Genomic DNA, 144,179 nt, shown 5'->3' on the forward strand with positions numbered 1-144,179 from the left:
ATAATACATAAGGGGGGATATGATCTCCATGTATAATACATAAGGGGGGATATGATCTCCATGTATAATACATAAGAGGGGATATGATCTCCATGTATAATACATAAGGGGGGATATGATCTCCATGTATAATACATAAGGGGGGATATGATCTCCATGTATAATACATAAGGGGGGATATGATCTCCATGTATAATACATAAGGGGGGATATGATCACCATGTATAAATACATCAGTTGTTCATATAGTGAACTCTGTGTAGAGCTATTCACCCTGAGGTCATCACAGAGGACAAGGGGGCATTCTTTACATCAGGAGGAAAAGACATTTAATTCCAAATACGGAAAGGTTTCTTCACAGTGAGAGCTGTGAAAATGTAGAATAGACTCCCTCAAGAGTTGGTTTTGGCCAGCTCAGTGGATTACTTTAAAAAAGACCTGGATTCTTTCTTAGATACACAGAATATAACTAGATACTAACATTTATAGGTAAAGTTTATCCAGATAATATCCGATTGCCTCTTGGGGGATCAGGAAGGAATTTTTTTCCCTGCAGGAGCAAATTGAATCATCCTTTGCTGGGTTTTTTTGCCTTTCTCTGGATCAACTGTGGGTATAAGATTATAACTTTTTTTTTTTTTTTTTAATGGTTGAACTGGGTGAACTTTTGTCTTTTTTCAGCCAGACTAACTATGTAACTATGTAAGAATAGTGCCCCATCGTTCGTGTCAGTGGGTGGAATAGTATCCCATCATTGGTCAGTGAGAGGAATAGTGCCCCATCGTTGGTGTCAATGGTAAGTGTTATGTCCCATTGTTAATGACAGTGAGAAGAATAGTGCCGAAAGTGGCAGGTAAAGGCAAGCAAAGGGCCACATTCGGCCCCTGTGCTGCAGTTTGGAGAACACTGCTCTAACAAGACAAAGCAGGTTACTTTGAAAAAAAAAAAAACCTATAACAATTTTCCTTTCTCTTGCTGTCCCCCGAGATCTTCACTGGAATCCTCAAGGGTGCTACAAGCTCAAACTTCCAGTCTGAAAAATATCCTTGACACCCTTGTGCATCTACCCCAAGCCGAACAAGGCTGCCGAACAAGCTTCTGACAAGGCTTGTGGTTGTAATTTACACTGGAAAAAATACAATTGGGGGTCCAGTCCACTTCTGCTTTGTTCACATGGTTGTCAATCAAGCCCTGATGAAGGGGGTGCTGCTGGATATTTGAAACATGTTGGCTACTTTTTGGATTGTACCCTTGACTTTTATAAAAAATAAAGTTGTATCTGGACCTCTTAACAGTGGTTTGGCACTTCATTTGAAATTTGTTTTAAAATATCCTTGGAACCCTTGTACATTTGTCAACTGGAAATTCTTGTAAGATTCTCATAAGGGTATACAATGATTTCTGACATCTAAGGTTGGGTACATGTTAGCCTAAGTTACCCTTAACAATTACTTTCTGATTTAGGTTGCCCCTATGTGTAAGATACCTGGGCTGCCAGTGCTGACTTCCTTCTGAGAATGCCAATTGCCTGGCTGGTATTCTGGCCCACCAGTTTACTGTCTACATTATTGACCTTGAGCACATTTTTTTTTTCATCAGTTGGCACCATCACTTGTGTTTTCTTCAAAAATATAGTTAACTCTATAGAGAAGATCCTTTGGTGCTTAGGAACCGCTCCATATTGGCAGTGCTCAAGGAATCAGCTACAAGTCTAGCAAGCACTGTCAGTTGGTTAGACCAGCCTTTTTCAACCAGGATGCCCAAGTACCCTGGGGTGCCTTCACGTTTCATCAGGGGTGCCTTGGCAAAATGCCTAAAAATTGCCCAAAAATTGTGGTTGAAGAATCCTGCTTTTTAGTTACACAAAGCCACAGGTTTGTATTGTGCAGTAAAACATTCTAGCCGCCAGTGTCCTAACAACCAGTGACATCATTGGTTGACAAGGAGGACATCGGTGAGTGAGGGTATCCTATCCTATGTGCGGGTAAGTTGCATTATGTTAGTTCAGTTTTTTACATTTTAGAATGGGGTGCCTCGAGATTGTGCAACATTTTAAAGGGTGTCTTGACTGAAAAAGGGTTGAGAAACACTGGGTTAGACTGACCTCTCGGTGCTGTGTCTTGGGAAACAAGGTAATGAATGTTTTAGGACTGCAATAAAATAGCAAATTAGGCACTACACCCAAGTCTCCTTCTGACAACACATGGCAAAACATTCAGAACAAACCTAATATTTCCAAATAGAATAAAAGAGAGTAAAATTGTACAATGGATAAAATAGTCAATATATACCCCACTATTAAATGCCTGCTACTACTGGTTTTGGCTTTGCTTGTTTCACTACAAAAACTCTGTACAAATGGCGACTTTTTAAAAAATGTATTTATTAAAGTTGTCATTTTTATACAGTTTTGCACATCTTGCCTCAATGTGATGTTTTTTTTACCTTGAAATATTTCGCTTTGCGTCTTAGGAGGTAAGGGGAGTGTAAAAGCGTGCTCTACACGAGGAAGTGATTCTTTTTGGATGGTGTTGAAGTGGAGGATTGGGTTGGCACGCCATGGGATAAAAAGGAAGGGAAATGCACCTCTTACTTTGGCTAGGGTATCCATGGTACAGGTTTACTTTATCCAGGTGACAGCTTGGGCTGATTCAATAAGGCAATGAAAATAATTGTTGTGCAAAAACAATGGAACTCAATTATCTCTCAGCAATCATACTGAAATCTCAGTTGGTTTTTAATGGGTTACAGCCATTTGCATTTCACCATTGGACTTTTGCACTGTCTGGTTTAACAGTCCTGTTAGTCTTGCTCAGGACTTGTGGAGAAACTGGCAGCACAAATAATAGTTCCTATAATCCATACTCCATGCTTGTTGGTCTGATCCCAGTTGAAGCCAGCAGATCCTGATAGATATTCCAGAATCCATTGTGTAGGTAAGTGAGTAACCAGATGTAATACTCCATTCTGTCGTCAATCCACACTTAATTGGAGAATATTTTTAACCTTGCATTTAAATACAGCACTTAGAGGAGGCACAGAGGAATGGAAAATGTGATTTCAGTTGTCCTTTGGAAGTATCTCTTCATTCCAGATATGTGTACGTTGATAATACTAACAGAATTCAGTAAGTGGAGAGATGGATTTTGTAGGCATTTGAAACACCTAAAGACTGCTTAAAAATGAATTGTGGCAAATAATATATAGTGTGTTTTATCACTCTTTACAAGACCCTCTTCCTCTGTCAATCAAAGTGCTCACATCTGGTGAACAGCAAAGATGTAGTAAGACATAGCCAAGTGAGGACAGCATCAGATGTTGATATACCATTTGTGCAGGCTGTGCAGGTACACAGGGGCCCTGATTCTTAGGGACCCATATATTCTACATGGGGTATGGCTGGGACCCCTTTTGCTGTCAGACCTGAACACTGGTCATTTATAGGGCAGGTGGGACGCTACCTATACACAGCAAATAAGCATTTGTACTTGGACAGCCACCAAATGTTCTTGCACATTGGCCACGTTGTTGACCTTGTCCACCACTGCAGTTGGCTACTAGGGATTGTCCCTCTGACATTCATTGGAATAAAGGTGTGTTTGGACTTCTTAGAAGTTGTGTGGCACTTCAACTTCCATTCTTGTCCACCCTTAGACAGCAGTGACCACTGGCTATACATGTGAAATTCCATCTCTTAGATATGGACTTTGAGGAGAAGGTTCTGCCAGTCTACTTAAGTTAGGCGGTTCTCGGGTTCCGATGCACCTGGCATCCTGGTGAGATAAACACCAATGCTACATATAAGAGGAAGTGGCGTGTCGCAAGAAGTGCCCATGTCCAGCTTGCCCGCAGCATTTCGCAATATAAATAATAAGTCCTTCTGTACAAACACATGGTAGCAGGAAATGCTAGTGTCTTATGAAAGCAGATATTAAGCATATAAAGACAGCTAGAATACTGAAGTCTGTGTTTCTATAGGCAGAGCTGCTAGGAGTGGTGACATTGCCGATATCGATGACAGTGCTTCGAGTGAAGTTGTTGCAGAAACTTCCCGCACAGCACATGATTTCCGATATATTTTGTTGTAAAGGGTCAGTGGGATGTATCGGAAAAGTGGGATGCGCCAGGTCAGTGGAAGAGCAGAAAGCTACTGTACAGCATCCTTTCATGATAGTTCGCTTCTTATCATCTGAAGGATACAGAAAAGACGTGTTATTTTAAAATCACAGGACGGTCAGTTTTTGTTCATTTATTTATGACTGGGAGTCAATTCATTTAAGTGTATTGGGCAGTGTGAGGAAGAGTAACAACCTCTGTCAGGTTTTTACTGCTGGGGAAATTTCAGGTTCCAGTTCGCTGGCCTTTAACCACTTCAAGTCTGGACACTTTCACCCCCTTCCTGTCCCGGCCAATTTTCAGCTTTCAGTGCTATCACACTTTGAATGACAATTGTGCGGTCATGCAACACTGTACCCATATGAATTTTTTAGCATTTTTTTTAGATAAAACTTTGTTTTGGTGGTATGTATTCACCACTGGGATTTGTATTTTTTTGCTACATATATGAAAAAGTCCAAACATTTTTTTTTTTAAAAAGTGTTTTTCTTATAAAATTTTGCAGATATATAATCTTTCTTCATAAATCTTGGCCAAATATTCAGCTATCTTTTTAGTGAAAAAAAAAAATAACCCAAATTAGTTCATCATTTTACAGAATTTTGTTTTACATTTTTATTTTTTTATATTATTATTTATGGTTTTTTTTTTAACATACTGTCACCCAACAGTACAGTGTCACCATAGTGACACAGTACTACTTGTGGGGGTCCTGAAGATTTTTGTTTCTTTTTTTACACTGATTGCTTTTAAACCCATAAAGGTTGTAAAAGCAATCATCTCTCCTTCTCTCTGGCTGCATTCTTGCAGCCATTGAGAAATATTGTGAGAGCTGTGATTGGTCACATGGTACAAGGCTGTTGTGAATAGCCTTGTACCATGTGACCTCTGTGATCATTCACAGATTTCACAAGTAGTAAGCAATGATGTCAGCAAGTGACATCTTGTTTACTACTATTCATGTGATCCCTGATTGGCCAATCAGGGATCACATGAATCGGGACCTCACACAGAGGTCCCGTACAGCACAGTCTATTTGCCTTTAGTAAATCAACCCCATTGGCTTTAATGCACTCAAACCCTAATGGCTAGAGATGTTAAGGACAGAAAAATTTTTTTGGTACTGTTAAGTTAATAATTTTGTTTCCTCATATTTGCTGTGTTAGAATGATTCGTTTTTAAAATTCATTTCTTATTTTAGTTATTTTCAAATCGATTCAAATTTTGATATTCGAATTTCAAAATTCGGATTTAGGAAGATGGCTATTTTCATTTTATTCTATTTCTTTCTATTCTACTCTATTCTATTCTTTTTTTATAATAAGTTATAATCCTACACCCACAGTTGATGCCTTCCTCTAGATCAACTGTGGGTGTAGCATTACAACTTTTGTTTTATGGTTGAACTGGATGGAGTTTTGTCTTTTTTCAGCCAGACTAACTATGTAACTATTTTACATTCTCATATTTTCTATTCTATTCTTTTATTTTCTATTCTTTTACATTTAACTCTATTCTGTTTTATTCTATTCTAATATAATCCAAAATCTGCGCTTAGAGAAATAATCATCAATATATAGCAGCTGGACACTATACCTTGATACCAGGAACCTCATATACAGTGTTCAAAAAAATGCAGCGCTCAAAACATTTCAAACAGAAATCATAATAATAATGAGAATAATATGTGAAAAATAGTGGATAATCACAAAGTGTTCATAAATAAAATGACCATGCATGTGAGTGGATGGTGTCACATTGGCTATCTTTGGAAGTCTTTTGATCTCATCACAATATTTGGGGACTGATCTGTTGTGATTTCACCATATGATCATTTTATTTATGAACACTTTGTGTTTTTCCACTATTTTTCAAATATTTGAACTTTATTTGAACACTGTTTATTATATTCTACTTTATCCTTTATTTATTTATCTCTGAAAACCTATATCTTCAGGGAAGCCTATCCTGCCCTCAGTTAATAATGAAATCTTCTATTCCTCCTACCGGTCCATCGCCCACAGTTATTACTTTTTGTACCACTAGCCCCCCCTCTTAGATTGTAAGCTCCAAGGCGCAGGGCTCTCCTAACCCTCTTGTACTGAACAGTATTGTTGCTGTATTGTATCCCATTATATTGTAAAGCGCTGAGCAAACTGTTGGCGCTATATAAATCCTGTATAATAATAATAATAATAATTATATCCTTTTATAGTCTATTCTACTCTGTTTTAATCTATTCTATTCTTTACTATAAAGCAGCCTAAGTAGGAATCATCATCTTAATTCACTTATACGCCTTCATTTTATTTCACTTATACAACTTACTGTATTTATTGCAATATGTTTTAACTTCAAATTAATGTTCAAATTCACATTTAAGTTTGAATTCAGATATTTTGTTTCATTCTAATTAATTTTTGATTCGTTGATTCGTTCTGATTCATTGAAATTCATTGCTATACATCGAATCTCCAAATAATGAAAAATTTGTCTGAATTTCGATTAAAAACTAAACAAATTGCACATGTCTACTAATGGCATAGGAATGGGAATTCTGACTTTAACACACTCGAATCCTAATGACACGAGAACAGGAACGCTCTTTTTCTTCTCTTTTTATTCACACACTAAAGCAAACTAAACCCAAATATTTAGTACTATCTATAACAATTACTTCTAATTAAAAAAAAGCAGCCTACACTAAGCAATTGTAAGTAAACTTACTAGTTCTCTACCAATAAAATGTAATTGCCTAAACAACTCAAGCATCTGTTCAGATTTGGTTACGCAGGGTTAGCAAGCACCCAGCACTTTTGAACGTTCTATGTATAAATTGAATATACGTATATTAGCACACATTGTTTTGCTTACACTTGAGTAGATTAGGTATTTAGTGACTTGAACTAATTGGTTTGATTGATTTGTATCCAGACCCATAGGAGTTGACTCAAGGTGAAATTTACAGACACATTTCTGAGCCAAAGGTGTGACTTCTCCCCTCTTCCAGCTCTCTTCAGAGGGTTCCAAAGCTAGTTTTAATCAGAGAGAAACAGTCTGAAAGTTAACAGCTTCTGCCATTCTCTCTCCTTTGAAAACACACCTTGGAAATCCTGGCAGTGTACCGTGTATTAAATGTATAAAAAGGTTTTATACATATAGTAAAGAAAAACAGAATTAAAGTTTTAAAAAAAAGTATAAAGATTAAAATAAAAAGACTCAAACTGCCCCCAAACTATTACAGTGTTTCTTTGTAGAGCTGAAATATGCTTTTGAAATGGATTTGTTGATTCTAATTACTGCAGTTTCCATATATCTATAATTACCGAAGACCTCCATGCATCGGAGAAGCGTGCCTTTGCAATCCACCTGCTTTTGATTTTCCACTGCGCATTCATTGTTTCCATTGTCCGTACAGCCATAGCATGAAATTCCATTGTCGTTCGTTAGAATGGGAACTGTGGAGAAACCGATGATATACTCACATCTCAGAGCACATGACTTACAGTGTATCTAAACACAAGAACAAAATGCAATATATTGCAGCTTACCAGGACTTAGATGTGGCAGTTGCATTCGTTTTTTAGGCTATGTACATTTTCTGTAAATGCAGAAAAATGCCGGTTGGTCCTACCAGAAATCTAGGGTGCTTGTAAGTTTCTGTGCACTGAATTGAAATCTCGAACAAAGTTATCAGCTTTACAAGCTATCTTCTGTGAACGACATATCTCTCTATGTAATGGGGGGGGGGGGTATTTGTAGACTAATCAGGAGAGCTTTCTAGGGTGACAACACTGCTCCTCCATAGATACAGTACAGTAAGCATTGACACCGGATGAGTGTTTCTGCAAATATCGACAGGTGAAAATAAAGTGAAAAAAGACAGAAAAAAGTCTAACCCTCCCACATTCCAAACCTAAAGAAAGAAAAAAGTTTTAATAACATGTAAAAATCAGGTAGGCCAGAAAAACGCAGGCAACCAAACCAAGAGATTAAAAGCAAAGAAAGGTTGTTTAAGGATCAGTATACATTTGTAAAGAAAAATATGGAATGCGGCTAGTCATACCTCATTAAATCAGCACCTATCAAATGAATAGGCCCTATTCAGCAATCCATACACAGCTAAGTGTGAACCCCAATACAATATGTAATACTTCAACTTGATAATTCTCAAATTAGGTGACTGCATTCATTTTTAAGCTTTTTTTCCTTTATTTTCACCTGGAGATCCTGCAAATAGCTCACCACCTGTCCCTGGGTGGCAACACTCACTTATTCTACTGTATCTTTGGAGGGAGCCTTGGTTGTCACCCAGACTGGAGTGTACCATGTCTGCCTTTGTTCTTCTACATTACATGGGAGATTAGTGTTTTACAGAAGAGAGATGACATTGTTTTTGCTTTTTTGCTTTTTGGGGTGTGGCTTGGTGACACATGGCATAAGCAACATGTGGCAAGAGCTCTAGCACCTAACTTATGCTGCAAATATCTTCCTGTGTCAGTTCAACTCTAAATTTATCGATGTTGGTTAATCAACCATTCCCTCTGTGCACACAGTGCTGCCTGATGCCTTCAAAGCAGCTTTTGAAAGTGGTAACCAGCTACAAAACTTCCTTTGTGTGGAGCTCTCCAGTGCCATGTTGACCTTGGAAGATAGTGATCTTCATATCTGACCTCTATGCCTAAGAATCAGGGAACAGCTGGATCAACTGTGGGTATAGGATTATAACTTTTTTTTTTTTTTTCTATGGTTGAACTGGATGGACTTTTGTCTTTTTTCAGCCAGACTAACTATGTAACTACAGTATGTAAGAGAAGATACTCAAGGTTCTTTCACTATGTCAGTCTACCCCGATGGCCTAAAATATGGAGGTCAAAGTGGACATCACTAAGTTAGACATTCAGAAACTGCAAGACAGGATGAAATGAAACACTGAATAGAACAGTTGGAGGATCAAGTCTCACCAATTCACCACATGCTGAAGAATACAGTAGAGAGCTCCAAGCATTTTCTCAGTGTCGCAATGACCTTACCGGAGTGGAAGGGTCATCTGCAGCTAAGTTCCTGGAGAACCTACCAATCAAAACCTATGGGTGAGACCAATTCATGCCCATGTTTGCACCTCTAGGGGCAGTTATTGCTAAGAGGCTGCATTGCAGGAACCATGACACTGTTCTTCATCTTTAAAGGGAATATTCAGTTTCAAAATGTCTCAGTTTTTCAGGATTTTTCTGCTGAAGTTCAGCACCAGCTTTTTAAGTTGAATAAAATAAAATGTCGCCTAAGTGTCCCCAACTTAAAGAACAATTCAGCCCAGAAGAAAGGCAAGGACATAGCATTTCTGGCAAATTAACAGATATTTTCTGGCATTGCCAAAAAGTGTTCTTAGTTAGAAAAGGCAAACTAATGCAGCCACCACACCTAAGGACTGGTAAGTACACATATTCTAGATATATACCAGAAAAAGATTGCATATTACAAGCAGAATTTGGGCTTTGACTGAATAACATGGCTATAAAAGTATTGGATGATATTGTACTTACTGCTTTTTTGAGCGCTGTTACAGAGTTGGCCTGTGCAGCATGATAAATAGGAGTATCGCTTATAAGTCCCCGTGTTGTAGGCAAACAGATTTGGACACGCGTCTCCTATATTTGCTGAACCGCAGCCTTTGTGGTATGTTTGTCTTTGAATGGACCCTGTAATCGATGGAAATAGGGGATTTATAGAAAAAACAACCACTTGTGAATTTACATTATATGTGGGAATCATTGTCATTAAAAAATATAATGATGTAAGGAGGGTGGGGTTGAAGTTGTACTTGGTTCTTCCAGCAACGAATGCTTTACTGAAATGTTTGGGCTTATGGGAAGCATTAATGAGGTGGTCAACATACTTGATATGGAAGCCTTTAGTACGGCCAATTACATTACTAAAGGATCACAAATCATATCCATTGAATTTAGTCCTATAGAAAGCTGTCAGAGAAGGCAGAGTTAGAGGCCTTGCTGCAAAAAATGGTCAGAAATTCTAGACATGCTAGAAGAGATGGTCACATACTAAGGGCTTGCTACAAGAGATGGTCAGAGACTAAAGGCATGCTGTAAGAGATGGTCAGAGACTATGGACATGCTTCAATAGATGGTCAGAGACTATGGGTGTGCTTCAAGAGATGATCAGAGACTATGGGTGTGCTTCAAGAGATGATCGGAGACTATGGGCATGCTTCAAGAGATAGTCAGAGACTATGAACATAATACAAGAAATGGTCAGAGATAATGGGCATGCTGCATGAAATGGTCAGAGACTATGGGCATGCTTCAAGAGATGGTCAGAGACTATTGTTATGCTACAAGAGATAATTAGAGACTGTTGAAATGCAAGAAGAGATGGTCAGAAACTATGGGCATGCTACATGAGATGGTCAGAGACTATAAGTATGCTTCAAGAGATTAACAAAGACGATGGGCATACTACGAGTGATGGTCAGAGATTATGGGCATGTTTCAAGAGATGGTCAGAAACTATGGACATTCTACAAGAGATGGTCAGAGGCTAAGGGAAATGCTAGAGGAGAAGGTGAGAGACTGAAGGCATGCTACAAGAGATAGTCAGAGACTATGGGCTTGCTTCATGAAATGATCAGAGACCATGGACATGCTACAAGAGAATGTCAGAGACTATGGGCATGCTACATGAGATGGTCAGAAGAGATGATCAGAGACTATGGACATGCTACGAGTGATGGTTGTAAGAGTATGGGCATGCTACAAGAGATGGTCAGAACCTATGGACATTCTAAAAGAGATGGCTAGAGGCTAAGAACATTCTAGATGAGATGGTCACAGACTATGGGCATGCTACAAGAGATAATCAGAGACTGTAGAAATGCAAGAAGAGATGGTCAGAGACCATAGGTGAGCTACAAGAGATGGTCAGAGACTATGGGCATGCTACATGAGATAGTCAGAGACTATGAGTATGCCTGAGGAGATGATTAAAGAATATGGGCATGCTACGAGTAATGGTCAGAGATTATGGGCATGCTACAAGAGATGGTCAGAAACTATGGACATTCTACAAGAAATGGTCAGAAATTATGGAAGTTCTTCAAGAGATGGCAAGAGGCTAAGGGCATTCTAGATGAGATGGTCAAAGAATACAGGCATTCTACAAGAGATGATCAGAGATTGTAGACATGCTGTAGGAGATGGTCAGAGATTGTGAACACGCTCTAAGATTTGCTGGAGAATGCACACATTGCTTCAGTAGACACTTACAGATTGCAGACACATTACATGAGATCTATGCTCTTTCAGTCCCTTTACAAATCAGTGATTACACATTTGTACCGCCTTAAAATGACTTGTATCACATTGATATTTCTCTCAACAGCAGTCATGAAATAACATGAAAAGAAAAATAACATAAGAGAAAAGGGATGGAAAGAACAGAACAAAGTAGGATAGCGCAAAAGAATTAAACTAAGCAATTTAACTACTAGAAGCCAGTTCATAAAATATTTTACTGCCTTGACTAAGCAGCAATACAAAGACTACTGTCAACAGGGGTTCTGAAGGCCACACAGGTGCTAAGGGGCTTTGCTTGAAGCAGAACTTCACCCAAAAGGGGAAGTTCAACTTGTTTGCATTCCCCTCCACCTCCATTGCCACATCTGGCATTTTTTGGGGGGAGTGGGTTTTGATAGGTACCCGCTCCCACTTCCTGTCATATTGCTGCGGCGATCTGTGCGGAAGTTCAGCCTACTCCTGCTTCCCTCAGCAGCCTTCTTGGACACTTTACAGGTCCCAGAAGACTGCAAGGCCATTCGCAAAGTGCAGAGTGGCTCACGCATGAGTAGAAAGCCGGAAGGTTTCACTTGCAGTTTCCCTTACCTAAGATGCACCTGAAGCTGACTGAAGAATTGGCTTGGGTGAGGACATGCTGGATCCCTGGACAGGTAAGTGTCCTTATATTAAAAGTCAGCAGCTACAGTATTTGTAGCTGCTGACTTAATTTTTGGGGGGAGAGATGGGAGCTCATCTTTAACCCCTTTACTTGGTGAGAATCTGCACTTTAAATAGGCTAGTCCAGTAGGAGGGGCTCCCAAATATGTGGTAATGTGATTGGCTGCACATTGATGATGTCATCAGAGGAGCAGGTATGATGGCACCTAATTGTTTACAGTTGATTGTGAGCTGCCAGTGACATCTTGGTCACAGCCCTGAGGAAGCCAATGGAATGCACCCCAGAATAAGTTAGTGACCCGTGTCGTTGAGTTGGCACTGAGGAAGCCTGTTGGAGGTCCAGAGTTCCCATTACGGACACACACATAGTGCGGATTGGACTGAGCGGTTCCTATTCGATGTACCTTTGACTGTATTGTCATTTTGTGAGTACAATACCTACTTTTATCATTTAATAAACACATGTTTTATGGTAATGCACTAGACCGGTGCGCCCTCTTTCTGTTTTTTTCTACTCAGTATACTTGGACTTCCCCGGTCATTTGAGGGCAGCAAGGCATGTATATACAAAGAAATTTGTGATGTGGTCCTATCCATATAGAGTCCATCCCTAATCCCTATTCAGATTGCACTCACATGTGTATCCAGTTCAAAAAACGCCTGTCACCTCTTCCTATGGGTGAACTGCATGGTAACTGGGTGTACTAAGATGGCCGCTGCAACTGGAAATGCGTCAATGCGTCAATTCATCAATGCGACGCATTTCCGGTTGCAGCGGCCATCTTAGTACACCCAGTTACCATGCAGTATCTCATATATATTATCCTGAGTGAAGGTGGAGTGGACAAAGTGCGACTTATAGAGGAGGAATTGTGTATTATATCCTATGGTCCCTGTGATGAGAAGTGGAATCCAGAGGACCTGATATTGTCAATTTAGCCCTTTGGCCCTGTGTGGGTCAGGGTGTTGAGGTGAGCAGGCATTGCTGCCATTTGAGGATTGGCGTTTGTTACTCCACTAGAGTGAAGATCACGTGGACACCATCACGTTTTTTGCATGGACTTTATAGCTTGATATTCCACTAATGAATTTTGTTTATTTATATTTATGGATTACAATTAATATTATTGAGCATAATCACCATTCACTAACGTTTTTTGTTTGTATGGATTATTATTTATAATATTGAGTATAACCACCATCACATTTGAGTGCTCACTTTATTTTAGAAATTGGTTCACTATTTATTATCAATTTATTTCACACTGAACACTAATATATTGTTTATATTTATTTAATATGTATTAGGAGTATATTATTGATATAGCGCTTCACTATTTTTTAATTTAAATTGCATTCTACTGCCAACTGCTGCGGAATTACTGGTAAAGTAAGTATGAGTGGGTGGGGAGGACTTTAAAAACACAATGTAATTTTGCCCATTTTAGTCCATTTAAAACAACATACCCATCTAATTGTACCCTGCTCACAGGGTAACAGTGTCGCTGCATGAATTTACAGTAGAGTGGACAGAGTTGTCACTTGTTAAAGGATGTGGAAAAATACCAGATTTGCTGGCAGTCTTAACTTCACACTCTTGTAGAGCTAGGGCCTCTAGAAGAAGTTTCAGCATCTGACACTTGGGTCAGGATGTGTGGGTCTCCCACTGCATGCTTTGGTTTCTTCCTCTGACCCCTATGCTGTTACTGGGCACAGGGGCCAGCGAATAGAACCACAGAGTGCAGTAAGGCAGAGCCTGATCTTCCACAAGGCAACCTGGGCCAGAGCCCCATAGGGGCCCAACTACAACCTTCATGCTCCTGCAGTAAACTATTGTATTTGTCAAAGCTGTATTTCACAGTAAAAACTGATACATAAACTTAACATTGCGCCTCACATAGCGCCAAAAGTAAAACATCATTTTATGGGCCCCACAGTTACAAAAAGAACAGTAAAATGCAGTTAAAACTGTATTTAGCCCGGGTTCACACTGATGCGGTGCAGAATTTGCAGCGGTTTTGGTGTAAATTCTGCTCCGCATCAGAATCGCACCCCATTCATGCAAACCGCTGCGGGTGTGTATGTTAAGTTAACAACACCCCAAAATTGGTCCGCAAAATGCGGTGCGATGTGCAAAATCGGATCGCATGGGTGTGAATACCCATGCAATCTGATTTTAGTGCAGACCAAAAAAAAGGGTCCTGCACTTTTTTGGTGCGGATGTGGTGCGATTAAAGCCATACAAAATGTATGGCTCAAATCGCACCGCACAGAATTCACATGTGATTTGCACAGGAATGTAGTGCGGTGTGCACCCAAGCTTAAGGGCACCCAAGCTTAACTGCACAAGTGTGCACCCAAGCTTAAGGGCAGTCAGTGTCAGAGAGGGTTTGGGAGGTAAAGCTACTACATTACCTACTGCTTTAAACCATTTCTGCTAAAAAAATGTGTTGGACCTACAGTTGCAAGAAAAAGTATGTGAACCCCTTGGGATTACGTGGATTTTTGCATGAATTGGGCATAAAATGTGCTCTGAACGTCATCTAAGTCACAACAATAGAAGAACACAGTCTGCTGAACATAATACTACACAAACATTAGATGTTGCCATCGATTAATTGCACATAACATGTAAACATTCACAGTGCAGGGAGGAAAAAGTATGTGAGGCCCTAGCTTAATGACTTCTCCCAGAGCTAATTGGAGCCAGGAGTGAGCCAACCTTGACTCCAATCAGTGTGATGATATTTGATGTGTTGCTGACAGCTGTCTTGCCCTTAAAAAACACACACCTGTTTTGGGTTTACTGGTTTCAAGAAGCACTGTCTGATGTGAACCATGCCTCGCAGAAAAGAGCTCTCAGAAGACCTACGATCAAGAATTGTTGACTTGCATGAAGCTGGAAAGGGTTACAAAAGTATCTCCAAAAGCCTTGATGTTCATGTGTCCATGGTAAGACAGACTGTCTACAAATGGAGAAAGTTTAGCATTGTTGCTACTCTCCCTAGGCGGGGTCGTCTTGTAAAAATGACTGCAAGAGCACAGCGCAGAATGCTGCATGAGGTAAAGAAGAATCCCAGAGTGTCAGCTAAAGACCTACAGAAATCTCTGGCACATGATAACATTTTTGTTGACACATCTACAATAAGGAAAACATTAAACAAGAATGGAGTACATGGGAGGACACCACGGAGGAAGCCATTGCTGTCCAAAAAGAATATTGCAGCACGTTTGAAGTTTGCAAAAGAGCACCTGGATGTTCCACAGCACTACTGGCAAAATATACTGTGGACAGATGAAACCAAGATTGAGTTGTTTGGGAAGAACACACAACACTATGTGTGGAGAAAGAAAAGCACAGCACACCAACATCAAAACCTCATCCCCACTGTAAAACATGGCAGAGGGGGCATCATGGTTTGGGGCTGCTTTGCTGCCTCAGGGCCTGGACGGATTGTTGCCATTGATGGGAAAATGAATTCCAGAGTTTATCAAGACATTTTGCAGGAAAATGTACGACCATCTGTCCGCCAACTGAAGCTCTGCAGAGGATGGCTGATGCAACAGGACAATGACCCAAAGCATACAAGTAATTCAACAAAACAATGGCTGCAACAGCACAGAATACGCCTTCTGGAGTGGCCAAGTCAGAGTCCTGACCTCAAAATGCTGTGGCATGACCTTAAGAGAGCGATTCACACCAGACATCCCAAGAATATTGCTGCACTGAAACAGTTTTGTGAAGAGGAGTGGTCCAAAATTACTCCAGATCGTTGTGCAGGTCTGATCTGCAACTACAGGAAACGTTTGGTTGAGGTTATTGCTGCCAAAGGAGGGTCAACCAGTTATTAAGTCCAAAGGTTCACATACTTTTTCCTCCCTGCACTGTGAATGTTTACATGTTATGTGCAATTAAACCATGGCAACATCTAATGTTTGTGTAGTATTATGTTCAGCAGACTGTGTTCTTCTATTGTTGTGACTTAGATGATGTTTAGAGCACATTTTATGCCCAATTCATGCAAAACTCCATGTAATCCCAAGGGGTTCACATACTTTTTCTTGCAACTGTAGATGTAAATGAGAATGGGTATCGATTCCATCCCTTGGGGGCTTCTCTCTATCATCTAAGGTGCTCCTGGAGATCACCAGAGCAGTCTGAAGTCTTTGTAAGAAGACAGTGCCACAACTCAAGATTAGGTCTAGTAAATGTCGATTATTTACAAAAAAGATCATAAAGCATATCCAACACGTTTCATTGGTTTACAACCCCCTTCATCATGGCTTGTATGCTGGCAATGATGTACAATAATACCAGGCAAGAAATATGGGAAATGAAGATTAAGGCATGATGGAGGATTTTTTGAGCCCCTTAAATGCACTGGATATACTTTCCGACCTTTCTTTAAAATTATTTTCACTGGACTTAACCTTGAGTGTTGGCGCTTTCATCCTTTTTTATAGACATCTATCTCTGCATTAGGGATCAAAGCTAAAAAAATATTCCTAAAAATGGCCAAAAGGAAAAAGAATACAACTACTGTAAAAGTAAATTTTTACTTTAAATGAAACAACCATGCTCATTTTTTTTAAAGTGAAAGCTTTGGGTCCGTCTTTGACATCCTTAGCTAGCTACCTAATGAGTCAGGTATCTGAAACATGTAAGACAGGTTCTCTTTAATTTTGGCTGCTGTCTATTTCACACTCGATCCAGGTGGCAGAGAGCAATATGTAAATAGCGGATCAATTTCATGGAGTGTTATGAGATAGAGAGTTCCAACACTCACATCAAAAAACAGAATGTAAATGAAGATGGAGGGGTTTATTTCATATGACAAGGGAAGCAGTTGGCATGTTTGATGAAACAGCCTTCTGGGTGCTGCTGTCGTCACAGTTTGAGGTTAAAATAGGACGCGGTGAGTTAATCAGTGCATAAAGATGCTGGTGCTTAAAATGGCCAAACAAAATATATATTTGCAAAAATAATACTGGGCAAAATAAAACATAAATGTACAAAAAATCACCAGCGCCAAAAAAAACGTGAATTAATTACTAATCCTGCTCATTAGTGTAAACACCAAAAAAAATCTAAAGGTATAGAACATCAAAACAATGCAAATTTATTTTCCGCCAATATCTGGAAAGTGCGGTATGTTATTGAGCACTAATACGGTGTCAACACAAAGGCTCTTTGGAGAAGGACTTTTTCATTTCTATTTTTCACTTTAGTGATTTGAAGTGGAACTTATTTCATTTGATTTAATTTATACTATTTTCATGTTGTCCTAATTTTTTACTGAATATTTTTTATTGTTTATTTTTGTTTTTATAATTTTTATTTACGCTGTTTTGTTCTTCTATATTTTTAAAATAAAACATAAAACTATGCAGTGCTGAGCATGCATTGTTCCTTGTGATGATGCCAGAAATGCTGAGGGAAGCTACATTCTTCCTCTCTCCACTTCCAGTGCAAATAGTATAATGGTGTAAGGTCTGCAAAGAGGAGAGAGAGGCCTTCTAATAGGAATTCATGACACCCCTTCTGTTCACTCACCACTTCTACCTACCTTCTCTCATTTTAGCAACCAATGGAGGCAATGCCACCTGATACAAAATTTCAGATAATAGATAGATAGATAGATAGATAGATAGATAGATAGATAATTTTTTACCCGGTAGGTCACTGGGTCTTTCATCAACCCTCCACAATTGCTTGGCTTGGGATCTACATGTAGGATGTGATAACCCATGTGCATTGCCAATTTGATAGATAGATATCAAATAGATAGGTCACTGGGTTTTTTCTTAACCCCCCACAATTGTGTGATAACCTGTATGCATAACCCGATAGATAGATAGATAGATAGATAGATAGATCAATCGATCGATAGATAGATAGATAGATAGATCATTGTCTACAAAGTAGATCAGTAGGCTTTCCTTAACCTTCCACAACTGCGTGGCTTGGGACCAGCATGCAGAATGTGAAAGCCTGTGTGCATAGCCAATATGTACAGACATAGAAGGACCAATTTAGACAAGAGCCAATAAACATACCACTATGTCATGAAGTATGGGAGGAAACCCACAAAAGCACAGGGAGGACATGCAAACTCTATGCAGATACTATCCCGATCATGATTTCAGCCAAGGACCCCAGATAGATACTGTAGATAAAACCCCTAGATAAACGTATGGAATCACCACTCTTGTAAAATGGTCATTCAATTGTTTAATTGTGTAGAAAAAAAACGAATCACAGACATGCCTCAAAACTATTTTCATTTAACATTCCAACCTTCTGGCTTTAAGAATCACTTCAAATAATAAAAAAGAAAGAAAACTGTAATCAGTTGCACCTGTTTTTGCAGATCAAACAGAGGAAAAAAATATGGACTCACTCAATTCTGAGGAAAATATTATGGAATCATGAAAAAAAACACTATAGTACACCACTACTACTTTGTTGCACCAGCTCTGGCTTTTATAACAGCTTGGTATCTCTGAGGCATGGATTTAACTTTCTACAAACAGTATTCTTCATCAATCCGGCTCCAACTTACTCTTATTGAAGTTGCCAGATCAGCTTTGCAGGTTGGAGCCTTGTCATGGACTATTTTCTTTCAATCCCACCATAGATTTTCAGTTGGATTGAGGTCCAGACCAGGGGCGGACTGACCATTCGAGCACTCGGGCACTGCCTGAGAGCCCGGGTCAGTAGGGGGCCCCATGAAATGCCACTGGTACATTTTTTATAGGCTTTTTTGAGTGTGGGCAAGGACACAGGGGCCCCATGATCCCCTATTGCCTGGGGGCCCCATGAGTTGTCAGTCCGCCCCTGGTCCAGACTATCTGCAGGCTATACCATTGACATTATAATCTTTCTTGAAGGAACGTTCACAGCTTTTGCCCTATACCAAGATGCATTATCATCCTGAAAAATTATGTCATCATCACCAAACTTCCTTTCAATTGATGGAATAAGAAAAGTGTCCAAAATCTCAATATAAACTTGTGCATTCATTGAAGATTTAATGACTGTCATCTCCCCCTTACCTTTACATGACATGCAACCCCATATCATCAATGATTGCATGTTTTTTTCAGGCAGTCATCTTTATACATTTCATTGGAACAGCACCAAACAAAAATTCCAGCATCATCTGCCCAATGCAGATTTGTGATTTATCACTGAATATCACTTTCATCCAGTCATCCACATTCCATGATTGCTTTTTTTTAGTCCACTGTCCTTGTTTTTTTCTGTTTAGGTGTTAATGATGTTTTTTGTTTCGCTTTTCTGTATGTAAATCCCATTTCCTTTAGGCGATGTCTTACAGTTCGGTCACAGACAGTGACTCCAGTTTTTGCCCATTTGATCCTCATTTGTTTTGTTGTGCATTTTCTGTTTTCAAGACATATTGCTTTAAGTTTTCTATGTTGATGCTTTGATGTCTTCCTTGGTCTACCAGTACGCTTCCCTTTTACAACCATCCCAATTGATTTGTACTTGATCCAGATTTTAGAAACAGTTGACTATGAACAACCAACATCTTTTGCAACATTCCGTAATGGTTTACCTTCTTAAAGAAGTTTTATAATCTTCTCCTTTGTTTCAACTGATATCTCTCGTTTTGGAGCCATGATTCATGTCAACCAGCTTGGTGCAACAGCTCACCAAGGTGTGCAAGCACTCTTCTTTAACTGCAGACTAATTAGCAGATGTAATCTGATGCAGATGCTTATTTTAGAACTGCAACGTACATCATGATTCCATAATATTTTCCTCAGAACTGAGTGATTCCATATTGTTTTCCTCTGCTTAATCTGCAAAAACAGTTGCAATTTACTGCAGTTTTCTTTCTTTTTTCTTTTTTTTAATTGTTTCTTAAAGCCAGAAGGTTGGAATGTTAAATTAAAATAGTTTTGAGGCATGTCTGTGTTTTTTTTTCTACACAATTAAACAATTGAATGAACGTTTTTCAAGAGTGGTGATTCCATACGTTTTGCCAGGGTTTGTAGAGTGGGCTCAAATAGATAGGTGGATAGATGGGAATACATAGATAGATAGATAGATAGATAGATAGGTAACACCCTCCAATGGGGTGCTAGGTTTAGATAGTTACCTTTAGTTTGGATTTTGATAAGTAAATTTAGTTATCACACTGTATTCACTGGTAATCAGTGATGCCTTGTTCTGCTAGGTCTGTTCAGTGTGATCTACTGCTGCCAGACTGATAGCTCCTGTGAGATGGGGAAACAGCTCTCATTGTTTGAACACTGTTTGTGTGGAGTAAATTAAATGTTCTGGACTGACATTCTGCGGTTTAGCCACAAGATGCCACTGTTTTTCCTAACACAGCCTCAGACTGCATAGATATTTCTATATTCATAAAGAGGTGGGGTTTTGACCAGGCCCATAGTTAGTTAGTTAGGGTCTCTGTGTCAGGCCACAAGTGTTATTACTGATCATTGGAAGGACTTCATAACTTAAAGCGACATTTCACATTGGAGAGCTGATAAAATCCCACAAACTCAAGCCATACTGGCGTTTTGCTCACAAGGAATACTCAGGCACGTGCTACAGGACCAGTTATGGGAGGGGGAATACTGTAGATTTGTGTAAGATTGTAAGCTGTTGTGCTGCACCGCAGGCTAGCCCATGCCATACACCCATACACTGATTCTTGCTCTTTTAGGGTAATAACAGGTAAGGTGTGACAGCTTAGTTGTGCCCACCAGTAGGTAAATTACTACACTTTCTACCTTCATCCATCAGAAGGCACCGTGCTGTGCAGCACAGGGGTCTCATCTTTGGGCTGGGTGTATGTAAATTTATTGTATGTTTCCAGCATTTGTGGTTGTGTTTATTTGCCACATCTAAGTAAAATTCTGTTGTGGCAAAAGCTGGTGTTGGGGTTGCTTTCCTCATCCATGACTTCACTGTATCCTGGGGATCCCACCCCGGTACACGGCTTACACTCCCTCTGTATCTAGAAGGCTTGAGAATTTTCTAGATCATAAGTGTGGAGCTATCCCAGAGAGACTGGCTCTGAATGCATACTGGGTTACTGTATATATTCAGTGAGCACACTGGGCTATGGGTCTTTTCTATCCAGGACTGATCCAGCCTGGGAGAGGGCACGTTGCTCTTCCAGGCATCTGCTGCCATGCGGCTTCAGGTGGGCATCCTGAAGACCTGAATTCCTGAGACCCGGTTTGTGCTATGCTGAATGAGGGGCCATCTACTGAAGATCTTGTCTGGTATCACAGTGGAAGGCATCCAGCTGCTCTTAGGCCTTGTGAGTACAGACAGCTCTGCAAGGATCTTATAGACTTTGTGCTACATAACCCCTCTGATGCTAGCAAGTCAGCTGCGGGTCTAGCAAAAAACACCGACTGGTGTTCCAAAGAACTTTTTTGCACCTGGCCTACTTTTAAAGGAACACTTCTCTGGGACTCTAAAGAAGTTACTACTACTGTTACTGCCACTACTACTACTTCTACTACTGCCTTTAAAGCTGAAGTCCACTGTTTTGATTCAAGCACAGACTCTGTCAAAATTTGCCCTGAAGATTAGATAAAGTCCTCAGTTGTACATAGTTCCTGTTTTTGGAGTATCTCACTCATCTCCCTCATCCCCATCCAGGTTCTCCAAAAATAAAAACAACACAACCAACACCCCTAGGCTGGTCATCAAAAAAAATTAGTGAATGTGCTGCATGCCTGATTGCGGGGCGAAGATAGTGCGGAAACCTGGATGGTATTCCTACAGCTCGTATGGGAGCAGCTCTACAGATAGATAGATATTGATAAATTGATAGACAGATATATAGATATGGATAAATTGATAGAGAGATGACAAATCTTCTCACCATTATTCTCCATTGTGATGACATCCACGCAGTTGTTATGTACTTCATCACAAAACAGGGTCTGGTTAGAGGAGCAGGTAATGGTGATAGAGCTATTGATGGATTTAGCACAGACATTACATTCAAAGCGGTCTGAATACACCTTCAAGGCTGGAGGGTTAAAACAGATCACATTGTCAGTGTCTAATTTTTAATTTCTTAGAGCGTACATCAAATTCCACAACTGTCTATAGTAGTACGAAAGTCATATGCAGTGCTAACCTATTTCTGCACACCTATACTGCCCCGCCACCTAAACTGATACCAAACGATGTGTCATTAATAATATAACTGCTCTGCAACCCCAGCCTTCTACTGACTTCCAACATACAAACACAGCTGCGGTGGCAGAACATGTTGGCAATTTTGAAGAGCAAAATCTGTGCATTGGCACAGTCTGGCAGTCACTAGAAACCTGCCCGGTTAGGTGACAGAAGAATGTTAGGGCCACCATACATAGCTAATAGCATGGATGGAGGAATAGTTACTGCCAGCTACTGTATTCAGGTAGCCACAGTACCTGCGGATACCTGAACTCAGTGTAATTCACGAACAGTCACTACATTTGATAGTATGCAGTCACTATATGGCCAATAATTTTCAACTCAGATGATTTTTAATTTGACTTTTGTAGAGCCAGGTTATGCTTGCTGGATCACCTATGCTTGAATTTTAGCTCAGCAAGAATCAGCCAAAATTCTAAACATCTATGGGGGCCTTTGGGTGTAAAATAGGTTATTGTTAGATCAGACGTTAGTATGCTCTAAACCCAGAAATGCTTTCCTGCGTGCCCCTCTGACCTGAATGTTACATTCTTGCTAAGGGTTCAACTTTGAGGCCAAGGCCTAATGATCCCATAGAGTTAGGCTCTTCCCACCCACCGTTCCTTGTCCAATGAGAGTATCCTGAGGCACCCTGATTGGATGGACCAGCTATTCTTAACCAAGGTTCCATGGAACCCTTGGGTTCCTCCAGACATTGCTAGGGGTTCCTTGAGCTGTGGCTTATTGACTTCCCATCTGATGGTGGCAGTGTGGTTCCAGGGCCAGCACCACTTGGCAGAGCCAGCTGCATAAACCTAATAATCTTTTCAGCTGTCTGTAAGTGGAGCATTCTTCCCAATAACCCCCAATTAATCAATTTTAACAGGGGATCCCTTAGATCGTAAAATTATTGTAAGGGTTCTATTGGGGTAAATAGGCTGAGAAAGACTTGGGTTGATTGGGTTGGGTTGGTTAGGCTTAGCTTCAGGTGCAAAGTATAGCCCTTGAGTTGGGGAATGTTAAACCTTTAGTCACAGAGTGAAACAAGAATCAGAAGGGCACACACACTCTATGCTGATGGGGTTTTATCACTTACAGTCCAAATGATTAACAAAGGGACATTTTGGTGCCTTCAGTACTTACCTGAGAACCGGTTGATGTTGCAGTAGTCAGTCTCGCAGCAGCTTGCTGTCATGTAGATAGATGTAATTCCTGTATCAATGATGGAGGACTGGTTGCACAATTGCGTTGTAGCGCACCCTTTCATGACTGTATTGCTGCCATCTGGGGATGAGGATGACAACATATTGCAAATCAAACATCATTTTATTTAAATAGGCCCATCATTTAAACTGACACTTTCTATGATTCATCAAAGCTCATATCCACATTACTACACCATCATTATCACCATTATTTTGAGTAAAACCTATTTCTTGCCATGAATAATACATTACTTCTGTACTTTTCACCAAAGCATTCTATGTCACATGGTGTCAGGAAAACCGTGGCAATGTTCCTGCCTGAAGAACTGTGCATGTGCACGTTACAGCCTGCAGACCTGTGCACAGTATTAGGGCTGTGCACGCATAAGCTCATTTACGATAAAGCACTTGAGCGTGAGCATGCCCGTGCTCATTCTCATGCACATGTGCATGCACACTGGTTGGACATCTGGTGCCCAGTGGCCTATTTAAAGTACTGCATGACTCAAGTTCTTTGCTGAATGGTCATCAACTCCTGTGACCCCTGACCAGACCCTACCTATTCCTGTGTGATACCTAATTTGCCTTCTGACTATGCCTGAACTCCATTCCTCTGGTACTTGACCTTCTTCACTCCGTGTCTTACTTTTTGCCTTGGCTCATCTACTGACCTTGGCCTGGCTGTTGCTTACAATCTTGTCTTCCGAATCTGTACCTCTGTTGCCTGCATGTTGCCAACTTCTGCCTTTCTGACCACATTCCTGCCTACTACTTCAGAAAGCTCTGCCATAACATCTAGCACAAGCTCCTGTTCTCCAGGTGCCCGTGTAGGGCCAGAGCTAGACTGTTTTGCAGGGGTGGTGCTAGACCAGCTACTTGCATCCCCCCCTTCACCCCCCAAAAAAATTAATTTTTTTTTAAAACAGAAAATATGAAATCAACAAAACTTGAAACTGCTAAATGTCTTTTAATGTTAAAAAATAAGTGCCATAAGTGCCACCAGCACCAAAATAAAAGACAAAATCAGTGTCACGGACGGACTCTATCTGTGGCGGGCAGTGGCAGGGTGACAGTTGCAGTGAGTGGAGGATGATGGATCCACACTCTGACAGATCCCAGGCTGGAATTCCCCAGGCAATGGGGGGAGATAAAACGCAGTGACAGCAGGTAGCCCAGCCTACACACACACAGAGAACACCTGAACTGAGCGATCCCACACAGTGAAAGATTCGACACAACATACCACCACCAACACTGACACAGATCAGCAGGCCCAGCAGGCACTACAAGAGCAGGCTTTGGGATCGTGATGATGTCATCACTCACTGACATATTGCACATGTAATGGCTAGCCGGGTCACACTCACACAGACACAGGACATCAGAGTCAGACATTACCTTCCTCCGCAGGTGCAGCTCCGCCTCTGTTGATGAATGGGAAGAGAAGGGCTGGAACTCCACAGTGGGCAGCAGCCGCCAGCCAGCTTGCAGAAAGGGACTGAGTCTGAGAGGAACACTGGAAAGAGCAGCAGCTCAGCTGCTACACTGGCCCCAGACACCGGGTATCTTCCTCTGTCATTCTCTGTAATCTCCTCCTCTCTGCCACCCCTCCCATCAGCTGGTGGATCATTCATGATGTGGTGGTCTCCCACACAGAGAGAGTACTGGCCTGGGCTGTGCCCAGGCATCCCTAGATGGTAGCGCGCCCTAGGTGTCTGCCTAGTTTGCCTAGTGGAAGCACCGGCCCTGTGCTCGTGCCACTCTCTGTCCTGTCCTACCTTGTCATCAATCTTGGGAGACAAACAGAACAAGAAGTGTAAAGGAGATCCCTCATTTCGGCATGGCCTCTACTGGGTATGTGACACATAGTCTTTGACTACTAATCATCCCTGCAGAGAGTCTACTGTTTTCAGCCAGGAGCAGAACAGCCAGGGGTAGCATTGGCAACTATCATCTTGGCTAAAGTATTGATTTTGGATTAAGTATTGAGCATTGCATTCCGGCTCTGAACTTCAACGAATGCCCAAAGCAAAAAACCACAGCAGACAACTTCAAATACTAAACAGACTACAGGTGACCTGTTTCCCCAACCAGCTCTTTCAGCTCTTACTTCATGTCACCACTCTGTAACATACTCCTCCTTCTCACAGTTGTATCCTCTCTCTTCAAACTCTGTCTCCTTCACCCCTCTTCTCTACCCCACAGCTTATATATATATCACCCTCACTCCTGTCTTCACCTTACTACAGTACTCATCAACTCCTGCTAATTCTGAACCCACATACTAATAAAACCTCCAGGACACTGGGACCTGTCCCTCCACATCAGTCATACTCCCATATTACCTCTCTCACCCTTCTGCTTCTCCTAACATCTGGAGACATTTCCCCAAATCCTGGGCCGCCATCTTTTTCCTTTGACAAACACACCCAACACCTCCTATCCTTTAACAGCGGCCGCAATCCACACAATCTAGTTACTATTCGTCTTCTTCCTAGAACCAGCCTCCCCTTTTCCTGTGCCCTTTGGAATGCCAACTCTGTCTATAACAAACTCACCTATGTCCATGAGCTTTTTGTCACAAACTCCTTTAACCTACTTGCAATCACAGAAACCTGGGTTCATGAATCTGACTTTCCCTCTCCTGCTGCCCTCTCCCATGGTGGTCTCTTCTGGACTCATTCTCCCAGGCCTAGTGGATGGAAAGGAGGTGTAGTTGGAATCTTCCTATCCCCTCAAAGCACTATTCTTCCTATCCCCTCAAAGCACTATTCAGGTCCTTCATTCACCTCCTTCTCTTTCCCTCTCCTCATTTGAAGTTCACTGTATTCTTCTATTCTCTCCAGTTTCTTTAGGAATTGCTGTGAGCTATCGGCCTCCTGGACCGGTATCAAGCTTCCTTGATGACTTCTCTGCCTGGCTGCCTTACTTTCTCCCTTCTGAAATTCCCACAATCATTCTTGGTGACTTCAACGTCCCTGTTAATCTTAACACTCCTACTACCTCTAAACTTCTGAGCCTAACCACTTCTTTTGACCTAAAACAATGGACGCATGCTTCTACTAACTCCAATGGTAACTGCCTCGACCTTGTATTCTCCTACCTATGCACTCCTTGCAACCTCACCAACTTTCCTTTTCCTCTCTCTGATCACTCCCTTATTAGCTTCACTCTCTCCTTGGCTTCCTCCTCCTTGTCTTCCAACTACCGAACAGTTACCCATAGAAACCTTCGCTATCTTAACCATTCTCTTCTTTTTTTGGCAACAGATTGTCTCTATGACAAAATCTCAGCCCTGTCCTGCCCCAACCTGGCCACGTCTGTATACAACAGTTCAGTTTCATCCACCGTGGACACATTGGCCCCCCCTCACTACACACAGAATTAGACCTCAACTGCTACAGCCCTGGCAAACAGACAATACCAGATGCCTCTGCTCTTGAGCGTTTATGGCGTAAGACCCAGCAAGACTTCGACCAATATAAATCTCCCTTCAAAAATACAATTCCTATCTCCAAACAGACCTATTTTATTACTCTCACTAACACTCTCATGCAAACCCTGTCAACTCTTTTCTACCTTTAACTCTCTACTTCGTCCTTCTTTGCCTCCACCCACTAACTTACTCACTGCCCAGGAGATCGCTAATCACTTCAAAAATAAGATTGATACAATTCGTGCCAAGATCTCCACTGTACAGATATCTCCCTGACCCTACACTCCACCTGCACAATCTATACTTCCCTTGTTTAACCCAGCTACTATAGAGGAGGTTGGTAAACTTTTTTCTAAAGCCCACCTAACCACCTGTCCCCTGGACCTGCCACCCTATTGTATAATAACCTTCTCGATCCCCTTCAGACTGGATTTTGCCCACAACACTCCACAGAAACCGCTCTCCTTAAATTCACAAACGACTTACTAACCGCTAAAACCAATGGTCATTATTCTGTACTCTTACTCTTAGACCTCTCCACTGCCTTTGACACACTTGAGCACCCCACCTCCTCAAAAAACTCTATTTACTTGGTCTCCGTGACTGTACTGTCTGTTGGTTCGAATCTTACCTATCTCACCGCAACTTCAGTGTCATTTACAACTCTGCTTCCTCCTCTCCTACTCCTCTTACTGTCAGGATCCCCCAAGGTTCTGTCCTTGGGCCTCTCCTATTCTCGATCTACACTTCTTCTTTGGATCAACTGATAGCTCCCCATGGTTTCCAATGCCATTTCTATGCTGATGACACACAAATCTATCTCTCTACTCCTCAGGTCAGCCTATCAGTTTCCTCACGTATCACTAACACTACTAACAGACATATCAGACTGGATATCACACCACTTCCTAAAACTCAATCTAGACAAAACTGAGGTCATAATATTTCCTCCCCCACGTTCCTCTTCCCCTGATTTCTCGGTCAGGATCAATAGCGCCACTATCAACCCATCTCTGCATGCTAGGGTGCTAGGGGTATCCCTGGATTCTGAATTATCCTTTCAGTCTCATTTCTTTTGCCATATAGCAAGGCTTACAATGTATGTAGGAAAATGGAGCAAAATACTTTTAACTCTTTTACACACAAGAGCATAAGCAAACCCTATGGGTGGCTGCATATGAAAACATTGCTTGTAATACACGTTAGATATTGCCAGGTACTTCGGAGTGAAAGCAATAATTCTAGATCCATTATTCATTGTTAAGTCTAAACTGATCACCTGTAGGGCTTTTAAAGTGTTGGAAAATATGCAAAATATAGGGTACAGATATTCTTCTTCATTTTACAGGTGTGTGCAAATTTAAAGCTTGTCATCTTGGGCATCTATTTACTCTGCACAGCCTTATCTTTTATATTTTACCAAACAATTGAACAATATATTATGTTTTGTTCTACAAGGTGTCTGCTTTAATGCTTGGGTGTTTATCTAATCTTCAGGCCTAAAATTATGTTTTTAACATATTATTTAAACAATTTGTGTATTCTCAGTGCTGCCCTTTAAGCCACATTTGAGCCTCCTGCTTGACCTGTAGCAATATGACGGCCAAGAGGGAGCGCTGCTATCCTGGTTTGGTGTCATATGATATCCTCCAAAGATCCATGTAACGGGCCGCTGCTAGTACCATGTGATTGCTGTGATAAAACACAGCAGATCATATGGCAATTGTACACAATTAAATTGTACACAATGAATGGCTTCCATTCATAGCCATTGATTGTGTCCTATAGTATTAATCTCTGTGATTAGTCACAGTGATCACATGGTACAGACAGGAACAATCACAGTAATCACATCTGTACCCTGTGATAGCTGTGGCCAATCACAGCTAATCACAATAGTACACACTGGATGAATAGATTTCATTCATATAAAGCGGTTGATCATCACTATTATAAGCAATTATTATTATTATTATACAGTATTTATAAAGCGCCGATAGTTCGCTCAGCGCTGTACATTACAAAGGGGGACAGAACATGTGACAGAACAATACCAATACAATGCAAAACATGAGGGGATCGAGGGCCCTGCTCTTTCGAGCTTACAATCTAGGAGGGAGGGGATAGTGGTACAGGAGGAGATAGCTGTGGGGGATGGAGTGGTAGGAAGAGTGGAGGAGGTCGGCAGGTTAGCAGGGGGTGGGGTAGGCTTCCCTGAAGAGATGGGTTTTCAGGGTGCGCCTAAAGGAGAGGAGAGTAGGTGATAATCTGATGGGTTGGGGCAGGGAGTTCCAGAGGATGGGTGACACCCTGGAGAAGTCCTGGAGGCGGGCATGGGAGGAGGAGGCCAGAGAACCAGAGAGAAGGAGGTCTTGTGAGGAGCGGAGTGTGCGTGTTGGGCGGTACTTGGATATTAGGTCAGAGACGTAGTACGGGGCAGTATGGTGGACAGCTTTGTACGTCATTGTTAGGATTTTGAATTTGATTTGAAGCGCAATCGGAAGCCAGTAGAGGGATTGGCAGAGGGGGGTGGCGGAGATGGAGCGGTTGGAAAGGTGAATGAGTCTGGCAGCCGTATTCAGGATCGACTGAAGCGGGGATAGCCAGCGGCAAGGCAGGCCAGTGAGGAGGGAGTTGCAGTAGTCGAGTCGTGATATGATGAGGGAGTGGATGAGCTGTTTAGTGGTTTCTGGGGTTAGGAACGTGCGTATTTTGGCGATGTTGCGGAGGTGGAGTCTGCACGAGTTTGTTAAAGATTGGACTTGGGGCTGGAAGGATAGGTTGGAGTCCAGAATGACACCCAGTACTCTGGCCTGCGGGGCGGGTTTGATGGTGGCGTTGTTGGATGTGATGGAGAAGTCAATGGGGGTTGGTGTCCGGGCTGGGGGGAAGACAAGAAACTCGGTTTTGGAGAGGTTCAGTTTAAGGAAGTGGAGCGACATCCAGTCTGATATGTCGCTCAGTAGGTGTGTGATTCGGGCAGAGACCGAGGGGGTGAGGTGGGGGGTTGAGAGATAGATTTGTGTGTCGTCAGCATAGAGGTGGTAGTTGAAGCCGTGAGAGTGTATGAGTTGGCCAAGGGAGGAGGTGTAGATGGAGAAGAGAAGGGGCCCGAGGACAGAGCCTTGAGGGACCCCAACAGAGAGGGGGAGTGAGGGGGAGGTGGTAGCATTATAGGTAACGCTGAAAGAGCGTTGTGACAGGTAGGATGAGAGCCAGGAGAGAGCAGAATCTCTGAGGCCGAGGGAGTGTAGTTTTTTGAGGAGGAGGGGGTGGTCAACTGTGTCGAAGGCCACAGAGAGGTCAAGGAGTAGGAGCACTGAATAGTGGCCATTAGCTTTGGCGGTTAACAGGTCGTTGGAGAGTTTGAGTAAGGCAGTTTCGGTGGAGTGTAGGGGACGGAAGCCAGACTGTAGGGGATCGAGGAGGTTGTTGTCGTTGAGGTGAGAGCTTAGGCGGGTGTAGACTAGGCGCTCGAGGAGTTTAGATGTAAATGGGAGCAGGGAGATGGGTCTGAGGTTGTTCGGGTCATTGGGGTCCAGGGAGGGCTTGTGTGCATGTTTCACACACAGGGTATGGGGGTGATGTGTGCATGTTTCAGAGGGGAGGGGAAAGTGCCGGAGGAGAGGGAGAGATTAAAGATGTGGGTGAGGGAGCATAGGATGGAGGGGGAGGGAGGTCGTAGGAGTTGTGAGGGGATAGGGTCGAGGGGGCAGGTGGTGAGGCGGCATCAGAGATGATTTTGGAGACTTCCTCGATGGTAGTAAGGTCAAAGGTGCGGAGTGTTGGGGTGGCTTCAGTATGAGGAATGTAGGGTGGGGTGGAAGTGGAGGTCAGAGCAGTGGTGGGGCCGTGGGAGAGGGGTGATGAGGGGGTAGTTGAGTGAGGGGGAAGGGGGTTGCAGGGAGTTTGAGCAGCGACGAAGTCCCTGCGGGTTATGTCAAGGGAGAGGGGGGATGAGGGGGTAGCTGTGTGAGAGGGGACAGGTTGAGAGGGCGTGTGAGTTGCGGCGATGTCCTTGCGAATTCTGTCAATCTTGTTTTTGAAGTGATTGGCAATCTCAAGGGCAGTGAGTGAGGTGCTGGGTGGAGGTGGGGGTGGAGAGAGTAGAGAGTTGAAGGTGGAGAAGAGTCGGCGAGGATTGGAGGAGAGGGTCTTGATGAGGGTCAGGAAGTAGGCTTGTTTGGCTGTGTGGAGGGAGGAGGTGTAGGTGTGGAAGGCAGATTTGTAGCGGGTGAAGGCGTGTTGGGATTTGGTTTTGCGCCATGGTCGCTCCAGGGCACGACTGTGTCATTTGAAGGTTTTGGTGTGATCAGTCTGCCAGGGCTGGAGCAATCATCATAGTGTGTAATAAAAAACAAAAATCCTGATCACCTTCCCAGAGTAGTACAGTGTTACTATGGTAGCACTGCATTGCTTTGCTCACAGTATATAAAAAAATCATAAAAATGTTTAATGAAAAAAAAATTAAGAAAAATTAAAACAAAAAAAAATTATTATTTTTTTTTTTACATACTGTCATGTCACATGTCATATCATATCCTATGGTGACATTGTACTGCACTGGTGACAGTATGTTGACAAAAGTTTTTTCCAAAAACTTAAAAAACTCACCATGCCTCTTACTAAATACCATGGACTGTCTCACCACACCTCTTGCTAAATACCTTGGAAGAAACGAATCTGAAAATTGATCAATCCTATTGAACTGATGGCCAGATATCCTATAGTTTGTAGACTCAATACCTTTCCTACAGACTAAATAATTTACACTGATTTGGGTTATTTTTTTACCCCAAAAATGCAGCAGAATACATTGGGGCATAAATGTATGAAGAAAGATTATTTATTTGCAAAATGTTATAACTAGAGATGAGCGAATCGAACTTGGCGAAGTGGAATTCGTTTCGAATATTAGGAAAAATTCGAAATTTTTCCAAAAATGGCGGCGACATGTGTGGCGACGGAGCGGGAATCTCTGGGAAGGCACGCAGACAAGGCGCGCTGACCCATAATGCATTCATTCATGACATGTGATCGCATTAGCCAATCAGCAGCCAGCCAGCCAGCACTGTGTAATGGTGGAGCTATAAATTGCGGCCATCTTACAATTCTCCATTTGCCTCCGGTCATTCAAGAGAGACAGACCTCTCTGTATTAGGGACAGAGTTAGGGCCACAGATACTTTAGGGACACAGAATCGTTACTTAGGGACACAGAATTGTTACTCAGGGACACAGAATTGTTACTCAGGGACAGACACAGAATTGTTACTGAGGGACACAGAATTGTTACTGAGGGACACAGAATTGTTACTGAGGGACACAGAATTGTTACTCAGGGACACAGAACTGTTACTCAGGGACACAGAACTGTTACTCAGGGACAGACACAGAATTGTTACTGAGGGACACAGAATTGTTACTGAGGGACACAGAATTGTTACTCAGGGACAGACACAGAATTATTACTGAGGGACACAGAACTGTTACTCAGGGACACAGAACTGTTACTCAGGGACACAGAACTGTTACTCAGGGACAGACACAGAATTGTTACTGAGGGACACAGAATTGTTACTGAGGGACACAGAATTGTTACTGGGGGACACAGAATTGTTACTCAGGGACAGACACAGAATTGTTACTGAGGGACACAGAATTGTTACTGAGGGACACAGAATTGTTACTGAGGGACACAGAATTGTTACTCAGGGACACAGAATTGTTACTCAGGGACACAGAACTGTTACTCAGGGACACAGAACTGTTACTCAGGGACACAGAATTGTTACTCAGGGACAGACACAGAATTGTTACTCAGGGACACAGAATTGTTACTAAGGGACACAGAATTGTTACTCAGGGACAGACACAGAATTGTTACTGAGGGACACAGAATTGTTACTGAGGGACACAGAATTGTTACTGAGGGACACAGAATTGTTACTCAGGGACACAGAATTGTTACTCAGGGACACAGAACTGTTACTCAGGGACACAGAATTGTTACTCAGGGACACAGAACTGTTACTCAGGGACACAGAATTGTTACTCAGGGACAGACACAGAATTGTTACTGAGGGACACAGAATTGTTACTGAGGGACACAGAATTGTTACTCGGGACAGACACAGAATTGTTACTGAGGGACACAGAATTGTTACTGAGGGACACAGAATTGTTACTGAGGGACACAGAATTGTTACTCAGGGACACAGAATTGTTACTCAGGGACACAGAACTGTTACTCAGGGACACAGAATTGTTACTCAGGGACACAGAACTGTTACTCAGGGACACAGAATTGTTACTCAGGGACAGACACAGAATTGTTACTGAGGGACACAGAATTGTTACTGAGGGACACAGAATTGTTACTCAGGGACACAGAATTGTTATTCAGGGACACAGAACTGTTACTCAGGGACACAGAATTGTTACTCAGGGACACAGAACTGTTACTCAGGGACACAGAATTGTTACTCAGGGACAGACACAGAATTGTTACTGAGGGACACAGAATTGTTACTGAGGGACACAGAATTGTTACTGAGGGACACAGAATTGTTACTCAGGGACAGACACAGAATTGTTACTGAGGGACACAGAATTGTTACTGAGGGACACAGAATTGTTACTGAGGGACACAGAATTGTTACTCAGGGACACAGAATTGTTACTCAGGGACACAGAACTGTTACTCAGGGACACAGAATTGTTACTCAGGGACAGACACAGAATTGTTACTGAGGGACACAGAATTGTTACTGAGGGACACAGAATTGTTACTCAGGGACACAGAATTGTTACTCAGGGACACAGAACTGTTACTCAGGGACACAGAATTGTTACTCAGGGACACAGAACTGTTACTCAGGGACACAGAAGTGTTACTCAGGGACAGACACAGAATTGTTACTGAGGGACACAGAATTGTTACTGAGGGACACAGAATTGTTACTCAGGGACAGACACAGAATTGTTACTTAGGGACACAGAATTGTTACTGAGGGACACAGAATTGTTACTGAGGGACACAGAATTGTTACTCAAGGACACAGAACTGTTACTCAGGGACACAGAATTGTTACTCAGGGACACAGAACTGTTACTCAGGGACACAGAACTGTTACTCAGGGACACAGAATTGTTACTCAGGGACACAGAACTGTTACTCAGGGACACAGAATTGTTACTCAGGGACAGACACAGAATTGTTACTGAGGGACACAGAATTGTTACTGAGGGACACAGAATTGTTACTCAGGGACAGACACAGAATTGTTACTCAGGGACACAGAATTGTTACTGAGGGACACAGAATTGTTACTGAGGGACACAGAATTGTTACTCAGGGACACAGAATTGTTACTCAAGGACACAGAACTGTTACTCAGGGACACAGAATTGTTACTCAGGGACACAGAACTGTTACTCAGGGACACAGAACTGTTACTCAGGGACACAGAATTGTTACTCAGGGACACAGAACTGTTACTCAGGGACACAGAATTGTTACTCAGGGACAGACACAGAACTGTTACTCAGGGACACATAATCGTTACTCAGGGACACAGAATTGTTGAATTAAAGAGTATGTCAGACAACACGCAGAGGAGTGTCAGAGGAGGCCATGTTTTAGGAGCGAGCAGACATGGCAGCAGAGGAAGGGGTCGAGGCAGCACTAGTCGCAGCCAGAGGCCAGTGCTCCCGGTGTCATCCAGCGGTCGTGTCTCCACCGACAACCCTGCCGTCATCGATTGGTTGGCTCGGTCGTCTTCGTCTTCCCAGGTCACCTCTGACACCTACAGCCAACGGTCGGTGGGTACGTCAGACACAACCGTTAGTTGGCATGGCCCGGGAGCAAGCCCACTGAAATCACGTGTCCTCTACCTGCCCCTGTCCTTTGGTGTTCCCTCACCAAGCGAAGTATCGCATGCTGTGGGCTCAGCCCCACTGTACAGTGAGGAAGAGCTAACAGAGGGCGGTCAGGAACGGGGGGAGACATCCGCCTCTTCAGCAGCCAGGCGAAGAAGTACTGGTGAGGAGAGTGGCTCGTTAGCCGGTCTAGAGACAGGTCTGTCTCCTGACCCACACGCAGCCGAGGGGGCTAGTAGTGAGGCGGAGGCCCTAATTGATGATGATGAGGCTGATCGCACTTGGCAGCCTCGTCGTCATCAGGCTATTTCTTCCGCATCATCAGGAGAAGAGGGTGCCAGCTTGGCAGCGAGCAAAACAGTCGGTGGGTTGCCCAGGAGGCAGCAGGGTCGCAGCAGTGTAGTGGAGGCAAACGGCCACGGAGTAGAGCACCAGCTCCACTGCAGCCTACCACCACGGCCAGTAGTGGTGCCGGTGTGCACGGAGGAAGTAGCAGTCAGCCATTGAGGAGTATCGGGGGCAAAGTTTCCTACTCGGCGGTGTGGCAATTTTTCGTCAAGCTGCCCGAGGAAGTAAACGTAGCCGTATGTCGACTATGTGGCCAGAAAGTCAAGCGTGGCCAGGGGGCCCATGTTGGGACTACAGCGTTGCGTCAGCATATGCAGCGTCGCCATTCGGTGGCCTGGGAAAACCGTGATAAAGATACGGCGGTTCTGCCCGCCCCAGCCCCCGCTCCATCACCCGCTCCGTTACTTGCTCCGTCACCCGACGTCAATCGCCCTCTATCAGCCAGTCAAGGCTCCAACACCTCTGCTGAGGGGAGTTGTCGCTCGTTGGCATCTTCCGCTCGTTCAGATGCTCCTTCTCCTGCTACTCCTCTTCACGGATTCCGTCAGCAGTCTTTCTTGGAATCCGTTTCCAAGAGACAACAGTTTGCGAGCACGCACCCGACGGTGCAGAAGCTGAACGTCCTCCTGTCCAAGTTGCTGGTGCCCCTCCCTTTCCAAGTGGTGGACTCAGCACCTTTCCGAGAAATGATGGCTTGTGCCGCGCCGCGGTGGAGAGTGCCAAGCCGGCATTTCTTCGCCAAAAAGGCAGTGCCAGCCCTGCATTCACATGTAGAAGAGATGGTGGGCCAGTCTTTGAGCATGTCGGTCTCTGCCAAAGTGCACGGCAGCGCCGACGTGTGGAGCTGTAACTACGGTCAGGGACAGTACATGTCATTTACGGCCCACTGGGTGAACGTGGTGCCGGCACAGCCGCACCAGCAACTTGGACAGGTCACGCCGCTTTTGCCTCCACGTTTGCACGTCCTTGGTCCAGCAAAGATGTCCGCCTCTACCACCTCTTCTTCCGCCGTGTCCTCAGCCGCCACCCCCGTGCCAAGTCCCATTACCCGACCGGCATATCACATGTGCAGGGCGCAACGGTGTCACGCTGTGCTGCACCTGGTATGCCTTGGCAAACGTAGTCACACAGGGGAGGAACTTCTGAGTGTAATGAACAGAGAAATCGACAGATGGCTGTCTCCGCGCAAACTGAAAATCGGAACCATGTTGACCGACAACGGAAAGAACATGGTGTCTGCTCTGCGTCAAGGAAGGTTGTGCCATGCGCCATGCATGGCTCATGTGTTCAATCTGGTTGTCAAGCGGTTCCTAAAATCCACCATCCCACTGCAAGACATCCTTAAAATGTCACGTAAACTTTGCATGCATTTCAGCCATTCCTACACCGCAAAGCACACCCTCCTTGAGCTGCAGCGGCAGAATGGAATTCCACAGCATCGCCTGATCTGCGACGTTGCAACAAGGTGGAATTCAACCCTACATATGTTAGACTGCCTTTACGAACAGCGAAAGGCCATCACCGATTTCCTGATGTTACAAGCGGATAAAGGTACTCCCCTGTGTAACTTAGATGTCAGCCATTTGGCAGCTCATGCGTGACACCTGCCGCTTGCTCAGGCCCTTTGAGGAGGCCACGCTATTCGTGAGTCGGCAGGACTATGGGATGAACGACGTCATTCCTCTGTTGCACGTCCTGGAACAAATGCTGTTAACAATGGCTGGTCAGGGTGCGGTAGACGTGGCGCACAGATCTCAACGCCACATGACCCCTGTGGGGGCAGGACAGGAAGAAGAGGAGGAGGTAGAGGAGGACATTGGTGCTCAGGAATTATTGAGTGAAATGGGTGGTTTTTCCACTCAGCGGACAGGAGTGGAGGAGCAGGAGCATCTGGTAGAGGAGGAGGAGGAGGAGACAGAGGACCCAGACGCACCGTGGCAGTATGCTGTGGAGATGGAGGCAGGGAGTCCCTCGCATTCCTTGGCACAAATGGCCCATAGCATGCTCGGTTGCTTGCGTAGCGACAGCCGAATAATAACCATCAGACAGAGGGATGACTTTTGGCTGTCCACCTTGTTGGACCCTCGCTACCGTTCAAAAATGGTGGCCTTTTTCACACCTGCTGAGAGGGAGGCCAAAATAACGTACTATAAAAACCACCTATGTAGTCAGTTGGTCTCTGCCTTTCTGCGCCAACGTCCATCCTCAGACACTGTGGGCCCTGTGCGCTCGCGTTCCGCTGCCATGGCAGCAGGGGAGGGGTGGGGTGGTAGGAGCAGTGGCAGCTCCACCAGCAGCAGCTGCCTCAGTCTGCAGTCGATGATGAGTAGCTTTCTTCACCAGCGCAGTGAGGAAACTACTAACCAGCCGCAGCAGCAGCAGCATCAGGTGGACCTGGAGCAGGACCTCAAACAACAGGCTCGGGCTTACTTGGACAGCACCCTGCCAACCGAGGTAGACAATCCCCTTGACTACTGGGCAACGAAACTTGACCTTTGGCCCCAACTAGCTGAATTTGCCCTTGAAAGGCTGTCATGCCCAGCCAGTAGCGTGGCATCGGAGCGCGTGTTTAGTGCGGCAGGAGGTATTGTAACTCCGCGGAGGACACGACTGTCCACCCAAAGTGTGGAGAGACTCACGTTTATGAAAATGAATCAGGCGTGGATTAGTCTGGATTTCAAACCACCAGTTCCTGACACAACTGACTAAATCCGCCATGAATCATGCCCCAAACATGTTATTATTTTTAACATAGGCCTCTGTATGGCCTTCAATTTAAGCTGCTTACGCTTCGCCACTCTGCCATGGGCCCCTGTACCGCCTCCTCTTGCTGCTGCCAGGTCCAGAGTGTGTCATGGGTCCCTGTACGGCCTCCCATTGCTGCTGTCTCCATCGCCACACTCTGCCATGTGCCACTTTCAGGTCTCCTCACACTGCTGGTGGGTTCCATTTTGTCATAGGGTGCTGGCAGATTACGGGCCTCCCATTGCTGCTGCCAGGCCCGTAATCTGCCATGGGCCCCCGTACCGCCTCCTCATGCTGCTGCCAGGTCCAGAGTGTGTCATGGGTCCCTGTACGGCCTCCCATTGCTGCTGTCTCCATCGCCACACTCTGCCATGTGCCACTTTCAGGTCTCCTCACACTGCTGGTGGGTTCCATTTTGTCATAGGGTGCTGGCAGATTACGGGCCTCCCATTGCTGCTGCCAGGCCCGTAATCTGCCATGGGCCCCTGTACCGCCTCCTCATGCTGCTGCCAGGTCCAGAGTGTGTCATGGGTCCCTGTACGGCCTCCCATTGCTGCTGTCTCCATCGCCACACTCTGCCATGTGCCACTTTCAGGTCTCCTCACACTGCTGGTGGGTTCCATTTTGTCATAGGGTGCTGGCAGATTACGGGCCTCCCATTGCTGCTGCCAGGCCCGTAATCTGCCATGGGCCCCCGTACCGCCTCCTCATGCTGCTGCCAGGTCCAGAGTGTCTCATGGGTCTCTGTACGGCCTCCCATTGCTGCTGTCTCCATCGCCACACTCTGCCATGTGCCACTTTCAGGTCTCCTCACACTGCTGGTGGGTTCCATTTTGTCATAGGGTGCTGGAAGATTACGGGCCTCCCATTGCTGCCGCCAGGCCCGTAATCTGCCATGGGCCCCCGTACCGCCTCCTCATGCTGCTGCCAGGTCCAGAGTGTCTCATGGGTCCCTGTACGGCCTCCCATTGCTGCTGTCTCCATCGCCACACTCTGCCATGTGCCACTTTCAGGTCTCCTCACACTGCTGGTGGGTTCCATTTTGTCATAGGGTGCTGGCAGATTACTGGCCTCCCATTGCTGCTGCCATGCCCGTAATCTGCCATGGGCCCCCGTACCGCCTCCTCATGCTGCTGCCAGGTCCAGAGTGTCTCATGGGTCCCTGTACGGCCTCCCATTGCTGCTGTCTCCATCGCCACACTCTGCCATGTGCCACTTTCAGGTCTCCTCACACTGCTGGTGGGTTCCATTTTGTCATAGGGTGCTGGCAGATTACGGGCCTCCCATTGCTGCTGCCAGGCCCGTAATCTGCCATGGGCCCCCGTACCGACTCCTCATGCTGCTCCCAGGCCCGTAATCTGTCATGGGCCCCTGTACCGCCTCCTCATGCTGCTGCCAGGTCCAGAGTCTCTCATGGGTCCCTGTACGGCCTCCCATTGCTGCTGTCTCCATCGCCACACTCTGCCATGTTCCACTTTCAGGTCTCCTCACACTGCTGGTGGGTTCCATTTTGTCATAGGGTGCTGGCAGATTACGGGCCTCCCATTGCTGCTGCCAGGCCCGTAATCTGCCATGGGCCCCCGTACCGCCTCCTCATGCTGCTGCCAGGTCCAGAGTGTCTCATGGGTCCCTGTACGGCCTCCCATTGCTGCTGTCTCCATCGCCACACTCTGCCATGTGCCACTTTCAGGTCTCCTCACACTGCTGGTGGGTTCCATTTTGTCATAGGGTGCTGGCAGATTACGGGCCTCCCATTGCTGCTGCCAGGCCCGTAATCTGCCATGGGCCCCCGTACCGCCTCCTCATGCTGCTGCCAGGTCCAGAGTGTCTCATGGGTCCCTGTACAGCCTCCCATTGCTGCTGTCTCCATCGCCACACTCTGCCATGTGCCACTTTCAGGTCTCCTCACACTGCTGGTGGGTTCCATTTTGTCATAGGGTGCTGGCAGATTACGGGCCTCCCATTGCTGCTGCCAGGCCCGTAATCTGCCATGGGCCCCCGTACCGCCTCCTCATGCTGCTGCCAGGTCCAGAGTGTCTCATGGGTCCCTGTACGGCCTCCCATTGCTGCTGTCTCCATCGCCACACTCTGCCATGTGCCACTTTCAGGTCTCCTCACACTGCTGGTGGGTTCCATTTTGTCATAGGGTGCTGGCAGATTACGGGCCTCCCATTGCTGCTGCCAGGCCCGTAATCTGCCATGGGCCCCCGTACCGCCTCCTCATGCTGCTGCCAGGTCCAGAGTGTCTCATGGGTCCCTGTACGGCCTCCCATTGCTGCTGTCTCCATCGCCACACTCTGCCATGTGCCACTTTCAGGTCTCCTCACACTGCTGGTGGGTTCCATTTTGTCATAGGGTGCTGGCAGATTACGGGCCTCCCATTGCTGCTGCCAGGCCCGTAATCTGCCATGGGCCCCCGTACCGACTCCTCATGCTGCTGCCAGGCCTGTAATCTGTCATGGGCCCCTGTACCGCCTCCTCATGCTGCTGCCAGGTCCAGAGTGTCTCATGGGTCCCTGTACGGCCTCCCATTGCTGCTGTCTCCATCGCCACACTCTGCCATGTTCCACTTTCAGGTCTCCTCACACTGCTGGTGGGTTCCATTTTGTCATAGGGTGCTGGCAGATTACGGGCCTCCCATTGCTGCTGCCAGGCCCGTAATCTGCCATGGGCCCCCGTACCGACTCCTCATGCTGCTGCCAGGCCCGTAATCTGTCATGGGCCCCTGTACCGCCTCCTCATGCTGCTGCCAGGTTCAGAGTGTCTCATGGGTCCCTGTACGGCCTCCCATTGCTGCTGTCTCCATCGCCACACTCTGCCATGTGCCACCTTCAGGTCTCCTCACACTGCTGGTGGGTTCCATTTTGTCATAGGGTGCTGGCAGATTACGGGCCTCCCATTGCTGCTGCCAGGCCCGTAATCTGCCATGGGCCCCCGTACCGCCTCCTCATGCTGCTGCCAGGTCCAGAGTGTCTCATGGGTCCCTGTACAGCCTCCCATTGCTGCTGTCTCCATCGCCACACTCTGCCATGTGCCACTTTCAGGTCTCCTCACACTGCTGGTGGGTTCCATTTTGTCATAGGGTGCTGGCAGATTACGGGCCTCCCATTGCTGCTGCGAGGCCCGTAATCTGCCATGGGCCCCCGTACCGCCTCCTCATGCTGCTGCCAGGTCCAGAGTGTCTCATGGGTCCCTGTACGGCCTCCCATTGCTGCTGTCTCCATCGCCACACTCTGCCATGTGTCACTTTCAGGTCTCCTCACACTGCTGGTGGGTTTCATTTTGTGATAGGGTGCTGGCAGATTACGGGCCTCCCATTGCTGCTTCCAGGCCCGTAATCTGCCATGGGCCCCCGTACCGCCTCCTCATGCTGCTGCCAGGTCCAGAGTGTCTCATGGGTCCCTGTACGGCCTCCCATTGCTGCTGTCTCCATCGCCACACTCTGCCATGTGCCACTTTCAGGTCTCCTCACACTGCTGGTGGGTTCCATTTTGTCATAGGGTGCTGGCAGATTACGGGCCTCCCATTGCTGCTGCCAGGCCCGTAATCTGCCATGGGCCCCCGTACCGACTCCTCATGCTGCTGCCAGGCCCGTAATCTGTCATGGGCCCCTGTACCGCCTCCTCATTCTGCTGCCAGGTCCAGAGTGTCTCATGGGTCCCTGTACGGCCTCCCATTGCTGCTGTCTCCATCGCCACACTCTGCCATGTGCCACTTTCAGGTCTCCTCACACTGCTGGTGGGTTCCATTTTGTCATAGGGTGCTGGCAGATTACGGGCCTCCCATTGCTGCTGCCAGGCCCGTAATCTGCCATGGGCCCCCGTACCGACTCCTCATGCTGCTGCCAGGCCCGTAATCTGTCATGGGCCCCTGTACCGCCTCCTCATGCTGCTGCCAGGTCCAGAGTGTCTCATGGGTCCCTGTACGGCCTCCCATTGCTGCTGTCTTCATCGCCACACTCTGCCATGTGCCACTTTCAGGTCTCCTCACACTGCTGGTGGGTTCCATTTTGTCATAGGGTGCTGGCAGATTACGGGCCTCCCATTGCTGCTGCGAGGCCCGTAATCTGCCATGGGCCCCTGTACCGACTCCTCATGCTGCTGCCAGGCCCGTAATCTGTCATGGGCCCCTGTACCGCCTCCTCATGCTGCTGCCAGGTCCATAGTGTCTCATGGGTCCCTGTACGGCCTCCCATTGCTGCTGTCTCCATCGCCACACTCTGCCATGTGCCACTTTCAGGTCTCCTCACACTGCTGGTGGGTTCCATTTTGTCATAGGGTGCTGTATGGCCTCCCATTGCTGCTGCCTCCACCGCCACACTGTGGCTCCACACTCTGTTTTTGGCCCCGTGACTGCCCAAATGAGTGAAGTGTGCAGTGATTCTAAGATCGACGGCACTCATCTGCATGTCATACTGACTGACAGTATTATTTCTCTTCCCCAGCAGACTCCAAGGGCATTTAAATTAAGGGTACAGTGTTCTGCACTAATATAAAGGCTCTCTGAAGCCTAGAAACACCCTTTTTATAAGTTAAATTCTCAGCGAATATATTCGCATCGAATCGAATTTATTCCTCGAATTCGCCGAATCAGCCGAATCGAATTTTTGAATACTTCGCTCATCTCTAGTTATAACAGAAACAAAGAAAAACATGTTTTAGGGAAAAAAAAAAAAATCAATGATGATTAAATACCACTAGACAAAAGAGAGAAAAAATGATAATTTAATTTGGATACAGTGTTCCAGGATCATGCAATTGTCATTCAAAGTGTGACAGCACTGAAAGCTGAAAATTGTCCTGGGCAGGAAGGGGTGCAAGTGTCCGGTTTTGAAGTGGTTAATACCCTCGATTGCTGAACAGTATTTAAAAATGTTTTGAAGTGCCAGGATACCCATGACCCTTTCTTAACAATAGCTTGAAAAGTAGCCTATGCGAAAGTCTGGGGAAAAAAAGTAGAACATTGGTCTCCTATGGACGTCATTAGAGTAACACTCAATCTCCTTTCTCTGTTTCAAAGGTTTAACATCAGAGGTCTATTTATACCCCTGATATCTTACCAAAGCCCCCCCCCCCCCCATGGGGCTCCTAAAATTTTTTTAAAGACTAATTAAAAACAAAATAAATAAAATCAAATGGTAAAAAGCATTTAAAAAATCAAATAAAAATAACAAAAATACTGATAGCAGTGGCAGAACTAACGGGGTCGCAAAGGTTGCACTTGTGACTGGGCCCTGGTGCACCAACACCAGACTTCAAAGCAAGGGCTCCAGGGCTTGGGGCTGCTCTAAAATGCCCAGGCCTATTTTTTGTCCCAGTCCAGGCCTGGCAGGGTTTGCCATTATGTTCAGAGATCACGGACGTCCTGTTGCGCCAAAACTCCAGCAAACTGATCTATTGCTCAGTATGCTCATCCCTAATAATTAGTCCATTTTTGGAGTGCCTAGTACAGAAGGTAAAGTGGGTATGCATAACAAGGAGGGTGTTACATATGTGAGCAAATAGAAAACAATGCCGAGCATGCATTTAGCAAAGCAAGCAAAAATTGCAACAAATTCAGAATTTTATATAAACATCATAAGACAAAGGCAGCATTCTTCAAAGCGTCCAATCAGCTGTCTACATACTACTATAAGTACAGGGTGGAGAGTCACAGTCATCACAGATACAATGAAAGATTTACAGCTCATCGTGATATGAAACAGTATGTGAAAGTTCTGCCAAGATCCAGCGTCAGAGGCGCCTGGAATGTCATCTCATGGTAAGAGTCATATACAGACAATTTTAAGCCCGAGGTCCTTACAGAGGATTTACAACAAAGAGAACCTGTCTAGACAGCCTTAGTCCCTAAACACCCATTAGGAGGAACTAAAGACCAACTTTTGACTGCTGTTAAATTTACCTTTACATTGTCCCTCCCCCCAAACCCCGCTGCACTATATCAGTTAAATCCTAATTTATTTAGGGGGGAAAGGAATAAGTACAAATGCTCACATTAAAGTGGTTGTAAACTCTTCCATATTTCCAGTGAGGTGACTGGCCTCAAGTTATGAAAAAAATCCTCCTACATAAATTGTGCCTGTTTATCTGTAGTCTTCTCTTCTCTACAGCTGACTTTGTAAAGCTTGTCTGAGATGTCAGAAAACAGGAGTCGGGGAGGTGAGATTGCACATCAGAGCTTATTAAAGGAGAGACCTCTGAGAGCTGATTGGAGGGAAGGGGCTCACCCTCTTCACACAGCACACAGGGCTGAGGCTGTCAATCACAGGTTGTCTGCTGGAGCTCCCTCCCCTGTCACCATTTTTGTCTTGGTGTCAGGAAAACGTGTCAGAAGTGACTCATATAGATAGAGGAGGAATGAAGCAGCAGCCAGAAATGACACTTAGTGCTCTGGATTGAGACAAGTACACACTATAGAGGGATATGTTTTGTTCAGATTTCATGCCTGAGGTTTACAAACACTTTAATCCCTGATATTGCAGGTTTATTCCTCTCCATGTCTCCGGTCTCCCCTGAAGCTTCTTCTCAGCACATATACAATATGTCATATACAGTACATATTATATATATATATATATGTATACTGCAGGGCCAGCAGTCTATATGAGGGTCAGGATGTGAAGGATAGATCCCTAACGGGCAGCAAAAGAAAAAAAAATCCCGGCAGGGGCTGTAACTTCCCTTTATCCAAGAACCCTTCGTTTTGATTTTTGATATACTTTTATTGTGTTTTAAATGCCGCTTTATGCATTGACATACCTCCTTAGACCCGTTGGGGGAGATTTAAACTCAAAATCTGGTGCCTTTGTGCATGGTAGCCACTCAGCTTCTAATCTCAGCTTGTTCTATTACGCTTTGGCAATTAAACCTGGAAACTGTGTAGAAGTGCACCTGATTTTGCACTCCCCAGCTTTAGCAAATAAACCCGAGTCTGTCCAGACAGTATGGTCACCTGCTGATTTGGCACCATCCCCAGGCAGCTTAACTCTTCAAAAAGTTGAATCTAACACAATTTTACACTCAGATAATCATAGCACACAGGACATTTTTTCTGCGGTTTGACGCATGAAAAGACAATGATTGTTCTAAGCCCCGTCTCTGGGAAGTACTAGCACTGACTGAGGGATCATGGACAAAAAAGGGTGGGGTCTAGCTAGAACTGAACTAACTATGAAATAAGAGGGGAGAACAGAGGAAAATACCAAATCACATAAGTAAACAAACTGAGTGGCTCTGAATCACCACAAGATGTCAGAATACTACAGAACAATATTAACCTCATGTAGTTCAATATAACACAGAAAAAAATACATATAAGTGGGACAGAACAACTTTGAAAGCTTCCACTTGCTTGAATTCAGTTATGTGTTTATTACTTCACTTTTATTTAATGTAATTTCTTTAAATATATTTTTCTTATAATAACTTTATTATTATAATACCTTTATAAATAACTTGTAAATTAATTAAAATCATTAATTTAATTTCACTTTATATGTTGCCTGAGTTGGTTTTTATACTAGTAATCCTAGGAGTATTCAGACTGGAGAAGACAAGGCAGTGTGGTAAGCTATTAAATCTTTATGCATCGCGCTGTCCGGTGATTCTTACAAATAGAGCTTGCTGATTGGTGGAAGGAGCACAGCGATGACCTCATAAGTGAGCTGCTGCTCCTTTACTATAGAAGCAGATACCTGACTAAGCTGTGTTGCTTTGACTGCTGTAGAGTAAATGGTCCGGAATCACATATAATACTAGCAGTGCTTGTGAAGCTACTTCAGCATGCCTTGAAGTGTTACTAAACCCACAGCAGTAAAGTCAGTCTGTATATGCAGTAAAGCATGCTTGTTATACTCACTGTGGAACCTAAGGTGTTATCCTCTGCATTGTGTAAAAATGCTGTTTGATCCTGTCTTCTCTGATCCTCCCCTTCTTCCAGTGTCCCCCTCTTATCTCCTGATAAGACATATCATGTGGAGACACTCTGCCCATGCTCAGTTTGGTGTGTAGTGCTAGAGAGGTTTTTTTTTTTCTTGGGAGAATGCATATGATCAGTACAGGGCCAATCAGCACTGTCCAGACAGAGGTCAGGGGTCATGCAGCCTCATAGGACAATCAGAGGAGAATGAAAACTCCTCCTACAAGCTTTAAGCAATACTCTGCTGGACACTAATAAAAGTTACAAGACTGCTATATACTGCTGACGAGAAAAGGTATTTAGCAGTTTATATTTACAAAAATAATTGCATTTCCATGTTCTGTGTACTGTGGGAGACCAGATATGGTGAATGCAGGGTCTGGGGAGACCAGATATAGTGAATGCAGGGTCTGGGGAGACCAGATATGGTGAATGCAGGGTCTGGGGTGACCAGATATAGTGAAGGCAGGGTCTGGGGAGAACAGATATTGTGAATGCAGGGTCCGGGGAGACCAGATATGGTGAATGCAGGGTCCGGGGAGACCGGATATAGTGAAAGCAGGGTCTGGGGAGAACAGATATAGTGAAGGCAGGGTCCTGGGAGAGCGGATATAGTGAATGCAGGGTCCGGGGAGACCAGATATAGTGAAGGCAGGGTCCTGGGAGACCAGATATAGTGAATGCAGGGTCCGGGGAGAGCGGATATAGTGAATGCAGGGTCCTGGGAGAGCGGATATAGTGAATGCAGGGTCCGGGGAGACCAGATATAGTGAAGGCAGGGTCCGGGGAGACCAGATATAGTGAAGGCAGGGTCCGGGGAGACCAGATATAGTGAAGGCAGGGTCCTAGGAGACCAGATATAGTGAATGCAGGGTCCGGGGAGACCAGATATAGTGAATGCAGGGTCCGGGGAGACCAGATATAGTGAAGGCAGGGTCCAGGGAGAGCAGATATAGTGAAGGCAGGGTCCGGGGAGAGCAGATTTAGTGAAGGCAGGGTCCGGGGAGAGCAGATATAGTGAATGCAGGGTCCAGAGAGACCAGATATAGTGAATGCAGGGTCCTGGGAGACCAGATATAGTGAATGCAGGGTCCGGGGAGACCAGATATAGTGAATGCAGGGTCCGGGGAGACCAGATATAGTGAAAGCAGGGTCCAGGGAGACCAGATATAGTGAATTCTGGGTCCAGGAAGACCAGATATAGTGAATGCAGGGTCCGGGGAGACCAGATATAGTGAATGCAGGGTTTGGGGAGACCAGATATAGTGAATGCCGGGTCCGGGGAGACCGGATATAGTGAATGCAGGGTCCCGGGAGATCGGATACAGTGAATGCAGGGTCCTGGGAGATCAGATACAGTGAATGCGGGGTCCAGGGAGACCAGATATAGTGAATGCAGGGTCCGGGGAGACCAGATATAGTGAATGCAGGGTCCTAGGAGATCAGATACAGTGAATGCAGGGTCCAGGGAGACCGGATATAGTGAATGCAGGGTCCTTGGAGACCGGATATAGTGAATGCAGGGTCCTGGGAGATCAGATATAGTGAATGCAGGGTCCAATGAGACCGGATATAGTGAATGCAGGGTCCTGGGAGACCGGATATAGTGAATGCAGGGTCCTGGGAGATCAGATTTAGTGAATGCAGGGTCCTGGGAGATCAGATATAGTGAATGCAGGGTCCTGGGAGACCAGATATAGTGAATGCAGGGTCCTGGGAGATCAGATATAGTGAATGCAGGGTCCTGGGAGGTCAGATATAGTGAATGCAGGGTCCTGGGAGACCAGATATAGTGAATGCAGGGTCCGGGGAGACCAGATATAGTGAATGCAGGGTCCTGGGAGGTCAGATATAGTGAATGCAGGGTCCTGGGAGAGTGGATATAGCGAAGTCACTGTCCGGGTTTAGTAACTCTAATAAGTGCAATCACAGATTAATGAATCTGTGCCTTACCTTGTGTCTGGTAGGCCAGGGAGATACAGGTGGTCTCGTAAGATGGGCATTTCCTTGCAACCATACGGCAGGATGAGCTGGTTCCAACACACTGTAAACACTTCAGGGGGATCACTGTAGGAAAAATTGACAATAGCATTTAGAGTAAAAAAATGGAAACAATTACAATTAGATAATTTTTTAACCTGTGCTAAGGATACAAATTAAACTAAAGCAACACAAAGAGAAGAACTGAAAACAGCAGCACAAAGGAAACACAACAGCAGCCAATCAGAATTCGCTATCATTTTCTCAGTACAAGTAAGAAAAATGAATGCTGGGATCTGATTGGTTGCATTGAACAGCAGACACTATTATCTTTGAGCTCAGTTTCAACAGAGAAGCCCTATTGTGAATGGATATAATAGAGATGTAGGAGGATGCTTACATTCTGTTTTATGCTCCATCTCACTCCAAACCTGGTACACACCTTCAAAAATGTCACCGTGGTTGTCACCTTACACAGTCACAGAGGGGATTAGTGAGGGGATTATGTACAAAATACAAAAATACATTTCCTCCTGACATTAGATTACACTCTGCAGGTTACTGAAGACATGATTTGTATCAATGGATCTATTACACTGGTAATAATACAGGGCTTCCACTTTTAAGAGGACCTGTCACTGATGGGTTAATGAGAGAATCTGATGAGGGAGTGTTTTATTATTACAATAGGGAGGAATCACTGAAGATCATTATTTAGATTTAATCATCTTATGTTTGACTCTAGATTGAGAGTCAAAGGTAGGGGGGGACTGACCATTCAAGCACTCTGGCACTGCCCGAGGGCCCGGGGTCAGAAGGGGGCCCCATGAAATGCCCCTGGTACCTTTTATAGGCTTTTTTGGGTGTGCTTTGAGTGTGGGCAAAGACACAGGGGCCCCATGATCCCCTATTGCCCGGGGGCCCCATGAGTTATCAGTCTGCCCCTGATCAGAGGTCACCTGAAATCTGACAGCTGATGATGTCACACTCTATAATAAATAACAAGGGCAAATATAAATCCTTAGTTAACCTGCATGGATACAAAATTTTTCAAGTTACTATTTACATTCCGTGTGATAATTTGTGGCAGGTTCTCTTTTGTAAATGGCCTGTTGGCTGTGTGTTTATGATCTTCTCATTTATATTTGATCAGCTTTTTACCATCTTAATTTTCTTTCTTTCTCTTTCTTTCTCTCTCTCTCTTAGGACACCCCTCTAAATCATTGGATTCAGGTGTTCCAATCACCTTCATGGCCACAGGTGTATAGAATCAAGCCCCTAGGCAGGCAGACTGCTTCTACAAACATTTTTGAAAGAATGGGTTGCTCTCAGGAGCTCAGTGACTCCAAGCGTGGTCCCATGATAGGCTGCCACCTGTGCAATAAGTCCATCCAGGAAATTTCCTTGCAACTAAATATTTCACAGTGAACTGTTAGTGGAATTATAAAAAAGTGGAAGCAACTGGGAACAACAACAACTTAGCCACGAAGTGGTAGGTCACATAAAATGACAGAGCGGGGTCAGTGCATGCTGAAGCGCACAGTGCACAGAAGTCGCCAACTGTCTGAAGAGTCAATAGCTAAAGACCTCCAAACTTCATGTGGCCTTCAGATTAGCACAACAACAGTGCGTAGAGAGCTTCATGGAATGGGTTTCCATGGCCGAGCAGCTGCATCCAAGCCTTACATCACCAAGTGCAATGCAAAGCATCGGATGCACTGGTGTAAAGCATGCCGCCACTGGACTCTATAGGAGTGCAGACATGTTTTCTGGAGTGATTAATCACTCTTCTCTGTCTGACAATGGATGTGTCTGGGTTTGGCGATTGCCAGGAGAGCGGTACTTGCCTGACTGCATTGGGCCAAGTGTAAAGTTTGGTGGGGGAGGGATTAGGAGTGGGGTTGTTTTTCTGGGGTTGGACTTGGCCCCTTAGTTCCAGTGAAGGGAATTCTTAAGGTGTCAGCATACCAAGACATTTTAGACAATTTCATGCTCCCAACTTTGTGAGAACAGTTTGGGGATGACCCCTTCCTGTTCCAACATGACTGCGCACCAGTGCACAAAGCAAGGTCTATAAAGACATGGATGAGCGAGTTTGGGGTGGAGGAACTTGACTGGCCTGCACAGAGTCCTGACCTCAACCCAATAGAACACCTTTGGGATGAATTAGAGCAGAGACTGCGAGCCAGGCCTCCTCCCCCGACATCAGTGCCTGACCTCACAAATGTGCTTCTGGAAGAATGGTCCAACCTTCCCATAGACACCCTCCTAAACCTTGTGGACAACCTTCCCAGAAGAGCTGAAGCTGTTATAGCTGCAAAGGGCGGGGCCAACTCTATATTGAACCCTACTGACTAATGCAGGCCATAGATGGGGAGAAAAACGGCAGATTTTCGGCCGATTAACGAACTATCGGTCGGTCTAAAAAACTTACCTGACCACCAATTATTACGAAAATCGGCCGATTAATGAGTAACCTATAACGGGAAATGATGTCATTTTGTGGCCTTTGTGATCCTTTTTCGGAAAACGATCGTTCGTTTTTGACCATCAATGAGGATAAAGTCGGGCGTTTTTCGAAAATTTTCCAACATCACCGATAATCTGAAAGTCCAAAATACACGAAAAACGGCCGACAAAATCGTCCACTAATGATAAGATAATCGGCCGGTTTTATTTTCGGACGAAAAATCGGCCGTTTTTCTCCCCATCTATGGCCTGCATAAGACTGGGATGCCATTAAAGTTCCTGTGTGTATAAAGGCAGGCTGACCAATACTTTTAGCAATATAGTGTATCTATCTATCTATCTATCTATCTATCTATCTATCAATATATCTGTCTGTCTATCTATGAGCCTTGATGTATTACAGAAAGATGTCTGTATCTAATATACAATATTTTATACATAAAAGATAATTCTGCCCACATATTCAATATCATAATACAGTTAACACAATAACATTTGATAGGCACACCATTAACCCTCAATAATACAGTGACACAGTCACAGTCCCGCTATAAGTCACTGATCGCCACCATTACTAGTATAAAAAGAAAAGAATTATGCCAGTATATATACCGTCATTTGTAGATGCTATAACTATTGCTCAAACCAATCAATATACACTTATTGGGATTTTTTTTACCTGTAGGAGAATACATTTTGGCCAAAATTTGTGAATAAATTGTATTTTTTATTGGATATATTTATAACAAAAAGTAAAAAATACTGGTTTTTTTTTTTCAAAATTTGGTCTTTTGAAAAATGAAAAACCCAGTGGTGATCAAGTAACACCAAAAACATCTGTAATTGTGTGAAAAAAAATATATAAATTTTGTTTGTGTACAGTGCTGCATGATCGCGCAATTGTCAGTTAAAGTAACACAGTTCTGTATAGCAAAAAATGGCCTGGTCATGAAGTCGGTAAAAACTTCTGGAGGTCAAGGGGATGTAAAACAATACAGATCCAGCAAAATGTATTTTGGTGTGGATACATTTTAAGTAAAATACAGTATTTTTTTCTGCCCGGAAATGTTCTTCCTCTTATATAGTACAGGGTGAGCCCTGGGCCCCAGGGCGGTGTCACGAGTCAGTGAACTTTTAGTAGCTGACACAGAGGAGAGGGTGATACAAAGGATATTGACAGAGGTTTTAAGGAACAATAGGATACATTCTAAAAATGCCCCACTATGTTATTTGACTTTCTATAATGTCTACCCAACCCAACATGCCTCAGATTGTTAGCCAACCAGTAAATGGCGTTTCGTAGTAAATACCCTCTAAAGATTGATACCTTGTGCTTCTGAATAGGAATTGTTTTCTTTGCGGAGGTTACAAACGTCAGCGCTAGAATACAGAACACTTCGGGAAAATCCAGTATTGCTACGAGGACAAAGCTGTCAAAAAAGCCCTAAGCCTTTGTAAATTACAGTCATGAGCTGCTGTTCAACAAATCTAGGTGAACATATAACACTCCCTATTTGTATTTTGTAGAAAAAATGAGATCACTAGAATACCAAGGTAAAATCACTGGGTTTTCAGAAGTCTATTTATAAACAAAAAATTGTCTGTCATTTGTGTGTAAAGTGTCTAGATTTATTTCAGATGATCTCCATCTAGTGACCATAATGCGGTATTTTCCTGAAATACCCTAATCAGGAATATACTACATTATGGCACTGACATAGGAAATAAACATTTTAGACACATTATGGGGACTTTTCAAGATGCCTGTGTGAATGATGGGATTTTTTAAAAATAACTAGACCCTTAAGAGATACTACCTTAACCACTTGCCTACCCCGGCAATATATTAATTTTGTGCACACATTAAAATCTGCATTTTTGTTAGACATTACTCTAAACCCACTTAAGAAGTAGATATTTTCTGAAAGCAGAGACCCTGAAGAATAAAATAGTGGTATTTGCAATCTTTTATGCTGCATGATATTTACGTAGTTATTTATCAAACACATATTTTCAGAAGAAAATACACTTTATTATACTCAAATTTGATCAAATTTAAAAGATGGGGTTGGGTCAAGTAAACAGAGACCTAACATGTCAAGTCTTATGCTCATGCCCATGGAATCGCAAAAAAGATGGTACCCAAAATTCTCCATAGATACTTCAAAAGCCTTTAGAGGCCAACAGTTCTAACCATGAACTATGGACCTAGGACTATTGGTCTCACTCCGACATTGAGGACTCCCACATGTGCGTAATTGATATTTATATACTTGTGCTCGCCGTACTCTGTGTTTTTTTTATATGGGGTGTGTGGGGGCTTAGGAGGGTGCTTTTAATATTTTTTTTTTAACTTTATTGCTATTACAAGGGAGCTAAGTCCCCTATGTGATTGCATGGGAAGGTGACAGGTACTCTTTATGGAGATACTGGGAGTCTATTAGATTCCCTTCACTGTGGCTATTCAAGTATACATTGTGTTTCATTAGCCTCATCCTCAGTGACAGCTATGACCCTAGAAGTGACGTAATACACATCACTTCCGGGGTCATTAGTCAAAAGAGGGATCAGAGAATGGATGTTCTCCAAGTTTCTCCTGCTTCTACTGGGGAAACTGTTTTCTGTAGTCCCGGGCTGCCTAGAGGAATTGGAGAGACAGAGGCCTCCACACAACATTCCTGACTGTTGTGAAATCCCCAAAGGAAAGAATGTCCACATGTAAAAATGTTTTGCTGCACTTTACTGGTAGAATTCAAGAAATGGCTTAACAGTCACATCACTAGGCCATACAGTATATTCCAGAGTCACTTGTCATTACATAGTTAATCACATTTAATGGACGGTCTGCAGCGATCACAAATGAAAGCATATGGAGCACTTCAGCAGCCATCTTCTTTACAGTTCTCCTCTACTCATTAGTCATTAGTACCCACAGAGTTGTAAACAGTGAAGCGCTAAAGTGAATCCCTATATACACACACAGTGCATATAATATTAACCAAAAATAATATATATAAGTTCCATATACTCCAATGAAACTGTATAACCATCTGTGGGATATCTATACATACACAAAAAAATTATCAAACGGAAAACATACCTCATAAATTAAATAAATCCGTGATATGAAATAATAAATAAATCAATAAAAAAATCAATAAAAAAAAAAAAAAAAAATTTATATAGAAAAACTCTCCTATGCCCTTAATTATTTCTTCAAATCAATCAGTGATACGAAATAAGAAATCCATAATAATGCAAATAAAACAGTGATACAAAAATAAAATCTGTGTTATTAATATTCAAAAAAAAAAATATATATAGGTGATGCTTTCTATAATATATGTGACAACCTAAAAAAATAATAGAAATTCATAAATTGTGATTCTCAATCAAATATACGTGATTAATAATTAATTGTGAAAAACCATACATTGAGCTATTAAATAAATAATCCACTATATCTTGTGATGTTTAAATATGAAAAAGTGTCCACAAATGAACAAAAACAGTCCATGCAATAAGGTGAAAACGACACTCAGTGATCTTCACTTCTAGTGCTCAAAAAAGAAATCCTCCAATGGCAGCAATGCCTGCTCACCTCCCCACCTCGACCCACAAAGGGCCACAAGGCTATAACTCTCCTCCAGGTAATCCTTTGCTTCCAAGCAGCTCAGTAAGGAATCACAGGACCTCCACTCCACCTCCTCTCAAACGTCATATAGGACACAAACAGAGCTTCCCATAGTGTAATACCGTTTATTTAAGACACTCCATATAACATGCTGTTTCCACTCACATGTGTTTTCTTAATGAAAAATGCAATCCTCCTCATTCCCTGGGTGCATTCACATGTCAAATTACCATTCCCAATTGAAGGGCGGGCATGTTATATGGAGTGTCTTAAATAAACGGTATTACACTATGGGAAGCTCTGTTTGTGTCCTATATGACGTTTGAGAGGAGGTGGAGTGGAGGTCCTGTGATTCCTTACTGAGCTGCTTGGAAGCAAAGGATTACCTGGAGGAGAGTTATAGCCTTGTGGCCCTTTGTGGGTCGAGGTGGGGAGGTGAGCAGGCATTGCTGCCATTGGAGGATTTCTTTTTTGAGCACTAGAAGTGAAGATCACTGAGTGTCGTTTTCACCTTATTGCATGGACTGTTTTTGTTCATTTGTGGACACTTTTTCATATTTAAACATCACAAGATATAGTGGATTATTTATTTAATAGCTCAATGTATGGTTTTTCACAATTAATTATTAATCACGTATATTTGATTGAGAATCACAATTTATGAATTTCTATTATTTTTTTAGGTTGTCACATATATTATAGAAAGCATCACCTATATATATATATATTTTTTTTTTGAATATTAATAACACAGATTTTATTTTTGTATCACTGTTTTATTTGCATTATTATGGATTTCTTATTTCGTATCACTGATTGATTTGAAGAAATAATTAAGGGCATAGGAGAGTTTTTCTATATAATTTTTTTTTTTTTTAATTGATTTTTTTATTGATTTATTTATTATTTCATATCACGGATTTATTTAATTTATGAGGTATGTTTTCCGTTTGATAATTTTTTTGTGTATGTATAGATATCCCACAGATGGTTATACAGTTTCATTGGAGTATATGGAATTTATATATATTATTTTTGGTTAATATTATATGCACTGTGTGTGTACATAGGGATTCACTTTAGCACTTCACTATTTTTGTGTTTGATACTTTATTACTTATTGGTTAAGGCAGAGTGATAGCAGCTGTTAGGATAGGGACTCATCCATATTAAGCGCAGGAGGATATTTCCATTCTTTACCCACAGAGTTGTGCTGTCTGTAGTCACCATCTCTACCAGATCTCTCCAGGGAAGTAGCCTCACACAGGGAACTCTTGGTCTGGCCTAAACGGTCTTTTGCAATCCACCTTAGCCCTACCTTCATAAGGGTTATTAATACTATAGCTGGCTCTTCCTGAGTGCAGGTCCAAGCCCCAAGTTCCCAGGCCCCAAGTGCTGTTAGAGCTCCCCCCAATCTGGCTTATAACTGAGCACTGACTCATCCCTGCCATCACTGCAGGAGGGCTCTACCTAAAAGGGGCCTAGCACCTGATGACCTTACTTACTGCAACCAGGCACTATTCTGGTACAGAGCCACCTCCTGGCAAAGTATCTAACTGTCCCTGCCTACATCTTAGTTTTTTATTGTGGTCTGTGCCCCCATTGGGGCAATTCATCTCTCTGATGGTTCTGGTGACCATTTCAAGGGGGAGAATCCAAAATTTTAGAGTTGTACCCAGAAAAAGAAGTAATTAGAAATCTGATGGAGACACTTGTTCCAAGACAGCTGTCTCATCCCCTCGCTTTCGAACATTTCCTAACTTCCTCTTGTATCTCAGCAGTGAAGGAAGTGAAGGAAAATGTCCCCAATGGGACACAAAAAGCGAAATGATAACTTCAAAGGACTTATGACCTTTCCTTATTCTATCTAAAACTGCAAGTTGTGGCTACATTTGCGCTATAACTATTTCGCTGCCAATGACGTATAACATTAGCTTCAATGAAGGACAGGTTGAAAAGAACTCCAATGTCTCATTATAGAGAATTTGTCACCTGGAATTTGTCCTTCCTCGGGGGATCAGGAAGGAATTTTTTCCCCTGCAGGAGCAAATTGGATCATGCTTTGCTGGGTTTTTTGCCTTCCTGTGGGTATAGGATTATAACTTTTTTTTTTTAATTTATTTTATAGTTGAACTGGATGGACTTTTGTCTTTTTTCAGCCAGACTAACTATGTAACTATGTCACTTTGTAACTTTGTAAATGCTAAGATAGGAAATGCATTATGTTAAGAGGTTTACATGTTTCCTGTTAAACTGCAAGGACTGCATTCCTCAAAGCTGTGCTATTTAAGTGTGCAACTTAATAAGAAACTTAATTATGAAAAAAGAGAACCTGTCATAACAACATTTTATCCCATAAGGGATTTTTGGTCCCCCATGTAATAGAAAATAAAGTTTAGTTAAAAAAAAAAGTTACACTTAAGCACCTTACCACCCCCCTACCCCCGAAAAAGTGCAGGACTGCAAAGCAAGGGTGGGGTATGTGCATTTCTTATGTGCATTTCTTCGTAATTTTTGGGACAGTTGAAACAGTTCCTGCATACAGTGTGTGACCCCCATATTTAAGAAATGGCAAAAGGCTCAGTGAACAAATGAAATACATACAGTATAAGACATTTCTTTTACCTGCTAAATGTTTGGCATGTTTGTATTTACCTGTCTGGCAGGACAGGTGACCTAATTTTTCTCTGTTGGAGTTAGGTTACATTTACAGTTTTTTCCCTCCCCGACCTGTGATTGGACTGTAAAAGATGGAGCAGCAGATCGATGAGTTCATCTCAGGCACTCTGCTTTATCCTTCTATTAGCATGCCCCCTGTTAGCTGTGGGCACTGCATTCCAATGATTGGCTCTTTATGCTGCATCTCCTTTTCCCAGTCCAAACTCGGCTGTACAGTAGGCTGGAAGAGGTAGATACCAAGTCAAATTCAGGTAATTATTTGTGTCTTTTTTATTTTGTTTTATTTGTGTCTGCCTAGCTTTAAATATGTCTGTTAATGTCAGTAAAAGGATGTTTCTACACCAACCTGAGTAGACAGCTCCATCATGACAACCTACAGTCATGGCCAAAAATATTGGCACCCTGCATTTCTGTCAGATAATGCACCACTTGGCCCAGAAAATTGTTGCAATTACAAATGTTTAGGCATTCTCACGTTTATTTCTTTTGTTTGTACTGGTATGACACGAAAAAGTGGAGAAACAAAAATCCAAATTTGACACATTCCATGCAAAACCCCAAAAATGGTCTGGACAAAATTATTGGCACCTTCTCAAAATTGTAAGAATTAATTGCATTCCAAGTTTGTGATGCTCCTGTAATTTGTAATTAAACTCACCTATATCAATTAACAGATCTTAATGTTCCTGTGTCCACTGGTGCGCAACATTGTGTCATGGACCTGGCCGGAGGCTGAGGTGATGAGAGAGCTCCCCTTACGGCTGAGTGCAATGCACCCCTGAAGGTGGTAACAGAAGGTTCAGTGCCCAAAGGAGCACGGGTTGCCAATGGTATAGATGCCTGGTGATGCCCGATGAGATGATACCCGTGGGTGGACCGGACAAACACAGAGCATCAATCAGGAGTAAAGGCAGGAGCAAAGTCAGGATCAAGCCAGGGTCATACACTGGTAATCAATCAGGAGCAGGCAGGAGCAGATCCGAGGGACAAGGCGAGGTAGAGAGCCAGGAGAGAACAGCAAATAGCTTCTGGGGTGACATCTGGAAAAAAGGAAGGGTGAAATCTGTAAGTTGCTCAGAAAGGAGACTGGTTAGTAGAGGCATGGACCGAGTTGTAGCAAACTCAGCACAAGGAAGAAGAGATGCCCAGTTATCCTGAGTAAAGGTAAAGAAGTATCTTAGGTATTTCTCATTTGGTTCGTTCTCTCCATTTGCCCATTACTCTGTGGATGATATGTAGAACATAGACACACTTTGATGCTCAGGGTTTTACACAGAGCTCTCCACAACTTAGACGTAAATTGTACCCCCCCTGTCAGAGACTATATTGTTAGGCATCCTGTGCAGTCTTACTATTTCCTTGATGAATGATTTTGTGTTTTCTGTAGCAGAAGGGATGCCCACCATTGGTAGGAAATGGGCCATTTTGGACAGCCTCTCTACTACCACCAGCATGGTGGTGAATCCATCAGAGGGAGGTAAATCTACTATAAAATCCATAGAAAGCATCTTCCAAGGTTGCTCGGGAACCAGTAGAGGTCTTAGTAAACCCCAAGCTCTGGTGTTGTTGCCTTTATTACGAAGACAAGTTGCACAGGAATCGACATAATCTTTACAGTCTTGTCTCAGGTTGGGCCACCAAAAGATCGCTGAACAAGTTCAGTTGTTTTCCGTACCTCAAAATGATCAAAATGGTCATGATATATTTTAAAGATTTGAGGCCTTACCTCTTGGGGGATGAAAATCTTTTTATTATGCCATACGAAATCCTCATGCTTCCTCAATGATGACATTTCGGACTCGGCATATGAAAGGGAGGCTTGCTTGATTGCCGCCCTTAGATCGGGTTGGATTAGTAGGAAGTTGTGTGAAGACAAGAGAGTACTGGGGGCAGCTGTCTGAGGTGTTTCCAGGAACATGCGAGACAGGACATCTGCTTTCCCATTCTTGGACCTTAGATAAGTAAGGTGGAAATTAAATCTTGAGAAAAACGAGGCCTATCGAGCTTGCCGTGGTTTTAACCGTTTTGTGGTTCTAAGGTATTCTAAGTTCTTATGGTCAGTAAATATCATGATGGGGTGAGCAGCACCTTCCAATAATTCCACTCCTCCAAGGCTGATTTAATGGTCAGTAATTCATGGTCCTCCACATCACAGTTTGTCTCGGGTTCACTCATTTTCTGGTAAAAGAAAGCCACTGGGTGCAGGAGAGCCTTGGGCCCCTGGCTTTGTGAAAGGATTGGTCCTGTAGCAATTTCTGAGGCATCAAACTCAAGGACAAAGGGTAGAGTCGGATCTGGATACTGTAGTACTGAAGCAGAGGTAAATAAAGTTTTTAGTTTGTCAAAAGCCCCTTGAGCTTCTGGAGACCACTGGAATCGAGTATGCAGAGGAGTTAACTGGGTGATAGGAGCAATGATTGTAGAAAAGTTCTTAATGAATCTACTATAAAAATTGGCAAAGCCCACAAATCTCTTGATACCCTTCTTGTCAGTGGGGGCAGGCCAATTAATGATGGCCAGTACCTTTTGGGGATGCATAGAAATCCCATCTGTGGAAATGGTCAGGCCCAAGTCATGATCAAGCCAGGGTCATACACTGGTAATCGATCAGGAGTAGGCAGCAGCAGATGCACGGGACAAGCCGAGGTAGAGAGCCAGGAGAGGAGCCAAAGCAGGTCAGGGTCAATCCGGGTCGGTAACAGATAATCAGCAGGTGAATACACACAAGAACACAGGAATGGAAGGCTGACAATAATCCAGCCATTATTGTGAGGGGCTGCAGTCCTTATAAAGGCCACTGGGCTCCAGCAATTATTGCACCCTGCATGTGCTGGTGTGCCATCGCGCACATGGCACATGGATGCGCGACTGCGTGCTGTGTGCCTATGCACATGTGCACATTTTTGTGCGAATTAGCGCGGCCATATTGGGCATTGTGCATTTGCCAGGGCTTCCTCGTTTCTTTCCATGACACATTGTCAAGAAGTTTACAGCACATGGCACTTTAGCTAATCTTCCTGGACATGGACGAAAGATTGCAATGAAGGGTTGTTCAAATGGTGGATAAAGAACATCGATCAACTTCCAGACCTTCATGCACAGGGTACAACTGTGTCAGCTCACATTATATGTCGCCGTCTAAATGAAAAGGAACGCTATGGTAGGAGACCCAGGAGGACCCCACTGCTGACACAAATATAAAAAAGCCAGATTGGAGTTTGCAAAACTTACCTGAGGAAGCCAAAATCCTTTTGGGAGAATGTGCTGTGGACAGACGAAACAAAATTACAGCTGTTTGGTAAAGCCCATCATTCTACTGTTTTCAGGAAAAGCAATGAGGCCTTTAAAGAAAAGAATGCAGTTGCTCGCTACAGTCAAACATGGTGGAGGTTCACTGAAGTATTGAGGTTCCTTTGCTGCTTTAGGCACTGGATGTCTTGGCCGTGTGCATGGCGTTATGAAATCTGAAGACTACCAATGAATTCTAGGGGTGCAATGTAGGGCCAAGGGTCAGAAAGTTGGGTCTCCGTCAGAGGTCACGGGTCTTATAGCAGGCCAATTCCCCAAAGTACTCATGAAGAAGTACCCAGAAATAGTACTTCAGAAAAAGCACTGGAGAGTACTGAACTGGCCATGAATGAGCCCAGATCTCAATCCCATAGAGCTCCTGTGGAGAGATCTCAGAACAGCAGTTGAGAAAAGGAACCCTTTCAATCTGACACCTGGAGCTTTTGGTGAAAGAAGAGCTGTCCAAAAAGAGGTGTAAGAAATGCATTGATGGTTACAGGAGGCAATTGATTTCAGTTATTTTTTTCCAAAGAGTGCGCTACAAAATATTAAATTGAGGGTGCCAATACATTTTTCCAGTCCATTTTTGGGGTTTTGCATGGAATGTGTCAAATTTGACTTTTTGTTTTTCCATTTTTTTGTGTCATACCATTACAAACAAGAGAAATCAACATGAGAATGCCTAAACATTTGTAATTGCAACAATTTTTTGGGCAAAGTGATGCATTATCTGACAGAAATGCAGGGGGTGCCAATATTTTTGACAATGACTTTACAACTGGGATTCAGCTGCTGCTCAGGATTTCAGAAATGATTTACTAAATTTAAACCTGACTACTTTGATAAATAAAAAAAAGGACACACATTAACCCCTAACGCCGGTGCCTCCCAGCCCTCCCAGTTTCTGATGCTGGGAGGTGGGGTGGGGTTTCTGGTCATGTGACCACCGTGATTGGCTGTCACAGCGGTCACATGAAGAGCTCATCACTGTGCTGCTTTCACTGTCCAGTCACAGAGGTCCATGACAAAGGACACTGGGTAAATGATGCAGGCTGTCATTCAACCCCGAAAATGAGTCCATCTATGAGTCCAGTGGGGGAAAAGAAGCACTGCAGGGGACAGCTCAAGATTGAAGGTACATATTGCAGAAAAAGCTGCCTTAAATATGTTTTGTTCTTGAAACCTGAAACTTTTAAAACTTGTTTTCTGTACATTGTTTCATATGTACTAATGTAAATTTAGCTTTAGAGGCTCTTTAAGGTATGGAATTTATTTGCTGATACGTGCAATTATAATGTAAAATAACAAGTCTGGTGTTCCTTTTAATCTGATATAATTTTGTTTCTGTTTATACAGTACGTCTGATACTTTGATTTAGGTGTTTTTCCCACAAGGGAGTATACCAAAATATCTAGGACAAACATCCGTACCTCCTCCCCAGTACATCTATAGGTGCGTGGAAACGGCAATGCTCAGCACTGAGGCTCAACACACATGAGGATCATCTGAATATTATTTTTCCTTATTTTGCCTCGCTTGTTTGGCCACCCTTGGACATCCCACTCATTAATACCACTATGGGCTACAACCTAACCTTTATTTCTTTTCACTAAAATCACATACAGTGGTCAGCATAAATGAGTACAACCCTTTTTAAAAGTAAGATATTAATCAATATCTCAATGAACACAAGAACAGTTTCCAAAATTATGACAAAACTGAGTTTAATAGAACATTTGTTTAGCTAATTACATGAAAGTAAGGTTAATGATATAACTTAGATTACAAAATCTTCAGTTTTACTGAAGTTGATGCGAAATTGAATACACCCAACAACAAAAACTACTACATCTAGTATTTTGCATGACTTCCATGATTTGTAAGGACAGCACCAAGTCTTCTAGGCATGGAATGAATAAGTTGGTGACATAATGCAACATCTATCTTTTTCCATTCTTCAAGAACAACCTCTTATAGAGCCTGGAGGCTGGATGGAGAGTGATGCTCAACTGGTCTCTTCAGAATTCCCCATAGGTGTTTGATTAGGTTCAGAGCTGGAGACATACTTGGCCACTGAATCACTTTCACCCTGTTCTTCTTCAGAAGCAATGGCTTTAGATGTGTGTTTTGGATCATTGTCATGTTGGAAAAGTGCACGACGACCAAGGGCATGGAGTGATGGTAGCATCATCTCTTTCAATATAGAGCAGTACATCTGTGAATTCATGATACCATCAATGAAATGCAGCTCCCCAACAAGAGCAGTACTCATGCAGCCCCACAGAAGAACACTGCCACCACCATGTTTCACTGTAGGGACCATGCATATTTCTTTGTACTCCTCATCTTTGCGACACCCTACAGTTTTGAAGCCATCAGTACCAAAAACATATATCTTGGTCTCATCACTCCAGAGTACCAGTAGTCTTCTTCTTTTTCAGCATAGGCCCTGGCAAATCCCAGGTGGTTTTTTGTGCATGGGCTTTAGGAGAGGCTTCTTTCGTGGCCAACACCCATGCATGCCATTCCTCTGCAGTGTACACTGTATTGGGTCACGGGAATCAATCACCCCAGTTTGGCTTTCTACTTCTTTAGCTAACTGCAGTGAACATGCATGGTGATTTTCTTCAGCCCTTATCATTAGAAGATGCTCCTGTCGAGGTGTTAACTTCCCTGGACGGCCTGGACGTGGATGTGAGATGATTGCAGTTCCATCTTTGTTTAATTTTTGTATCACTTTTGCTACAGTATTCTGACTGATAAGTAAAGCTTTGGTGATCTTCTTGTAGCCTTCACCTTTCTTGTGTAAAGACTATATTTTCCTTCTCAACATTTCTCTTCCATGTGGTGCCATTGCTGACAGCATCAAATGGGCGGGGTTTTCTTTGTTAAGTAACGCCCTTTTATAATCAACTGTCTGCTGGACAACTGTTTAATGAATAATTAGACTCACCTGCAGTTTAATTCTTGTTACTTGTCTAAAATTTAGCTTTGCTCTGAAAACTTTCATTGGGGTGTATTCATTTTTGCAACATGGTCTTGAATGAATTTGTTAGGAAAAATACTTTTTTGTGCGTGCAAATTAACAAATCGTGTTTGCAATCAATGGCCCACGTTTGTGGGAGTATTTTGTAGTATAGAGTCCCATAGATTCTGAAAGGAAAGTAAAGGTTTTCTGACAAATTTGCTGGGGTGTACTCATGTATGCTGAGCACTGTATGTACCCACTATGTATGTGCAATATGTCTATATGTGGTGGGCTATAGCCTCTCAACTAATTGGCGCAGTCATGTGTCCATCTATAATGTGCAGAAACAATAGCATGGCTTTTTTATTGGGGGTGGAGAAACAATAGTCAACATAGACTGAGATATTGCAACACCCCTTTCTGCGCAGTAGAAGGCATCAATATAATAAAATAATGTAAAAAAAAAAACCCTCCATCTGAAATTGCGGCAGTTAAGATGGATGATATTGTACACCGTGCTTGCGCGGTACGTGTGTCATGATGTAATGACACTGACGTCACCTCTGGCACATGTGTACGTGATGATGTCATGATGCAAAAATGTAAGGGATGGGCACCATTTTAACCCCAGATGTTATAAATTACATGCATAGAGGAGAACAAAGATCAGCAAGGAGCGTCATTCCAGGTGCAAGAGTGTCATAAACAGAGCCCAAGAGATGAATGACATATGGAAGATTTATTAGCACCATGCAACTTGATAATAATTAAAAACTTCCAGAGAGGAGGCTGCTTACAGACATGGATGTTCCGAACCTTATAGTGCCAGACAGCGTCCACCAATGGATGACCCACAATCCCGTGGCCAGCGGGAGGTAGATGGAAAAAACGCGGTGTCACCACAGCCGGAAATTACTGTAAACCCCTGTGGGTTCCAACGACCTCTGTGAGATGCCGGTCAATGAGATCTGTTGGCTGGAACTAACTCACACACAGCACCCGAAAGTGACATCATGGTGCTGGCGGAAGGACCCGGAGGAGAGCCGGAATAAAGGAAGGGAGACCGCAGATGTATCCAAAGACTGTCCGGAAGCTGACACTCCATGCAGGACAAGCTGTTTACTATGACCACATGCTTCGGGGCAAGCCCCTTCCTCGGGTCATTGGATGCATCCCAGCTAAGCAAACAGTTTATAAAGGAAAAAAAGCGGAGTGGAAAGTAAGGTACTGGCAAGAGGGTCATCCCAGCTCCGGAGCTTTTCAATATCCTTGGTCAATGGACTCTTTTTGTCTTTATGAGAATGTGTGGTTCAGCATAGTACGAGGCTGGAATTGGAACAGTTGGCATGTTGAGCTTTGGGGAGAGCAGTTAAAGAACATGTAAACCCAACATTCAAATTCCTGATATGTTCCTGCTGTACTGTGTACTTGTATGAAAATGTATCCTGCTCTCTTTGTATTGCTTCCTTTGTGTGAAATCCCTGGTGTTCCTGTCAGTCCGTGTGATTTCCTATTAAAAACTGACCACATTAAGTAGGTGAACACAGCATGGTCAGTTCTCTAGCTATGCTGAAAACTCAGCCTGCTCTCCTCCAATGATCAGACTTGCACTGACACCCTTCCCCCCTGTACACCCATTTACTAAGAAGACCAGAGTACTGCTGTTTCTTCTCCCCCAGCTTAGAACAGAGGGAATGTGGTCACTTATTAAAAAGGGAAAACATTTTATAATATTTTTTTTAATCTATACACAAATGTTTTGCCTTTCATTTCTATTTTAAATGGAATGGGTTGTTTTACAGGGTGAAGGTTTACATATACTTTAAGCCCTTCAGTAATCACTGTATCCTTAGATTATAGTCCATGCCTATTGATAGAATAGAGCAGTGGTCTCCAATCTGTGGCCCGGGGAATAAATTCTGCCCTTTGCTTGCTTTTATCCAGCCTTTGGGACACTATTTTCATCCAATAATGGGGCATAATTCCCCCCACTGACACACATGATGGTGTAGAATTTATCCCACTGACACCAACAATGGGGCATAATTCCTCCCAATGACATTAACAAAGGGGCACAATTCCTCCCAATGACACCAACAATGGGACCCTATGACACCAAAGATAGAGAACAATTCCTTCTAATGACACCAACAATGGGGTCCAATAGCACCAACGTTGGGGCACACTTCCTTCCAATGACACCAACAATGGGGCATAATTCCTCCCAATAACACCAACAATGGGGCCCCATGACACCAATCATGGGGCACAATTCCCCCCAGTGACACCAATGATGGGGCACAATTCCTCTCACTGACACCAATGATGGAGCATTATTTATTCCCACTTACCACAGTCCAGCCCCCTTAAGTCTGAAGGACAGTAAACTGGCAGTTTGTTTAGAAAGTTTTGAGACCCCTGGAATACAGGGTTACCGAGTGTGAACCCCTGTAACATATCTTTGCAACCTCCTGTGGCATGACTTATGTTGAAGATATATTTCCTCTATTTTTTTAACCCTGACGCAAGAGCCTTTCTGTACTTACATACTGTATGTGATTTTACTGAAGTGAAATAACGGTTTAGTTTTGGCCAATAGTGGTATTGATGCATGCGTTGAGCGCAACTCCGTTTTTTTCTTTGAATAGTTTTTCCACGTGTGGAGGTCAGGGGTGTATTTTACCACAAGACAAACAAGGCATTTGCCTAGGGTGGCATCTTTCAGGGGGGCAGCAGCATTTTTCAGGGGGGCAGTGCCGCTCCCCTAAAGAAGGGATGGAAGGAGGGACACATGCAGCATGGGGACCAGGTGGGATCTGATAGAGGCTGCGGGCTGGTTGATGGTGAATACAGGGCTTGACTCTTGTTCCTGGGGATGTCTGAGTGTCTTCTCTCTAACCGGGGTGGAGGGGGTTGCCAGGGTATGGGGGGCGGTGGTAGTGGAAGGCTCTCAGGTAGGTTTGGGCTGGGGTTTTGTTGGTCAATGTCAGACACTCTTCGTGGGGGAGGGGGGTGTTGGTCGGTGTCAGGGTCTCTCCATGCGGGGGGCCAATTTTTGTGTTGCCTAGGGCAGCACAAAACCTAAATACACCACTGGTGGAGGTTAAATAACATATTTTTCTATCATTTGAGGCATTTTTTTTTATTAGTAGGAGTAAATTCAGTAACAGACGTTAGGGGTGCAGGGGATGCCGAGAGGAGTCACAAGAGTCACTGTAATTCAAGTAACATAAACACATCTCTTCTTTCTCTTGTTTGCAGCTGAAAAGGACCTTAGCAAAAAAAGTAGCCCCCATTCTGAAGTGGCTGTTATTCTCAGACATGAAATATGAACAAAGCATAACCCTTTATAGTGCGTACTTGTCTCAGTAAGTCACTTCTGGCAAGTTTTCTTGACACCAAGAGAAAAATGGTGACAGGGGAGGAAGCACCAGCTGATTGACACCCTTGGCTCTATTCCTGTGTGCTGTGTGGAGGAGGGTGTGTCCCATCCCTCCAATCAGCTCTCACAACTCTCCTCACTGAGCTCTGCAGAGTATAACATCAGCTCTCTCCGCCCCCTTTTTCTGAACTCTAAGACAAGCTTTGTAAATTTTGGACTTTGAGTGGATGTAGAGAAGAGAGGGTACAACAGGGATAAACAGGTACAACGTAAGTAGCAGGATTTTTTGATCTCTGTGTATCACTTGAGGCCTGTCACTTCACTGGGTATATGTAAGGGTTTACAATCACTTTAAGCAGGGTATAATACCATTATTTTACTTTTTGTTTGCTATTATTTTTACTATTAGTACCAGTATTTTATTATTACTAATGTAATGACACGACACAAGAGCTGCAGCAGCATGATTTTTTTTCTTTTACATAAAATACATTTGAAAACAATGTTTATGGCAGCAAATAAGGCAGACAGAAACCTTAACTAATTGTATCTGGTATGGAATGTAAGCAGACAACCTGTAAGGGAGGGTTTACTTCTCTCTGTACCTCCTGTGTGTCAGTGTAAATGTCTAATAAATGTCAAAGGTTTCCTTGCAGAAGAAAAGGTGATTTGCTGTGCACAAAACAACTTCAAGCTTTACAATCTGTCCCAAGTCTTCCCTTAACTCTAGCTCAGTTGTACAGTCTTCTCTTTCTCTCAACTGAAATTGCTTTCTCTGATGTATGCGCACACTGTGAGCTTCTCACAGCGTGCATTTGAAGCTGCTGCAAGAGAGATAGGCTTTCCTCATTTCCTGGCTGGAGGACATCCTGGGGTTTATTTACTAAAGCTGGAGAGTCCAAAATCAGACTCCCTTCTACATAGAAACCAATCAGCTTCCAGGTTTCATTGCCAAAGCTTCATTGAACAAGCTGAGGTTAGAAGCTGATTGGTTTCTATGCAGAAGGGAGTCTGATTTTGGACTCTCCAGCTTTAGTAAATAAACCCCCCTGCGTCATCTAGCGTTTTCCTCCTTGGCCCTAGCCCACCCCTTTCATTCATTGAATATTAGTTATTTCAATCATGGAGAATCAGCATTACATGTAGGCATTACCTAGGGTGGTCTGCATGCAAATACAGCATTCCTAGGAACACACACTCCAATAATTCCTACATGATATAATAATACAACAATAATAATAATAACAATATTAATAATTATAATATTAATTTTTAAAATAATAATAACTTCTGTAGAATATAATAATACAATAATAATAATAATAACAATAATAATAATAATTCCTGTATAATATATTACACTAATAATAATATTTATTACTAATAATAATAATCAGAAAAAGAAGCTACTGGAAATTGCCAGGAAACATGAACACTGAGATTTAAGCACCCCTTTTCCTTACATTAATTCCCTTATTATTTTCTGTGTTCTTATATACAGTTGCAAGAAAAAGTATGTGAACCCCTTGGGATTACGTGGAGTTTTGCATGAATTGGGCATAAAATGTGCTCTGAATGTCATCTAAGTCACAACAATAGAAGAACACAGTCTGCTGAACATAATACTACACAAACATTAGATGTTGCCATGGTTTAATTGCACATAAGATGTAAACATTCACAGTGCAGGGAGGAAAAAGTATGTGAGGCCCTAGCTTAATGACTTCTCCCAGAGCTAATTGGAGCCAGGAGTGAGCCAACCTTGACTCCAATCAGTGTGATGATATTGGATGTGTTGCTGACAGCTGTCCTGCCCTTAAAAAACACACACCTGTTTTGGGTTTACTGGGTTCCAGAAGCACTGTCTGATGTGAACCATGCCTCACAGAAAAGAGCTCTCAGAAGACCTACGATCAAGAATTGTTGACTTGCATGAAGCTGGAAAAGATTACAAAAGTATCTCCAAAAGCCTTGATGTTCATGTGTCCACGGTAAGACAGACTGTCTACAAATGGAGAAAGTTTAGCACTGTTTCTACTCTCCCTAGGCGAGGTTGTCCTGTAAAAATGACTGCAAGAGCACAGCGCAGAATGCTGCATGAGGTAAAGAAGAATCCTAGAGTGTCAGCTAAAGACCTACAGAAATCTCTGGCACATGCTAACATTTTTGTTGACACATCTACAATAAGGAAAACATTAAACAAGAATGGAGTACATGGGAGGACACCACGGAGGAAGCCAATGCTGTCCAATAAGAATATTGCAGCACGTTTGAAGTTTGCAAAAGAGCACCTGGATGTTCCACAGTACTACTGGCAAAATATACTGTGGACAGATGAAACCAGGATTGAGTTGTTTGGGAAGAACACACAACACTATGTGTGGAGAAAAAAAGGCACAGCACACCAACATCAAAACCTCATCCCCACTGTAAAACATGGCGGAGGGAGCATCATGGTTTGGGGCTGCTTTGCTGCCTCAGGGCCTGGACGGATTGTTGTCATTGATGAGAAAATGAATTCCAGAGTTTATCAAGACATTTTGCAGGAAAACGTACGACCATCTGTCCGCCAACTGGAGCTCCGCAGAGGATGGGTGATGCAACAGGACAATGACCCAAAGCATACAAGTAATTCAACAAAACAATGGCTGCAACAGCACAGAATACGCCTTCTGGAGTGGCCCAGTCAGAGTCCTGACCTCAACCCGATTGAAATGCTGTGGCATGACCTTAAGAGAGCGATTCACACCAGACATCCCAAGAATATTGCTACACTGAAACAGTTTTGTGAAGAGGAGTGGTCCCAAATTACTCCAGATCATTGTGCAGGTCTGATCTGCAACTACAGGAAACATTTGGTTGAGGTTATTGCTGCCAAAGGAGGGTCAACCAGTTATTAAGTCCAAAGGTTCACATACTTTTTCTTCCCTGCACTGTGAATGTTTACATGTTATGTGCAATTAAACCATGGCAACATCTAATGTTTGTGTAGTATTATGTTCAGCAGACTGTGCTCTTCTATTGTTGTGACTTAGATGACGTTCAGAGCACATTTTATGCCCAATTCATGCAAATCTCCACGTAATCCTAAGGGGTTCACATACTTTTTCTTGCAACTGTATTGTTGGCTGCCTTTCATTTTTCTAAGGCTCTTTTTTTATCTACTTCTTTTAATTGTTTACATTTAACACATAAGGTGTTTATGCACTTACATGCAGTCAAGCACCATACCCTTTATTTGTTTTTTGTATTGATGTTTTTAATCCTACCTTCAGGGTTCTCTTGCTTATTTTGTTTTATTGTATTCTTCTATTTTTTTTTCCTTTTATTTATTTCTAAAGTTTAATAAAACAATTTTCAAAACAAACATACCAACAATAAATCCATCCTCTTTGTAAGTATGAGCAAAAAGCATTGTTTTCATGTGAAATTAATTTAAAGTAGGGAGAAGTATAAGCAAAGTGTCTTATCTCTTCCAGCCATAACAGACAACGCATTGTCAGATAATATGGTTTGTAATATGAAAACAGATGAAAAATTCTTCAGCCGGCGCTGCACATCAATGGACGCGCTTCCACTTGGATGGAGGCGATAATTACATGAATAGCTCCGTTATTATCTAGTAACTGCATGCTAGCTGGTGAAGAACAGACCTGTCATAATGGAGGAAAACATAAAAAGACAGAGCCTTTCTCTTCATGTTAAAACAGTAATATTCACTTGAAACAAAGCAGATGTGTTTCTGTGATTACTTAACGTCAACATTTATTGTACTGATATTCTCCCTATCCATGCCCCCCCATCCTCCATCAACATGCCAATGAAATGTTTAAATGAAGCATTAAACAATTACATAGCTAATTTTAGACCCCTGTGATGTCACCACTGGGTCTCTGTGCTTCTCTATACAATTCAGGTGTGGTGCTTGAGATGTCACAATGTAGATATACAGCTATAAGTGTCTAGGCACACTCACTCACAAACATGGAAGTGGAGGTTTTGAAGACTGAAGGTACATTTATATGCCTTATATACCACATTACACTTATATGGCCGTTGGTAAGGCATTAAACAAATTTCTTAACAGTTCCCAACTCCAATGGACTGTCCTGGGATTTAAACACAATTCTGGGGTTCCGCAGATCTGATATATGTCCCTTTGTATGTTGCGATTAGACTGAGACTGGAATTATGCTACAGAATATGGTCAGAGGCTAGGCATATGCTACATTGATGGTCAGAGACTACAGATATGCTACATTTGATGGTCAGAAACATTGGATATACTACAGGAGATGGTCAGAGAGTGTATATATGCTACAAAAGATGGTCATAGACAGTAGATATGCTAGTAGATATGCTATACATTTTACATTTGATGTTCAGAGACTGCAGATAAACTACAGAATATGGTCAGATACTAGGGATATGCTACATTTGATGGTCAGAGACTGTAGATATGACACAAGAGATGGTCACAGACTACAGATACAGTTGCAAAAAAAGTATGTGAACCCCTTGGGACTACGTGGAGTTTTGCATGAATTGGGCATAAAATGTGCTCTGAACGTCATTTAAGTCACAACAATAGAAGAACACAGTCTGCTGAACATAATACTACACAAACATTAGATGTTGCCATGGTTTAATTGCACATAAGATGTAAACATTCACAGTGCAGGGAGGAAAAAGTATGTGAGGCCCTAGCTTAATGACTTCTCCCAGAGCTAATTGGAGCCAGGAGTGAGCCAACCTTGACTCCAATCAGTGTGATGATATTGGATGTGTTGCTGACAGCTGTCCTGCCCTTAAAAAACACACACCTGTTTTGGGTTTACTGGTTTCAAGAAGCACTGTCTGATGTGAACCATGCCACTCTGAAAAGAGCTCTCAGAAGACCTACGATCAAGAATTGTTGACTTGCATGAAGCTGGAAAGGGTTACAAAAGTATCTCCAAAAGCCTTGATGTTCATGTGTCCACGGTAAGACAGACTGTCTACAAATGGAGAAAGTTTAGCACTGTTGCTACTCTCCCTTGGTGGGGCCGTCCTGTAAAAATGACTGCAAGAGCACAGCGCAGAATGCTGCATGAGGTAAAGAAGAGTCCCAGAGTGTCAGCTAAAGACCTACAGAAATCTCTGGCACATGCTAACATTTTTGTTGACACATCTACAATAAGGAAAACATTAAACAAGAATGGAGTACATGGGAGGACACCACGGAGGAAGCCATTGCTGTCCAAAAAGAATATTGCAGCACGTTTGAAGTTTGCAAAAGAGCACCTGGATGTTCCACAGCACTACTGGCAAAATATACTGTGGACAGATGAAACCAAGATTGAGTTGTTTGGGAAGAACACACAACACTATGTGTGGAGAAAAAAAGGCCCAGCACACCAACATCAAAACCTCATCCCCACTGTAAAACATGGCGGAGGGAGCATCATGGTTTGGGGCTGCTTTGCTGCCTCAGGGCCTGGACGGATTGTTGTCATTGATGGGAAAATGAATTCCAGAGTTTATCAAGACATTTTGCAGGAAAACGTACGACCATCTGTCCGCCAACTGAAACTCCGCAGAGGATGGGTGATGCAACAGGACAATGACCCAAAGCATACAAGTAATTCAACAAAACAATGGCTGCAAAAGTACAGAATACGCCTTCTGGAGTGGCCCAGTCAGAGTCCTGACCTCAATCCAATTGAAATGCTGTGGTATGACCTTAAGAGAGCGATTCACACCAGACATCCCAAGAATATTGCTACACTGAAACAGTTTTGTGAAGAGGAGTGGTCCAAAATTACTCCAGATCGTTGTGCAGGTCTGATCTGCAACTACAGGAAACATTTGGTTGAGGTTATTGCTGCCAAAGGAGGGTCAACCAGTTATTAAGTCCAAAGGTTCACATACTTTTTCCTCCCTGCACTGTGAATGTTTACATGTTATGTGCAATTAAACCATGGCAACATCTAATGTTTGTGTAGTATTATGTTCAGCAGACTGTGTTCTTCTATTGTTGTGACTTAGATGACGTTCAGAGCACATTTTATGCCCAATTCATGCCAAACTCCACATAATCCCAAGGGGTTCACATACTTTTTCTTGCAACTGTATGCTACATTTGATGGTCAGAGACTGCAGTTATGATTAGTGACTGTAGATATGGTACAGAAGTTGGTCAGAAATGGTAGTTATGCTACAGGAGATGATCAGAGACTGCAGATATGATACAAGAGATAGTCAGAGACTAGAGATATGCTACATTTGATGGTCAGAGACTGTACATATACTACATTTGATGGTCATAAACTGCAGATATGACACAAGAGATGGACAAAGACTACAGATATGCTACATTTGATGGTCAGAGACTGCAGGTATGCTACAGAATATAGTCAGAGACTAGGGATATGCTACATTTGATGGTTAGTGACTGTAGATATGGTACAGAAGTTGGTCAGAAACGGTAGTTATGCTACAGGAGATGATCAGAGACTGCAGATATGATACAAGAGTTAGTCAGAGACTAGAGATATGCTACATTTGATGGTCAGAGATGGTAGATATGCTACAGAAGATGATCAGAAATGGTAGACATGATACAAGAGCTGGCCTGAAACTGTAGATATGCAGCATTTGATGGTCATAGACTGTAGATACAGTATGTTACAGAAGATGATCATAGACTGCAGATGTGCTCCAACTGTGCTCACTACAGACCTCTTCAAAAAGGACTTGTGCTACATCTGATATTTATCTTAGCAAGATCCATTATAAAAGATAAAAAAAAATATGGACAACACAGAAAATGTTAATATTGAATAAATAAAGGTGAGCGCTCACCAAAAACTACCCCTTCCTAATGCAAAATATTTTAGTGTGCAACAACACATATGGATATAAAAGATTATATATATTATAAAGTCCAAATAATGAATGAGACGTCCCCAACCACCAGATAATTGTGAAAGTGACCAGATCTTCATATAACTTTGGTCGTGTTCCACCAACATGTATGGCCAAACTATGCACCCAGATTACATCGGCCAACAGAGTAGGCAGCAAGCATGTAGGACCAGATCTTGTGTGTATTAGGTAGGACACTCAGTTCTGCAGAATCCTTAGAACCTGTTTATTTATGCATCACTAAACCATCTCCTTCATTGCCAGGACAATTCAATTTCAACTGCCAATCTCTCTCACGATGGGCAAACACACTTGGGAAGCTCTCTGGATGCTTGGAGATGGCGCTTTCACACTTGTAACAGAAAATGTTAAGATAGTGTGAAGATGATAACTAAACCAATTAACTACTAAAATCCAATCTAAATATTGTTTTTTCTTTACTGGCTTAAATAAGCACCCAAACACAGACTACATTCTGCAAGGGCAACAAAGGGACACACACGACCCCTGGGCTACAGGCTGGGCATCTGGGCTCTAACCCTTCTTAGAGAGGTGCATATTTTAGGGGTTTAGGACAGGAAGGGAGTATTTTTGGTATATGTGCTTGTCTTGTTCAATAATGAGTTGCATAGGGTTGCATAGCAGGTAAAACCTTTTATTTATGGTTATATAGGGAGTAAATACAGGTCACAATTCTGGGCCCCTTGCTTTATTTCCAAGTGTGTGCACCATACTGTCGCTGGCATGATATAATCAAGCTAAAACAAAAAGTTCCAGAGTGAAGTTCTCAGAAATGTATTTCACAGGTGACGTCTCTAAAGCTAGGGAATTCCAGACATTTGTGTATCGGCATGTCATTACATCAGATGTATTTTAATGGAGCACTCCGCTACATGCTATTATTAAAGAGACACTGGGGATGATATACTAAAACACAAAATCTGGTGCAACTGGGCATGGTAGCCAATCAATTAACCTGGCCTGGAAAGTGGTCCCCTGGCCCTCATCCACTTACCTTACCAGCAGTCCCTCTCTCGCAACCATCCTGAAAACCATCACAATACTTGTTACTTTCAAGTTTGGTCAGAGACTGATCATATGCTATATTTGATGGTCAGAGACTAGGGATATGCTACATTTAATGGTCACAGACTGTAGATATGCTACAGGAGATGGTCAGAGACTACTGATGTGCTCCCTACAACCCTCTTAAAAATGATTTGGCATCTTGGCTCTAACCTTTCTTAGTGGTCCATGTTTTAAGGGTTTAGAGAAGAAGGGAGTATTTTTGGCATTGGTGCTTGTCTTGGTCAGTAGATTTGCTACAAGAGATGGTCAGAGACTACTGATATGCTACAGAAGATGATCAGAGATGGTAGATATTTATTCATTTACTTACCTTCCCAGCAAATCCTTCTCTTCACATTCCTCCTCCGAAACCACCACAATACCTGACAAATTCAAGTATGGAGTGACATGTGTTTTCCTCCTCTGTGACATCTGGGTCTAGCAGCCAAAAGCTAGGCCCTATCTCTGTGACATCACCATTCCCATGGGTCACCAATACCGCACAATCTACATGAATGAAGTGCAATACTTTATGACCTGCATGGCTAAAGCACCAGTGTCTCTCAAGTAAAATGTCTGTGTTACTCAAACTATATTTAAAGCCAAATCATCTGGCCCTTCTGCTCATTATGTGTGATTTTTTACACATTAACATGTGTTGTGTTAAGACATCAATGCGGCACACTGAAACACACAGAATAAGTGTTGTGGTGTGCTGCAGTGCAGATCCTTTGGTACCTACTGTACTGTGTACTGGAGCGCCATTCTAAATGAATCACCACATCCACAACACATGGCCATGCCTTACTCTTCTTTACAGTAAAGCACGGTAAAATGCACATTTTATCATGTCTTACTGCAATGCATAGCTGTGAAATCAACCCTAGAGAATCATTAGCTGGATCAAGCTTTCAGGATTCAGGTTCTTTAGACATCACAGTGCGCATGCTTGTTCTGGGTCAATGACTTGCTATGTAGGGAAGACAAGATCAGAATGACAGCAACATGAACTGCCACTTTAAAGTCATGAATGGCAGTTCCCTTATTACTGTCTTAATACTTAAACCGGAGCTCCACCCAAAAGGGGAAGTTCGGCTTTAAGGACTGCTCCCCCGCTCCCCATTAAGGATTGGCACCTGTGGGGAGCGGGGGGGAGCAGGTACCCGAATTTGACAGGTACCCGCTCCCACTTCCGTTCTGATGGCCTAGGCATCGGAAGCAGAAGGTGTCCTCCCTCCCTCCTCCCTGTAGTCTTTTGAGACACGTGACAGGCCCCAGGATCATTCACGAAGCACAGCGCTACTCGCGCATGCGCAGTGGGTACCCGGCTGTGAAGCCGCAAGCTATCACAGCCGGGTGCCCACACTGAAGATGCCGGCCTCCTGGGATACAGGATGGCCGGTGAAACGAGCTGCAAGGGACACACCACAGGACCGAGGGACAGGTAAGTGGCTGTTTCTTAAAAGTCAGCAGCTACAATTTTTGTAGCTGCTGACTTTTATTTTTTGATAGGTTGAATGGAATTCGGCTTTAAATGCTTAGTGGACTTAATGGATATGGATTTGGTAACACACCATTAAGACCTGTACAGATGGTGGAGCTGAGAATTAGCAGCTGCTTCAATCAATTAGCATAAATATAGTTTGTGTTTTTTATGGGTAAAGCACAGGTTCACTTTAAAAAGAAACAGGAATCAAGCAACTCAGATACTTCTACAGCAGAGGTTAGATTGGTACACAGCATTTTCTTCATTAGGTTACAAACAAAATATTTGCAGGTGCATACATCACATGGGCAGTGATGCCTTGCACATAAAAGTCCAGGTAGCAAGTACTACGCCCTATGACGGCACTGAATCATGCATACAAGAGTGCAACTGTATAGCCATAGCAGAACATGCAACTGCTATAGAACCCAGAAGCACAGGGGGCCCAGCACTATCTGGTTACTCATTGGTTCATGCAGGTACCAATAGCATTTGGCAAATACATTTGAATAAAATGGTTGTACAGAACATATATAGTTTAGAACTTTACTTAAAATTGCTATGAAAACAGTATTCTTTATTGTTAGAATAATTGATTCAGAGATGGAGATTAGAAAGACAGGGGACCCTAAATGGTTCTGCTATGGGGCCCCATCACACATAGTTATGGCGACTCTGCATACATAGCCCAAATATAGAGATTAGCTAAATATCTTTACCTTTTAAGTTACCCTGAACTCATGCAAAATGCAGACATTTAATTAAATCTACAAATGTATTTTCTAATTGTGGAACAGGGTAACAAGAATGGTACACAGGAGCAAGAATGGTATAAAACTGGTAAATAACTGGAACAAGACTGATATTACTGATACATAACTGGTACAAGATTGGAACAAGACTGGTACAAGTTTGGTAGATGACTGGTATAAATTTTAAACAAGATTAGCACATGACCTATATAAGACTGCTAAATGACTGGAACAAGACTGGTACATGACTGGAAAAAAGACTAGTACAACACTGGAACGAGACTGGTACATGATTAGTACATGATTGGTACAAGACTGAAACAAGACTGCTTTAAAACTAGAACCAGGCTCATACAAGACTGGTATTAGACTGGAACATTTCCGGTACAAAACTAGTACAAAATTGTAACAAGGCTGGGACATGACTGCTACAAGACTGGAACAAGACTGGTACATGACTCGTACAAGACTGCTTTAAGACTAGATCAAGACTGGTGCAGGACTGACACCTAACTGGTACAAAACTGGAACAAGACTGGTACATGACTGGTACAAGGTTGGTACATGATTAGTACTAGACTGGCACAAAACAGCTTTAGGACTGGAACATGACTGGGACAAGACTGGTACAAATTTGGAACAAGACTGGTACAAGATTGGTACATGACTGGTACATGATTCGTAGAAGACTGGAACAAGACTGCTTTAAGAATGGTACAAGATTGGTGCATACCTGGTACAAAATTGAAACAAGACAAGCACATGACTGGTATAAAACTGGTAAATAACTGGAACACAGCTAGTATGATTGACACATGACTGGTACATGATTGGTACAATACTGGAACAAGACTGGTACAGGAATGGAACATGACTGGTACAGGACTGCCATATGACTGGTACAACACTAGTACATGATTGGTAGATGGTTGGTACAAGACTGGTTTATGACTGGAACAAGACTGGTACTTCTCCTGGTTCATGGAGAGTACTGATGCTATCAGATAAACATGAGAACCAGAGCTGATATTTTCAAAAAGGGAGGTGAGGTTTGTTTTTGGCTAAGCATTTTTAGAACAACAAATTAACAACATCAACTGCTTTAATAAAATGTACACTTGTCGTGAATGAAAATTAGTGGTCCCTTACTCTCAAACCCGACACATTAATGTGTTGCATTAATGCAGTCTATTGAATTGAAATGGCTGCCAGAGTGCCAAATAGACAAGAATATCAGCCATGAGCAATTTTTGTTCCGACACCGGATGCCATAGCATTAGGGTCCCTGTTTTGAATCCAGACCAGGACACCATCTGCATGGAGTTTTCATGTTATCTGTGTGTTTGTGTGGGATTTCTCTGGATACTCTGGTTTCTTCCAACACTCTGAAAACATGCTGGTTAAGATTTTAGTGTGGTTTTGCTTAACACCTAAAGGGTCAGTATTTGGTAAATGCTGGAGAGTTCATCTACCGAACAGCTTCCTCCTCTCCCAGGAATTGTGTTGGTGAGATCTCTGTGCTGAGTTCTTGGGTCTACACACCTGATGTGTCCATTATCGGGGGGCTCCCACCTTCCCTGCACTCAGTTCTGGGGTCTATACACCTGCTGTACTCTCCTTTAAGCCTCTTTTAAGGGTAGACCCTTTGGTCCCCAAAACATTTTCTATCAACTGTACACCTGCTGTGTCTGCTGTACCCATTATAAGTGGTTTCCATCATTCTTGTGCTGAGCTCCAAGATCTGTACACCTGCTGTACCCATCATGAGAGGCATCCACAATCGTCGTTCTGAGTTACCAAGGCAGCACACCTGCTGTGCCCATTATAAGGGGTTCCCATCATCCATGTGTTCAGCTCCAAGATCTGCACATCTGTTATCCCAATAATGAGGGGCTCCTCCTACCCTACACTGAGTTCCCGACTCTGCACACCTGCTGTGCCCATCATGAGGGGTTCTCATCATCCCTGAATGAAGATACTGGGTCTGTACACCCGCGGTGTCCATTATGAAGGGTTCCCACCATTTCTGCATGGGTTCCTGGGTCTGCCCACGTGCTGTGTCCATTATGAGGGGCATCCACAATCCCTGTGCTGAGTTCCTGGGTCTGGACATCTGATGTCTCCATTATATGGGGTTCCCAGAAGCCCTGTGCCGAGTTCTCAAGTCTGCACACCTACTATGCCCATTATCAGAGATTTCCACCATCCCTGCTGCAGAATGTAACAGGAGGAGCTTGAACACACAAAATGGAACACTTAGAACTCCCAAGAGGACAGGAAAAGATTTGGCAAAGCTGGGAGATCTCACTGTTGAAGCATCCAAGTCATGTAAGAATCCAGGGGCTGACATGGCCCATCAGGCTTCATCTATAACCAAAATATCACTTTTGGGTGGATTGATCCTTTAAAATGGGGACAAATATTTTTACAAGCTAGTCTCAAAATTCCATAACCTCTCAAATAGAATTCAACACTGGATGTAGAATAGACCTCAAAGAGTCTCAGGCTCTGTATTAGACACGCCTGAGCTAAATGTCACCCTTTACCGTGTGTGAATAGACCTCAAAGAGCCTCAGCTTCTATATTGGACAATCCAAGTCTTAGCAGGGTCATCCCTTACCTTGTGCAAAGTTGACCCAGAGCAGCAGAAGTCTCCAAACAAGGGCCATCATCACCTTGTGTCCAGCCTTGTCCCGTGGGCTATCTCCCCCCAGCCAACGTTGGACGGTCTGTAGGGGGGAGCCTAAAGTGTCTCTTGTCTCCCAGCTGAAAGACGAGCTCTACAGAATTGAGGACATAACACAGAACTGGTTTGGCGATGAAAGCGACACTCCTCACTTTTTTTTTGTTCAAATGACCTGCCCCCTCCCCTTCCAAATATGCAAAGAAAATAGTCAAATTTACAGTTATGATACTTATGGGTGAGACACCTCCCCAAAGATGAATAAGACGTTCTGATATTTGGCTGTTCAGCCCTAACCCAACAATAAATGGATCTGGAAACATGACTAAGGGAGACAGCTGGGCTTTGTGGTAGCAACAATCAGAAACTTCCTTTCATCGATTAGACTACAGTAAGCCAAAGGAAGGTGAAAGCTAGCTACTTGCTTTAGCTAATGTTACTAATGTCATTAGGCAGTGTGTTAATGTACATTACAAAATTACCAACATTTTAGTCCTCGTCCCTGTGACCCAGTAACCCCGTCCACAGTCCTTCACCTGTCAGTCTTGCCCAGACCCACTGCTCTGTCCCACTTAAATATATTTTATCTATTTTGTATTAAACTGCATCAGGTTGTTATTGTTCGGTAGTATGCTGACATCTAGTAGTGGTGTTTGGCCACTACAACTTGTTTACTTATGTGATTTGGTATCTCCCTGTGTCCCTGTCCTGTTTAGTGCTAGTTAGTTCACTTCTATCTAGACCCTCCTCATTTCTTTCATGTTCCCTCAGTCAATTTTAGTTCTTCATAGAGACAGGGCTTAGGAAAGTCATTGTCTTTGTACACTCAAAAGACTGGAAAAACATCCTGTGATGAAAGTAGCTGAAATAAAATAGCATTGGAGTCAACTTATGTGACTTACTGAAGAGTTAAACTTCCTGTGGATGGTGTCAAGTCAGCAGGTGACCACACTGTCTGGAGAGACTGGGTCCAAATGGGTATGTCAATGCAGTACGTGACATTCGAAAAAAAGTATAAAAGCAGGCAACCAAAAATGGATGTCACCTCTCGGGAAATGAACAAACCACTGTTATGATTTTTATTATATCTTAACCAGGATAACTGTTAAAATCACACACATGAAAGCAAAGATTTTTGTTTCCTCCTATTATCAGCACCTACTGGCCATCCCATAATTGCTATCAGTTTATTCTGATTTACATATCAGTGCAAATCCAACAATCCATGTCTCAATTTATCTATCTATCTAAATATCTATCCATTCAGTCGTATCCAACCCTTGGTGATTGCATGGACCGTCACTCGTCGTAAGCGACTTTTTCCATGAATTCTCTTACCAATTATTTTTACAGGGTAGGTTGCCAGGTCTTTCCCCAACCCCTAGCATGCAGGAGATCCCACACGGCCAGGGATGAAACTAGGACAATTTAGACAGGAGCCAATTAACCTACCAACTTTTGTCTTTGGAGTGTGGGAGGAAACCAGAGCACCCAGAGGAAACCCACACAAGCACGGGGAGAACATGCAAGCTCCATGAAGGAGGCGCCATGGTCGGGAATTGAACCTATGACCCATTTACTGCAAGGCAGACGTGCTAACCACTAAGCCACTGTGCTGCCCATATGTCTCAATATAGGTCTATGATAATCAGAGTACAGTGTTTATTGATGTGGCCAGAGGTTGACTCTATGTGTTTCGGCTAGTGCTTCTTCAGGATGATGCTATTCATCAATGTGGCGTTCGGGGGAAGGGTGCGCTAGAAAGCCCATATAATGGCAGTCAAAGGTGGAAAAAGATCATACAAGATCATTTATGGAGTATAGCTCGTGTTGATGATAGACGGTTTTGCAAAGATAGTAGTTGCCTTTTAATAAACACAATGGAATCCTTGGGCCCCTTGCACACAGGTTGTTAGCTAACCTCTCCTACACGCCATTTCTCCTGTCAGCATGTTTTTGCATTAAAAATGATTGACGCGTGTAAATACATTTAAACATGTTTAGGTACATCAAGTGCTTGGGCATTAATTAATTCCATTGGCCAGAATTCTGGCCATTGAAACGAATTGATGCTCAAGATCTTGATTTGCCTAGTGCAAATGCGCATTTAGATGCATTTACACGAGTTTACAAGCGTTTACACACCTGAAGTGCTTTTTTCTGCAAAAACGCAACTGCTTCTGGATGTGTTGCCAGAGGGTTTTTTTCTGCCTCTAAACTCCTCTAAATGCCTATGAGTGAACGGACATGGAGGGGCCTTTAGAGGCAAAAGAAAAAGCGCCAAACACCCTTATAAATATTGTGTGTGCATGAGCTCTTACTTTGGAGTCTGCATGCACTAGCTATCAGAGTGGATACCACTTTTATACATTAACATTTGGTCTATTGGTCCAACGTTGTGTTAACTCCATGGCCTTTACTATTCTTTTTTTTTATCCTATTGCATGAAGATAATACTAGGAATGCAGAGAATTATTCTAGTGAAATGTTACATTTTGCTGCAAAATTATCAATTTCGTTTAGTTTAGTCTTCTTTTTGTTTTCTGTTCTTTTTTGGGTGTTTATTCAATTTTTTGTTTTCAATTTTTTCACCTTTATTACTATTTTTTCTAAAGTAAAATAAAAGGGTTATTGAGGTGCTTTTTTGCACTAGAATGAGCCCAGGATAAATGAAAGGACCTTCTATAACCCTCAGCCACTTTACACCTTCACTGTCACTGATGTGTTGAATATATTGGCAGTAGCGGGGGGTTGTGAATACACTCCTGTTTGCTATGGGGGCCATGAATGTGTATAAACTCTGACAAGTTGATTGTCAGCTGTCAGGTGGATGTGATCTGGCAGCCGTATAGCCACCCCATTGCTTTCACACACTCCTGAAACATTTCCCCCACCCCCAGGCTCCCTCACATGGTTATTGGGCTGCACTTAGGGCCGGCGCCAGCATAAGGCACCTTAGGGCACCAAGATAGGGCGGTGGGGTGGAAAAATCAGAATTCCCAGCCATTTGCTGGAGTTTCAGATTTGTAACCCCTTCCCGCCACCTGTACACATATATGCAGCTTCACTGAGGTAGGTCTTCTCCTGTGTGAAGCCACATATACAGTATGTGTACCAGGGATTGTGTTGGGAGCGTGCAGCACAGCACCCTTCCAGCAACAGACTGGAATCTCACCGAGGTCCCTGACTCTTCTACTAACGAACGGGAACTGGGACTCAATCACCTGATTGCTGTGCTAGCCTCCAATTGGCTATCACAGAGCAGTCACTGTGCAGCCCACCCATGTGTTTTTTTCTCTCCTCTAAATTGAGAGAAAGATACAATGTATCTCTCTATCCTTGCCAGAGGAGAAAAATGTGAAAAACAAAAGTGTGGAAAAAATAATAATAATAATGATAAAAATTAAAACGTAAAGAAAAAAACAGCTTGATCAAGGCTTGATCTAGGTCAATGTCAGGGTTAATATTCGGGTCAAGATAAGGATCAACGGTCAAGTTTAAAGTCAAAAGTCAGGGTCAATGTGTTAAATGTAAGAGTCAGCAAATTACACTTCGTCTGTGTAGACAAAGATACTTGAACCATCCCTGGCACTGTCCCGTCTGCAAGTCTGGGACTGCCATGGGGACAGTGTTGCCAACCTTCCATTATTTTATGGACAGCCAGTAAAAACCTGGCACTTTTCTCCTGCCCATAAATGCCCATAACAGGAGAAAGTGCCAGTGAAAAATGGCTGCGAGGGCTCGGCTTGAAACTGAGCATGCTCAGTTCCAGAGCCACCCGAGTCCAAGACCATTGTGATGATGTGTTTGGCCAGCAGAGGATGCAGTGGTTGGTTTCAAGGTGTGTGATGACATTATTGTCATGGTGCATGCACGGCTCCAGACTATAAAAACACAGGCTAGGAGCAGAGCGGCTGATGCCGGATGGACTCGATGGAGCAGATGGTGCATACTGCACTTAAATGTGAGGCTAAGGGTGGGACACTCGTGTGCTGGTCTCTTGCTCTTGTTGATGTGGGGGCAAAACAGTCTCTCTCTCTCTCTGGGGAAAAAAAGCGGTGTCTCTCTGTGCTGTGGGGGCAAAACAAAGAGGTCTCTCTGTGGGGCAAATCGGTATCTCTGTGTGGGCAAAACAAAGCGGTCTCTCTGTGGGGGCAAAACAAAGCAGTCTCTCTGTGGGGGCAAATCGGTATCTCTGTGGGGGCAAAACAAAGCGGTCTCTCTGTGGGGGCAAATCAGTGTCTCTGCTCTGTACTCTGTGGGGGCAAAACAAAGCGGTCTCTCTGTGGGGGCAAAACAAAGCGGTCTCTCTGTGGGGCAAATCGGTGTCTCTATGGGGGCAAAACAAAGCGGTCTCTCTGTGGGGGCAAATTGGTGTGTTTGTGGGGGCAAAACAAAGTGGTCTCTCTATGGGGACAAAACAAAAGCACATACACACACATATGAACGTAAACACATGCATCAGGGCACCTATGTATTAACATGTTGATTACAATACACAGCATTGCACACACTGTAGTGAAAGCAGAAATTCTAGGCCCATTATTTATGGTTAACTTTAAACTGATTACCTGTAGGAGCTTTTAAAGCCTCGCCTATAGAAAAATTAAAGTACCATTCCATGCAATTTTAAGGCTTGACATGTTTGTGTAGCACTACCTCCTTAGGAGTTGCTGACGTTTTGGGTCCCCCTATAGTCCTGCACAGCTAGGCTACACGTATTTCTACATCAACTTGCATTCAGGAGTCAGTAACCAGTCCTTGAACTTGTTTTTTGGATTTTGTTAGGGGGATTTCAACTTGAATAGAGTAAAGGGTGTATAAGAAACTAAGAAACCGAGGACAACTTCCTGAACTATGTATAAGTAGTCACAGCAAACAGTCTCTTCTGGAGAGCTAGCCAGCATCTCTTGTAGTACCACCCCAGGCTCTAAATACTCCTGATCCAGATGTTCTGGGTGAATCCCTGAGCAGGGGATCCGGAATCTGCCGCAAATATTGTGAAACAGTCCTGGGTGGCAGGCTAATCCAGCCTCCCACTAGAATGCTTCTTTCTCCTTTCTGGCCCTGGTTGTGCAGGTCTACTCACTCACTCCTTCTCCTGTGCAGCTGGTGGGTCGGTGGCTGCTACCAGGCCTTCTAGCTGGATTGCTCCTTCCCTGCTACACAAATGGTCCTCGCTCTGGGGACTGGTGAAGGTCTGAGGTTTCTTCCTTTCAAGCTCCACTGCCTGTAGGTAAGCCCCTCTCCATCTGGGCACCCTTCAAGGCTCCTCTCTCCAGCCTCACTCCATCTTCAACTTCCACTCTCCAACCATCCAACTCCTCTATTGCTGAGCAGGCTCAGTTACTCTTAAAAGTTGTCCTGGCCCCTTGCCAAGCCTCCTGTTGGGGATTGACCAGGAACCTCTAAAAGTACAGACTGGCCACTCCTTAGATCCACCCACCAGACTTTTCTCCAAAGTTCTAGAGCAGGGAGAAATTCCAGAGGGCTGGACTACAGAGCCTCTCAGCTCTGATCACAATTTGACCCCTGCTAGCTGTCCACCCAGGCTGCTACTCAGCCCTCCTTGCTAACAATTGGATTCTAGCTCCCCCTAGCTGACTAGGAGAGTGCTACATTTAGTATCTATTTACTTAGAAAATTCTCATCTTTTATATTTTACAAAAAAAATGGGTAATATATTGTGTTTGTGTGCACTAAAATTAACAGTGATTATTACTGGAATTTTGCACTTGATAAACCAATATTGTGTGACATAAAAAATTGGAACTACCACTATTTTATTCTCCAGGGCCTCTGCCTTCAGAAATATATAATGTTTGGGCATTTTAAGTAATCTTTAGGCCTAAAATGATTTTTTAGTGTGTGCAAAACATTGCAAAAACAAGTAAAAGTCCATTGCACTGTTTAAAAGTTTTGGAATTTCAAATATATTTTTTTTTATTTGATTGAGGGTGTAGTTGGAGCAGTCTTATCTTTGGCTAAGCCCTTTCTCCACCTTCCTAAAAATGTTGAATATGTCGTCATATAATGACGCTGCAAATGCGGATTCCATTCTCCACCGCACAGAAAATGTCAGTGTCTAGGTGTCTGCATGTGTATACCTGGCATGTTTTCTACAACTGGTTCTTCCAGTTCAAAAATTTCAGATAAAAGTCATTGAGGTCCCTGAAAACTTTTTTTTTTTTTTTTAAATTTTGGATAGAATGGGGAAAATTGTCAGCCAGAAAAAAATACTAAAAAAGGGATATTCAAAATTTTAGAGTTGTCTCCAGAACAAGAGGTAAGGATAAATCTACTCCTATAAAATGTGACCACAAATCCATAATTTAACAGTTGTCACTACGACAGGAATCTTCCAATGGGGGTACCTGTTCTAGGTCTACTTCATGTTGATGTTGTCAACTTCATGTTGAGTCTTCGGGACAAGAAGTAGAATTGTTATATGTAAATTTTATGCATTTTATACACGTTATTTACTTGTAAAAGCCTCTAGGCATGCATTTAATTTCGCTAAATTTTTCGGATGGAAATTTCATTTTTGGAGATTTGAATGTATACGAACCACAAAATGTCAACAAATCCGGAAAAACGTTATAACAAAATTAATAAATGCCTTTGTTTGATTCATTTAATTTGGATGACGCCACATGATGCAATAGCAGTTCGGGCCCATGGGGAAATGAATTCAATTTTTGAACTTGTTTGATAAGTCAAATTTGGATAACGAATGTAAACTATTTTAATTATATTCGTTAATTCAGATACATTAGAAGAATTTGCCAGTTTATATAGTCCAATCAGCTGATACCATTTCTCTTGGTGGGTTGGACTAGCAAAAATATCAAATCCTTCTGATTCTAATCCATCCAATTCAATAATATATCAACCATATTGCAATCTTCCAGAAAAACTGCAAAATTTTTTGAATCTGGACCAACAAATATACAAAACGAATGCTGAAGATACGAAACACATTCCGAAAACAAAATCGGGTCAACATAATGAATATGGTCAAATGAAACTTTTCAGTGAATGAATGAATGCATCTGAAACTAAATGGAAATTTCCAGCAAGCGCATGTTTAAAAGCCACCCTTGCGTAGATATCCGAAAGGCCTGAGACTGTTGCTGGATGCCGCCATCTTGAATGTGATGTCAGCAGTCTCACTAGACTTGTCACTCAAGTGCAACTGTATAATATTGCCCTTAACTTCTCCTCCAGTGGCTACATAAAAGGTTATGGGAATAGTAAGGTTGAGCTGTTGGTTCCGTCCAAAATCTGGTTGGCATCGAATTCCAGCTGTTTGGAAGGTTCAGCAAACTGAATCTATGGCTGCAACAGGAAATATAATATTTTTTTTTTTTTTGCTTTGGTTCATGTTTCCTATGGTAGTGGTCAGTCCCAATGCCATTTTGTGACAATTCCTTGCCTATTAGCCTAGAAAGTGGTCACTACCTTTTTTTAGCCTTCTGCTCCCGTCGACTTCAATGGGGTTTGGATTTTGTTGCCCTTGCAAAATTACCCCAAATCTGAACCCTGAGCATAGGGTAGGTCAAGGTGGGGGCAGGGGAGCTGGGCCAGCACAGACAGAAGATTAGAGGGCTATGATGTTTGGGGGAAGCTGTAATAGACAACTGACTCTCCTGGCCTGGTCAAATTTTCTAGCAAGTTCAAAGGCATGCCAATAAAAAAAGAAATCATGGAAATAAACATTGCAATTAAATCATGAAAATACTTGATTTTTCTGTGCTTTTACCTCCAATTTCTAAGTCAGTGACAGGGTCACCTCAAGAAACATAAACATTGGTTTTCTTTGTTATATTCATAGATGGAAACATTTTGAAGCAAGTTGGCCTTAGAACAGTTTAGAAGTTCTTAGCAAAGGAAAGTATGTGACATCAAAGACTGTGCTGCCATTTTGTTACATCTGTGCTCTTTAATCTCAGAGTAAAGGATCTGAATGGTTTATATCCCCCGACACATGTTTCTTTTCAAAGTGTTTTTTTCTTCTTTTACTTAACTGTGTTTGTAGTTCTAAGAGAGAATGATCTTTAAAGATTCCAAATATATACTCCAGCTATTTAAACAGGTTCTTTTGACATTCCATATACGAGCCAGCCATCTCTTTGTGTTTGTACATCCACGGAGTGGTTCTCTACCTACATTTTTACAATTCTTCATCGCTTTTATGACGCGTTTGAAATTTGTGATTGTTGACACTTTGGTCAGGCCTGGGTGGGGTTGGAAATTTTTGACTCACAGGGGGAATTGCCCTGTGAATTTTACAGGTTGTATTTGTGAGTACGAAAGTAAGGAAGGAAGATAAGTCCAAAATTCAAACCCCATGATGTGGATGTATTGTAGAACAAATCTAAGGTCTTTGATGCCCTTCTGTGCAATGCAAGATCACTTGGCACCATCACAGAGGAGGAGCAAATGCATACTTGAACTGGTGGGGGGAAAGCCTGTGGGAATGTAAATCAAGGTAATTTTTTTTAATATGTGCCCCCTGGATCAACCTTTTTGCCCCTAGGAAATTCTTGCATTAATTTTCGGGTCTCACAGAGACTTGGCTAATGTTAGTCCACTGGTGATCATTGGGAAAATGCCTCTTACATTGGTGGTGATCAGTGGAAAGAATGTTTTCCTTACATTGTTAATCAGAGTGCCACCCTTACAGTCGTAACTTTGGTTCTGTCAAGTGGTATTGGTCCTGGAACTACGCAGGCATCTTTGTTCTGTCCTCACTACAAGGTACATGCAACTAAACCCTCTTATCCTTTCAATAAACCAGACTGCATAAATTTCTGATGTTTTATTGAAATTAACAAGGTGAGGTGAAACTGGAAACAAATAGAAAGAAACATACAGGAAGAATACATTAAATATAACAATAGTGTATTATGTTACTGATATTTATGGCAGATGCTAGGTACACGTAGATCCAGTCAGGGCCGTCTTAATAGCATCATGGACCCCTGGGCAAAGTAATGCATCTACCAGCCTGCCCAAATTTACACACCTACTCTCATGAATTAAAGTATAATTAGTTGATAGAATTAAACATATATGTATTAGTACTTTCAGTAAAATGTATTTTAATCAATAAAAAAATGCCATAAATCAAAGAATAATCTACATAAAAGGGCACAGAACTGGAAGGGGGGGGGGAGGTGAAAGCAGAAAGGCACAGTACAGGGAGGAGTCAGGAGGGCACAATACTGGGAACAAGAGGGCGCAGTACTTGTTCTGGGATGCTGCCCGAGCCTTCCTGGGATAGCTTAGTAAAAAGTGTGGCTGTCCCAGCAAAGCCGGGACAGTTGGCAAGTATGATGTAATGCAGGATTATCATGGGGCCCCATGCACTTGGGGCCCCTGGGCATTGCCCAGGGGTGACCATGCATTAAGACATCCCTGAATCCAGTTCTTACCAGTGATGCTGCCAGTGACGAAACACAGGTCTAGCTCTCCACTGTAGACATGTGCTAAGGTGATGGCTGGGCTTTACAGCTGTTCTTCTTCACATGTGCTCTTGAAAATGGAGTCTATGCTTCCCAGGATTCCTTTTGTTGGAGTGAGAGATATTGGGAGGATGGAAACCTTACAGGTTCAAACACTAGTAAGCAAGTCAATTAATTACTGTAGGGTTGCACACTTTGCCCACTTGGTGGAGCACAAGATTTAGGGTACTGTTCACAGCAAAGGCTCACAAAGATCTGGCATTCCTGCTAATACCTTACATAGCCAAAGGGATGTGTGTTGGCACACACCTGATGAGCGAAGACACGGACGAGGATGTGCACTGGTGCATGGATGCACGCTGGAACATGCTCCCAGCACAGATTGGCTCCCAGCAGCCTTTATAAGGAAGCCAGTCACCAGGGCTAGTGCTAGACTATTTTGCACCCTAGGCAAGATGAGCTACTTGCACCCCCTCCCACAAAAAAAAACATAATCTGTAGTTCTACTTCACCCCTCCTTGCACACATCCTCTTTCCCCACAAATTTTCCACCATAGCACAAATCTTCTCCCCCAAATCCCGCCTCCTATCATAAATCCCCTCAATTCCAACATCTAGCACAAATCCCCCTAAATCCCTCCTCCTAGCACAACCCCCTCCAAATTACCGTTCCCAGCACAAATCCTTCATCCCCACCCAAATTCCCCCTCCTAGCACAACTCCCCCTAATCTCCCCTCCTAGCACAATTACCCCCATTCCCCCTCCTAACACAAATACGCCCCCCCAATACCTGATTCCTAGCACAAATTCCCACCAATCCCCTCTACTAGTACAAATTCCCCCCAATCCCTTCTTCTAACACAAATTATCTCCCCAAATCCTCTCTCCTAGCATCCCCCATCCCCTCTCCTAGCACAAATTCCCCCTAATCCCCCCTGCTAACAACCCCCCCATCCCCACTCTTAGCACAAACTCCCCCCAATCCCCTCTCCTAGCTCAAATTCCCCTCCATTCCCCTATCCGTGCACAATTTTCCCCCAAATCCCATCTCCTAGCACAATGCCCTAATCCCCCCTCCTACCACAAATCCCCCCAATCCTCCCTAGCACAACCCCCCAATCTCCCACCCCTATCTCTTCCAATGACCGCTCAACTCTCGGTAGCAGGGAGCCAGGACATTAATCAAACACTGAACATGCCAATGTAAGAGCGATCCTATGGCATCTGCTTCATGGAGGTTTCCTCCATGGACATGAGAAGAGAGCACAGCCCGCACCCCCAGTCTCTCCCTTGTCTCTCACCTGTCATTTCTCATTTTCAGGCTTCATGAGTGCAGGGATGGGGGGAAGGCACTCAGCCAATAGGCATAGAGTCCATCGAAAGACTGGCCTGGGAGGGCACAACTGAAATCTGGGGGGGCTTAGCCCACCCCAGCACCACCCTAGACCTAGCCATGGTGAAGAGTAGGGAAACCAGTGGCCATGGCTGCACCATAGGCAGCTGCCTAGTTTGCCTAGTGGTAGCACCAGACCTGCCAGTCACCCTCTGTGAGTGCTGGTTGATCTATGGCTCTCCAGTGCATTTGTTCCTATGAAACCCTTGCTTCTGTGGGTACTGACCCGGCGTGCCCCTGGACCTGTCTTCTGCCTTCCTCCTAATCTGACCTTGGCTTGTCTTACTCTGCTTTACTGTGTATGACCCTGGCTAGCCTCCTGACTACTTTTGCTCTCATCCACACCCAGTACCTGACATTGGTTTTGAACTGGCTCTTCTCCTGACTTCTGCTCCTCCTGAGGCCTGTTTTTTCCCATGAGAACCACATGTCTGCCGACACCATCTTAGTGCCTCAGCTGAATACCTGGACATCTCTTCTGACAACACTCCATTCAGAACTTCACTGCAAGTAGTTCCAGCAGGTGACCCATGCTACTTTGAACCTGACTCCTGCTGTTCCACTTCTAGGGGAGTCTGGAGCTTAACTGCAAAGGAAGCCCTCTCACCACTGGCCTCGAGCACCAAGTACGTGATAGCAAGACACATTTAACAGGTAAAAAATAAACATTATAAACTGTATGCTTGAGGCATGACAATCATCAAATGGGAGGTCAGTTAACCACAGCTCACCTCTGGAGGAACCCTAGGGTTCCACAGAATCCTGGTTGAGACTGGCTGCCCTAGACTAAATGAGCATTAGACCGTAATATACAGGGGTTGCCTAAATGTGATTTTTGTAAGGTGCCCAAAGCTCAGCTCTAGGCTGCTGCTAGTGCAAGAGTGATGTGTCACTGAGACTCACTCAACAACATACGTGTGGGGTAGGTGCAGTGGGGTGTATGGCAGTAATCACACTGAGGCCGAAGTGCAGAAAATTATATATTGAAGAACTTGCTGAACAGTACAAAAGCCTGGCCGGGTGAAACGCCCATCCTGAAACTCACAGTCAATGCAGCAGAGAGTCAGCGGTAGTAAGCCCAAGCTAAAGAGAGCTCTTGCCAAGGAAGATGGAATGTGGAGTGGCCAAATACCTAACAGGGAGCTTGAGGAGGTCTAGGCAAAGGCCTTGCTCTTTCCCTACTCCTCTGGAACCTTTCCCTACCTCTAGTGCTGTCCCTGACAAGCTCTTCCTACACTAGCCACTTTGCAAATGTCACCTTGTCACCAGCTTCTGTTACTATCTGTAAATACAGTGGCTATCTTGGTTAGATTAGGGTTTTTCCTCTGAACTACAGCCATGGTTCAACAACTCAGCAATGAGTTCTAGATATTTCAACAACAAAAGCATGTACATGGTGTAAGGAGCCATTTTACTGGTGCGTGTGACCCCTATACTGGAATATGTTGACTCACTATTAGTAAGAGGGTTGGGAAAAATTATATATGACACTGTACATGCTGTAGACGAATTCTATATTTCTTAGAGAAAACATTGCTGTAATAAATGTATACTCATCCTCTCTTATAAATGCTTATTTATATTATTATTTTATTATTCTATTTCTAAATTTTTTATTTGTTAAAGTGGTTCTAAATTGAAACCGTTTTTTACCTTAATGCATTCCCTGCATTAAGGCAAAACATTCCCCCCTCCCAATCCTAACTGCCCCCCCCCAGGCCCTAAACACTTACCTGAGTCCTCTCATGATTCAGCGCCATCCCCGTCTGCAGCGTCGCTGCTCCCTTTTCCTGGTCTCACAGAAGACACTGAGAGTAATAGGAGCCATTGGCTCCTGCTACTGTCATTCAAATTTTGGGAGGAGGGAGTGTACTGTATATTTGTGACTGAGGGTAGATGACCATTGGTAGGTTAGGTCAGGTATCTTACCCTTCTGCATTTTTTGTACAAATAAACGGACTATCCTATCCTTTTATATGGAATGTTCTACCCTAAAGATGAGTTCCTCCATGATTCTATAAAGATTTTGTACCCAGGTGGCTCAGGCTATCACATATGTGAATGAAGGAACAGATTTTATTTGTGCTCTTTGATTTGTAGCACCCTCCCCGGTAGCTGGGGGGAGCTAGAATCCAATGGTTAGACAGGAGCTAAGCAGCAGGTGTAATAACCAGAGAGGGGCCAAATTGTGGTCAGGGCTGAGAGGCTCTGCAGGCCAGCCACTCTGGAATTTCCTCTTGCTCTAGGGCTTTTGGAGGAAGGCCCTAGAGGCAGTGGGTGGATCTGAGGAGTGGCTGGTGGCACTTTTGGAGGGGCCCTAGCCAATCCCCAACAAGAGGTTGGACACCCTTAAAAGTTTTGGAGCTGGCAAAGTTGCAGGAGAGTAGAGAGTTCAGGTGGAAGATAGAGAGGAGCATGTCGAGCTGAAAGAAGGAGGCTGCGAGGAGGCCCAGTGGGATGGGGCCTACCTGCAGGCCTGGTGCTGGATAGGAGGAATGCTCAGATCTCACTGGCCCCCTGAGGGAGGACCACCTTTATGGCAGGAAAGGAGCGGCCCAGCTGATAGGCCTGGTAGCAGCCACCAACCCACAAGAGGTACAGGAGAGGATCTGAGTGAGTACACCTATACCCCATGGGTGGTTAGGGGAAGGAGCACTCTGGTGGAAAACCAGATTAGGCACCTGCCAGTGACTGTTCATCTCTTAAAGTGACAGGAACTGGAGACCCTGTTCAGGGATGCATCCAGATTGCTGGGTGAATAGGAGAAGTTCATCTAGGGTCTGGGGTGGTATACGAAGGAAGAGCTGGCTAGCCCTCCAACAGAGACTATGCTGCAAAAAAGGCTTGTAAATATCTCCAGAAAGTTGTCCTCAGTTTATCAGTACCCTTTGGCATCCTGTACACCCCTAACCGTATCCCAGTTCAAATCCGCTAAATAAAACAAAACCAAAGTTAAAAGACTGATTTCTGACTCTGGATGCAAGCCTGTGTGAGGATGCATGATTCCTGGCTGTGAATGACTATAGGGGGAGCCAAATCTTCTAGCAACTCCTAAGTAGTTAGTTCTACAGATTTATACAATGCTATTCTGATACTTACCTTGAATTCTTCACCTGAAGAAGTAGACCTTTGACCTATGAAATGTGTAGAGAACTGAGTGCCTTCCCATCAAGCTACCCTTGTAGTGAAACCATGAAAATTACGAATGACACCTCATAATGGATGATAGTCACATTGGCCTTCTGTTTCTCCTCCTGACATCATGATAGACATGATCAACGTAGGGGACAATTATATTTGATGGGGAGATATAGAGGTAGTATATCTAATATTGTATTACAAGAATAGCACATGTATTTTTGTACCAGAGTTTCATTTTCTATGAATAGCAACGTTTTTAAGGGATTTTAGAAGATAAAATAAAGAACTATATTTTTAAAGTAATTTATATGTGGCGTATCTGAAGAGTCCCTTAGTTTCCTTTTTCTTGTCTAACTCTTGATCCATAAAAATTAATACAGTCTAGTGTATCCGTCTTCTGCATGTGTAAAATTAAAATAATCCAACAGTGAAGCTTGAAGTTGAATGCCAAAAAACAAAAAAGCCCTCCCTTGCAGTGGAGCTGCTCTTGCACTGCAAGGGTTAACTGCACATTTAGTCAAGGGCACTGGTCTCCAAACTACTCCCTGTGGACCAAATGTGGCTCTTTACTTGCCTTTAGCTGGTCCTTGGGGCACTATTCCTCCCACTGATATGTGGCACTATTCCTTACGAACTTCAACAATAGGACACTGTTGATTGCACCAATAATAAGGCACTATTCCTTCTACTGACACCAATGACGGGGCACTTTTCCTCCCACGATAACAAACATTGTCACTATTGCTCGCACTAATACCAATGATAGGGCATTGTTCTTCCCACTGACTCCAACGATAGGGCACTGTTCTTCCCACTGATACCAATGATGGGGCACTATTCCTCCCACTGACACCAACGATGGGGCATTATTCCTCCCACTGACACCAGCGATGGGGCATTATTCCTCCCACTGACACCAACGATGGGGCACTATTCCTCCCACTGATACCAATGATGGGGCACTATTCCTCCCACTGATACCAACAATGGGGCACTATTCTTCCCACTGATACCAACGATGGGGCATTATTCCTCCCACTGACACCAACGATGGGGCACTATTCCTCCCACTGATACCAATGATGGGGCACTATTCCTCCCACTGATACCAACAATGGGGCACTATCCTTCCCACTGATACCAACGATGGGGCATTATTCCTCCCACTGATACCAACGATGGGGCTCTATTCCTTCCAGTGACACCAATGATGGGGCACTATTCCTCCCACTGATACCAACGATGGGGAATTATTCCTTCCACTGATACCAAAGATTGGCACTATTGCTCATACCAATACCAATGATGGGACACTATTCCTTTCCAGCTGCCCACAGCTTCCACTGACAACCAATTATGGGTCATTGTTTTATCCCACTGATGCCAGGGTATTTTCTACTCTCACTGCCCACAGTCAATCCCTCAAAAATCTCAGGGACCATAATCTGGGCCTTTGTTTAGAAAATTTGGGGACTCCTGATCTAGGGGACAGGAAAATCAGTTTTACTTACCTCATCCCTCCCCCTCCCCCTTCAGATGGCACTCCCCCACACTCCAGCAGTAGCCTGTCCCTTGGCATCCTTACATCCAGTGCAGGGCTATGGATCCTGCATTGGTTGCTAAGACTTCAGAGGAGCTTGGACTGCCAGAGTGTATGGGAGAAGAGCTTCTGGGAGACCAGTCTAGCAACTGAGATGAGCTTTCGGGACTGGAGGTTTAATTTTCAAGTTTCAGGGAACCCCTGCAAAACCAATTTGGTGGAAATAATGCCCCTTACATAGGTGGCCAGTGGGAAACATGCCCCTCCTTACAGAATGACATCCTTACAGACAGCCAAAAAAGATTATTGGTGTCATGCAGCTTGCTCTACAAAGTGGCACTGACCCTGGAACTATACAGGCACCATCAAATTGGAGGTCAATCAGCAACACAGCTCAAGGAACCCCTAGTAACCTTTGGAAAAACCCTAGGTTTTTTTGGAAACCTGATTGAATATAGCTATTCTGTAGTATCCCTCAACTCCTCCCCTGAGAGTTATATAAAAGCTTATGTAGGCAGATGAGGGGAGGGACAGAGGAGCTGGGTCAGCAAAGACAGTATTAGACACTACAAAATGAGGAGGTAAGGACACTAGTGATTTGCACAACAAAAAAATGTGTTTTATTTCATTTCAGATTCATTTATTAAGTCAATCATTTAGTTTCTTCATCATCATTATGTTTGAATGATTAATTTTATGAATGTGTTCCATATATTCGGATTTGTTTTTTATATTATCTCACGTCTGGACTACTGCAACTCCCTTCTCACCGGCCTACCTCATCGCAGACTATCCCCTCTTCAGTCTATCCTGAACTCAGTGGCCAGACTCATCCACCTCACCAACCGCTCCGCTTCTGCCACCCCCCTCTGTCATTCCCTCCACTGGCTCCCCATTGCCCAATGCATTAAATCCATACTAACATTGACGTACAAAGCCATTCATAATTCTGCCCCAAACTACCTCACCGACCTGATACCCAAATACCACCCAACCCTTACTCTTCGCTCCTCACAAGACCTCCTACTTTCTAGCTCCCTGATCTCCACCTCCCACGCCCGACTGCAGGACTTCTCCTTGACTTCCCCCATCCTCTGGAACTCACTACCCCAATCCATCAGACTGTCACCTACCCTCCTCACCTTTAGGCACACCCTGAAAACCCATCTCTTCAGGGAAGCCTACCCCGCCCTCACCTAACAGCCGATCTCCTCCACTCCTCCTACCACTCCATGCCCCACAGCCACTTCCTCCTGTACCATTATCCCCTCCCTCCTAGATTGTAAGCCCAAAAGAGCAGGGCCCTTGAATCTGTTTTGTCTCATGTACTGTCCCCCACTATAATGTACAGCGCTGAGCAAACCTTTTAGTGCTATATAAATACTGTCTATTAATAATAATAATAATAATAATAATAATAATATATTCATATATGTTCATTCATTACAAAGAGAAATGGAATTAGCAGATTGGATGATATAAAAAAATCAAACAAAATCAAGCGCTGGGTTAAAATACTTTTACAAAGGCTAGCTGCTAGCATAAAGGTAACCTCTAAAACCTATAAATAGTAAACCATAAATAATCAATGCAGCGCTAGTAGCCGTAAAGGATAAAAGGAATCAGATGTGTGTATAAGTGACAGTAACAGATAATTGCAATCACTAAAGTCCACAAGTAGAAGGTGCAGAACAAAGTGTGACTGCCGTAAATAAAGTCAATAAACTAATAAAGCAGAATATCCGTGACTCCTGTGATGGTGGAAGTGAGTACAGATTGCACTAACCAGATAGATGAAATGCTTGCGCATGGAGTATATAGGACCTACTCCTGGTTATCTGGATGTGGAACACTGGAATAGGTAGTGGTCATCTATACTGAAGCCACCAGGTGTCATACATCAGGGATCCATAGAAAGCCCCCAGAAATGCCAGTCACTGCCACCAGGGGGGGGGGGTCATCCGAGATATCCAATTTCAGATAGGCAGGAGTCAGGCAAACCTTCAAGAAGTAGGGGCTCCCATACAAAAAAGAGCCCCAAGCAATGCCTCTGATAGTGTAGTATCTTTTAATAATAGTAATAATGCACATAGATAAGAGTAACACTTACAGAGAATTTCCAAAATGGCCGCCGGCCGTCTTAACAGGCCATGCGGTGCAGTAAACCAGTAAAGGGGGGCACCTCCCTAAAAGATTGGATGATATGTTGATATGTGAAAGATCGAACAGAACAAAATTCATTTCATATTAATTTGTTATGTTATGATTTAGATATTCTGATGGATCCACTGCCATCCAATCCAGACACAATAAGTACGAAATTTGGAATCATCATTTTATGTCATTTTTATATCTTATTGTATTTTTGCAATATGTTTCCATTTCATATGTAGTGCATTTTTGTATAATAATTAAAAATGTTAATGGAAAATAAAAAACGAGATGGATACCAAAGAAGGAATGGAAAGAAATTATTTTGGGATTAATTTGTTATGTCATTACATTATTTCTGATGCTTCAAACATTAACAAAATGCTCAAACTATTGCATCATGTCATCCTAATGAAACAAGTGAATCTGAATTAACTTGTTAATTTCGTTACAATTATTTCAGATTCAATGAAATTTGTTACTATTGAGATTCAGAGATTTGTATACATCCGATTCTTTAAATAATGTAAATTTTGTCTGAATTTTGATGCATAACAAAACAAATCACACATGCCTAGAGGAAACCACATAGACTCCAATAACATATTTAGTATAACAGAATATATAGGTGGCTAAATGGTCAGCACTTCCACCTGGCAGTACTAGGGTTGTTGGTTCAAATCCCAACCACGGCACCACCTGCCTGGAGTTTGCATGTTCTCCCTGTGACTGCGTGGGCAGGGGCGGACTGACAACTCATGGGGCCCCCAGGCAATAGGGGATCATGAGGCCCCTGTGTCCTTGGCCAAACTCATAAAAGCCTATGAAAAAGGTACCAGAGGCATCTCATGGGGCCCCCTACTGACCCCAGGCCCTCGGCAGTGCCTGAGTTTCCAAATGGTCAGTCCGCCCCTGTGTGTGGGTTTCCTCCAGGTACTCTGGCTTCCTCACACACTCCAAAGACATGCTGGTAGAATCTGTAGCAATATGTTATATGCTGTGTATGGCCTCTAGGGGTCTCACTACTTAGATACTGGTACAACTGTGTTATTGCCTCTCTTTGGTTGTAGTTCTAGGGCAGACACATGTTTAATGGCAGCTATGAGCACCTAATAAAAATGTCTGCTACTAACTACAGTGTGTGAGCATCTGAGCAGGATCGACTAACAGAACATGGTGGCAGCTGGGCACTGGACCTCTGAATAGCAAGTTTTCTGTCTACAAATACAGATTGTGTGACACTGGAACTGTACAGAGAATCAGCAACTGTAAGTACAGAGTCCCTATCAGACTGCACTATGGAGAGTGGCCTGAAACCCCCTCAGAGACTGGATGTCACTTCTTCCAATCTCTCACAGACATGGAGACACTGGAAGGAAGAGTTTACTCTGTATGTGGACCTGACAGTGGCACCCAGAGATGAGCAGAGGGAAGTAAAGCTGTTTTATTACTTGATTGGGGAAAAAGGCAGAGAACTAGCCGAGACCCTGCTCACAGACAGCATGGCACTGACAGACATACTGCAAGCATTTGATAAGCACTGTGACCCCAAGAAGAATGAGACAGTGGAGAGATACAAGTTCTTCTCAAGGAATCAGGAGACTGGGGACAGTGTGGACAGATATGTGACAGAGCTGAGGAGACTGGCTGCAACCTGTGGATTTGGGGACATCAGGGACTCCCTTTTCCGAGACAGGATAGTGTGTGGCATCAGAGACTCTCACCTCAGAGAAAGATTACTGAGGGAGGAAGAGCTGGCGCTGGAGAAATGTATACAAATCTGCAGGCCTGCTGAGCTGACTAAGGACAGGCTGAAGATGATGGAGGGCACCAGTGATGCCTCAGTACATGCAGTATCTGTGAAAGGCAGAGCAAGGTCCAGGCTCCCTGTGAGCTCAGTCCAGTGTAAATACTGTGGCAAAAGACATGAAAGAGACAAAGAGAAATGTCCAGCGTATGGGGAGTCCTGCAGGACTTGTGGCAAGATGAACCACTTTTCAGCTGTGTGCAGATTCAAAACCAGCAAACAGTACAGACAAGTCCACACAGTGACCCAGGACACAGACGAGGACAGCACAGAGGGCATCACATGGCTGCAGCTGCAGTATGCAACAGAGAACGTCAATGTAGTCAAACAGCCAGTAGCCAATGATGCAAAGCAGCTCTTTGCCATATTTATGGTGAATGAACAGCCCATAAGATTTCAGCTGGATTGTGGAGCAAGTTGCAATGTCATTCCATTTACTCTGCTTAACAAACAGGTTCCCATTGAGCCCACTGATAAGGTACTGGTCATGTACAACAAAAGTGTTCTGAAACCCATGGGAACATGCAAGCTAAAATTAAGAAATCCACGTAACAGAAAGAGCTACAGAGTGGAGTTTACTGTGTTGCAGGAGGACGATCACATTCCTTTGCTGGGAGTTAAAGCAGTTCAGGATATGGACTTAATAAAGGTGCAGTCCCATAACATCATGGCTCTGGAAGTTTCTGAGAATACTCAAAATCCTAAACAACAGGCAGAATACATTTTGGATTTTCACCACATAAAAACAGAGTATGCTGATTTATTTGAAGGTGATGGGTGCCTGGAAGGTAAATACAAACTAGAAATTGATCATGCAATACAGCCTACCAGACGGCCTACAAATAGAGTACCTGTAGCCTTAATGCAACCGCTTAAAGGGGAACTGCAGGATTTGCACAGCAGAGGTATGATAGCACCAGTACAGGAAAGCACAGACTGGATAAGCAGTTTGGTGATAGTGAAAAAACCATCAGGCAAGTTAAGAATATGTATTGATCCTAAGCCACTGAACAAGGCCCTGAAAAGAAATCACTATCCAATGCCAATAATAGAAGATATTCTACCAGATCTATCAAAGGCTAAAATATTTTCGGTATGTGATGTGAAAAATGGGTTCTGGCACGTGGAACTGGATAAAGAATCAAGTTTATTAACAGCATTTTCTTCCCCAATTGGACGCTATAAGTGGCTGAGAATGCCAATGGGATTAAGCCCGGCTCCAGAAGTGTTCCAACAAAAATTGATGCAAGCTTTGGAAGGACTGTCTGGAGTAAAAATAATAGCAGACGATATACTAATAGTTGGGGAAGGTGATGATCTAGAATCCGCAACAAAGGATCACGATAAAAAGATGATACAATTCTTAGACAAATGCAGAAAAAAACAAATCAAACTGAACCTGGCAAAATTCAAACTAAAAATGACAGAAGTACCATATATTGGACATCTTCTTACCTCACATGGTGTTAAAGTCGATCCAGAGAAGGTGAGGGCAATACAGGACATGCCGACACCTACAGATATACGTGGAGTACAACGATTCCTGGGCATGGTGAATTATCTTTCCAAATTTTGCAAGCATTTATCAGACGTGTGAACCACTGAGACAGCTAACTCACAAAGACGTACTCTGGGAATGGACAGAAAGCCATGAAACTGCTTTTCAGTCAGTGAAAAATGCTATTGCAGACGCAGCAACGCTAAAATATTTTGATCCAGATCAAGCAGTGGTAGTACAATGTGATGCCTCAGAAACCGGCCTTGGAGCCACACTAATGCAGGATAAACAGCCAATCACATATGCAAGCAGAGCGTTAACTCTAACAGAGCAAGGATATGCTCAAATCGAGAAGGAACTACTAGCGGTAGTATTTGGGTTAGAGAAATTTCACCAGTACACCTACGGTCGACAAGTGGTGGTGCATTCAGATCACAAACCTTTAGAAAGTATTACAAAGAAGCCACTACTGAATGCCCCAAAAAGACTGCAGCGTATGCTGTTAAGGCTTCAGAAATATGATTTTAACATTTGTTACTGTCCAGGGAAGGATTTACTGATTGCAGATGCCCTAAGCAGAGCTTACTTACCCATCACAAATGAAGAAGAACAAGACATTGAAAGCATCAATATGTGTGAATATCTGTCTGTCTCAAAAGACAGACTGAAACAAATACAGACCTGCACAGCAGAAGATATACCTCTACAGATCCTAAAGACTGTCATCTTGAAGGGATGGCCAAAACACAAGCAGCATGCTCCAATGGAGGTTTCTCCATTTTTTCACATAAGAGATGAACTTTCTGTGCAGCATGGAATCATCTTTAAAGGAGAAAGGGCTGTCATACCAAAATCCCTTAGAAGAGACATTATAGAAAGATTGCACTCGACTCACTTAGGTGTAGAAGGATGTCTACGTCGTGCACGAGAATATGTTTATTGGCCTGGAATGAATGACCACATAAAAAACTTTACAGCACAGTGTGAAATATGTGCATCGTGCAATGATAAGCAACCGAAAGAGACATTGCAACCACATACAATTCCAAACAGACCATGGTCAAAAGTAGGAACAGATCTGTTCACGTGGAACGACAAGGAATATCTGGTAACTGTGGACTATTTTTCCAACTTCTGGGAGAAAGACTACTTACAGGACACAAGGGCCAAAACAGTAATTAAAAAACTCAAGGCCCATTTTGCCAGATATGGCATTTTGGATATTGTGTTCTCTGACAACGCTGCTCAATTTACAACGGAAGAATTCAAAAAATTCAGGGAGAGGTGGGAATTTGAGCACCATCATCATCTCCTGGATATCCACAGAGTAATGGTAAAGCGGAGTCAGCAGTAAAAACAGCCAAAAGACTCATGCAAAAGGCAAAACAGGCAGGTACAGAGATATACCTGTCTATACTGGACCACAGAAACACACCCACACAAGGCCTAGACACCAGTCCAGCACAGTGGCTTATGAGTAGACGTACAAGGACTCTCCTAACAACTGCAGGTCAACTACTAAAGCCAAAGCTTGTGGGCAATGTTAAAGCCAAACTAACAAAGAATCAAGATAGGCAAGCTTTCTATTATAATAAATCTGCAAAAGATCTGCCTGTTCTCCAGCGCAATGAAAATGTACGGATTCAGCCAATAGGCAAATATGACAAACACTGGAAAAAAGCGAAGGTTGTACAGAAATTGGGACCACGGTCCTATGAAATTATAACAGAGGAAGGAAGAAGATGGAGGAGAAATCGGAGACATCTGAGAAAAACACAAGAAGGAGATGATACAGGGCCCTGGGAACAGTATATGGACACTCAAAGCGATGAGACTATGAATACCAGCAACAAAGAAACAGGGACTACTGAGGAGCATAGGGAGGTCTCTAGGCAGAGAGAGACAGTCCCAGAAAATAGACTGCCAGAATCAGAAGAACACCAAGATTTCTGTGAAGAAACCTCATATGTTACGCGAGCTGGCAGAACAATCAGAAAGCCGGCCCACCTCAAGGATTATATCTAACTTATAGCTATGTTCTACTTCACCAATTTGTGTTTGTTATATTTCATTGTTCTTTTATTTAAAAGAGAAAGGATGTAGCAATATGTTATATGCTGTGTATGGCCTCTAGGGGTCTCACTACTTAGATACTGGTACAACTGTGTTATTGCCTCTCTTTGGTTGTAGTTCTTAGGATATACACATGTATAATGGCAGCTATGAGCACCTAATAAAAATGTCTGCTACGAACTACAGTGTATGAGCATCTGAGCAGGATCGACTAACAGAACAGGATCCTGTCTAAATTGGCCCTAGTATGTATGAATGTGAGTTAGGGACCTTAGATTGTACACCCCTTGAGGGTTAGGGACTGATGTGAATGCACAATATATATGTAAAGCACTGCATCAATTGACAGCACTATATAAGTACCTGAAATAAATATATAGAGGTAAACATGTCCTCAAAGTAAATAAACCATAATAATAAAAAAAAATTACTGTATCAAAAAATCCCTTTATTCGAATGACTGAATCCCAAAAAACCTAACCCGCAGCTCAAACCACTTAAATTGAAATACCATATGCCATAATTACTGGAAAAAACACGCGGTCACATGAATCCAATAATAAATCAATCAACAAAATAATCCCCAAAGAGAGAAAAAAATACTTAATTATTAGTTCTTTTTAGGAGTTGTTGCATTTGAGATTTCATTTTAAGAGGTTTTAATTGTGGGTTAGGGTTTTACTTTGAATACAATCATCTAAAAAAGGTATTATTTGATACTTTATTATTTTTTTAGATTTTTGTTAATCTTTTTTGGTTTGAGAGCACTGACCCTCTTTAAATACTCTCATACTAAGTATGTTTTTCGAGTCCATGTGGCTTCCTCTATTTCATCTGTAAGTTTTTGATACATTAATATTATTTTTTATTTTTGTTAATATATTTGATTTGAGGACACCTGAAATTGTATATGTTGTTATACTGTATATTGTTATGCTAGTAATTAGCCATTCCAAGAAAAGGAAAGGGCTAACATGTGCAAGAAGGAAGGGGGCTGTGATAGAAAACTGACTTCCCTGAACTGATCAAACTTTCTAGCAAGTACAAAGGCAAGTGAATGAATTAATTTTGCAAATTTGTTATGAGTTGTTGTTATAGTTAGAAAGAAAAAAAACACCATGTGTAGGCATTTGCTTGATTTTTCTGTGCATTTACCTGCAATTTTTTAAGTTGGTGACAGGGCCTCTTTAGGAAACAAGTTTGTAATTACTATTTTAAATTGTTACTTTAAAGACAAAATGCCACCTGCAAATTCTCACCACTGGAGTCCCCAAGAGATGCAAGAAGCTGATATGTGACTCAGCCCACCAGACTTCACCTCTATCCAAAATATTAAACTTTGTGTGAGTTAACCCTTTTGAACCGAACTCAGTTTTTAAATAATAAAGGATTTGTCTATAAAGAAAAAAACTCATCAAATTCACACTGCAAAATAACGTTCGAATTCTAAGCTAAATTTAACTCAAGTATATTTTTAGACACAAAACATGGTCACATGACTGAAAAATGCGGAGGGGAAAAACAGAAAAAAGTTCTAGGTAAGCCAGCCCCTGCAGGCATCATCATCAAAGAGCTTCCGTCACAAGTGTTTTATTATTTTTAGTTATGACTTGTGTGAGGGCCGCGGTGACTCACAGACAGATCTGCCTCAACTAACAAGCACGTGAAGTACTTGGATGTTCCGGAAAATCCCATATTCCAATAATGAATCTACTCTAGAAACAAAGCAATACCCTAGAGTCTTTTATTATCGGATAATAATGAAATTTTTTTTTTAAATAAAATTAATTAATAGAATTTATTTTCAGGATAAACATTTATTTACAAAGCAGTTTGGTGAATGATATGTGAATCCTCGGTTTCCACTCATTTACCTGAATAGCTTAATTTGTTGAATATAAATAACAGGTCCCTTGTAAAGTGAAGGTTTAGTCCACGTTGAACCTTTATAGTCTGGAATTAGTGATTAGCCAATCGATACAAGTTTGAGTTTTGGCCATGTACTGGGATAATTTACAAGTATAATGATCTTTTTCACCTTCTTATAGGGGGTATGACAAATGCCTCTCTCCAAACAAGGTATTGCGCTAAACCTGTAGGTAGATAAGAGAACCAGAACCTTCCCTAACTGGAAGGGTGGGTTTGACAATAAAGTTGGCAGTCCCTCCACCCAGGACAGGGCCCCTTTGAACAAAGGGGATTTCATTCCTGGGAAATTAACCAGTTATCTAATCAAAGTAATTAGAAGAACTTCTGCAACCAACATATAACATTAATGTCAGGAAAGCAGCTAATGCAAATTCATCTTCAGCTATGCTAATTCTCATGCAGCTAATGCTCGTGCACGAGTACCAGCACACAGAAAAGCCCAGGCTTCCATGCCCCATCGCGCATTGGCGCACGTGTCTTTCCGCATTGGCGCCAAACTGCCTACTTAAAGGAGACTGTACTGTGTACTAATCACTGGATGTTATCCAGCTTACTGTGACCTGTGTTCCTGTTTGTACTGATTGATCTTCCGTTGTTGACCTAGCTTGCTTCTGACCTTGCTCTGTGGATTCTGACCTCGGCTTGCCTTAGACTACTCTCTGCCTGATCTCCTGGTGCTGACCTTGGCTTGCTACTGGTTCTCACTCTGCTTGCTTCCTTGGTACAGACCCCACCCTGCCTCCTGACTACACTGCTGTCTCTTTGTGTATAACCCTGGCTCACCTTGACTACATCCCTGACCATGGCAGTCAGCTGCTATCAAGCTATCGGCACCCGTGCCTCTTTGAGCCTTGTACCTCTGTCACCACATTCAGGGGTGCTCGGACCAAAGCTGCAAGTGAAGCCCTCTTGTCAACTCGGCGTTCAACCAAGGTATGTGACAATTAACCATATTTATATAGATGTACACAGTATAGAAATGATAATAGTGCATACATCCAATATACAAACAGGTTTTATCAGCAGGGCCTGGAAGGAACCCTGGTGGAATTGTGCACATATACCTGGGTATATATAGTTTTTATTAGAGGTACCTCCAGATGAATGTTGCAGTAAAGTCCAGTTGCAGGGGACCCTGAGAAATATCACAATGCGGAAGTTGTCTTGGTGTAAGAAACCTGAAGACAAGATCTGTGGTGATGAGGAGACCCTCCATCCATTGTCCAACCAGCCTGGAATGCAGCTTTTCACCAACAGAAGCTGTGGCATGACACTGAACCTCAGAGTCAGCCTATCTACTCTGTGCTTAGTCCCTAGCAGAGATTCACATGACAAAAAAAATTGTTTTGTCTCAAATTCTTTCGTTAAATTAATTTCATTTAATGATATTCGCTCTGTTAGAATGATTTGTTTTCAGAATTTGTTTTGTGTATTCAGATTAGTTTCATATATTCGAATGCAGCTAGTCTAACCCACAAAGAGATTTAAAATGAGCTGATTGAACAATATCTAAAAAACGAATGTAACAAAATTCATCTTGGATTCATGTATTTTTGTCAGGAAACTAGTACAGCTACTGCTAATTCTTCTACAGCTCATGCTAATTCTTCATGCATTTCTGTGTGCCTTGCGCATTGGTGCAAAGCTGCCTATTTAAAGGAGACTCGGCTGTGTGCTAATCACTGGATGTTCTTCAGCTTCCTGTGATTCATATTCCTGTGTTCCTGTTTGTACTGACTGATCTTCTGTTGCTGGCCCAGCTTGTTTCTGACCTTGCTCTGTGGATTCCGGATTTTGACCTTGGCTTGCCTTAGACTACTTTCTGCCTGATCTCCTGGTGCTGACTTCGGCTTGCTATTGGACCTCGCTCTGCTTGCTTTCCTGGTACCGACCCCTGTCTGCCTCCTGGTCACACTGCTGTCTCATTGTGTATGACTCTGGCTCACCTTGACTACATCCCTGACCATGGCAGTCACCTGCTATCCGGCTATCGGCACCCGTGCTTCTTTGAGCCTTGTACCTCCGTCACCCCATTCAGGGGTGCTCAGACCAGAACTGCAGGGGAAGCCCTCTCATCAACTCAGCCTTCAACCAAGGAACATGACAGCTATGTTCATTCTTTACAAAGAGAAATGGAATGAGCAGATTGGACAATATCCAAAACAAGGAATAAAACAAAATGAATTTCGGATTCATTTGTTATGTTCATTTGTTACAAAGAGAAATGGAATGAGCTGATTGGACGATATCCAAAAGAACAACTGAAACTAAATTTATTTTGGATTTATTCATTATGTTCATTTGTTACAAAGAGAAATGGAATGAGCTGATTGGACGAAATCCAAAAGAATGAATGGAACAAAATGAATTTTGGATTCATTTGTTATGTGATGATGCAAATTTTCTGAGGAATCCACCTCAAACACAAAAAGTAGGATATTGGACTCATAATCTTATTTCAATTTCATACCTTACTGTATCTGCTGTAATATATTTATATTTCATATGCAGTGCATTTTTTATGATAATAAAAATGTTAATGCAAAATAAAGGATGTAATGTATATTAATAATCTCTGTGAACATTACCAGTATTAAACCAAAAATGTAATATATTGCAGTTTACCAATCCTTAGATGTGGTGGCTGAATGAGAATTCTTTTTTAGGCTTTTCCCTTTTGTTTGCTTTTCCCCTAGCCAATAACACACCTCCTGTATTTGAGTGCCCCCACTCTGGATGAAGGAGCACATGGGGCATAGCAGACAGTGACATTGTCAGTCTTGGCGAATGTTAGATGTACTAGCAAATTTAGATACACTAACAAATTGAACCCAAACTCAAGCTAACACTACAGTTACAGCAACAGTTTTTTCCTTTTGGGATGATAGTTTTACATAAATAAATGAAATCTGACCATTGTTACTATATATATTATTATATGTAACACCCTGCAGTAACATTGGTTGCAGGATGTTAAGTGCACACAAGATTGCAGTATTCTGCAGTTCCGTTTAACAGACTCTATTGAAGAAGGGCCTTGTTGGACTTGTAGATTGGTAGCAGGACTTTGCTGTTTAGAGAACGAGTGAATAGACTACATTTCCCAGAGGAGTTGGGTAAGGGCAGGCGCATATAAATTCAGAAGCCTGGGAACAGGAAAGCAGGAAGTGGAATGGTGAAAGCCGGAGAGCAGAGTTGTGTGGAGAAGGCTGTATGGGATGCTGGAGATCCGAGCTGGGTCAGGCCACAGAGTAAAGGAGTGAGGAGGAATCGCAGACAGCTGGCATCGCTGAGAAGTAGGATGGACAATCTTGTAGGCAGGAGGACTGGATTGCTGTCAAATGCATCGCTCTTCAAATGGAGGGACCAAGAGAACATGGGTGCCCAGCTTCTGAGAGACCACATTACTGGTGAAAGGGTTCTATACCCAAATCATCAAAAGTTGCAAGTGCCATTGTTAAGTTCAGTTGCCTTGCGCTCAGTTCAGCACATTGTTTCATAGCTACTCAATCTTGAAGCCTAGATTGTCTGGCCTATCTTGCACTGCAGCCTACTAATCATTGCATAGACAACATCTTAAATCGCTGGACTTTGCTAAAATGTACGCTGCAGACAAAATTACATTAGTGTCTCAGTTCCAGTCTGTTTTAATCCCAAAGGAACGTTCTCATCATACTAGCTCACCAACCTTAATGGTGCACAAACCCTTTTGAAGTCTGCTTCCGCCCCTTTCTACCATCTCAGTTAAATCTTAGACGTCATTCTTTGTGTTAAAGAGGTATTCAAAATTCAACATCATTTAAAGTAGACGTCCCCTTTTCTCTGTGTTTACACTATCTTTGGGAAATCTTGCTTTTACACAAGGAAAGATCTGAACCTTTATGTGCACCAACTAGGCCCCCATCGAGCGCACAGAAGATTGGACACCTCTGTGTTATAGAAACAAAACAAACCCGCAAAAAAAAAAAGAAAGAATAAAAAACTTCTAGTCACTCTGGTGACATCATGGGAGCTTTCTCTTATTTCTGGCAGTGAGAAATGGCATTCTTGCTAGACTGAATGGTGCCCATGTAATGGAGTGTGAGCACCATTCCATCCTTGAGTACTGTGAGCCCAGGCTTTGTGATGATGCACCCCCACAGGGTAGAGCAGCAACAGGCTGGGCTCCCAAGAAATGGGCAGAATGATGGGACTGTCTTTCTGTCCGAAGGGTGAAAGAAGGAAATCTCAAAGAAAAATGAAAAAAAGGCCAGACTACTAAGTACGGCAAAAATATTGGATTCTTTGGGCACAGTAAGAGACCACACAATTAAATACATACAACCATTTATTGACATAGAGTCATATATTCTATATAGGACCCATAATACAAACATGCCCTAGAAGAAAAGGGCCAAAAAAGGGGAAAATCATAATCATAACTCCCTGATATTCAAGTTACGGTCCTGAAGAAGCCAAATGCACAGGCGAAATGTGTTGACCGTTTTTTTTATAAATGTATATTGCATTTACTGTAACTATGTGCTTAGTTATCTACATATATGTGAGGGAGGCATAGTGCTCATAATTATGATTTGGCCCCTTTGTATTATGGGTCCTATATAGAATATATGACTCTATGTCAATAAATGGTTGTATGTATTTTACTGTGTGGTCTCTTATTGTGCCCAAAGAATCCAATATTTTAGCCGTACTTAGTAGTCCGGACTTTTTTTCTTTTGTTTTCAATAGGACTTGGCGATAGGAAGCTCTTTTTGGTTATTTTTCAAAGAAAAAGGGTTTTCCTTCAGACATTTTCCACTATGGAGGGTAAGAGTTCATAAGATAATTATGGGCAAGCGATTAGAAATCAGCTTTGAGTACAAGCGCAATCAAAAGCTGTCTTCCAATTGGTTCCTACTGTTTTGTGTCCTGTTACAAAGTGAGATCTTCTTTGCACATTTTATTAACATATTGGCCTTTATCATCTTGATTGTTCATAGAAATGTCCATAGAAATTCCAAAAGTGCCAACAAAGTGATCACTACAATGTAGACACTGCAGCGTGCCATGGTTGATCCAGACCAGAAATAGGATGCAATGTTCCCATTGTTACACAGGTTGCTGTTGCAGCAGTACAACTTCTGATTGGCATGGAGGGAAATGGAAGCTAATAAACTGTAACACACATCCGTAGAACAGTATCCGTGCAGTATAGTGTTCCCCTGAGGAAAGCCTGGACAAAAACAAGCATGTAAGCATGAGAAGATTATGAATCCATCAAAAGAATTAATGTTTATGTAAAGCTGGCCATACATTATTCAGTTTTTTTGTGATCAGCCAGTGGTGGATTCAAGGTGGATGGGGGAATCCTTCCTGCAGCCAGAATACACTGATAAAGAACACATTTTCCAGCAGTCCCATTTGGGAGGCGTCAACCACTATATTTACTTCTCTTGAATGGGAATGGCTATAGATGGATTGAAATTTGGCCGATCCCTTCTGAACCAGCTACATTTTGATCCCTCTATGGCCAGCTTAAGAGTCTATTCTTTGCCATCATTTTTAAAAGTGCTTTCTAGAAGAGGGGATATTATTGGTGACCTTTGTCAATGACATCATTGTGAACCATGGTACAAGTACCTAAAGTGTACAAGTAAGTGCACTCCTGTGACCCACAAAAGAAAGAGCAATGAGCAATGTTTAGAAATCTGTTTGGCTGTTGTGGATAATGTCACACCAGAGAACCTGTTCAGAAACCCTGAGCAACAACATTCAAAGTTACTGATAGACATAAGCATCGCTGTAACTTAATGAAATTAAATGAGAAGTAACATTACCTACTGCATTTACACAAGCAGTGGTGTCCCTAGGTGGATGCAGGCCTTACCGGGTGACACCATCACAGGGGGTGCAGGCGCAGGATGCCAGCAGAGCTTCTGGGCTATGTGAAGGTCCTGGCCAGTTATTTGGCTGATCCCGGATTCCCGACACAGTGACAGCTGCCCCCTGGTGTAGCGGTAAAATGAGTATACCGGACCCATGAAGATATGCATCCCCTGAAGCAACTGCGCATGTGCCGATTTCAGGACGAAGAAGCTGATCACCTTAGCACAGAACTGCCACAGTTAACCCATTACAGGCTGCAAACCTATATAGGTTCAACCTATACAGGGTTAACTGATCTTGCAACCCATAGCGGTCCATGGGATCAGCTTCAGCGGTTTGCAGCCTGTCAGGGGTTAACTGTGGCAGCTCTGTGCTAAAGTCGGAGATTGGCTTCGGCCTGAAACCGGCACATGCGCAGTTGATTTAGGGGATACATATCTTCACTGGTCGGGATACTCATTTTACCGCTACACTGGCACCACTCCTTCCTCTCTGGAGGGGTGGCACCAACCCTAGGGATGCCTCTGTACACAAGGGAACATGTTTCCGGTACATGATGTGATGGCAATTTTCAGCTTTTAGCGCTATCACACTTTGAATGACAATTGCGCGGTCATGCAACACTGTACCCAAATGAATTTTTTACCATTTTTTTGAGATAGATAAAGCTTTATTTTGGTGGTATTTATTCACCACTGGGATCTGTATTTTTTTTGCTATGTAAATGAAATGTCCAAAAAATTTGAAAAAAAGTGTTTTTTTTATACAATTTTGCAAATAAATAATATTTCATCATAAATCTTAGCCAAAATTTATTCCATTATCTTTTTAGTGAAAAAAAAAATCCAAATTAGTTTATAAGCAAAAATTATAATTTTTAAACATTTTTTTTTACATTTTTATTTTTTTTTTATATTATTATTTTTTATTTTTATTTTTTTTTTTTACATACTGTCACCCTAGCAGTACAATGTCACCATGGTGACACTGTACTACTTGTGGGGGGTGATGAAGATTTTTTTTTTTTTTTTTTACACTGATTGCTTTTACACCCATATAGGATATAAAAGCAATCATTTCTCTTTCTCTCTGTGTGCATTCTTGCACTCATTGAAAAGAACTGAGTGAGCTGTGATTGGTCATAGCTTGTCACATGGTACAAGGCTTTTGTGAATAGCCTTGTACCATGTGACCTCTGTGATCATTCACAGATTTCACACATAGTAAGCAATGATGTCAGAAGTGACATCTTGCTTACTACTTTGCATGTGATCACTGATTGGCCAATCAGTGATCACATGATCGGGACCTCGTACAGAGGTCCCGTCCGACGATCGGTGTTTCACTGTGTCCGGAGGACACAGCGGGCACCGGATCGCGGTGCTGCGCGCTCCCAGGGAGCGCGCACAAGCAGGGTGCGGGGAGGCCGTTTATAGACGGCCACCCGACCCTGCAGTGCCACCGTCCGGCCGTTTATATACAACGGCCGGTCGGGAAGTGGTTAATTGGATCTTTAGTCTACCTTATAAAAATGTAACAACCTCCAGGTTAGCTAGCTAGTTTTTTTTTTAGTTAGAGGCTGAGTAGCAGCTTGGGATGAGTCAGCCTGTGAGTGAGGCAGTGGTTACCTCAGGACAGGCTAAGGAGGTTCTGAAGGTCAGAGCTTTTGGAGCCCTCCCACCTTTCCAGAAACCTAAGAGCTTTGTAGAGGAGGGATGGAAAAGTAGAGAAAGCTCTGATCTGCATGCTTAAAGCACCTTGGCCAATCCCCTGGCAGAAGACTGGGCTTGGTGACCAAGAAAACCCTTAAGAATCATAGAGCCTGGGAGTGTGAGTCAGTGTCAGGTGGAAGATGGAGTGAGAAGCTGGAGTGTGGAGCCTGGGAGGGGGGCCTACCTACAGGCAGGTTCTGGAGAAGGGTATCTCCACTGTAGCACCGTCTACTAGGAGGGACAGCTTGAGCAACAGGGAAGGAGTCAGCCCAGTGGAATGCCTGAAGCAGCCACCAACCCATTAAGCTATCAGGAAGGACAGTGTGAGTTACCTTACACCCCCTGGGCCAGATAAGGGGAGAGGGCAGTCAGGTGGAGGACCCAACTAGCTCCTCAACTGTGACTCTTGAGGTTGGCAGTTTCTGGGTCCCCTTTCCAAGAGAATACCCTCAGTACGACTGGGTGAAGAGGAAGATGCATCTGGGGTCTGAGGAGGTGCACCAGAGAGATGGAGTGCTCTCAGAGAAGAGACAGTCTTTTCTTTTTGTCCATAGACTTGTACATATTTAATAAGGAGTTGTCCTCGCAGTTCACAGTTCCTTCGGCATTCCATCAACCCTATACAAGTTCAATACCCCTAAAACTACATAAACACGCCTAAGGACTGGTTACTGTCTCCAGTGTGCAAGTGTGGAGGAAGAAAATGTGTTTTGCCTGGCTGTGTAGAACTATAGGAGAGGCCAAAACTCTGCAAATCCTAAGGGGTAGTGTTACAAAAACAACCCTTATTCTATAACTTAATTTATTCCCTAAATTAACACTCAACAAGAAGAACATTTTCCAGGGACATTGTGCTGCTGCGGATATACAGGGGTTAGACCAAAAAATGGAAACACTACATGATTTGCAGGTGTGAAAGACATGACATAATTTGCGTTGAAAACAGAAGTGATGTAATGCTCCTTTGCTTCCGCTGTGTGATGAGACACCTAGCTAACAGGTGGGAAGCCTCACTTTAGTAGTTCACTGCGTGTGCTGCTAGTAATACGCAGTCATGTTACAGCTTATGAAGTTGCCAATTTATTTGCCATGTCGTGAGGTTTCTTATTCCGGGTCACAATCCTGCGCAATGTCTTTTTGTATCTTTTGGTCAGCCGAACTTATGCTTATCTGACGATGTTTTCCCGGAAACTGTATACACCGGCATAACCTTTGACACTGTACCTCGCAACACGGCAAATAAATTGGCAACTTCAGTCACAGAGGCACCAGCTAAGTGGACACCAACGATTTGCGGTCTTTGAAGCTCAGTATGCTCTGACATGACTCCGTATTACTAGCAGCACACAGTGAATGATGAAAGTGAGGCTTCCCACCTGTTAGCTAGGGGTCTCATCACACAGTGGAAGCAAAAGAATGTTACATCACTTCCGCTTTCAACACAAAACATGTCGGCACTTTTACATCTGCAAATCATGTAGTGTTTCCATTTTTTTGGTCTAACCCCTGTATGTTTTCTAACCAAAAAAATTAAGAGTTTAGTCATATGAATAATATTCACAAATACTCCAAAGGAAGATCATTTGAAATATGTTGAGTCCACATGTGAACTGTAGTGGACCCCAACACTTGTGAAAACCCCAAAATAGACACTTTTTAATATTTGTGTTTCATTAATTATATGTCTTTATTCGATTAATAATAAATATATATAACTCGATGGTTTTATATATGCAGTATTTGCTATAATCGATATGTTCCTCATAAAGTTCACTGCTATATATATATATATACTGTTTAAACTCTGTAGGTCATATAGCTGCACACAGAGTATGGTTCACCTCTAAGCCGGGATTCCTCCTTAATGTCGGCTCTCACATGAACATGGCCCCACCTGGCATTTTTGAGCACGTACACAAAAGCGGTACACCCATGTGCACGGGTGAGGTGGCCCCGCCCTCAATAGTGTGTGATTTTCTATTCCCCTCTACTCTGCAGGGACTGCAAATGGCTGATCGTAAATCAAAATCAGATACTTGCACTGCTTGCATTTGACAAATACACTTAGAGTGTTACTAAACTCAGGAGCTTGCATTCACTATATCTGGTCTCCCCGGACCCTGCATTCACTATATCTGGTCTCCCCGGACCCTGCATTCACTATATCTGGTCTCCCCGGTCCCTGCATTCACTATATCTGGTCTCCCCGGTCCCTGCATTCACTATATCTGGTCTCCCCGGTCCCTGCATTCACTATATCTGGTCTCCCCGGAACCTGCATTCACTGTATCTGGTCTCCCCGGACCCTGCATTCACTGTATCTGGTCTCCACGGACCCTGCATTCACTGTATCTGGTCTCCCCGGACCCTGCCTTCACTATATCTGGTCACCCCAGACCCTGCATTCACTATACCTGGTCTCCCCGGACCCTGCATTCACTATATCTGGTCCCCCACAGTACAGCATGGAAATGTAATTATTTCAGCAAATGTAAACTGCTAAATACCTTTTCTGATCAGCAGTATAAAGCAGTCTTGTGACTTCTTTCAGTGTCCAGCTGACCACTGGTTACAGCTTGTAGGAGGAGTTTTCATTCTGCTCTGACTGTCCTATGAGGCTGCATGACCTCTGACCCTCTTTCTGGACAGCGCTGATTGGCTCTGGGCTGATCACATGAAACCCCCCCCCCAAAGGAAAAAACCTGTCTACCAATACACCCCAAACTAAGCGTGTGCAGAGTGACTCCTAGAGCTCTGTACTATCAGCAAATGGATTGGGGACAGTAGAAGGGGAGGATCAGAGAAGTCAGGATCAAACAGCCTTTTTACACAATGTGGAGGATTAAACCCTTGGGTTCCACAGTGAGTATAACAAGCATGCTTTACTGCATATGCAGACTGATTTTAGTGTTGTGGGTTTAGTATCACTTAAATGTTACTTTGTTGCTAAGGGTTCAACTTTGGGGCCAAGCCCTGCTGATCCCCTAGAGTTAAGTTCTTCCCACCAGCCATTACCTGTCCAATGGGAGCACCCTGAGGCACTGTGATTGGATAGACCAAGTATTCTCAAACTGGGTCCACCAGATGTTGCTAGGGGCTCCTTGGACTGTGGCTGGTTGACCGCCCATCTGATGGTATCTCCTTGGTTCCAGGGCCACTTGGCAGAGCCAGCTGCATGAACCCAATGAACTTTTCAGCTGTCTGTTCCACTAACCCCCAATGGATCGATTTTTAACAGGGGTTCCCCACAACCTGAAAATTATTTTAGGGGTTCCATTGGGTTAAAAAAGGTTGAGAAAGGCTGGAATACACAGCAGGTTGGTTAGGCTAAGCCTCGGGTGCAGAGTTTAGCCCTGGAGTTGGGGAAAGTCAAGCGTCATAGAGTGAAAGCAGAATCAGAGGGGCACACCCAGACTCCATGTTACAGGTGTTTTATTATTTACAGTCAACACAATTAACAAATGAACACTTTGGTCCCTTCAGTACTTACTGGAGGACCAGTTGGGAAAATGGTTGATGTTGCAGTAGTCAGTCTCGTAGCAGCTTGCTGTGATATAGATAGAATTATTTCCTCTATCCATGATGGAGGATTGGTTGCAGAGCGGTGCCATAGAGGACCCTTTCATGACTGTATTGCTGCCATCTGGAGATGTTGAGGACAACATATTGCAAATCAGAAGACTGGAAAACATCATTTTGTCCATATGAACCCATCATTTAAACCAGGGGGCCTCCAAACTTTCTAAGCAAAGGGCCAGTTTACTGTCCTTTAGGGGGGCTGGACTGTAGCCAGTGGGTGTAGAAAATGCCCCAGCATCAGTGCCCCATCATTGGTTTTAATAGGAGGAATAGTTCCCCATTGTTTATATCAGTGAGAATAATAGTGCTCAATTGTTGATATTCAATGTTGATTCATTGTTGATATCAGTGAGAAGTATAATGCCTCATTGATGATGTCAGTAAGGGGGATGGTGCTCCATCATTGGTGACAGTTGGTGCAATAGTGCCCCAAGGGCCAGATAAAGGCAAGCAAAGGGCCACCTCCGGCCCCAGTTTGGAGACTACTGATTTAAACTGACACATCCTGTGATTCATCAAGTTACATGTCCACATTTCTACACCATCATGTAATTATGTTGAATACAATCTCTTGATCTCATGAATAAAACAATAATTCTGAGCTTCTTGCCAAGGCAGTCCATGTCACATGGTCTCTGGCTACCAATCATTGCTGCAGAGAGTCTACTGTTTTCATTCATCAGCAAGATAAAAGGATCAAAAATGCTGCTGCCATGTACAGTATACAGAGAATTTATTAAAAAAAACATGCGTCAAAAAATATAAAACTCCTAAACCAATGCTGCTGCTCTTTGTTGACAAACCATCAAACAAAATATATAAAAATAAAAAAAGCGCAAAAAAAAAAAATATATATATATAAATAAAATCACAAAATTTAAATAAAACAATATATAAAATAATTTATAAAGTAATGTCCAAATAAAAATGCAAAAATAAAAGTCCCAATCCAAAAAAATAAGATATCTTAAATCCAATGTGTTCCAAATAAATAAATGAAAAAAAGTGCCGTATGCATAACTTCAGTGTATTAGCATCATCTGTGATAACCAACCAACCAATACAGAGAATTGCATACTATACATTGAAACAAGGGTCTTAACACATTACCTTGCAGGCATCTGGTTGTTTGCAGTTGAGGGAAAAAATTGCCCCTCTGGGTGATCTGTGTATATTGCAGGGATTGGAATAAACTTTGTTGCAGATTCCTACCTTTTTTAGTCTGAAGAAATATCTGTTTGTGTCAATGTGCAGAGTGAATCTGTATGGGGGTGATTTTATAATTATCAATAAGCTGCTGCACTTGCAGGGCTCTATTGAGGAAAGTGGCAGGGTCTGCATCCCTTAAGACGTGATTTCCCTTTGGGAATATCCCACCAAAAATGACATTTTTGTTGCAAGGGATGCTCAAAATCTGACTTGTATCTTAGTATAGATTTCTGGGAAAATCAGTGAGTCAATCACACAAGCAGAAAATTCTATTTCTGGCTGGGGGCGATCTGTACACCACCTGGGTACAGAACGCCTCAAAGTTACCATATAGAAAATTACAGCAGTGCAGATTGAAAAGGAAAGGAAATGTTTAATGACATTTAATTACAATATGCCTTGTGTAGCAATTATACTATATTATCTTTTTTTTTTTTACTTGACATTTTTTCCCCCACAAAAGTGGAGTTACCCTTTCAGGTATAAGTCTTATTTATTTTACTATTCCAGTGTTCTGTCCTCTCAGGGAATAAAGTACCTGTAGCATATGTGATATTTTTTACTGGTTTCCTAAGTGCTTTGTAGCCTTGCTACAGACAGGACACCATCTTCCCTCCATGGCCATCCAACAGCACAGCTAGCAAGGGGACAAGCTGCTTTGACAGATGCGTATCTCCGGCTCCAACCACTTTCCTTAGAGAAGGAGCTGGAAAGATGCATCGGCATGCAGCGGCACTTGTCTCAGGAAAGTGCTTGGAGGCAGAGCAAGGCACTGGCTGTTAATGAGGCTGTCAGTCAGGAAAGATGCATTCCGGTGCGCAGAACAGTTTGCGACCAATTCGCTGGTGCGCATGTGCAAATGCGTGAATGTGCATGAGGGGGTTCACATGTGTGAATGGGTGCGCAGGAGCGCAAAAAAGTGTGCGAGCATGCACCAGGCGGGTTATTTAACCACTCGCCTACCGGACACTTTTACCCGCTTCCTGCCCAGGCCAATTTTCAGTTTTCAGCACTGTCGCACTTTGAATGACAGTTGCGCGGTCATGCAACATTGTACTCATATGAAGTTTTTATCATTTTTTTGAGACAGAGCTTTCTTTGGTGGTATTTAATCACCTCTGCGTTTTTTATTTTTTGCTAAACAAACCAAAAACAACTTAAAATTTTGAAAATTCCTGTATTACCTCTCTGTTGCCAACTTAATCTGCCCCAACCTTGCCTAAACGCTGCCTGCAGGGGAGTATTTACCACAAGGCAAACAAGGCCTAGGGTGGCATTTTTCATGGGGGCAGCATTGCCCCCCCGGAAGAAGGGATGGAAGAAGGGACACACGCAGCATGGGGACCAGTTGGGATCTGAAAGAGGCTGCGGGCTGCTTAATGGTGTATGCAGAGCCTGACTCTTGTTCCTGGGGATGTCCAGAGCTGTGAAGATGAGTGTCTTCTCTCTCTCACTGGGGTGGGGGTGGCAGGTGAATGGGTGGCGGTGATAGTAGAAGGCTCTCTCGGGTGGGTCGCATGGGCTGGGGTGTTGTTGGTCCATGTCAGGGGGGTGTTGGTTGGTGTCAGGGTCTCTCCGGGGGGGGAGCTGATTTTTGTGTTGCCTAGAACAGCACGAAACCTAAATACACCACTGGCTGCCTGTACTGACCCCTGGCTTGTCTTTGGTTTTCGTCTCTGCCTGCTCCTCTTGCGCATACAGCCATCTGCCTACAATTGCCGACCCTGGCCTGACGTTGACTATTCTTCTGCATGCTGTGATACACCTTGATCTGCTTTTCAATTGCCAACCAGGACTGCCTGACCCTGCTCTCTGCATCTGAACCAGCTGACTTGTGTCACTTGCCAAGCCGGTCTTCCCTCAGCACATCCTGCTCCACAGCAACGCACATCCTGCTCCACAGCAACGCACAGCCTGCTCCACAGCAAACGCACAGCCTGCTTATTGGCAACGCACAGCCTGCCATTCAGCAAACACAGCCTGCTCCACAGCAAACATGCAGCCTGCTTATCAGCAACGCACAGCCTACTCCACAGCAACACACAGCCTGCTTCACAGCAACGCACAGCCTGCTCATCAGCAAACACAGCCTGCCCACAGCAACGCACTGCCTGCTCATCCTCCAACCTTGTGCAGCTCTCCGGTATCCTGCAAAGGAAGACCAGTCATGCACTCGTTCCCACTCTGTGCTCAGGTGCTCCTGTCACTTTACCAGGACTCCTGAGCCGGAGGTGTAAGAGAAGCCTACCTCTACATGTCAGGCTCCACCACCAGGTACATTCTGCTGTCTCCTTGTTATCTGCATTGTCGGTGAGCCATGGTGGGAGGGAGGCATCCTGTCCTGCCATGTAGCTAAGCTTACAAAGCATGTAGGAAGATGGGGCAAAGTACCTTTATGGCTTCATGTACACGAGCAGCTCCTAAACTCGAGTTTAGGAGCTTTTGGCATTTTTTTGCCAAAGCTCCTAAACTCAACTCCATAAAAGCCTATGTGTCCATGTACACATAAGCTTTTAGCAGAGTTTAGATGCTGCCGTGTTTAGGTGAGGCTTAATCTCCCTCTCCTGAACGCGGCAGAATCACGTTCAGGATAGGAAAGTTTTGACCACTGACCATGGGAAAATGCAAAATGCAGCAACTGCAGTACCTCGTTTTTGCCGCAATTTGTGGTTTCCCACGGTCAGGGTAGGCTCATGTACATGAAGCATAAAACATAGCAGTATGACGAGTGCAATACTGCTCACACAGAGTGGTTATTAGAAAATCCAAGTGGAGTAATATAATAAGTATTAACAAACAAGTTTTATTTGATCACATGGATCATACGGAGGTTAGACAGAGACATGGTAAACAACTCTTTATAAAATCACTGAATTAAAAGCATTCGGCGTCTCCAGATCTAATAATATTTGGCAATCAGGAATCCACATAAGGCAATGAAGTTCCTAACTACTAGATCAAAGGATTTCCATATTTTCCATATAATATCTGCACGAGGGGAACATTCTTCAAAAAGTGTTTTGGTGACCACCACAGTGAATGGAATGACTTCCTGAAAATGGAAAACAGAAAAAAAGGATCATAGTAGAGGGAACAAAAAATAGCCTAAAGGTTTCAATTCATGTGCAGCTTTAAGGCATCTCCCAAGCATGTTACTGTATTTTCAATGTATAAGCAGCATTTAAAGACCCTCTCCCTCCATCGAGCGTATAGGACCCCTGGATCAGTGGGGCAGGCGGGATTCACCTGATTGTCCGAGGTGTAGGGTCCAACAGGGTGATTTCATTCATATGTTCTGGCGTTGCCCCAAGTTACATAGATATTGTAGTGAGGTTCTCCAACTTATTTCTCTAGTATCGCAATATACTTTTCCCCAGGATCCCTTGTACTGTCTGTTGGGGACACTGGACAAGAACTGTTCCAACCAGGAGGGTATATTATGATATCTAGACTTTTAAATCAGTCTAGGAAGTTGATAGCAAGGTACTGGTTATCATCGGCTCCTCCGACTAGTAAGCAATGGATAGATTATGTTAATTATTTACTCTCACGAGAAAAACTCACGTACCAACATCGCAATGCATATCGTAAGTTCTAGCAGGGATGGAAGGTTGGCTGAATACACCTGGGCTCGCCCCTCCTCAGTGGACCGACTTCTGCAGGTGTGATCTGCAACTCCTATTCTTTTTGATGAGAAGTGTCGGGTGAACCAGAAGTTGTTGTTGATGTGTTTTTTTTTAATTGTTTGAAAACATGTTTTGGGCTTTGTTCCTTTTCCCCATTTCTGTTTACATCTGGTCGGGAAGGAATAAGACATAAAAAGGGAAAAAGCAAGATATTGTCAAGAAAGTTTTGGATCTTTGTGGTCTGTTTTGTTTAATTACCATTGCTGTTATTCTGTTTATTATGGGATCTGCATATCCATGTTGTTCTATTTATGTGTAATCCTGCTGTTGCAGTAATGTCATTGTGGATTCTGTTTACTGTTCCATTTCCTCTATTAGCTTGACAATAAAAGTTGTTTGGATTAAAAAAAATAGACCCTTTCCCCACTGAATAGTATTTTTTTTTTTTTTTTTGCATATCCTCCATGGAAGTGCCCAGTAACCCATGACCCTTTTTAACAATAGCTTGTAGAAAGGCTAGAGAAGTATAGATTTGCCTCCTGTGGACTTCAGTAGGGTTCACTGCTGTGTTCAAAGTTTCAGGACCTCCTGCCGGCTGTGCCGAAACTTCAGCTAAGTGAACATTTGCTCCGTATACCCATCCCTAATAATTAGTCCTTTTATGGAGTGTCTAGTACAGAAGGTATAGTTAGCTATGCATAACAATGGAAGAAGGCTGGGGGGTTGGGTTGTTATACAGTTGTGCTCAAACGTTTGCATACCCTGGCAGAAACTATGAAATTTTGGCTTTGATATTTAAAATATGACTGATCTTGCCAAAAATTATCTTTTGTTTAACCCCTAGAAGCCGAGCACACAGAAATATGCGGCCTCTCAGCATCTGGGCCTTGACACCGAGCGTACCATTTAAAAATACATATGTGCTGAGAGCGCGCTCCCAGTACATATGTCCGAGACTCACGGAAAGGTCCCTATCTCCCCTTGCGATCAGGACCTCTTCCGATCATGTGACTGCCGTGACAGAGAATCACGGTGCTCACATGACCCTAAAACCCCGCCCCACATTCCGGTTTCTGAAACCTTTTAACCACTTGAGCTCCAGAGGATTTACCCCCCTTAATGACCAGGCCTCTTTTTGCTACTCGGCGCTGCACTAATTCAACTGATAATTGCGTTGTCATGCAATGTTGCACCCAAACGAAATTGACGTCCTTTTTTTCACACAAATAGAGCTTTCTTTCGGTGTAATTTGATCACCTGTGCGCTTTTTATTTTTCAGGCTATAAACAAAAAAAGGCCAAAAATTTTGAAGAAAAACGATATTTTTTACTTTCAGCTATAAAAAATATATAGCAAACTCAAAGTTGGTTATAAATTTAGACCAAAATGTATTCTGCTCCATGTTTTTGGTAAAAAAAATCCCAATAAGTGTATATTGATTGCTTTGTGTGAAAGTTATAGCGTCTACAAACTATGGTATAAATACTGCAATTTACGCCATTTTTCTGCTATACAGCGCTGCGCTAGTTTAACAGACAATTGCGCGGTCATGCAATACGATACATAAATGAAATTTACATCCTTTTTTTCCCCACAAATTGAGCTTTCTTTCGGTGGTATTTGATCGCCTGTGCGGTTTTTATTTTTTGCGCTATAAAAAAAAAGGCTGACAATTTTGAGGAAAAAAAACCAATATTTTGGACTTTTTGCTATAAAACATGTCCAGTAAAAAAAAAATGCAAAAATCAAATTTAGTCATAAATTTCTGCCAAAATGCATTCTGCGACATGTCTTTGCTAAAAAAAACAAACCAATACATGTAAATTAATTGGTTTACGTGAAAGTTATAGCGTTTACAAATGGCAGGAAAGATACTGGGATTTTTAGTTTTTTTTTTATACTAATAATAGCGGCGATCAGCGAATTATGGCGGCGAGCAGGGACTTATGGCAGCGACCAGTAACTTATGGCGAGACTGCGGGACTGCGGCGGACATTCTGACATTGGGGGTACTGACCTGGGGTCACTGACATCACCAAAAACACTAATACAGTGATCAGTGCAAAAAAAAAAACACTGACACTGTACTAATGGCAATGGGGAGGAAGGGGTTAACTTTTATTTTGCAGGGAAGGGTTATAGGAGTGAGGGGAGTGTTTTACCAGTGTGCTGCACTGGAAAAGACTGATTGAGAAAGAGAAACTGTTCTTTCTCGATCAGCTCATCCTCGAGCTGTCAGGGAAGTGACAGACAGCACAGCTACTGCAGCTGTGCTGTCTGTCACTGTTTGCCGCCGATCGTCGGTAAACAGCCGCTAAGGACCAGCTGTGACCCGGCGACTCACATCTCCGGCAGTGATCGGCGGGACAGAGAGGGCGGCGGCGCGCCTCACGCTCCCCCTTTTGTTTACAAAACACACGTTTTAAAACGTGGTTTTGCCTGCGAGTGCCGCCCTGCCGCCGTATATCTACAGTGGCTGGGCGGCAAGTGGTTAAAGGGCCGGGAGGCGCCGGCGCAAAAGGATTACGTTTGTGACCATATGAGGCCATTTATTATCACATAGTTCTTTGGCTCCTTTTAAAAGCATAACGATATTAGAAATCGCTTAAATGGCTCGATCAACAATTTACATCCCCTGGAATGTTTGGCTTTGGTACAGACACACAAGCTAACATGCACAGATTTAAATGACAATTAAAGGCTAATGTCCCACATCTGTGGCTCTTTAAATTGCAATTAGTGTCAGTGTATAAATAGTCAATGAGTGTCTTAGCTTACGTGAATGCACTGAGCAAGCTAGATACTGAGCCATGGGGAGCAGAAAAGAACTTTCAAAAGACCTGCGTAACAAGGTAATGGAACTTTATAAAGATGGAAAAGGATATAAAAAGATATCCAAAGCCTTAAATTTGCCAGGCAGTACTGTTCAATCAATGTATTGGGAGTCCTCCTGCGCTGCTATGGACCACCCTCCCCTTCCCTAGTTAACAGCCGCTAACACTCTGGCTGATACCCACAAACAGTGTTCAAATAAATAATATAATAGTGTAGCGCTTGATAACATATAAAAACTAAAATAAATAAATTAGGTACATAAACCTAGTGACAACGCACATAGTGTCTAAAATATACGTGCTCTTAGCAAGTGTAACTTAACTCATGAGTGAAAAAACCTCATAAAACATAATAGTGTAATTATAACCATACAACATACTATTGGTGTTAGTGCCACTCCTAATTAATGTAACATGTGATCGTGCCAAATCACTAAAGTAAATATATTGTCCAATATCCGAAAACACAAATATAAAACAGTGAAGTCCAAGTGATGCTTAGATACACATGCAATGTGTTAACATGGTGTCACTCGTGAGATATCCACTCTTCCACTTTGGCTGCAATGCCTCCTCACCTCCTTTCTACGACCCCTAGGGGCCAACAAGCCTTTTGGATCAACTTGGATCCTCAGCACTCCTGGATGGTACCTCTCAGGCTATCCTTCTGTTTTGACCTCCTCCGCACCTTTCCGCCTCACGGAGACCTCTACTCCGATCCTCTGTAAATCCTCACTCTCACAATGGTGAGTTCAAGAAAAAGAGATCCTCCATAGTGTAGTAGTTAAAACACCAGCATTTTATTTGTAGAATAGAAAGTCACTCACATTTGTGTACAGCGTTTTCTTCTCCCCTGTATGGGTAAACTGCACTCATGTAAGGCTCTGGGAAAATGGCGTCCCGTACCGGAAGTGCGTCACTCGGGACTCCGGAAACTGCGTCTCTGCGTGCCTACGCGTTACGTCACGTACCTCGTGACTTCATCTGGGTCTATGGTTATAATTACACTATTACACTATTATGTTTTATGAGGTTTTTTCACTCATGAGTTAAGTTACACTTGCTAAGAGCACGTATATTTTAGACACTATGTGCGTTGTCACTAGGTTTATGTACCTAATTTATTTATTTTAGTTTTTATATGTTATCAAGCGCTACACTATTATATTATTAATTATATATTATTAAGTACTGTTCAATCACTTATTAAGAAGTGCAAAATTCAAGGATCTCTTAATACCAAACCAAGGTCAGGTAGACAAAGAAAGATTGCAGCCACAACTGCCAGAAGAATTGTTCGGGATACAAAGAAGAACCCACAGGTAACCTCAGGAGAAATACAGGCTGCTCTGGAAAAAGACGGTGTGGTTGTTTCAAGGAGCACAATATGACAATACATGAACAAATATGAGCTGCATAGTTGAGTTGCCAGAAAGAAGCCTTTACTATGCTAATTCCACAAAAAAAAGTCAGATTTCAATATGTCCGACAACACCTTGATACACCTCACCGGGCTTTTTAAAAGCATTGGAACAGTAAAGGCTTCTTTTTGCAAACTTGACCATGCAGCTCATTTTTGTTCGAGTATCGTTAAATTGTGTTCCTTAAAACAACCACGCCATTTTTTTCCAGAGCAGCCTGTATTTCTCCTGAGGTTGCCTGTAGGTTCTTCTTTGTATCCCAAACAATTCTTCAGCTGTGACTGCAATCTTTTTTGGTCTACCTGACCTTGGCTTGGTATCAAGAGATCCCTGAATTTTCCACTTCTCAATAAGTGATTGAGCAGTATTGACTGGTATATTTAAGGCTTTGGATATCTTTTTATATCCTTTTCCATCTTTATAATGTTCCATTACCTTGGTATGCAGGTCTTTTGACAGTTCTTCTCTGCTCCCCATGGCTCTAGCCTACTCAGTGTATCCACATGAGATCTCATTGAATATTTATACACACACACTAATTGCAATTTAAGAAGCCATAGATATGGGAAAGTAACTTTTCATTGCCATTTTAACCTGTGTGTGTCACCTTGTGTGTCTGTACCAAGGCCAAACATTCCAGGGGATGGAAACTTTTGATCATTGCCATTTGGATGATTTCTGTTATCATTATTTAAAGAGGAGCCAAACAACTATGTGATAATAAATGGCTTCATATGGTCACTATCCTTAAATAAAAGACAGTTTTTTGGTCAGTCATATTTTCAATATCAATGTCAAAATTTCATGATTTCTGACAAGGGATGCAAACTTTTGAACACAATTGCATGTAAAAATAGAAAGCTATGCAGAGAATGAATTTACCAAATCCAGCACAAAAAAAGCAACAAATGCAGAATTTCCTATAAAAATCGTAAGACAAAGAAAACATTCTCCAAAGCATCCAATCAGTAGTCTCTGCTATAAGAAGGCGGAGAGTCACAGGACAGATTTACAGCTGATATCAAGCGGTATGTGAAAGATCTGCCAAGATCCAGCATCTGATATATCAACTCAGAAACCACTAAACAGCTCATCCGCTCCCTCATCATATCACGACTCGAATACTGCAACTCCCTCCTCACTGGCCTGCCTTGCCGCTGGCTATCCCCGCTTCAGTCGATTCTGAATACGGCTGCCAGACTCATTCACCTTTCCAAACACTCCGTTTACGCCACCCCCCTCTGCCAATCCCTCCACTGGCTTCTGATTGCGCAACGGATCAAATTCAAAATCCTAACACTGACGTACAAAGCCGTCCACCATACTGCCCCGAACTACATCACTGACCTAATATCCAAGTACCGCCCGGCACGCACACTCCGCTCCTCACAAGACCTCCTTCTCTCTAGTTCCCTGGTCTCCTCCTCCCATGCCCGCCTCCAGGAATTCTCCAGGGTGTCACCCATCCTCTGGAACTCCCTGCCCCAACCCATCAGATTATCACCTACTCTCCTCTCCTTTAGGCGCACCCTGAAAACCCACCTCTTCAGGGAAGCCTACCTCGCCCCCTGCTAACTTGCCGACCTCCTCCACTCTACCTACCACTCCATCCCCCACAGCTTTCTCCTCCTGTGCCACCATCCCCTCCCGCCTAGATTGTAAGCTCCAAGGAGCAGGGCCCTTGATCCCCTCATGTTTTGCATTGTATTGTATTGTTATTGTTCTGTCCCCCATTGTAATGTACAGCGCTGAGCGAACTATTGGCGCTTTATAAATACTGTATAATAATAATAATAATAATCGTAACTGTCATATAGAGGCAATTATATGCCCGAGGTCCTTGCAGAGGATTTACAACAAAGAGAACCTGTCTAGACAGCCTTACTCCCTAAACACCCACTTAGAGAAATTAGAGACCAACTCCAGGCAGCTGTTAAATTAACCTGTGCATTGACCCACCCACCCCACATCACTGCACTGTATGGGTTCATTGCTCGCTTAGCTGGGGGGAAAGGAATAATTACAAATACTTACCTTCATCTCTCTACTGGAGCCTTATTCCTCTCCATCCAACCAATCCTCTCAATTCTCTTCTTCTCTTCCCAGCTGGCTGCAGCTTTCTGACATATGTGATGCAGCACTAGCAGTCTGTAGGAGGTCATCTAGGGCCAGGAAGTGAAGAGAATATCCTCAATAGGACTGAGACAGCAAAAAAAAAAAAAAAGCCAGAATATGGTTTTAACAACTCTTTCTCCAAAGATCTACCTAAACTTTTGGTTTTGGATATGCTTTTGTTCTGTTTCGAATGCTACATTGACAATACTTGCTGATTTTGCACCATCTACAGGCAGCTTAACTCTTCAAAAAAACACAGAAGTTGAATTCAACCAAATTTTGCTTCAGCTAATTGCAGTACAGAAGATGATTTTTCAGTCTTTCGAAGTGTAAGAAGCCAATCACTTACCTAAGCCGTCTCCAGGGGCGTATCTACCGTGCGTCAAACAAGGCGTTTTACAAGGGAGTGGCGCCATCCCCAAGCAGAAGGGACACATGTGGGTGTGAGTGGCAGGGCCACCATCTGGGGGGGGGGGAAGCAAACACACAAGCAGGGGAACCAGCTGCAGAGGAGGGCGGAGTAGGGGGCATAACCCCAGGTGTGCGCAGGGAGGGTCGGCGCACACTGCAGTTCCCGACTGGAGCCTGCCTGACCTGGCCTGCTGTCAGGCAGGCTCTGGTCTTGATCTGCAGTGTGCATCAGGCTGTGAGGGTGGGCCAGTGGAGGGCCTGTGGAGGAGAAGGAAGAAGAGGACAAGGTCAGGGTGGAGGAGTCCCCTGCTCTTTGTTGCAGCTGCCACTGGAGATCCTGGTTGAGATAGGACACAGGCCCAGCTACTGCTCCTGGCACCATATACTGACACCATCTTGAGGAGTCACTGCTGGACAGGCAAAAGCTTGGAGGATCGGTGCTTTCCCACTCCTGTCATGCTGCCCCCCGTCATGCTGCCCCCTTCCTGTCCTGCTGTCCCCATGTCCCACTTCCCCCCAATTGTCCTGCTGCCTCCCTCCTGTCTCGCTGTCCCCTCCTGTCCCATTACCCTCAACTGTCCTGCTGCCTCCCTCCTGTCCCGCTGCCCCCCGTCCCACTGCCCCCCCTTCTGTCCCGCTGCCCCTCACGTGTCTCATTGCCCCGTTCCTGTCCCGATTCCTCCCGCCTGTTCCGCTGCCCCCCTCCTTACATGCTGCCATCCCCTGTCCTGACAGGGTAGATCCTAAACAGGATGGGGTGGGAAAAATTTAGATGGGGGCCCAATTTTAGTCTTGACTAGGGCAGCACAAAACCAATATACACCATTGCCTGTTTCTCCGAAGCACTAACGCTGACTAAGAGAACTTGGAAGAAACAGGATAGCTATAACTAGGACTGAACTAACTAGCACCAATCAGGAAGGGGAGGACAGAGGAAAATACCAGTAAACAAACTGTAAAGCGCTCACAGATGTCAGCATACTACAAAAAAATAATACGTTCATGCAGTTCAATATACCACAGAAAAATACATGTAAGTGGGACAGTACAACTTTGATAGCTTCTTCTTGCTTTAATCCAGTTATGCATTTATTGTTTCAGTTTTAATCCAGTTAGTTTCTTTAAACAGCTTGTTATTATAATAACATATTATGTATTATCTATAAATAACTTTTAAATTAATTTAATTGCATTTATTAGTTTACTGTCATTTCACATTAAAGCGGTAGTAAACCGCGAAAAAAAATTAAAAAAAAATCCCTGCAAGCTAAGAGCATATGGTGCTAGCATACATCGCATACTACACATTATGAATGACTTACCTGAAAACAAAGCCCTCCAGCAGAGCGCTGTCATGGCTCCCCGAGGCTTCCATCTTCATACAGTCTTCCTTCTGGGTTCGTGAGCTGCGGCCATCGGTCCCGACCCTTTCCAAAAAAGGCACCGGGTGAAAACGCGGAGATGTGAACATGTTCCATAAGAAATCATGTGAAATGGATGGTACTGCGTTTCTGTAAAATGCTGTGGAAAACTTTTCCCTATGAACCTAGAGTAAAGGCTTACCTGTAGGTAAAATATGAAAAAAGGAGTTTAATTACACTTTAAGTGATGCCCCTGTCTGTTTTTGGACCAACATGCCTACAAGTGTTCAGAGTGGGGGAGGGCAGCACAACACGCCAGTAAAGCTTTAGGGCCAGTTCATACTGCATGCGTTTCAGTTGCTTTTTTTCTGCATCCAAAATGCACAGAAAGTAGGTTATATGGTTGTCAGTGTCATAGTTCACATCAGCGCTTGCAGTTTCAGTGCGTTCCGGTTCGATTTTCGTTTAATCAGTACAGTTTTCGTCTGAAAATACAATACAAATACAATACAAATACAAATACAATACAATACAAATACAAATACAATACAAATATAATACAATACAAATACAAATACAATACAATACAAATACAATACAAATACAATACAATACAAATACAATACAAATACAACACAATACAAATACAATACAATACAAATACAATACAATACAATACAAATATAATACAAATACAATACAAATACAACACAATACAAAACAAATACAACACAATACAAAACAAATATAATACAATACAAATACAAAACAATACAAATACAATATAAATACAATACAATACAAATACAATACAAATACATCACAATACAAATACAATACAATACAATACAAATACAAATACAATACAATACAATACAAATACAATACAATACAAATACAATACAAATACAAAACAATACAATACAAATACACTACAAACACAATACAAATGCAAATACAATACAAATACAAATACAATACAATACAAATACAATACAAATACAAATACAATACATCACATCACTTCCCAATTTTCATTCTGTTGTAGAAGAATTTTTGTAACTTTAGTAACCTTTTCACTTTGGACATGAGACTAGCATGCAAAAATAAAAAACAGATGAGCATTTGTCCGATATTCTTATACAAATACAATAAAAATACAATACAAATACAATACAATACAATACAAATACAAATACAATACAATACAAATACAAATACAATACAAATACAAATACAAATACAATACAATACAATACAATACAAATACAAATACAATACAAATACAAATACAATACAATACAATACAAATACAAATATAATACAATACAATACAATACAGATACAATACAAATACAATACAATACAAATACAAATACAATACAATACAAATGTAATACAATACATCACATCACTTCCCAATTTTCATTCTGTTGTAGAAGAATTTTTGTAACTTTAGTAACCTTTTCACTTTGGACATGAGACTAGCATGCAAAAATAAAAAACAGATGAGCATTCGTCCGATATTCTTATCGCGTATACAAGGCTTTACACGGTCACAGAGGGGATTAGTGAGAGGATTATATACAAAAATACATTTCCTCCTGTCATTATTCGATTACACTCAGCAGGTTACTGAAAACATGATTTGTATCAATGGACCTTGAAGCATCATCAAACCTAAAACCAAAAAATGTAATATATTGCAGCTTACCAATCTATAGTTGCGGTGGCTGCATTAGTTTTCTTTTTTAGGGTTCATGTACTCTGCAGTTGATAAACTGACGTTCAGGAGCTTTTCTGTGTTTTTTTCAGCAGCCCCTGAACTCTCCCTAATGTTTTCCTATGTGTCCATGTACACATCGTCGTTTACAGGCAGTTGAGTTTACAGTCGTTTTTTTTAACCCACCAAACTTGCATTTAGGAGTAGATTTTACCGGTGTTTCAAATGCCAAACGCTTGTAAGAGTGTGTAAATGCATGTAAACGCGGCCAACCGCATTTATAAGTGTTTGCGTTTAGAAGCGTTTTTTAACTGTTCCGCATCCAGATGCTGTCCAGAGCCGTTTTTCATTATCAGAAATGCATGCAAAGCGTTTTCCATGTATTCAAATGGACCCGGTACACCAGCGCAGTCAGTTCCAGGTTTTGTGTGAAGGAAACAATGGTAGAACGTGCTGCATTATGCTCATGATGGGATCCATAGTTAATACAACCAGAAAAGACAGGTCATCACAACACATACTGTTCTCTCTCTGCTTCTGCTCTCTCTATTTCTCTCAAAATGACTGAAATAGTTAACTTTTTACTGTTTTTCAGTGCATTCTGGGCATTTTGGAAGGTCTCCTGAGGTTATCTTTAACTACTTCAAGTCCGGACACTTTCACCCCGTTCCTGCCCAGGCCAATTTTCAGCTTTCAGCGCTATCACACTTTGAATGACATTTGCGCAGTCATGCAACACTGTACCCATATAAATTTTTTAGCATTTTTTTGAGACAGATAAAACTTTATTTTGGTGGTATTTATTCACCACTGGGATTTTTTATTTTTTTTTGCTATATAAATGAAAAAGTCCAAAGCATTTTTCTTATAAAATTTTGCAAATAAATAATATGTCATCATAAATCTTGGCCAAAATGTATTCAGTTATCTTTTAGAAAAGAAAAAAAATAACCCAAATTAGTTTATAAGCAAAAATTATAATTCTTTTAAAACATTTTTTACATTTTTATTTTATTTTTTTATATTATTTTTGTTTTATTTCTTTTTACATACTGTCACCCTAGCAGTACAGTGTCACCACGGTGACACTGTACTACTTGTGGGGGGTGATGAAGATTTTATTTTTTTTACACTGATTGCTTTTACACCCATAAAGGCTGTAAAAGCAATCATTTCTCCTTCTTTCTGGCTGCATTCTTACAGCCATTGAGAAATAATGTGTGAGCTGTGATTGGTTACAGCTTGTCACATGGTACAAGGCTGTTGTGAATAGCCTTGTACCATGTGACCTCTGTGATCATGCACAGATTTCACACGTAGTAAGCAATGATGTCAGAAGTGACATCTTGCTTACTACTCTGCATGTGATCACTGATTGACCAATCAGTGATCACATGATCAGGACCTCGCACACAGGTCCCGTACAACGATCGGTGTTCCACTGTGTCCGGAGGACATAGCGGGCACCGGATCGCGGTGCTGCGCTCTTCCAGGGAGCGCGCACAAGCAGGGGGGGGTGAGGCCGTTTATAAACGGCCACCAGCCCCTGCACTGCCACCGTCCGGCCGTTTATATACAACGGCTGGACGGGAGGTGGTTAAAAAATGCTTCTTAATGCAAACGCTCATAAACGCACATAAATGCAGTATGCAAACACGGCTTAACAGACCTTTTTTAACCTACGTTTTCCAGCAGTCAGTTTCCATTGTTCAGAAGAGTTTTCCAAACATCCCGTGTACATGGAGTCTTAGGCATTTTCAATCTGTTTTCACCAGGTGATTTGGCCAGTAACACAACTCCTCTATTAGAGTGCCCCCACTCTGGATGAAGGAGCACAGGAGGCATCTTTGGACAGCAACATTGTCAGTCTTGGGGAAGGGGAGTGTTGGACTACCAGATTTAAATATACTAACAAAATGACGCCAAACTCCAGCTCATGCTGCAGTCACACAAGCAGATACAGGAACATTTTTTTTCCCCTTTGGGATAGAGTTTTGACATGAATAAATACAAGATGATTGTTGTAAGCACCCCTGTCGGTGGTAAATGGTTTGTCTCATCCTTGTGACTGCTACATTTGAGGGAGAACTTGTTCTGTTGAATTACAACAGACTTACGGCTAGCACACACGATGAGAAAATCGGACGATAAAAATACCACTTTCAGAGCGATAGTCCGATAATCTGATCATTAGTACACAGCTTGTGAGACTCAATCACAACAGTTCCAGCAGAAATATCCGAAGGGACAAGCACGAAAAATGTAAGATAACAGAAGAAACGATTTTCATGTAATTAGTATAATATTTGTATGAAAAAAATTGAGTGACCAAGATTGAGCATCACTTCCGAAATTGTGTTCTGTCTTGTGAGAAAATATTGAAAACTTTAGTAACCTCTTCATTTTCGATATATGAGACTAGCATGCAAAAAAAAAAAAAAAATACAGACAATCATTCTCATCTTGTGTATGAGGCCTTACTGGCCACAGGTAGAAAGAAAGAAAAAGAAAGTCTAAAAAAGAAAACTAAAGCAGCCATTACATTTAAGTATTGCTAAAGTGCAATATCATAAATGTTTGCTTTTGGGGTTAATGCTGCTTTAACATCACTGGTAATAATACAGGACTCTAACTTTAATCGCTTCCTCGCCACCCTATAGCACAAATACTGCTACAGGGCTGCGCAAAATCACGTGTATATATACATGATTTTGCATCTCTGGGTAGGGGGTGCGCGCCACCCTAACCGTGCCACCATTGGCAGCTACGGCTGTCGATCACCGGTTCCCGGCCGGACATTCCCAGCCGGCATCCAGTGATCGCTGAAGAACACTGACAGGGGAGAGGTCTCTAGTATGTAAACAATAGTTTATAGTCCCGCTATAAGTCACTGATCACCCCATTAATAGTATATAAAAAATAAATCCAGTATATATTCCGCCATTTGCAGACACTATAACCTTTATGTAAACCAATTAATTTACATGTATTGGGATTTATTGTAGCAAAGACATGTAGACACGTTTTGGCCTAAATTTATGACGAAATTTGATTTTTAAAATTTTTTTACTGGACATGTTTTATAGCAAAAAGTCAAAAATATATTTTTTTTTTCAAAATTGTTGGTCTTTTTTTGTTTATAACACAAAAAATAAAAACCACAGAGGCGATCAAATTCCATCCAAAGAAAGCTCTATTTGTGGGGAAAAAAGGACAAATTTCATTTGGGTATAGCGTTGCATGACAATTGGGGATTTGGAATTTGGAGGCATGGAGACACTTTGGGGTGGGAAAGAGCCACCAAACCCCAATTACAGTGATTTTGGTCCTGAAGGGGTTAACCTATCTGCAAAGAAGTCTTTCTTTCAATGCCTTCAAATTCCAGGTCCCCAATGAGGATTTATCAATCCAGAGAGTGCTATAAATCAGTCAGAACCCTCCTTCCTTCCTTCATTGCTTTCTCTCTCTCTCTCTCTCTCTCTCTCTCTCTCTCTCTCTCTCTCTCTCTCTCTCTCTCTCCCTCTCTCTCTCTCTCTCTCTCTCTCTTTCTCTTTGAACCTTGACATAAAAATATCCCACATACAGTATTTATTATAAAATAAATAGATATATAAAACAACATAGATGCAGTAAAATTCATATAACCAGGTCTGTGACTAGGGTGTGGTTGCCACAATCCATATTTTCAGAAACATCAAGAATGTACACTTATAATGGGATTTTGAAGGCAACCTATTGACAACAAATTGGTTTATAGCCATCTTCCCAGGAAGGCCAGTCATTTCAGGGCATGGTTTTATATCTGAAGGCATCCTATGTGAAAGACTCCATTGATTTTTTGAAAATTATGGAGAACTTAGATGTCTTCGAAACATCATTCTTAATACCAGTTGATGTGGAGTCATTATACAACTGTATTCCTCATAATAAAGGTATTGCTGCAGTTGCAACAGCAAGCAATGCATGAATGGAGATTGAATTAATTTATTCTGACCATGCTTGATTGTATTTTTAATCACAATGTTTTTTTGTTCCAGGGCTCCGACCACCTCCAGGTACAAGGCGTAGCAATGGGGACATGCTGTGCTCCATTCTACGCCAATTTGTACATGTGGGTGTGCCTTTTTTCTGAGTCCTTGTTCCAAATACGCACAACATATTATCATCTGGAAAAGATGTATAGATGATGTATTTTATGAATGGGATGGACCAGAGTATTTGCTAAAACAATGTCTTGAGTAGTGGTGGGCTGAACAGCCCCCTGTTTGCTTCCTATTTGAACATTCGACTGAGAACTTCAAACATAATGGGACTCAAACTTGTAAATACAAAAGTACCCATTTTGAAGGCTTATATGCAAGCTATTGGCCATAAAAGGGGTATGGGGACTTGGTAACTGCCCTGAGGGACATGAATCAGTAAAAAAAAAACATTTAAAAAAGTAACATTTTTAACCACTTCCCGGACTCTATTATTATTATTATTATTATTATACAGCATTTATATAGCGCCAACGGTTTGCTCTGTACATTATAATGGGAGACAGTACACGAGACAGTACAGTAACAATACAGTACACAAGGGGTTTGAGTGCCCTGCTCCTTGGAGCTTACAATCTAGGAGGGAGGGGAGAATGGTACAGGAGGAAATAGCTGTGGATGATGGAGTGGTGGGATGAGTGGAGGAGGTCAGCAAATTAGGTGAGGGCGGGGTAGGCTTCTCTGAAGAGATGGGTTTTCAGGGTGCGCCTGAAGGTGAGGAGGGAAGGTGACAGACTGATGGATTTGGGTAGTGAGTTCCAGAGAATGGGAGAAGCCCTGGAGAAGTTCTGGAGACGGGCATGGGAGGAGGAGACCAGGGAACTGGAGAGAAGGAGGTCTTGTGAGGAGCGGAGAGTGCATTTTGGGCATTAGATGGATATCAGGTCAGTGATGTAGTTTGGGGCAGTGTTATGGACAGCTTTGTACATTAATGTTAATATTTTGAATTTTATGCGTTGGGCAATCAGAAGCCAGTGGAGGGATTGGCAGAGGGGGGTGGCGGATAAGGAGCGGTAGGTAAGGTGGATGAGTCTGGCTGCAGAATTCAGGATAGACTGAAGCGGGGATAGCCTGTGTTGGGGTAGGCCGGCAAGGAGGGAGTTGCAATAGTCAAGTCAGGAGATGATAAGGGAGTGAATGAGTTGCTTTGTAGTTTCTGGAGTTAGGAACGTGCGTATTTAAAAAGCCTATAGTAAAAAGATCGCCAGGCGGGACTCTCGTTGATCCGGGAGGGCGTCATATAACAATTGGCCTGGGTAGGTAGGGGATAAAAGTGCCGGTATCGAAGTGGTTAAAGGGGCATTTTTTATTGCTTAAAAAAAAAAAAGAAAAAATCCTTTAAATATCCTGTTTGAGGGGTCCCCTTAAACTATCTGCAAAGTTGTACATCTGTACAATGTATAGAACCTGTTGCAGCAAGACTGACATTTTTTTTTAAAATGACATTTTTATTTAAAAAAACAAGGTTAAGAGTGACCCCACTGTAAATTTTTTTTTAAAAAAGTGCATGGGGTTTCCCTAAAAACTATGCCAGGCCCTATAGGCCTGGTAGGACTTTAAATGGGAACCCAACCCCCCAAAATAGGAGGGAAAAGCATGGAGTCCCCCCTAAATTCCTACCAGACCCTTGATCTAAGCACAGGCCAGAAAAGCGGGGGGATGAACTACCGCCCCCTCCTGAATGGTACCAGGGCACATGCCCTCAACATGGGGGTGTATTGGGCTCCCATGTTTATGGGAACAAGGGCCCAGGGTTGTGAGGGTCTGCTGGGGATGACTTATTGGAATCTGGAAGACCCCTGTGAATGAGTATGGGGTGTGTAAAGAGTGAAAAGTGTAAAATGTGAATAAAAACACAACAACAGTTTTTGACAAGTCCTTTATTTAAACAAAAAGCCCAAAAAATGATTCCATTATTGTTATCCATTGTTAATCCTGCCGACCATAGCTGGCTACGGGGGCACCCGCTGCTCCATGTGTTTATTCACTCACGGAGCCGTTGCTTGGCCCTGCCTCTCTTCTCTTTGGCTCCCTGGCTGTGATTGACAGCAGTGGGAGCCAATGGCTCTTTCTGCTGTCTGAGCCAATGAGGATAGGGAGTCCTGGGATTGCCGAGAGTCCAGTGCACATCGCTGGATCGAGAGCGGGCTTAGGTGAGTATTAGGGGGTGCAGGGGGAGGTGCTGCATGGTTTTTTACCTTCATGCATAGAATACATGAATACATGGTCATGACCCCATGAAGGGGATATTGTATTGATATCAGATTGATACTGAGATGTTTTTCTGTTTTCTAGTCCCATAAAAAGCTGGTCTTGGACCGCTGAAATGCATTGGATAATTTTCGGATTGTCCTCCTTATTTTTATCAGAATAAGTTGTGTCTGCACCATTTAGCAATGATGTAGCACTTCAATTTCAATGTTTGGGAACTTCTAAGTCGCCCAACATCGTTCCTTTTAGATAGGCCAGTCAGGTGTAGACGTAGTTGCCTGCATTTAGGAAAGAAACTGACTTTAGTAGGCCTAAGCTTAGCAAACTGTTGTACTACACATTTAGCGAGTACAATTTATTATACCTCCTAAGTGTTTTGTTGGATATTTATAACTGTTTGTCTTTACCTCAGTATTGTTGAAATATTGTATGCATTGCTTAATATTTTGTGTAACCTGTTAAATCTTTATGAAGACCCTCAAGGTGTGTCAAAGACTGGTGACAGCCAAAAGAATGACCTTCTGGAGGACAGGAGACCCAGATCTAACCAGCGGCTCCTAAGAAAGTAGAAACATTTTAGGTAAAATGTGGTATTTTCTTCTATCGGGAAATATTCTTCATCTTGCATAGTGAAGGGTAATTCCTGGGACCCAAGGGAGTGACACAATCCTGTGAAGTTTTAGTAGGTGATACAGAGGGGAGGGTGGTATAAAGGAAGGTTTTTCAGAACAATAGGACACATTCTAACATGCCCCACTAAGTTATTTCCTTTCTATAATGTCTACCCAACCCAACATGTCTCAGATTGTTAGCCAACCAGTGAATGACATTTCATAGTAAATATCCTCCAAAGATTGATACCTTCTGCTTTTGAATAAGAATTTTTTTCATAGCAGAGATCACAAGCATGAGTGGTGAAATGCAGAACACGCCTGGAAAATCCAGTACTGCTGAGGTCAAAGCTGTCAATAAAGCCCTACACTTTTGTAAATTACAGTCATCTACTGGTGTTCAACAATTCCAGCTGAATATATAACACTTCCTATATGTATTTTGTAGAAACAAAATTAGATCACTAGATTAATAAGATAAAATAACTCAGTACTTAGAGGTTTATTTATAAACATTTGCTGAATATAAAATATCTAAGGAGCTAATGATCGTTGGCTCCATCTAGTGGCTGGAATGTTGTATTTTCCTGAACTACCTCAATCAGGACATACCTCATCTTTGGCCAGTAGATGGCGTATTATAGAAAATAAACATACTAGGCACAATGGGGTTTATTTGTGATGGCTGTGCGAATGCTGATCATTCTTTTTTATAAACAGACCCCTAAGAGCAGCTACATTAAAATGTATCTCCCCCTCTGATTTTTTTGGTGACCATTGCGAGGGAGAATCCCAAATTTTACAGGTGTTCCCAGAAAATGAGGTAAGGGGAAATCTTCTGATGGGGACACTTGCTCCAGGGCAGTTAATTAAAAGAGAAAATCCCCTCACTTTCCTCTAACTTCCTGGTGTGTATCTGTGGCAGCAAGTGAAGGAAAATTTCCCTAAGTGGATACATAAAGCAAACATAATAAATTGGCAAGGTTTCTAACTCTTCCCTACTTATTTCCAAACTAAAAAAAAAAAGTTTTGGTTACACATGCCCTTTAGTTCTTTTTGTTGCCACTGATGTATGATGCTAGCTTCAATGGAGGCCAGTTGACGCCTGATGTCTCAATAAAGAGAACCTGTAACCTCTAAGAGAAGAAACACATTATGCTGTGGTGTTCAAGTGTGGAAAAACCTTTTGCAAATGCAATAAAAATGTAAATATAAAAAAAAGAACCTGTCACAACAAAACCATATCACATAAAGGAATAGAGGAAGTTTGGTGCAAATAAAAGTGTAAAAAAAAAATAAGTTACACATAAGCAGGTAAAGCCGGTCTAACAAAATTCAAAGAAAAGGGGCATCACCTTTTTTAAAGCTATACAGGGTGCCATATGTGCATTTCTTTGTAAATCTTCAGACAGATGAAGCAGTTTTCACATACATGTGTGTTTTGGTTGTGTGTGTATACAGTGAAGTGTATATATATATTTATTTATACTATATTGCCAAAGGTATTGGGACATCCCTCCAAATCATTGGATTCAGGTGCTCCAATCACCTCCGTGGCCACAGGTGTATACAATCAAGCATCTAGGCATGCAGACTGCTTCTACAAACATTTGTGAAAGAATGGGTCCCTCTCAGGAGCTCAGTGAATTCAAGCGTGGTACCGTGATAGTAGGTTGCCACCTGTTAGGAATGGACTGGCCAGCAATGGTGGGACTCACCTGCCTTTTGATCTGCAGTACCAGGGCTGGCCAGCGGGTGCTCCCAGCAATCAGAGACTCAACCTTTCAGCCAGCTAAACACCTGGAACTGATGATGCTGGGGTATTTAAGGGATGGCCAGACCCACAGACTCTGCCTTGGTGTTGTGTTTCTCTTGGCCCTGTATCCTGTTCCTGCTCTCTGTTCCTGTCTGATTCTCTGCTACCTGTCCTGATCCCTGGCTTGTGACCCTGACCATCTCTCTGCTTGACCCTCTGTACTACGCTGCTTGCTACCTGCTGAACCTGGCCTGTGACCCCGACCATTCTCTGCTTGCTCCCCCTGTACCTACCTGCCCTATTGATATTGACCCGGCCTGCCTGACGACGCTTGCTTGTATATACTGTTATCTGTGGGTGGTTGGTTTGGTTTGTTTGCACCGTATTATGTTTTAGTATTGCACTGCGTTTATGTTTGTATTGTTAGTGTTAATAAATTGTATTGTTTATCACATATCTGAAGTCTGCGTTTCCCTGCATCAGTCACACACCTCTGGTCATACCTGGGAGCCCTGACACCACCTGTGCAATAAGTCCATCCGTGAAATTTCCTTGCTACTAAATATTCCACAATCAACTGTTAGTGGGATTATAACAAAATGGAAGCAACTGGGAAGAAAAGCAACTCCGCCACGAAGTGGTAGGCCACATAAAATGACAGAGCGGGGTCAGCGCATGCTGAAGCTCACAGTGCACAGAAGTCGCCAACTGTCTGCAGAGTCAATAGCTAAAGACCTCCAAACTTCATGCGGCCTTCAGATGAGCACAACAACAGTGTGTAGAGCTTCATGGAATGGCCGAGTAGCTGCACCCAAACCTTCCATCCCCAAGCGCAATGCAAAGTGTCAGATGCAGTGGTGTAAAGCATGCCACCACTGGACTACAATTAGAGAAGTGATGTGGAGACGTGTTCTCTAGAGTGACCAATCACTGTTCTCTGTCTGGAAATCAGATGGGTTTGGTGGTTGCCAGGAGAACGGTACTTTCTGGATTGCATTGTGCTAAGTGTAAACTTTGGTGGAGTGGGGATTATGGTGTGGGGTTGTTTTTCAGGGGTTGGGCTTGGCCCCTAGTTCCAGTGAAGGGAACTCTTAAGGCGTCAGCATACCAAGATATTTCAGACAATTTCATGCTCTCAACTTTGTGGGAAGAGTTTGGGGATGGCCCCCTCCTGTTCCAACATGACTGCACACCAGTGCACAAAGCAAGGTCCATAAAGACATGGATGAGTAAGTTTGGGGTGGAGGAACTTGACTGGCCTGCACAGAGTCCTGACCTCAACCCCATAGAACTTCTTTGGGATGAATTAGAGTGGAGACTGCGAGCCAGGCCTTCTCGTCTGACATCAGTGCTTGACCTCACAAATGCGTTTCTGGAAGAATGGTCAAACATTCCCATAGACACCCTCCTAAACCTTGTGGACAGCCTTCCCAGAAGAGTTGAAGCTGTTATAGCTGCAAAAGGGTGGGTCAACTCAATATTGAACCGTACAGACTAAGACTGGGATGCTGCAAGAAAGCATACAGGTGGCGCAAACACCTAGTGCATTAGGTGTTTGCTCCACTTGTATGCTTTCTTCCAGTTTGTTGATCTCCCCATCTGAGGAGGGCTGCATCTCCGGAACGTTATCCATAGGCTATTTATGCTTCTGATCCCCTGGCCATTCCCTGGCATTGGTTCCCTTGAGGTGCTGGAGAGTTTACACATCTGTAAGACTGGCATGCCATTACAGTTCATGTGTGTGTAAAGGCAGGCATCCCCATATATATATTTGCACATATATATTTGGATATTTAGATTTTCAGGTATTTACCAAAACATATTCAGGCTATAGTTATATAGTGGCTATGGGCTGAAAGTGCACACTCTCAGGTTTAATTTGAGGGTATGTACATCCAAATTGGAGGAAGGGTTTAGGTATTACAGCTCTTAACAGTAGCCACCCCCCCTTTGTCAAGGGACCAAAAGTAATTGAACAAATGAATATAATCATAAATAAAATGTTCATTTTTAATATTTTGTTGATAATCCTTTACTGGCAATGACTGCCTGAAGTCTGGAACCCATGGACATTACCAAAAACTGGGTTTCCTCCTTTCTGATGCTTTTTCAGGCTCTAACTGCAGCTGTCTTCAGTTGTTCTTTGTTTGTGGGTCCTTCTGCCTTTAGTTTTGCCTTCAGCAAGTGAAATGCATGCTCAATTGGATTGAGATCAGGTGATTGACTCGGCCATTGCAGAATACTCCACTTCTTTTCCTTCAAAAGCTCCTGGGTTGCTTTTGCAGTGTGTTTTGGATCATTGTCCATCTCTTGTTAAGCGCCGTCCAATCAACTCTGTTGCCTTTGGCTGAATCTGGGCTCACAGTATATCTCGAAACATTGCAGAATTAATCTGGCTGCTTCTGTCTTCTGTCACATCATCAATAAACACCAATGACCCAGTGCCACTGGAAGCCATGCATGCCCATGCCATCACACTGCCTCCACCATGTTTTACAGATGATGTTGTCTGCTATGGATCATGAGCTGTTCCAAGCCTTCTACACACTTTTTTCCACGTCATTCTGGTACAGAGTAATCTAGGTTTAATTTGTCCAAAGAATGCTTTTCCAGAACTGGTCTGGCTTTTTTAGATGTTTTTTGGCAAAGTCTAATCTGGCTTTTCTATTCTTCAGGCTTATGAATGGTTTGCACCTTGTGGTGAACCCTCTGTATTTGCTCTCGGGAAGTCTTCTCTTGATTGTAGACTTTGGCAATGATACGCCTCCTGGAGAGTGTCCTTCACTTGTCTGGATGTTGTGAATGGGTTTTTCTTTACCATGGAGAGGATCCTGTGATCATCCACCACTGTTGTCTTCCGTGGACCTCCATGCCTTTTTATGTTGCTGAGCTCACCAGTGCGTTCTTCTTTCCTCATAATGCACCAACTGATGATTTGTCCACTCCTAATGTTGCTGCTATCTCTCTGATGGATTTGTTCGTTTTTGAAGCCTTACAATGGCCTGTTTCACTTGCATGGACAGCTCCTTCGAACGCATAATGTAGGTTCACAGTAATAGATTCCAAATACAAATACCACAGTTAGAATCAACTCCAGATCTTTTTACTTGCTTAATTGATGAAGAAATAATGAAGGAGAAGCCCACACCTGGCCATGAAACAGCTTTTGATTCAATTGTCCAATTACTTTTGGTCCCTTGAAAAAGGGGGATAGCTATTCTTAAGAGCTGTAATTTCTAAACCCTTCCTCCCATTTGGATGTACACACCCTCAAAATAAACCTGAAAGTGTTCACTTTCAGCCTATATCTATTATATAACTATAGCTTGAATATGTTTTGGTAAATACCTGAAAATATCTAAAATTGTGCTTGTGTCCAAACATATATGGACCTAACTGAAGTGACAATTTAATACCTGGAAAGGACAGTAAAAAAAAATGTTTGCTTGCCTATACACTAGTGACTGTGGTTGCCTTCAAAGTAGCCCCCTTGTGAAGTGTCATACTTTTCTATATGACTTTGCCACTGTGGAAACATTCCTGAAATTAATTCTCCAGAATGCTGCACAGTATCTTTGTCATGACAGTCCAGATGTCCAGAATGTCATCAAATCTGTGCCCTTTTAAAACATTTTTTAATTTTGGAGACAGCCAAAAGTCACAGGGTGCTAAGTCAGAGAAATCACATGGTTGATCAATTTTCTGAATGGATTTCTAGGCCAGGAACTTGTGAACACTGAACGCATCCTGTGCAGGAGCATTGTCGTGGTGGAGAATCCACTTGTCAGGACAGTTCTGGTCTTTTCTAACAAACAGATTCCAGTAACCTTTTCATTTTCCACATTTGCATCTTTTGTGTTTTTGGCTGCTCACTTCTTGCATCATCATGGACATCTCCCAGTCCTCCTTATACCGCCTATGCCATTCAAAAACACTTGATTTCTTCATGGATTGTTCACCATATGCCTCCTGTTAGAGAGCTAAAGTTTTACTCGCACTTTTGCAAATTTTCAAGCAAAATTGGATGCTAATCAGCTACTCCAGATTCCTGTCACTCATTTTCCCCCAACTGTGCAACACACACATGTTATTTCTTCTACTACTCTGTAAAGACTGAGTCAACAGGTCTGCGACTCAGGTGAGTGCAAGTTAGAACATGTCAGAACACGTTTGAGCGCAAATGACTGACTCACGAATATATTGTTAGGCCACGGGTATTCTGAGAATTAAACTGTCACACCTCATATATTACATTTTTGGTTTTGGGTTTAATAATCCTTTAATTTCCTACTAGTGAGGTTTCAGCACCACCCTGGGTGGACAGCTCCATCATGCCAACCTACATCTGGAATTCAGCTGGTCAAGATATAGCAAAGGAGGAAGAAGACCATAGCTGGTATTTTTGCTTCCGGGATTACAGGTCAGGAAGTCACCTATGACTAAACTGTCTTACATTTAACCCTAAACTCTAGTCAGATATGAAGACACACATTAATGCAGTTCTGTATTTATTACATCATCAAATGTATTTTAAAATCAAGAAGAAAGCATAGAAAGTACCTGAATTGGTCTAAGCAACAGTTTCCTGCAGTCCGTGTACAGCAGAGTAGGAAAAAAGCAGCACAAGGAGCGAATCAAATCATGTGCTGGCAAGAAGCATGCTAATAGGGGAAGAAAATGAAATTATTCCATCACTGTGCTGCTTTTAATTTCACTGTCCAGTCAATGGCTGGATAACCTGGGCTCAGAAGAAGTGGGGTCAATAATGCTAGCCATCAGACTGAGGGCATCTAGAGGACATAAAAAGTACAGCCGGATTTAAGCTAAATGTTGAGGCAAAATCATTTTTTTAAATTTTTTCTTGGGTTATTAAAGGGAATAATTAATAGGCGGTGTGAGCACACTGATCTAGAGATGAGCTCATCACTGTGCTGCTTCTCCTTTCACTGTCCAGTCACAGGGGTCAATGACAAAGGAAGCTGGTTGAATGATGCTGGCTGTCATCCAACATAGTACAAGACTAGTACTTGTTCTGGTTCAGTGGGAGAAATGAAGGCTTTGGATGAACATTAGACCCAGAGAACTAATACTTTCAGAAGGGCATGTGAGATTTGGTTTTGGCTGCAGGTTTTTTAGCATACAAAGATCTAAACATCAACTGCTTTCATCAAATGTACACTTATTGAAAGCTGTATTTCATAAAACGAACCATACAGTAGTTCCCTAGCGTGCCTGATGTGTGGTGAGCTGCAATGCATGTGTGTCGAAGGTGCACTGGGTTAATGTATCTTAATGTATGTTTCAGTAATGCGCAAGTTCCCATGACACACTAAGCTGTAGAGGTCTGATTGGGCCCACAAGGTGTGCTGAGAGGTACACAAGGCATGCTAAGATGACAATAAATAGTGATCAAGAGGCACTTAGGGTTCGGGTACATGGACATATTTGCAAGCATATGGGCATGCAACATAAAATACGCCCCTAGTTTCTGTGCCTGGGAGACCCAGTCCAAAAGGGACACAGACAGCAAGTAAAAAATGAACAGAGGTTCTAATCCTTACCACACAGTCCATAAAATGGCTAGAGTTACACCTTAAAGTGGTTGTAAACCCTTAT

At 42.9% G+C, this 144,179-nt stretch overlaps 1 protein-coding gene and 1 long non-coding RNA gene across 4 annotated transcripts in view; both read right to left on the bottom strand.

Annotated features, from left to right (window-relative positions):
* Positions 1-2,363: 2,363 nt before the first annotated feature.
* LOC149452882 (urokinase plasminogen activator surface receptor-like) lies at positions 2,364-79,205 on the bottom strand. Its single transcript, XM_089688870.1, has 7 exons — positions 79,024-79,205; positions 47,745-47,858; positions 23,404-23,544; positions 21,959-22,108; positions 9,660-9,815; positions 7,443-7,574; positions 2,364-4,189 (listed from the first exon to the last, which is right to left on the bottom strand). Exons 1-7 carry the CDS (start codon positions 79,073-79,075, stop codon positions 3,909-3,911), a joined length of 1,026 nt encoding a protein of 341 aa, XP_089544996.1. The 5' UTR covers positions 79,076-79,205; the 3' UTR covers positions 2,364-3,908.
* A 40,032-nt stretch (positions 79,206-119,237) lies between these two features.
* The window catches only part of LOC149452883 (uncharacterized), a 28,620-nt gene continuing 3,678 nt past the window's right edge, over positions 119,238-144,179 (bottom strand). Inside the window, exons 1-3 of one of the 3 annotated variants that reach the window (XR_016314818.1) lie at positions 126,370-126,854; positions 120,023-120,248; positions 119,238-119,506 (exon numbers count right to left, since the gene is read on the bottom strand). This is a non-coding gene — a long non-coding RNA (uncharacterized LOC149452883). Of the gene's footprint in view, positions 119,507-120,022; positions 120,249-120,983; positions 121,342-126,369; positions 126,855-144,179 lie in introns of those variants that run through there. The other 2 variants (XR_016314817.1, XR_016314819.1) reach the window with 2 other exon arrangements.

The sequence above is a fragment of the Staurois parvus genome, unplaced genomic scaffold (assembly GCF_062004578.1).
Source record: "Staurois parvus isolate SC_StPar_1 unplaced genomic scaffold, SC_StPar_1.0 ptg000457l, whole genome shotgun sequence".
Taxonomy (NCBI): Eukaryota; Metazoa; Chordata; class Amphibia; order Anura; family Ranidae; genus Staurois; species Staurois parvus.

Excerpts from the sequence above, each read along its gene's own strand:
- LOC149452882 (XM_089688870.1), bottom strand. The coding sequence starts at position 79,075 with ATGATGGCCCTTGTTTGGAGACTTCTGCTGCTCTGGGTCAACTTTGCA. Across the intron at positions 9,816-21,958 it reads CATCACAATGGAGAATAATG|GGTCCATTCAAAGACAAACA; the intron begins GTGAGAAGATTT and ends CATCGATTACAG. Across the intron at positions 7,575-9,659 it reads TAACAGCGCTCAAAAAAGCA|TTCCCATTCTAACGAACGAC; the intron begins GTAAGTACAATA and ends GTTTCTCCACAG.